General features: G+C 34.6%; 2 protein-coding genes and 2 long non-coding RNA genes across 7 annotated transcripts; 2 read left to right on the plus strand and 2 right to left on the minus strand.

Moving 5' to 3' along the window:
* Positions 1-9409: 9409 nt before the first annotated feature.
* On the minus strand, positions 9410-10604 carry LOC123528193 (uncharacterized). Its single transcript, XR_008369921.1, has 2 exons — positions 10246-10604; positions 9410-9727 (listed from the first exon to the last, which is right to left on the minus strand). It is a non-coding gene; the product is annotated as an uncharacterized LOC123528193 (long non-coding RNA).
* Positions 10605-17883: 7279 nt separating this feature from the next.
* Positions 17884-100901, plus strand: LOC123534519 (carnosine synthase 1-like). 4 transcript variants are annotated; one of them, XM_045316830.2, is made up of 9 exons: positions 17884-18137; positions 27153-27834; positions 29826-30136; positions 72778-73135; positions 73498-73714; positions 98110-98272; positions 98690-98967; positions 99515-99601; positions 100270-100901. In XM_045316830.2, exons 4-9 carry the CDS (start codon positions 72932-72934, stop codon positions 100746-100748), a joined length of 1428 nt encoding a protein of 475 aa, XP_045172765.2. In that variant the 5' UTR covers positions 17884-18137; positions 27153-27834; positions 29826-30136; positions 72778-72931; the 3' UTR covers positions 100749-100901. The 4 variants fall into 4 exon arrangements, with proteins under 4 accessions (XP_045172765.2, XP_045172743.2, XP_045172751.2 ...); XM_045316808.2 differs by having other exon boundaries at positions 17885-18137; positions 98684-98967; XM_045316816.2 differs by lacking the exons at positions 17884-18137; positions 27153-27834; positions 29826-30136 and adding an exon at positions 37767-37905 and having other exon boundaries at positions 98684-98967.
* Positions 37854-40364, plus strand: LOC128559893 (uncharacterized). Its single transcript, XM_053552909.1, has 3 exons — positions 37854-37919; positions 38621-38700; positions 38879-40364. Exons 1-3 carry the CDS (start codon positions 37854-37856, stop codon positions 40362-40364), a joined length of 1632 nt encoding a protein of 543 aa, XP_053408884.1.
* On the minus strand, positions 59515-64027 carry LOC128559119 (uncharacterized). The gene is made up of 4 exons (XR_008372196.1): positions 63918-64027; positions 60949-61047; positions 60454-60538; positions 59515-59821 (listed from the first exon to the last, which is right to left on the minus strand). It is a non-coding gene; the product is annotated as an uncharacterized LOC128559119 (long non-coding RNA).
* Positions 100902-144179: the final 43278 nt, after the last annotated feature.

The raw sequence follows: 144179 nt of genomic DNA on the forward strand, positions 1-144179 counted from the left end.
TGCTTTATCACACCACTGTGAATATTTTATTTGAATGTTAAATAGCCCAATATCACACTAAGCGGCACTCATCGAATTGCTTTAGTCTCTTTAATTTGAAAATTGTAGCAATTCCAGATTTAGGAATAGTGATTTTTGAAATGGATTCTAAGCTCTTTGCTTGCTCGGTTTCCATCTTTTTATTCTTATTTCCCACAAACACGAACCGCCCTTTTTTCTTTTCAGAGGATTTCTGTCTTTTATTTGTGTTTCTGTTATCTTTATGTGAGTAGACGTGCTTGTTTTTAAATCTTTATTCCTTTTAGAAACAAATTTGTTTTTTTTTCTGTTTGCTGGTTTGACGTTGTCAACACATTTGTTTTATTTTTGTTCATTGGCAGTGTTTTGCTGGTGCGAGTGGAAGTATTCTGAGTGTCATGGCTGTATCACTTGGATTCTTTTCCTTTCGCCTAAATTGTAAAAGTTTGATCAAATAATGGAAATATACGGACTTTAACGAAGAAGCATCGTACCGCACTCCACATGTGTGCGATAAACCTTGAGATACAGTTGATTTAAATAAATATTCCGGAGCAAATGATTATCAACTACCCGTAATGGTTAAGACGATTGAGTACGTAGCAATGTTATCATGTAATGATGTGGCAACACTTTGGTCAAGTCAAATGTTCATGTAAAGTAGCTACCACCTCCCCTTTAGTTATTTTTCATTTTAGAAATCTAGACTGCATACAAATTCGTCAAATATGGTATATTGCCTACGAAGAACTGAATTCCAAAATTTAATTTCAAAGTTTTTTTTTGTTTTTTAAAATAGGATATACATGTTTTACATTATTTGCAACTTCCGGTGAACCTAAAGAAATATGTTACAGAGACAATAATTAAATTCGTAGCAAAACGCAGTCTTAAGAAGAAAGTTATATTCTCTACTTTTAGACAATATACACTCACTTAATGTCCTGCCGGTCAAAAGTCAATAGTCAAAATTATTGCCCGGATTCAGAAGAGAGCAGGGGGTTTTGCCTACTGGCTGGAAATCCTTTCAATAAGATTTTATTAACTGATATGAAAAATCAATTTTCACATTTTTAATTAAACTTTTGATTAATTATTCAAGTAAAATTGTGGAGGATATAGACAGATCAAATAACACATACTATGAATCAGACATGTGTATAAGGAGTCATGTGATAATATATAAATACCATATGGCAGCGTGTGTGACATTGATATTGTCAACCCGAGGGCAGAATGTCACCCGAGGCGAAAGCCGAGTGGTGACATTCTGTTCCGAGGGTTGACAATATCAATGTCACACACGCTGCCATATGGTATTTATTTTATTATACCGAATAAACTAAACACATAAAAAAAGTTTTTAAAATGTTTTTGGTTCAATTAATTCAATACTTTCATCTTTAGCGCGGTAATCAGTTGTGTACACATTGAATAGCGACGTCATTACAATATGATATTGTGTACGAGGGAGGCAATCATGTGGCTAAAAACTGAAGCAGTTATTTGCCCTTATATGACATTCAAAATATCAGCGCGGTCACATGACCTGACAGTCACTTTCGCTTGGTCACGTGTCAAAAAGGTTGAAAAGGTTTCTGATAGTCAAAATATCTCCTTTTCGGGTAATGGGAGTTTACCATTATAGACAAAAGTGAGGTATAATAATTTGATATATATGATTCATAGTGGTATATAAAGCTTAAAATTAAAAAATAAGATAACTACTACTTTAATTTGAACATTCAGCATGTCTTGCCGGTCAATATTTAAAGCTATTGCCTGACGCCCAATGGAATACGGACAAATTCACCAAATTAAGGCAAAAACGACCTTGTGTAATTGAAAATACCTTATCAATACCGTTTTGTAAATAATCGAGGTCATAGATACATAATGAAAATTGAAGACGTTCCTATTCGGAGTTTATAGAATGGTGCCTCATAAGAATCACAGTAGTGTCTCCTTCTTAAGGTAGTGAAATCGTAATAACTCGGTAGACAATTTGGCTTTCTCTGGACGTTAATATAGCGTATATGGTTCACCGTAAGAAAAAGGGAGGATACGTAACTTGCCGACAGTCATAGTGAATCCACTACCTTAAAGAGACATCTTGGAAAAAAAATCTTGTTGCAAAGAATGTGGATCAAACAGTGCTTAATTATAAACATTATTCAGCAGTATTATTTTCGTGTTCGGTCGCCATATTGATGACGTCATTTCCGTATCAGTAGCGGTCCCTAGAAGAGATACATACATATTGCTAACACGATCCATTTGTATTTGACAGTTTCCAAACTGTCAAAATGCTTAATTTATCAAGAATTTATCGGAAAATTCAAAAGAACAAGCAGATGTGTCGTATATTTGATAAGCATTAATAAAATTCAAGAAATATCTTGATCGGGAAACATTCATTCATAAAACATAATTTACTTATGTCTTTCTATATATATTAGAACTGCTCTATCCGAAATCGGATAATGCGCATACTTTCGTTCTGTTTTACCATCCGTAACAAATGCACACTACGAATTTTGGTAGTTAAGATAAAATGATTTTTGAACATGTGTATCAAATGGCAAAAATAAATACGGTGTGTTTGAGTGGCTATCCGAATTCAGATAATCTGTTTGAGTGGTTATCCGAATTCAGATAAGCCAAAAACATTTAACTATCTAAAATCGTACTAAAGAAAAACTTGAGTTTTTTCGTTACTATATAAATTCAGATAAGCTTCAACAATGTCCTATCTGAAATCGAATGAATCAAAACTAACTGATGGCGTTGCTATCCGAATTTAGATAAGACCTAACAATTAGCTATAAAAAGAATGAGCGTTGACTAAAGTTAAATGTATTACAACAAGTAAAAAATTGCTGCAAGATGCAGCAAATAGATGGTCGCACGGCCCCCCAAAAAAACAAAGGGTTTGTAATAGTCTTCTTATCAGCGAAGGCATATTTCACCCAAGATGATAGTGAAAGTGGAATGATAGAGAATAAAACAGAACAAGCAGAAACTGCAGTTGCTAGATCTGTAAATGTGGCACACTGCTACTCATCCCCGATTTAAAAACTTGTCACCTGAGAAAATTAAAAACAAGAGGGCCAAGATGGTCCTAGGTCGCTCACCTGAGAAACACACCATAACAGTGTAAACATGTTTGACCTAGTGATTTCATGGAAACAAATATTCTGGCCAATTTTGATTAATATTGGACCGAAAATGTGGTCTCTTGAGTTTAAACAAGTATTTTCTTAGATATGCGCTAATGACCTAGTTTTTGTCCCAAGATGACCCATATTCAAACTTGACCTAGATTTTATCAAGGCAATTATTCTGACCAAATTTCATGAAGATCAATTGAAAAATACAGTCTCTATCGCATACACAAGGTTTTTCTTTGATTTGACCTATGACCCACTTTTTGACCCCAGATGACCCATCTTCAGCCTAGATTTTATCAAGGTAATCATTCTGACAAAATTTCATGAAGATCAGTTGAAAAATACAGCCTCTATCGCATACACAAGCTAACTATTGACAGACAGACGCCGGACGTCGAGTGATCACAAGAGCTAAAAATCAAAGAGTACAAATATGCCCCCAAGAGTAAACAAAATAGTGTGGAATAAATTTATTTCAAGGTAAATACAGTATTACAGCAATATAAGTAAATAAAATGCACTTTCATATTTTATCTGTAGATCTTCTATAAAAACTTGAAAAAGTTAACTTCACAGCGCGACAGTTTGCACAGCCAGACCAGGATTCGAACCTGGAACCTCCCTAAAACACAAATTACCATACGTAATTTCCTCAGTTTTGGGTTGCTCTGCCAATTGAGCTATCTGGCCAGTGGAACTGCAATATCCTATCAATATCACTCAAGATAAATTTTCGATTTCTGGTTTTTAAAGCTGAAAGGGAGCACTAAAATGTGGAAAAAAATGGTATTAAATGGGGATTTTAGTAATCATCCAAGCTTTCTACCAAGTCAACTCTGTATATAAGCTGATTTACCACCTTTTGCTATTGAACCTGCTGAAATTCTCTCCAAAAAAATTAATTAAAATCCTCTTTTAATATTTAAAACAATCATTGTCACATATAAATACAAATTAGGTTAGATAAAAGGTTTGTTTCCGGTGTCCCAACCTACCTTCTGGCCAGACCCTAATTCTTTTTCATTGCCTTTGGAGAAGGGTTTGTTCAAATGTTTTAACAAAAAGTTGAAAAACCGCACTTTTTATGTTTTAGACATGGTCAGTGATGTTAGAAATCAACTTACTCAGGGATAAATTAGCAGGGGCTAAGGGTGTAACAATATATCGAAATTCATTTTATCATGATACATTAGTTTGGCGATACGCATATCGTATCACAGGCCTGTTTCACAATACGTAAACGATAAGTGAAAACTAGAAATATTGTATGATATCTTTCACACAATCAGTGTTAAAGATAGTAACTAAAGAAACGTATCATTTATTACAGTTTCTTAAACTTTAAAGCAAAATTTCAAGTACTTGCCAAGAGTAGAGACATTGATTATTTTTCATTTTGTCACATGAATGTTTACTTACAGTACTCAATTCGTATCGCGATATGTACCGTATCGTTGCATCTGTATCACGATGCATATTGTATTGTGAGGCTAGCGTATCTTTACACCTCTAGCAGGGGCCAAGTAGCCCTTGGTTCCTAGATTTTGCGCTAGGTCCCTAAATTGTTGGAGAACATGCCCTTATACCTAATGTTACAGTTATTTTTTGACAGTCTGGGCCTCTAAATTAAAATAGCTAATTTATATCCCTGTTACTGATGCTCTAAAGGAATAACCCCCTTATTCGTATTTTTTGTACACAAAGAAATAGTTTCCGAAAGGTCCCACTTAATAATAAAATCAAAAAATATATTACTGACCTACCTACCTATTTTTCTTGAGCATGTTACTGGAAACAAAATTTTTTAGGCCTTACAGTACATGTATACTAGCTAAATTGTAGTCATATAGGGTATCTTAAACAGGAAAGTGTGCAGATTGGAAATCATACACTGTTTTTCAAAGTGAAAGTATCATGTATTTGAATGGGACTAAAATTACATTTTCATTTTTTCTATTGAATGGGTGTGTAATCTCTCTATAAATCTATATCTACGGGAATACTCCCAACAATCAATTTCTGATCATAACTGGGAGGTCGGGGCAGTTGTTAAAAACTAGAGAAATCTTCAAATAAACAAGAGCTCGTCGAACACGAAATGCCCCCCTTGATGCATTTAGTAATTGCACAAGGAACAGAAATTATATGCTCACTGTAAATTAAAGTTCTACCATTCTGTTTTAATCTGACTTTGACCTTTAACCTAACAAGAGATTACAAAGTGATATTGGTGCCATCCACTGAGCCATTTTTGAATGTTTCAAATTTCAAGACTAGCTCAAGGTCAAAATCAAGGTCAAATTTCATTTTGGTACAATATGTGTATGTGGTCCAAATTTGAAAGCTCTGGCTTGAGAAATGTTAAAGTAGGTCACTAGATCAATATCAAAGTCAAAGTTCATTTAGCCAGACAGAAATATGCAAGTGCTTCAAAATTTGCAGGCTGTAGCTTGAGAACTTTTTTTCGGTACACAAAACTATGCAATGTGGTCCAAATTTGAAGGCTGTAGCTTGAGAAATGTGAAAGTAGGTCACTAGGTCAAAATCAAGGTCAAAGTTCATTTCGGAACACATAACTATGCATGTGGTCCAAATTTGAAGCCTGTACCTTCAAAAATGTGAAAGTAGGTCACTAGGTCAATGTCAAGGTCAAAAATTTTTTCGGTGCACAAAACTATGCATGTGGTCCAAATTTGAAGGCTGTAGCTACAGAAATGTGAAAGTAGGTCACTAGGTCAAGGTCAAGGTCAACTCATGTCACGGTTCATCTTGCCACTCAAAACCATACATATGGTCAAAATTTGAATGTTGTAGGTTATTGACAAGAAGATTTTAAAAGCTTTTCCCTATATAAGTGTATATAAACCATGTGACCCCCGGGGTTAGATCCCAGTGCAATAATTTGAATCATATTGGTATAGGACCACTAGATGATAATTCATACTAAATTTCAAAGCCCTAGGCTCTGTGGTTTTATACAAGAAGATCAGAAACTGCTTTAACTGTTCCTGGCCAATGTGACCTTGACCTAATGACCTCAAAATCAATAGGGGTCATCTGCTGTCATCTGCTGATCATGACCAACCTAACTATCAATTTTCCTGAAACTAGGCCCAAGCGTTCTTGAGTTACTGCCCGGAAACTGTTTTACTGTTCCTGGTCACTGTGACCTTCACCTTTAACATACTGACCTCAAAATCAATAGGGGTCATCTGCTGGTCATGACCAACCTCCCTATCAACTTTTGTGACCCTAGGCATATGCGTTCTTGAGTTATCATCCGGAAACCGTTTAAATGTTCAGGGTCACTGTGACCTTGACCTTTAACATATTGACCTCAAGATCGACAGGGGTCATCTGCTGGTCATGACCAACCTCCCTATCAACTTTCATGATCCTAGGCCCAAGCGTTCTCGAGTTATCATCCGGAAACCGTTTTACTATTCAGGGTCACTGTGACCTTGCCCTTTAACATACTGACCTCAAAATCAATAGGGGTCATCTGCTGGTCATGACCAACCTCCCTATCAACTTTCATGATCCTAGGCCCAAGCGTTCTTGAGTTATCATCCGGAAACCGTTTTACTATTCAGGGTCACTGTGACCTTGACCTTTGACAAACAGATCTCAAAATCAATAGGGGTCATCTGCTGGTCATGACCAACCTCCCTATCAACTTTCATGATCCTAGGCCCAAGCGTTCTTGAGTTATCATCTGGAAACCGTTTTACTATTCAGGGTCACTGTGACCTTGACCTCTGAAATACAGACCTCAAAATCATTAGGGGTCATCTGCTGGTCATGACCAACCTCCCTATCAACTTTCATGATCCTAGGCCCAAGTGTTCTTGAGTTATCATCCGGAAACCGTCTTACTATTCAGGGTCACTGTGACCTTGACCTTTGACATACAGACCTCAAAATCAATAGGGGTCATCTGCTGGTGATGACCAACCTCCCTATCTACTTTCATGATCCTAGGCCCAAGCGTTCTTGAGTTATCATCCGGAAACGGATTGGTCTACATTCCGACCGACCGACCGACCGACATCTGCAAAAGAATATACCCCTCCTTCTTCGAAGGGGGGCATAATAAATGTAGCACAAAATATGCAATTAGCTGCGGTCTCTTTAGCAGAAAAACCTGAAAAATGTATTAATGTCATAATCCAGGACATTGACTTTAATACCCTATAAATCTTCATCATTTAAATTCTATGTCAAAAGCACAATTGATTTGTCATTCATACACATACAAGTGTCCAAAACACAATTTTTGTCTTGTAATCAAAACTAGCAGAAAAGTAGTGGTTGTTATTTATCATCAGGAAGTATGTACCAGAAGACTGAGAGTCAAAATTGATCACGAGGTCTCAAATCGCCCATTATCTGGACTATCATTGGACTTTATAATAAGATGAAATGCCCCCTTGTGCAGGACATTGGAATATGTTTAAAAATAGCTCGCTTTAATAATAAATTGGAAAAACCTTGAACAGCGCCACCTGCCGAGTGTAACGTATGTACATGTGTAGTAAATTCGTGCCATAAGTCACATAGTCTATTGTTTACACTTTTCCGTCTTCAAAAAACTTCAAATTTATACTCATAAAAAGTAAAAAACTTACATCAAAATGCTACTCTGACTGCAACTCACCTCTATAAACCTATGCAAAATCCATGTTATTTATTTAATATTAAAGTTTATTTAAACTAGGTCATCACTTTGGGTGACTTGCTAGGACTTCGGTTTATTCTACAATTTAGTTCCACACATGAATATTCAACTGGCACTAAAAATGCACTAAAAACTTAAAACCTGTATGTATTGTCATTGGACTAGCCTTAAATTACTTCTTTGGCTTTATATACCGGAATGACTTGTTTTATGAAATCAAAAATCACAGGTTAAAATGGATATCTTCCAGTTATAACATGCATAGATAAAACAAATAGGAAAATCACTAATTTTTTCATATTTTCCGAAAATTCTGAGTGATCCATATTGGCAGAATGTCTGCGAAACAGGTCTAGGTTTTAAAATATATACAGTACATATATGGACAATCCATGAATTCAAAGATTTTTCAGTCTATAATTTTACAGAACATATGAAATCCTAGACCTGTTAATTTATCTATCTCTTTAGACAAGCTTACTGTCGCTGAGTGGCTGCTTTTTTAATTTCTGATATTTGGCATGTACAAATTCTCTCTGACACAGAGGCGGTCTCAAATTAATAAATTAAAATGCCTAATGTTTCAGTAACTGCAGGACATTGGGATATATTTATAAATAGCTTCGTTTAATAATTGGAAAAACCTTACACAGCGCCACCTGCCAAAAGTAGCATATGTACATGTATGTGTAGTAAATTCGCGCCAAACGTCACGTGGTCTATTGTTTGCACTATTCCGTCTTCAAAAACTTCACATTTATACGCATTAAAAATGTTACTTTGACTGCAGCTCACCTCTATAAACCTATTAAAATGCGTAACTAAGCAAAAAGTCTTCTAAAGCATGCTATTCATTTATGTTTTCTATTGATAGTGTAAGTAGGTCATCACTTGGGGTGACTCGCTTGGAGTTTGGTTTATTCTACAATTTAGATCAACGCATGTGAATTGGCACTCAAAATGCAATGTTGCCAAAAACAAAATTGTTGGTAACTTACCTTGTTCTTGACAAAATCCACTTCAAAATATTTTAATAAAAAAAGACGTCACACTGACATGTACAGCAAGAATGACATAGTTTTCACTGCGCATGCACGAATAGCTGTGCGCGTATAACTTGAAAGGCTGAAAATGATCAAATCCGATTCAATATAATGCAAATTCTACAAATATTGCAAAATATTAACCTGAAGGAACAGTATCAAATAATATCAATTCCATTATTGTTGCGATTACACGTTAGAATATTCACTTTCCGAGTGCCAAACGAAATTTTAACAGAAAATATGACTTGAAGGGAAAAAATTGTCAAAACCGAACCCATGGCACATTCTTAAACCACCTCTATATGCCCGGCCCTGATGGGCCGTGCAATGAGACAATGTTTGCGATCTGAATTTGGATAGAGAAAAAACCTTTGTAATGTTGTTACTATCCGAATTCTTATAAGCTCATTCAGTATAAGAAAATCTGGAAGTTGTCATTGGCGAAATTTTTATAAGCTACGGTATTGGGAAGAGCAGGCAAAATAAATGACGTGACACAAGATGAAACAAAACATGTTATGAATGATCGCTTTATGAAAATGTTTGCATGTCTATGTGAAATAAAGTTTAATATATATTTATTTCATATGAGCTTTGATCTTACTCAACAATATATTGTTGTAATATTATTAAGTATCTACATGTTTCTGTCCTTTAATTGGCAAATGGTAAAACAATTAAGCATAACGTTATTCCTCTTTTAGAGAAAATAGTTCATGATTCGTCATAGTCAGATATTCACATTCTTCTTTTGCCAGTCTACCAGATCTTTTCCCATCCTGTCAGGTAGCCATATATGAAGGTTCAACATCAACCTGAAAGTTAAAAGTTATACAACTATGTGAAACGTATTTAATAAGTGTATTACATAAAATTTAATGAATATACTACAAACAAAGCTTACATTATATGTGATGGAAAAATACTAAGAAAATATGGTTCATGGATCTAATCAACATTATTTATATTCAATAATAGAAATAAAAAATACTGATAATTTGCTGACAATAACCAGACTTTGTCTTTTCCTACACTTTTTAATTTGGACATATTTAAAGCAGAAGATATGATTCATTATGTTATTGTGTTATGTGAGGAATAAGCCACGCTCATAACATGTAACTGCACTATATGCGCGGTAATGTATTTATTTCTTTTAATTGCTACTGTTCTTTATTTCTATAAATAAATATGCAAACTATTAATTGTAACACAATCTGTAAGAACTATTAATGAGTTTTATATGCTAACTTATATAAGAACTATTTACATTCAAACAAGCATATGCAATATTCTTTATGAATCCATATCTTAGAAGATAATAATTGAATACCTTTTTTATTGGCTTCTCCCAGTAAATTCAAAACGTAGTATCATATAAAACATCATTTATTGAGTTAAAATTACTCGTTAATTCCGTCACATGTATTTTGCAAACTGTTAGAAAACTCTACGTGTATTAGATTTAGACATTTTTCCTCGGCGAATCTTGTGCCATTTCCTAGATAATAACATCGGCAAGTGCATAGTAGGCGGTTACTACAGAATGATTGACTGAACTGTTACTATGTTACATGTAGATAACCTCAGCCACTCATTATGCATTTTGATGCTGATGTTATCTGTGAGAAGATTATTTTGAGTTTTAAGGGGCCAGTAGTTCTGTTTATAAATACAAACATGTGGTTCTGATATTGCTGATAAAGAGAATTGTAAGACCATTTGTAAATTTGATCTACCTATGGAGGACTTAATGCATCCCAATAATTATGTTCTTATCATTACATCCAAAACTCTAAACACTAGCTTGTTAATACATATAAACATATCTTTAGCAAAGTTTAATAATAATATATCTTATAATGTAAAAAAGTACCTACAGAAAAAGATGTTTGCAAATTATCAGAATTTTAGATCTTATTTCAGTAGAGTTTCAAGAGCTTGTATCTGATCGATTTCACAAGGTCACTTAATCATTATATATCAAATTATTAACATTCATATATTCTAAACTCTGAATAAAACGCTGAAATGATTTTCTTCTTAACTATTTGTTTGTATTACGCCTACGTTCATTAAATTGTTTCTGTCTTATAGTCTTTTCATAATCCGACATTGATTTAATAAGTTTTACTCTGTTACTATCTGACCTTTTTTCTCAAAACCTATTTCAATCACAATAAAATCTGTCTCTTTTTAATGAACATTCTTCATCAAACTATGTTTTATTTTAAATCCGTGGCGGAAGGTTTACGTAACTCCGATTTTATAATCTTTTTTAAAATGTGGTGCGCTTACAATGTGCATAATGTTTGAAAAATGGAAAAGATTTCTATCGATTGAAGATGGAATACTTTCATCACTTAAACAGCTTGTTAAATTATTTAATTCTGAGATGAAATTCTCGCTGTTTATTTTTCTTCATATTTTTCAGTTTTATTAGTATCCCATTTATAAGAGGTATCGGTTTTTCTGTTTTCATCTGTAGAGATAACACAATGTAAAGTAAAATTCTAAACACAATGATCGGACCAGATACATGGTCCCTGAACATTAAAACTCTGAAATAAGTCCACAATTGACGGACTACATATGACATAATCAACCAGACTACTTACGTTTCTGCTAATATATGTTACCTTTCCAGCATCATTTTTGAAAATGTTTTAGCGCAAAAATGCCGTGTTAGTTCTTGGAACTGCCACGAGATACCTGGTAGCTATCATGATAATATTCTAAACTTTCCAAAAATGTTGTGCAATTTCATGAAAACATTATCGTAATAAATTACTTTTTAAGATATTCTTTTCATTTTTTAGGAAATTAGACTATTGAGAGATGTTTTCAGGAAAGCTCGAAATATCAAGATAATTGCTGAAAGTATCGACATAGCTGTCTTGCTAAGTAATGGCAACTGTGGGCACTAACACACACACACACACACAAAATCGAGATACTAATTTAAATTATTGCATTGATATAGACTATTGAGATAATCTTTTAAGATAACTTCGTTTTATCAAGATAACTTCTTAAAAGTATTGCGCTGGCTACTTATTAGACTAGTTCCTAGACTATGATATATCTTTTTACATTTTTATGATTGAATGTAGTGAACTGAGCCAGTCTATATCCTATGTCCAGTATCATAATTTAATATGATAATTGAAACACCATTCCTCTGTGTAATTTTCTTAAATGTACTGGATTTTGTCCGTATGAAATCGATTTATACAAAAAGGGAATAATGTAGAAATATATTTATTACCAGTCTAGTGGCTAGTGTAGCTACCTATCATCTCATGTTAAAAATGTGCCACCATACTCAACAGTTATTAAGTTTTATTAGTTAACCCATGCCATTTAGTTTTAAAGGGGAATAACTTTTTCAGAATATTTCAAGGATCCATCGTACGGGACAGCACTGCAGTACATGTAATGTAGACTGTCGGTAAAGCTGTTGTTTGTTTATCAAATATTTCTTTGTTTGATAGACTATTTACTCCTTAACCTTTAAGACCAACCAAAAGCTAATAATCACATGAACGTAGTTTTAGGCCTTTACCGCGTTAACTTGTTTTTAAAACATTATGTGCTAGCTTTTTTACATTTGTTATTCAGTCAAATTGTTTTACTGTGTTCGGTTTGGACCATCATTTTTTATTACTTAGCCGCATATCTCGAAAGCCGAAATCACGACACTACGATGAGATGATAATAACAGTCGAATCACTACTTTGAAAACTCAAAACTACGATAGTGAAAGTCGATAACTTTTCTCGTTTTGACTATCGTGGTTTCATGTTTCCATCATCGTGCTTTCGACTTTCGTTATCGAAGTTTCGATTTTCAACATCTTAATTTCGATTTTCAAGTCGAAACAACGATGTTGAAATTCGAAACTACAAGGATGAAAGTTGAAAGTTCGATTGTGAAAGTTGAAACCACGCTGATGAAAACACTTAAGATGGTTGCTACCTATACATGCAACCCAACTTAGGCCAACTAAAGCGAAGTGTTCTGGCAGACTGCAAATAGTTGTATATCTTCTCAGATTCTTCAAAAACAGAATCATATAAATACAACACTTATATCAAATTCCTGTTCTTGATTCTGCTATCAGCAGGAAAGTAGAAACTGATTAACATAATTATGTTAAAAATCTTAATACTTAATACTTTTCTTTTCTCATCGGTTGTATTAATTATATGTGAATATTATTGAATTTATTGTAGTTGTCTGATTTCCCGTACAGATTAAAAAACATATATGCCTAAACACCAGAGAAAGATATCATTCTCTGTAAACATGAAGTCATCGGGCCAACGACGGAAAACCGTCAAAGGATAATCGTTGTTGGGCCACTGTTGGCCCAACAATGATTAATAAGTATTGTAAATATAGCGGTTGGGCCAACGTTGAACCAACTTTAGATTTCAGTCAAAGATACCTCTGCATTGGCCCAATACTGATTTTCAGGGAAAGACTTACACAGAAAACATCGTTGGCCCAACGTTGGCCCATTAGAAATAATAATATAATAATTATATATTTTACAGGTCACTGTTTTATCACAAGCACCTACAGGTAAACACATTGTGTAGGTGTAACATGCAGTATTTAATTAGTAATCAAATACTTTTCTGCACTTATTCGTAATCTGATAGTTTGGACTAATTAAACTTAATACTTATCTGCAGCCGTAATGATATTTTAAACTATTTCAAATCTTCTACCTGAAGAATCTAATTTGTGAAAAAAATATTGAAGAAAAAAAGACTGCTATTACAAATATCTAATTTTGTACAATCATAAAATGTTTACAATAAATCTGTTGAATATTCCAGAACATGAGCTCTCATTAACCCGTGTTATGTAAGAAATCCCAGAAAATGTGGTTAATTTTACTTTCTAGGCGAGATTTCTAGCTGCATAGACATGTGAAGTAAATGAAACTATTATACATGTTAACAAAAACCCGGTCTACTAGCTATAAACTGTAAGTAGAAGTTTTTGAATATTTTTGATAAAGTTGTTGAATCTTATGGAGAATTTCTTTTTATAGCCTGTATGCATGTAGTATCTTTGTGACTTGAAATATGTTGAATACTTTTATCTAAAACTGGCGGATGGCCTTAGTGTTGAGTATTTAATTCTATAAATAAAATAACTCATATTCTCGTTAATTTTAACATATTTTTCTCGGTTAAATACAGACAAAAATAAATTTCATACAGTTTATGTCCAGAGGTTTATGTGCATCTGTATAGTTATTGTTATCAATATGACGTAGATGGTTTAATCAACATTATGATTTTCGTTTTTAACAGGATGCTGTTCAAGAGAATAATAATTGAGCGCCTAGCACTGTGTGGCACAGGAAAAAAGAAAAGATAGAAAGCTGCAACTTCAGTGAGAAAAGAAAACAATCAGACAGAACTTGGATATATAATGAGTTAAAATACAGACAGTAATTCATTTTATCAGTGACTGAAAAAAGAAAAATAGATTTATAAATGGCTGGAATAAATATTTGACATGTTGTAGTGATGAAATATTCGGTTATATTTCTTCAGGAAACTTGCAAACAAACTTTAAATAAATGTTAGATTTCTTCTTGTTAAAATGTTAAATTAAATCACAATTATTTGAAAATAAAATGTATACTAAATGATTTTAGTTTTGTCTATTTTTTACAAATCGTTATCGTTGGGAATAGCGTTGGCATCCTTCATTTCGGCCAACAAAGAGATAGAGTTGGCCAACGTAGGACCAACCATAATAGACGAAAAAATGTTGTTGGCCCAATGAAGGGCCAACGATAAGTTTGTAAATACAGTAGTTGGCCCAATGGAGGGCCAACTTTAAGTGTAGGATGCCAGTCGTTGGGCCAACGTTGTACCAACCGTTGGCCAACGTTGCGCCAATTAGCAAAATGGCGTTGGGCAAACGTTGGAAATACACTGTCCTGGCCAACGAGAGTCTGCAGTTGGGCCAACGTTGGGCCAATGCATGTCTGCTTCTGGGTTTCTGGGATATCTAGATGTCTTCATATAGTTCACTCATTAATGATATCATGACTTAACGTGATATTTCATGTTCAATTTTTTGATATCACAAATTGATTTGTATATCTATACGTAACATGCAATTAAAGATGTCCTTGAAATGAAATTAAAGCTATTACATTCTGATATTTAAACCTGTTTTCTGTGTGATGATAGCTGTTGATTTTAGTTCATCATGTAAAGAATGAAGTTTAGATAGCATAAGAAAAACAACATTGAGAAAACTATATAATAGAATATTCACTAATATTTCGCAAATTGTTAATTGATATCTAAATTGACTTCACTTTCTTGCTCTTGATATGTAAGAAAACCATCTTTTTAGTGAAAGGGTATTAAAATAACTAACTGAAAAAAACATCCAAAACAAACATACATTTTTCAAGTACTGTCCCAGCTGGTTAATGATAATATGGCCGAAATCGTCTAAAATGTTGACCAGAAGCATACTGTAAACATGAATCATTGGGCCAACGACGGAAAACCCGTCAAAGGATAATCGTGGTTGGGACCACTGAATAGGCCCAACAATGATTAATAAGTATTTAAATACAGCGTTGGGCCAACGTTGAACCAACTTTAATTCAGTCACAGATATATTTACATTTGGCAATATTGATTTTCAGATAAATATTCATATTTTACAGGAGAGCCTTACAGGTATACACGTTTGTGTTTGTTATAAATCAATATTTAATAATAATTAAATACTTTTCTGCACCAATTCGTAATCAGTTAATTTGGTCTATTAAACCCTTAAAAAAAAACTCACTATAACCTATAACAAATATCAATTTTTAATAAGTCATAAAAGTTTACAATAAATATGCTGAGTATTCAGAACATGACACTCTGTATAACCGGGTTATGTAAGAAATTCCAAAAATGTGGTTAATTTAACTCTTAGGCCAGATTTCTAGCTGCATTATGTGAAGTAAGGAAACTATTTACATGTTGATAGATCTAGAGTTACAACAAGAGCACCGCTTGCGGTGCTGACGCTCATCTGATTTTTTTTGTATAATAGAAATATTGTCCTACCCATGATTTTCTAAGTCTAAAAAGGGCCATCACTCTTGCAAAAAAGGATAGAGTTATGTTTCTTGATGTTACAGTGTCCATTTGATGGTGAAAACTGTTGCAAGTTTTAAAAAGCAATAGCTTTGATAGTTTATGAGAAAAGTTGACTTAAACTAATATTCAACTAAGAAATGATTTTTCAAGTCCAAAAGGCATAAATCTTGCAAAAAGCAGGATGGAGTTAGTTTTTTGCTGAAACAGGGTAGTTATGATGTATGAACAAGTGTTGCAAGTTTTAAAGGAATAGCTTTGATGTTTAGGATAAAAGCTGACCTAAAATACAACTTAACCAAGAAAACTGAATTTTCTAAGTCCAAAGGGGCAATAATTCTTGCAAATAGCAAGATGGATTATGTTTTGATGTACAGGCTGCTTATGATGGTGAACAAGTTTTTCCAAGTTTTCACAGCAAAAGCTTTGATAGTTTAGGAGAAAGTTGACCTAAACATAAAACTTAACAAAATCTGAATATTTTCTAAGTACAAAAGGGGCCATAAATCTTACAAAAAGCAAGATGGAGTTATGTTTCTTGCTATACAGGGTCAGCTTATGATGGTGAACAAGTATTCCAACGTTTCAAAGCAATAGCTTTTGTAGTTTAGGAGAAAAGCTGAGACCTAAACATAAAACTTAACCAGGCAACGACCGAGTGAACGCCGAGCCGACAACGCTCAAGTGATGACAATAACTCATCATTTTTTTTAAAAATCAGAGACTAAAAAACCCGGTCTACCAGCTATAAACTGTAAGTAGAAATTTTTGAATATTATTGATAAAGTTGTGGAATCTTGTAAACAGAGAATTTCTTAATTTTATCCTATATGCAAGTAATATCCATGTTTCTTGAACATATGTTAAATACTTTTATCTAAAGCTAGCGGATGGCACTTGTGTTGAGTATTAAATTCTTTAAATAAAATAACTCATATTCTCTTTAATTCTAACATATTTTTCTCGGTTAGATACAGACAAAAATAAATTTCATACATTTTACGCAAGTTTATGTCCAGAGGTTTATGTGCATTTCTTTAGTTATATTGTTATCAATTTGACGTAGATGGTTTAATCAACATTATAATTTTTTTTTACAGGGTGCTGTTCAAGAGAGTAATAATGGAGTGCCTAGCACTGTGGTGCACAAGAAAAAACAAGAAGAACAAAAGAAAGCAGCAACGTCAGTGAGAAAAAAAAACAATCAAACAGAACTTGGATATATAATGAATTAATATACAGACAGTAATTCACCTTAGTAGGATTTAATCAGTGACTGAAAAAAAGAAAAAATATTTAGATTTATAAAAGGCTGGGATCAATATTTGACATGTTGTAGTGATGAAATATTCTGTTATATTTCTTCAGGAAAATTGCAAACAAACTTTAAATAAATATTAGATTACTTTTTGTTAAACTTTAACAAAATCACAACTATTTGAAAATAAAATACGTAATAAATAATGCTAGTTTTAGTCTTTTTTCAGTTTCGTAATCGTTGGGATAGCGTTGGCCCAACGCTGGACCAACCATGATAGACGAAAAAATGCTGTTGGCCCAATGGAGGGCCAACGATAAGTGCAGGATACAAGTTGTTGGCCCAATGGAGGGCCAACGATAAGTGTAGGATTCCAGTCGTTGGACCAACGATGTACCAACCGTTGGGCCAACGTTGCGCCAGTTAGCAAAATGGCATTGGGCCAACGTTTGAAATCTTCGTTGGGCCAACGAAGAGTCTGCCGTTGGCCCAACGTTGGGCCAACGCATGTCTGCTATCTGGGCAGTATATGACATGAGTTTTCAAGTGGTCCTGTTAGTGTAACACATATAGTATATACGTTTTAAACTATTAACAGAATGAACACATCTGTGCTTACTGTGCATGATAAGATATTGTGGATTCTATTTTGCAATTCAATTATATAAACGTCTTAGGATTTTAATAGCGTCAATTTGTCATTCTTCAGAATTAATAATTGCTCCTCGGAACTCAGTTTAAAAAAAAACAAACAAATTTATTGATACAGGGGAGAATCAATAAAGAATTATCAACATTCAAACACGCAAGGCAATTATTTCGAAAAAGGTAAGTTTCGATTATCAGAGTAGAGTAGCTTAGGACAACTGTCTTTTATATCTAAATCTAGTGAATGGATCCAGTCTATGCTCTCCGTGATAGACTAGCTCCTAGACCATGATATATCGTTTTATATATTTCTGCCTTACTGACCTGAACGATGAAAAGACGTTTAGTATTTTGGCAACGAACATTGTATAAAATTGACTGACTAGATTGTACAATATTATATTAAGTGAACTACAGACAAAAATGAATTCGGGAAACCCGAGGTAACTTTAATAGAAAAGCGTGTTTATAAGGGAAACATTAATTTTCAAATAAAAAACATTTCAGACAAAACACTAATGCAAATATTATGCAAAAGAAGACAATGCTGTTTTTGTTATTTGGCGTCACACTGGCGAAAGGAAAGGATTTGAGACTATTTATCTCAGACCTTTAATAAGTTCATTATATCATACATATTTAAACACAAATGATAACATGGAAAAGGAAATGTACAAACTTCCTGATCTATTTGAGTATCTTACACATGAAAACAACAGTATAATGTTTTTATAATTGCAAATAACAGATTATCAACATTAAGAAGCCACTCAATGAGTTTATTGTTTGCAGTAGTTATGCAATTAAATGAGCTCTCTCTAGGCAGTAGTTATTTAATTGAGAGAGCTCCTTCTATGCAGTAGTAATACAAAGCAGTGAGCTCTTTCTAAAGAGTACTTTTCCAATTCAGTAATATTTTCATGCAGTAGATATTCAATTCAGTGAGCTTTTTTATGCATTGGTTACTTAATTCGGTTAGATCGTTCTAGACTGTAATCATTCACTTCAGTGAGATGAGTAATTATTTTTTTCAATTTAGTGAGCTCTTATTGTGCAGTAGATATTCAGATCAGTGAGATCTTTCTAGGCAGTAATTATTCCAGTCGATGAGCTATTTCTATGCAGTAAGTTATTTCTATGCTGTAGTAATTCAATTCAGTGATATCTAGATCTTTCTATGCGGTAGTTAGTCAATTCGGTGATATCTTTCTAGACAATCGTTATCTAATTCAGTGAGATCCTTCTACGCAGTGGTACATTAAATTCAGTGTGATCTTAATCTTTCTATGCGGTTTTTATTCCATTCAGTGACAACTTTCTAGGCAGTATAGTTATTCAATTCTGTGAGCTCGTTCTATGCAGTAGTATATCAAATTCAGTGTAATGTAAATCTTTATATGATGTTTTATTCCTTTAAGTAATATCTTTCTAGGCAGTAGTTAATCAGTTCAGTGAGATCTTTTTATGTTGTAGTAATTCAATTCAGTGTGATCTAAATCTTTCTATGCGGAAGTTATTCCATTCTGTGATATCTTTCTAGACAGTAGTTACTCAATTCAAAGAGCTCATTCTATGCAGTAGTTATTTTAATACAATTTCTATATGTAAGCTATCTCATGTGTTTCTCACACAATACAAACATTAATGTATGGTATACAGAACAGAACAAAATGTACATAATACCGGTGTACCCCATTAATAATATCATATTGTATTGATATCTCGTTTCTTTTCTATATTTTGTTGCTGATTATTGTTTTATAGAGAATAACAGGCTAATGTCTTTTAATATCAATGTTATCAGATCGAGGTTGATTTGGGCTGGAAGCAGTGAGAGAACCAAACCCCTTCCGCCCATTATCATCCGAGACCTGATCCAGACTCAGGTCAGGGATACTTTAAAGTTTTTAAAAATCACTAAAGGACCATATATGATAAGGGGTGTTTTGGGCCCCCGATCCAATTCTGTTTTTTTAATGCATCATTAGATTATAAAATATGTCTATTTTCTTGAGTTAGTTGCCAAATATCTTAATAAAGTCAGTATTTTTAGAAAAAAAAAATACTTATTTATATATACATGCGTCCAAGAGTGTGAATATTTGGTTTATGAGGGGGTATGCTTAAAAAGTGCCATACTGAAGTTATTATTTACTTAAATTAGAACTTGACCTGATCATTTATTGCTAATATAGTGTACAATTCATTTTGACATTTAATACTTTAATAAGAAAAACAATAAAAAGGGAGATAACTCTTCTTTACTCCAAACAGCTGAAAAGTAAGGTAAAAGTTGTATTTTCTCAATTTTCCAAAATAAAGACACATCAAGAAATGTTTATTGTTTTATATCTATTTTATCTTATTTTGTAAGTTTAAAACTTGTCATGGTTACAAATCTAATTACTTGTTACCATGGTAACAGACTGACTTTTTATGCATTGTTTGTTAAAAGGATCCATTATTTCTCCTCAAATGCTTGTAAATGACCTTGTCAAATCAAGGTAAAACAAACAGCAGGTTGATCTGATACTATAAGATTTTCAGCAAAGCATTTGATAAAGTGAGCCATGAGAAAAGTGTCAGCTGGACTTGGACAAGGAATTCAATTCTTCCAAGTGTCAAGTTATCTGCGTCAAAAGAAGGAAATATCCTATTCCCTCATAATACCACCTGCATAATACATTTTTAGAATATGTCGCCTGAACAGAATACCTTGTCGTGGATATCTCAAACGATCTGTCGTGGGACGCCAATATAAATAGGTCAACCAAAAAGACAAATCAAACTCCATGGCATATCAGACCCTCGTCAGACCACAGCTGGAATATAGCTCCGAAGTCTTGTCTCTATACACACAAACCAAAATAGACCAAAACGGAAGCGGTCCGACGACGGGCAGCACGTTGGGCTATGTCTGACTTTGGCCCCAACTCCACTGTCACTGACATGCTATACAGTCTAAAATTGCACAGGCTACATCTCCGGCGCCTTTACACCCGACCCTCTCTAATGTATAAAATCTCAAATCAACTGGATGCATTCGCCATGGAAGATTATCTCATCCCCTTAACAAGGCAATAACGCCATTATCATTAGCTGGCTTACAGGGTAATCTCTGTCACCACTGGCAACCTCGAATATTCCTTTTTCCCATGACTATAGTCCTGTGGAATAATCTTCCACCTGACATTCCCTACCTTCCAACCCTTGAGTAGTTTAATGCCGCTGTTTGCAAAATTGAACACACAGATAGTGTCGGAAAATAGTTTGTATGAGCGGTTAGAACTGGACCTGACAAAAAATATGAAAGGAGTTCATGTGACTTTAGCCCAAATTCGCTCAAAACACAAATCAAAGGGTACAACAAGATCTTACATAACAATTTTAACTTTTCAAAAGAGACATAATTAAACAATCCAAACCCTTTGCGCTGTGTAGTTTTATAAAATGAAAAATAAGACAGGAAAGGTTTACAATATTAGTAACAAAGTACGAAATATATTTTGTTTTCTGTCTATTATACATTGTAACTCAATAATTTACTATGAAATATGCATAAACAATATAAGATTGAAACACAACACTTAAACACTTGACCCAGCTTGTGGTGTAAAAGAGCAAAATTATATACGTTACCATTTACTTCCTGTTGCAGTTCACGTTTAAAATAAGTGGTTGAAACTAGATGACTTGCTGTAAATACATACTGCATTGTCTTCATTTTATTCAAGTGCGCAAGAGAAGTCACTCTGTATTTTTATTGTACTCAGGAACTGACTCATGAAAATTAGGTAAAATTCATATAGTTATCTTTTTATATAGCAGTTTCACTCATTTGATGATCAACAATTAAGATCAGATTAAGTTTCATATATACATGCTTTTTGAAAACTTTGTTTTATGCTGAAAGGCTTATCTAACTGGATACCTGGCCTTGTTGTTAGTGACATACATTGAATCCCACCAGGATTGTATTAATTCTTTAATCTATTATTTAGGATTTCAGTAATTAATGGTGTGTAAAAGATAAAACGAAAATGTTTATTCCCATCCCAAAGAGCAAGTATTTCAATTTATTTTTAAGTATATATATTGTTCAAATTTCTTCTTTTTAGAATACCACATGCATTTATATTCCTTGTACTATTTGTCATTCTTTCAGACAATTAGTCTATACGGACATTTGACATAGGGATAGACACCAGCACTTGAGATGCCTTGTGTTTAAAAGCCGTCTTCTTAGAATACCACACTTGTTTTACTATTTGTCATAGTTAAAGACAATTAGTCCATACGGACTTTTGAAATAGGGACAGGACACCAGCACTTGAGATGCATTGTGTTTAAACGCCTTTACTTCCAGTTAATGATCACGAATTCTTCGAAAGAAGAAATCTAAATTTAGTGGATTGTTCTCGATCATTTAAAGTCATCTGAGATGATTGTTTTCACTTGAACGGAACAAGGGACTTCTAAATAACGTATTGGCTCTTGAGACATCGCATGTTGTAAAATATTTTAATATCTTATTTCCTGATATAAAGATGCAGAAGAATTTTCGGAAGTAAACTAGTTAAATACTTATTAAAAGTCTAATGTGTAATTGTTGCTGACACCACTTGATTATTTATAATATCATTTACTTTTGTTTAAACTGTTACGCCCTGAAATATATTTTTATAATACCGATCATTTCGTTTTTCAATCATTTGAAACTATCTTAGCGATGTCTGTATCTTGATGGCCAATGGAATGCCTAATGGCCAAACATTTGGAATGTGAAATGTTTTCTACAGGCAACAAGTTATCTACATGTACAATGTATATATGAAGAGATTTTACATACTTTGTTATTTTACTCTGACATCATTCTGTGATAGCATATTGCATCAATAATAAATCACACGTTATCCTTATTTTAGACCATTAGTATACTTCTTACTATCGTGGCTGAAACCGACTTCTTACCAATCAACCAAACTTTGAAGGACATCTGCCAAAGTACTGTGTTAAGAGGCGGTAGGGTATGGCATTTCAAAAGCGCTGCCTTTCTAATTTAGAACAGTTTTCCAGATTTATTGCATACAAAATATAAATAAGGACTTCCTTTTGTTTGTTAATCAATTATGAAGCAACAAAGAAAGAAAACATCATGATGACCCTGTATCGCTCATCTGAGTATATTGAACCACATGTTTCAAACTGATTCTAAAATATTAGAAAGTAGGTCACATTTATGGTCAATGAAAGACAGTTTAAAGATTGGTGTGCAAAACTGTACACAAGCAAAAGTTTACGCATGGACACACGGGCGATGTAGACCTACTGACCTAGTTTTTGACCGCAGTTGACCCAGTTTCGAATTTGACCCAGATATCATCAAGATAGATATTCAGACCAACTTTCATACAGATCACATGAAAAATATCGCCTCTAGAGAGGTCACAAGGTTTTTCTATTATTTGATCCACTGACCTAGTTTTTGAAGGCACGTGACCTCGTTTTGAACTTGAACTAGATATCATCAAAGTGAACGTTCTGACCAATTTTCATAAAGATCTATTGAGTATGGATTCTAGAGAAGTCACAAGGTTTTTCTATTTTTAGACCTATTGACCTAGTTTTTGATCGCACGCGACCCAGTTTCAAAAGAAATGACTTACGCATGACGTCACAAGATGTTATAGTACCATTACACCAAGCTATTCAAGTAAAGCAAGAGTTTTGTCCCTTTATATGGCTATTTTTAGAGTAAAAATGTTTGGAAAAAATACCGTATTTGTTCAAAATTTACTACGAGCGCACCTTAGAACAATTTTCTTTCATGTATTATTCACCGTGTTTTTGTAATCCTCAACACATCCAAAAACTAAAATTGTTCTCCCCTGCGCTCGTATCGTACTTTGCTGATAAAGGGCATGAAAACATCTAAAAATGTACAAAATCTGTGTTGATGACATGAAACTAGACCATGGATCATGACTTTTAACGCAAAACTAATACATTTTATTTTCAAAAAATGTAAGATTAAGCCTTTTTCTTTCAAATAATCCATATCGAGATGCATTTTTACTTTCTTTTTCTTCGAAATTTGGGGCTAAAATTGTGCCTTATGATACATGTTCCTTTACACTGATGCATGAATTTTAATTAACTGAACCGAGAATAATAATTTACACAAACACTTAGAAAAACATTTTTCTAACTAGAAAAATCTCACTGAAGTGAATCCTAGACTTAAACTTAATAAAATGTGCATGCCTTAAATTTGGCATAAATCAAGAATAAGTATATCAAACAGTGTATTGTGTGTATTGTAAACCTTCCAAGAATGGATCCATGTAAATTTTGTGATGTCATCATGAACGTTTCACAATCACGTCATTCAGTGCTATTGTATGTGTGGTAAAAGTAGAGACAACCATATTCAAGGAAATTTGTTAAGATTACATAATCTGTTTAGAAAAAAGCTTAATTCTGATATCAGGTCAATGACGTTTGTTTTATGACTGTGACCTTGACCTCTGAGTTAGGGATAAGGGTGTTGCATCACACCCTATGGGAAACATTTGTACCAAGTAATATTACAAAGTTATTGAAAGCAAAAAAACTTTTGAATTCCATCTTTGACATTGAACATGAAATAGGTTCTGTTTAATTAAAATGACAAGTCGTCTGATTATCGTAATATTGTTATCCCTTGATGGACGGCAGAGCTGTCGACCGGGCACGAAACCGATCCTGTTCATGCCATGTTAGCATTATACTGCCAAGTGTGATCTTGGCCATTTAAAGTTAGGAGTTTGAAAGATGTGCATGACACATTGTCTTATTATTGAGTAATTTGTGCCAAGTAATATTGAAATCCCATGATGAATGAAATATGGACAAGGCGGACGGACCTGAAAACGAAATGACGGTCGAAAAAAGCGCAATCATATAGTTCCCTAAGCTGGGTTTGATCAGTCTGCGAGTAATAACATCTTCAGTCTGCTAACTATATTACTGCTGAGAAAAAATTAAAATATTAGTTTCATGACATAAAATTTGAGGGCAAAAAATGACCCCACACTTAAGTGGCAGGGGCCAGTTTCGTATGTTGGTTAATGTTTTATGCGCTGATACCAGTGCGGAGAAAAAGTGATAATAAATTCTTTTTTGACAAATTCCAGGGAAGTGTTGAGCGAATATATTGTATATTCTTAGCACTTTATCGTGTGACATTTTAAGCGTGATAAATCCGTTGTTTCTATGATGATGATGATGAAAACGAGTAAAACACCGGTTCAGGGCACCTTGTCCTACCGGTACCATATTATTCACAAATGACTGACCTAAACAGACGTATATCGTATAAGTTCTTTCTTCTGTGGGCTTAATATACAGATTTTTTTTTCAAAAAATGTGGTGGTATTAAATTTCAGCGTACCTTACTTTTGTGGTGTCTGTCTTCTCACGTTGATGGGATCTATTTCTGCGGTTCTGTATTCACCGATTGTTTCATTAATTTTAAACCGGCTTGTATTTTCTGCGAATTTCAAATATGCAGTCTTATTGTCTTGTGCATAAATTGCAGAAGATTAATTTCTCAAGCGCCTAGAGAATTGTTGCAGGTTATTTTATACACTTAACAAAATTCCTAATTGGTCAGTTTATATTATATTACTATTTCGTTATTAATGTATGTATTTACACGAAATTTCACATACCGACATTTGAATAGATACTGCAGTTGATTATTGATTTATTTTTCGCCGACTCACGACCAGCGTAACCGCATTAGGCGTTTTAACCAATATTGCATATTTTGCACATGCAGAGCATGCACACCAATATGCACTTGTTAGTGAACATATTTTTGGCATTACTGACGAAAGTCCTACTAGAAAAAAAAACACATTTTATTGTGAAATTGACACAAGGGCAACGCGCCCGGGCTGTAGGAATTTTACAACAAAACTCAAAATCGGTCATTTCAATGAATTGTCCTTGGGTTAAATTTTGCCAAAAGAGCGCGGATGATAGATAATCAACGATTGAAGGTTCTTGTAAACGGAAATAAGGTTAAAAATGGAAATAACCATCAAAGTAACAGCTATAAACAAATTGTATCAAAATTCTTTTGAAATTGCAAAAATAATTACACACGTGTCGTAAATGTGTCCCGGCTAGCAATATTTTGACAGCTTGATCGTGTTGCTTTTGTGTCAATTTCACCATGATATGTGTTTTTCTAAGAGGACTTTCGTCAGTAATGCCAAAAGTGTAAACGAATACGTGCATGTTGGTGCACATGCCCTGCACGTGCAAAAAATGCAATGTTAGTCAAAACGCCTAATGCGGTTACTTTGGCTGTGAGTCGCCAAAAATAAATCAATAACTAGCTGCAGTACCTATTCAAATGTCGGTATGTGAAATTTCGTGTGAATACATGCATTATCAACAAAATAGTAATAAAATATAAACTGACCAAATAAATTAGAAATTTTGTTGAGTGTACATACGGTCATGCAAAACAGACACGAAAAAGTAGACTAGCCACTAGACTGATAATAACTATATTTCTATATTTTTCCCCTTTTTGACAAATTCAATTTCATAGAGACAAAAGCGAGTCTATTTTAAAGATTTTCACACAGGACTGATGTTGAAATTATGATATTGGACATAGGATATAGACTGGCTCAGTTCACTACATTCAATCATAAAAATGTAAAAAGATATATCATAGTCTATGAGCTAGTCTAACGAAAAAGGTACATATACGATATTTTTAACGCATGAATATTTGTGGCCAGACGTAAATAATCTTGGGAAAAAAGTGCCTCAAAACCGTTTTTTTTTCACAAATTTGAGCTAAATCTGGATGGATGGATGAATGACAGTTTCCATTCCGTTTAATTTCCTGTGGATTAGATTATCAGTTCCCTGTCCAAGCTCTTTAACCTATTTCTAAGACTTGTAGGTTCATAGTCTTCACCTTTTGTGTTTTGCATGACATGATAAAGTTAGCTACATATTTATCCAAAACATCAACAAGCAACGTGTACATAGGCTTATTTTCCATTTAATTTGTAAAATTCTTTTAAACCTCTTGACATCAAATATTGTCTTTTGTATGGTAGATTTGTTTTTCTAGCTGGTGTACATCACTTGAATCATAATGTTCAAATTCTTTACTATTAATTTCAGTTGATGTGGCTGATCCATGACTAGCAGCGCCTTCGGGAACTTATACGTCACCTGAAATCAGGGAAGGTTGAGCTTTAGAGTCAACTATATGTGCTGATAGGACCACAGAATCAATCATAGATCTTTCTTGACTCTTAGAAGAACAGGACATTTCATTATTTTGATTGAAAACTGGGATTGCTTCCCTACTGTCAGATAAAAGTCTTGCATCAAAAACCAAACTTTGTCTCAAATTTTACAAAGGAAATTTCTCCCATATACTGAGAAGTTTAGTGCTGATCTCCATCATTTCATCCCATATAACTCTGAATGAAACAGGTTCAATTTTGTCTAACATTTTGACTTTGTGTAACTTTGCAGACTTCTTAAAATTTACTGAGATCCTTTTATCATTTTCATATGTGTTAGGCCAAAAGTTGATAAACAAAATAATTACAGAACTTGGTCATGTCGGCTCAAAGTCAAGATCACAACTCAGGGTCTGTTTTAAAGCGATGGAAATTTCAAAATACATAATCTAGGTAATTGACGTATCAGATTAATTCCCTTGCTTGTGGTGTGATGCGAAACAATATCACCGATCCCGAAATTGACACAAAGTCGAAAAGTCGAACAGTAACTTATTTCACTGCACATGCTTCCAGAAAATTGGGAGCCCGTATTGACAATCGGCAACTGCAAGGTGATTTCTTATTTTTCTTATGTCATTTTTTGCATTCCCCGTCTGATACAGAAAAATATATATTCGTGTAAGCGTTAGTGACAACCTACGAAATCCAAAGTATCATTCAAGAATATGTAAATGCACAGAACTTTCTATCTATCTTAACGGGTTCACTATTTTTAAGGAAACATGATTTCGTTCTAGATAACAATGGTAAATTTACATCAATTTACTTTTGTTGTTGGATTGAACGTCACACCGTTATAATTATAAGTCATAGTGTGACTTTCCTTCTTTTGATGGTGGCGGAAGACCCAAGGTGCCACTCCGTACATTATTCCATCACGGGCGGGCATTTGAAAAAAACCAGAGGCAGCTGGATGCCTTCCTCACATAAAAAAATGAACGCCCCGAGCAAAGCTCTATTCTCATTAGTGAGGGTCAAGTCATTCGAAGTCAACGACATTAACCACTCAGCCATGGAGGCTCCACATAAATGTACAGAATCATAATTTCAACGTTACGTTTCATTTAAGGTTTTTAACTCCCTGGGGTCGAAATGCGACTATAGGCGTTATATTTTCTACCACTGTAGCGTCGATATGCGACTATATGCGCGTTATCAGGACTCCCCAGGACGGCGATTGACGAGTATAGTCACGGCACCGAGATCATGATGATTGCGATAAGTACTTGTTAATTTTTGATAATCTTGACAAAAGCAAAATTACTTTGCATACTGGGTATTATTTCTTTGATGTAATAATTACTAGTTGTGCTAATAATTAGTTCCCTTGTTTAAATAAATGTCTGTAACTATGCGGTAATATAAATGAAATAAAAAGACGACCTCCGCTGTGTTTCGTTCATATTGTATTTCAAAAGAGTAAAATAATGTCGTCGGCCAGAGATCTTTTTTAAAATGAAGAAAATATTTATTTATTATCATGCTGATTCTGAAATATCAGTTCCGTCGGATGATGATTCCGACGATGCGATTCCATTAAATGAATGGTCGGAAAATGTTTTAAAAGGCTGAAATATTGGTACACTTACATCACATACGATACAAATGGATAAAAATAACACAACAAAGCATGTTTCATCAAATACAAAAAAGTATATGTAAATAAACGCATGTTTGTAAATTTAATAATTATTCAAAGATGGATGTAAATATTACAACTTAACTGTCTCAGCGCGTGACATACAACATTTGTGTACATGTTTAGAATTAGATTATACATCAAAATAAATCACTGATATTCACACAAAAACGGGTGTAAATTTATGTAAATGCTGATGTAAATATTCAGTGTTAATGATGCATTTCTATTTATTGGGATTTAGTGTTCAAATAGCTATTAAACGCAGTAGGTGTGTTAAAATTGTGAATACTTTGAAGTGAAAATTTTGTTCTATTTGGATATGAGCTAAGGACGAAATTGGATATAAAACTATTTGTTCAAACTTCGAATATTTTGTAAGTATATTTAAATTTTACACCCAAGTTAATAATGTTTCCCTGCATGATTTCAACTGACTGTATGCTAGTGATAAGATTAGATAATGTTCTTCGACGTCAGGTGGTAATTCTTATCCCGCCGCAGCAGGTATGTTACGATATCGGCCCCAGGGAGTTAAACACGAACAATGCTCTTAAAATGAAATGGTGATACGCATTTCCCAGAGCTTACATTTTGTATGTAGGCTACAAAACGTTGAAGTTAATCTCTTGCGTGTAGATGTAATCAGAACTACTAAAAGTAAATATGCTAAGATTGTAAAATAAAAAAGAAATAAAGAAAGTCTAGTAGCCAAACTGATATTGTTTATTACTTCGATTCTCTTGATCAGTTTGTTTTGCATTTCACTAACATATTGGATATGCTGTTTTTCGTTAACTATGTTTTCACTTGCTTCTAACACTTTATGTATTCAGGTAGAATATTATGCATTTTAATTTTATTTTATGTCAGTTTCATTACTACCTGTTATCTATTTTTCAGCATCTATCTCATAACAAGCGTTGCTGATAAGTGCAGCATATCGTGGATCTTTGGTTAGAAAGTCTCTTGCTAATATATTTACATTTGAAACAAAAGCTGGATTTCGTTGTCAATTCTTTCATTATTCTGTCCGTTTGTTACGTTAATAGACACAATTAACCTCAGAGCGTTTCATGCCAAGTGTGACACATATTTTGTGAATTTGAAAATTGCTCCAATTTTTACCCATACGAGTCACCTCGGAGAACAGTAACGTGAATTGCAAAATTGCAAAGATCTCTCTTCAAGTGGAATCACAAAGGAGAACAAAGGTATGTATAACATATATTATTAGAATTGATACAATGGCGTTAAGCCTTCCAAATGATTTCAGAAATGTTAGTGATTGTTCGTGTCTTTTGGTCTTCCATTCAACGACAGCAGGAACAAATCGAGGGCAAAAGTGAAATGCATATCGCTTATCTCACACTAACAATATTTTAACATAGCACCGTGCAGTAAATATGGGAACTTTTGACAGCGACATTGGCTTCGTTGTTGTTGGTGGGTTATCTAATGAAAGGTGATTGTTATTTCTTTTTAACTAACACTACCATTTTATTTTTACTAAAGAACGTCTGCCTTATATTATCAGAAGTTTCTGTAACGGCAGATTCCGCAAGGTAAATGCAATACCGCACGCCTCTGTCAATATGCAAATTAGGTAATTTGTAAACATAAGGTGCGTGTCATAAAAAGTTAATTTATAGGTTAAAATGGTTGCATAAAAACCTTATATTTTATGCATCTAATTTGTTTGTTTGTTTATTTTGTGTTTAACGCCGTTTTTCGACAGTATTTCAGTCATGTAACGGCGAGCAGTTTATCTAACAAACGTTCAGGTTTCTGTCCCATAGCGAGTAAGATATGGCACAAGTTAAAGCATAGCAAAAGTTCCTTGTATGGCACATCTATATCAATATATAATGATCATCTTGTAACATTTTGGTTGCAATGTCTGTTTTAAATATGTGGAACCCTAGGATAGGACGCAATGACAAGATCATTCTACCTTATTGACATTCCGTATCACCCGTTTAAGCGCCCCGGGGGAGGGGGTGATACATTTTGCACCAAGGGGGCGTTTATTTCTGCACCAAAATACAAAAAAAAAACACTAAAATTTTGAAAAAGATCTATGTTGTTTTCTATGCCTGAAAAATGTCAAGTCCGCTATTTCCACAGTATGTACGCTAACATAAGTTGTTAAATCCAACAACAAAGTAAATCCGTTACCACTTTCAGTTGAGTAAATACGGCAATTAAGAAACACTGGCTGTACACACTGACCCGATTTAAACTCGGTCCAAAAATGTCTTTGTGTTACTGGTAAAGTGTTTTGAGAAGTTTATAGAGATGATAGCAGACTATGACAGTAGGGGACATTAAAAGTGAATAGTGGACATTTTCCGGAACTTGTTTTTTAATTAACATGTAAAATGGATATTTCACGGAAGTGTTTGATTTTAATCAGTTACTTTTTGCCTGACTTCTTCACCCCTTCAAAGCTGGTAAGTCATTTTTGTGCTAGATATATGGTGGGATCCTAATGTACTAGTGATTTGATGCGCTAACAGGTTACGACCTCGCACACAACAAACTTAGTGGTCATTGATCAAGTAATTCACGGCTGTAATTACTTTAGGGTATCCCAAATCCTACAAGAGGAGGAGACACGCTATATCTGCCCTGGAACCTTCTTTATAATCATTTTAAAAAAGGGAGGTAAAAATGTCTTGACAATTTTTTTTCTTTAAATTTAAATTTATCTACAAAGTAATGTTTCATATGATTTAAACATGGATAACATATCACTAGCATTGACAAACAACCATTTGGTATTGACAAATATACAAAGTTTACCACAAAATACTCTTATTTTCAAAATACATACTAAAATGGGAGATAATCAGATTTTATTGTATGTTTAATTTCAAAACTGCGTGTGAAAAGATGTTTCTTATGAAGAAAGCATGAAACTTTGTATTTAAGTATAATTAAGTATACTGGATCAGAAATGGGCTACATATACGATTTGTTGGCTTGAATAGACCAAAACATGAGGATCCAAAGGGAAACTATCTTTCATTTATTTCAATTAAATATATTTAGAACAATTTCAAAAATGTTAATTCATTACCTTAACCAATTATAACCCGTGAAACAAAATTTATACAATTAGATTTTATTCGCATTCAATATACATGACTCAAGAAAAATAATACGAGGTCCTTCAAAGGAAAATTGTTAAAATTGTTAAAATCACATTTTTAAGGTCAAATTATTATTTCATTCGTTACAATATCATATTATTGAACTTAACATAAGTAAAGAAACAGAATTCGTGGATCTTATATATAAAATATCAAAAAAGTAAAAATATTCACATGTTTAGGTCCATGAGGTATCTGGATTTATTAGGGCAATAGATTTATATAAAAAAGAGTGGCCTTTCAATGGACCTTTTTTTATGTTACATAACAGTATATGAAATAATCACGTTTTCAAATCAAATGACTCATCCCAATACCCATAAAACAAAAGAAACTTATATTTACACCCATTCAATAGATATCTCAGAGTTGTAATAGGTTTTCCAGTACTTCTCAAATGCGTTTGTTTGACAAATTTATATTTACATGAATGTGTTATTGCATAGGCATTTGATAGGTTCTATGAAGATTACATAGTAATGAAAGTCAAGTGTCATAACTGTTCATTCCAGATTCAACAGAATTAAGCAATGCAAGAATCACAATTAAAGTATACAGAAACTAGATAGAAAACTGGCGCGGAAAAAAAATTATGGTAGTCGCAAGTGGCGCATTCAAAAAGTTCTCCTACATTGCTTTGTAGAGCTTTTTTCCTTCCTTTTTACATTTTTTTCGGAAATCACATAATAGATCTATGCTTGACATAGAGGAAGCATTTTCGCAATACTAGGATAGCAAGACAGATTTGTTATGGAAATGTAGGTCATACAATTTTGGGTATCATCTTAGTTGATATTGTAGTTGGTTTGTTTGAATGAAGTACATGAGCCCCAATTTTCTTTTGATGTTTTTTTCATCACTGACAATATTCTTTAAAAATGTAAAAATGTAAGCTACAGACATTTAAAACGGGTCCTGATCTGTGCTGTAGCCATTTGAAATTTGTCAATTTTATCTAGAATAAAGAAGGCCAGCTATTTAGTATGTTCATACCTTAATGACTCTTCGCAAACATGGCTTCGTTCCATGTGCACCGCCGTATGAACACATCAGCGGATTTCTCTAAAAAAAAATTTGTACTTTTAGCATGTGTAAATGTTGAGTTCTGCTCAACCCGGGGCTAGAGGGCGTAGACGGTAGCATGCATTTTAACTACCGTCCATGAACAGACTCAATTAAACCGAACCTGCAACATTTTCGTTTTTGTTGTGTTGAGCGACCTGTGGAGTTTCCACTTTTTCTATTTTCGTATATAAATATTAGAAATGTGAACATCATGTAATTTAGATGTTTTCATGCTGTCCATTTCCTTTTGGAACTAGAATAGTATCTGGCACCATTTACTGACTTACAGCTTGATACCTTTGTTTATAACATGACTTGTATTGTTCTAAAAGTTTGAAGTCACAACATATGGTGCACTAACTGGTATGCGTGCGACATGGTACACATTTGTTTGCCGCAGATGGGTACACATTTGTTTGCCGCAGATGCATAAAAACAAAACCACAAGTGGATAATCTTACGAGGAACACACTGGTATTTTCTATAGTAAAACAGTTTGCTAGTTGTAAGCTGTAGCTTCGTTTGGCTGTTCCAAACAGTTCTGGTGCATGCTGACTAATTCCGCAGCAAGCCGTCATTTTGGCATAAAAACAAAGACAAAAATCTAACAGGAAAAGACACGTCCAAGAACGTAGACTTAAAGATAAGTAAACATTCTTTATAATGCATTATCTTGTGATACTGTCTCAATACGTTTGCAAGGCATAGGATATCTTTACTTATGGTTATGCCGTTTTAAAAGATTCAAGAAGCACACATGACAGCTGGAAGGATAGGTTGTTCTACCTTGCAAAGTAATATCAAAACGAAGCCAGAGAATATATTTTCTTAAGCAATTAGACATAATGAAAGCAACCCACTGAGAGATGTTCACGTATGTAGCAAAATTAAATAACATTATATCAAGCAGGTTGTAGACAGGCATTTATAGCATACATTGACATTGCTAATCCTGTCAAATGGAAATGGTCAAGAAAACTGGTACTTGGGTTTAATTATGCAATATGCTTCATAATTAAGTTGGAGGAAACTCATCAATGTAACTACAATAATACATACAAAGTCAGATATAAATGCATCAAGCCAATCCTGTGTACTAAGACATTTTGAAGACATGTGTGCTAGAGAGTAAAATACTGGCAAATTACAGTTTTAGTTAAATATTGAAAGGGTTGTTTCGCATAAAATTAAAGCTTGTTTGTTTAGGGTAACCTGGTCGTAACTTTTCTTTCAGCTTTTGTAAGTTTATCAGATACATGATATTATTATACGGGCCTAAGACAGAAAAAACACTATTTTGTTATTTATCAAAAGGCTTAATATGCAAGATAACTGTAAAAAATAGGAGTGATGTCCCTTGGGAGTGTGTATGCAAAATTATCAGCTCTCAAAAAAACAGTAATTTATGGTGATTTTTGAAAGTTTTGGAATTAAGACCTTGTGTCTAGTGATAAAGGAATAATTTCTGGAACTTTTGGTATAAGAAAACCTGTGTTTTAGTGAAAGGAATAATGAATAAAAGCATGTAAAAAACTTCTGTTTTGAAAAGGTCAGTGATGGGTGACCAGTGGTCAAGTGTATTGGATTTATAAGGCTATAAGTAGACTATAAATAGCTGTGGATTATATCAGGTACATACATATAGATTTACTGGATTATATACATGAAGTTTTAGTTATCTGATAAACAGAGCCTGCATTTGCCATATGTCATTAAAAACTGAGGTAAAAACTTGTTAAAATGGCAGATAGTGAAAACAGAAAACCAAAAAGAAACCACAGTGAACTGAGTAGTTTGAGTGAGTCTGACACCAGCATAAATACAACACCTACAAAACAACCACAAAAGAAACCAAACACACATCAAAATGAATTGAAACAAGAAGACAATGCAATGAAAGATATATACAAACAGTTGAAAGAAATAAATGAAAAACTGACGAACGTTATGACAAAAAATGATCCAACATTAAAAACATTAATCAAAGACAACATCAAACAAATGAAAGATGAGCTGTTGGAATCAGTGATAAAACGTATAGAGATTTTAGAGAAAGAAAACTTTGATAAGGATAAAGAGAACGAGCAATTAAAGATAGATATGAAAAAAAATGCAACAAAACATGGACACATTAAAAGCTGAACAAGTGAAACTGAGAAATGACATGATATACAGTGAGCGCAAAACCGACGAGTTTCTTAATAATCACGAACAGTACAGTCGAATAAACAACATACGTATCACCGGTATACCTGAGGAAAAATTCCCCAAAATCATATATAAAAATATAGAAAACGACACTGAAAATGATGAAAAAAGAAATGAAACTGAAAATAGAGGAACAGATGAAAAAGCAAAAACTTATGCAAAAGCCGCGCAAAAGTCTGCTGATGAAAATAAAAAAGCTGATGAACTTGTACATGAAAACGCGGAACAGACCACCGACATCGTTATCAAGAAGATCAACTCGCATATTCCAGGGATTAAATTAAAACGAGAGGACATATGTATTAGCCATCGGATGCCGGGCAAACCGCCCAAGTCAGGTGATAGGCCTAGGTCTATTATTGTCCAATTCATGTCCAGGCTGACCAAAGACAAAATAATGAGAAATCGCCCACTGTTCCCGAAAGCAATTTCCATTATGGATGACATGACATCCCAAAATTACCAAGCATTCCAATCAGTTAAATACAAAAAACCAGATCTTGTGAAGTCTGCTTGGTTCAGGAATGGGAAGATATTCTACAAGAACCACTTTGACATTGTACAACAAGTACAGTACAAAAATTTTGGATGGTGGTTAAGTGCACCCTGGCCAGAACGCCGAGCGAATGCCTCTGGCTCTGGAAGATACTAACTGTGTAAATCAGAACATGAACTGATCATGACATGAACTGTGTATTTTGTATAAACTTATTAAACTATTTAATATACCTACATGTGAAAATATTTCTAAGTGCTATACCGACTATATGAAAAGAGAAATTTATGTGGAAACAAACAAAAAGTGAAAAGTATTTTATTAAATTGTGCATATATGAACTATAACATAAACATATACTATTAAATGTTCCATGACACGAGTTATGTGTCAACAAGCATATAACAATGATATATTTTTATGAGACTAAAACATAATTTATACTGCTCATATTCATGAAACTATTGTATTAATATGTAGACATTATATTTTGAAAAAGGTACAAATATGATACTTTTTATAATGTTATAACATTATATTTTGAAAAGGGTACAGATATGATACTTTTTTACAATGTAATAACATTTATTGTCTAAGACTGAAATTCTGTCCTGCATATTTATAGGTTTGGATTTTATAAAAAGACAAGTCTGTAAAAAGTTTCAATGCATAGCACCATTTAAAAATGAAACAGTCCTGTAAACAAGTCTTTTCTTTCGCTTTTCGCATTTTTAACTAAAAAAGACTAGTTTTACATACAGGAATTATAAATTTATTCTTCGACCAATTCCTTCGTTTGTTTTTTCTTTGCTTGGTAACTGAATTAAAGGGCAAAACGTGGATCTTTCGTAATCTGACATCCCTTGATTTTGAGGTATGTCAACTGTCAAAATATTGAGGGCAGTAATGTTTACAGAATAACACAATCGCTCTAAAAGTATATGACCTACGTTTATGCACCACTGATAAATTATTCTTCCAACACACCACTACTTTTAACATTGAATTAAATAGAAAACAGGGATGTTCATTCATTTTATACCTAGCTTCTTTTTGTTTCTGTTTGTCTCTTCTTTTTTTTTTTTTGTACTGCGTAATATTGAATTACACGTAGTATTTTTGTTTTGAGAAATTAGTTTGATAAAAGGTAGCACAGTGTCCAGTATTGTATTTTTTTTCCAATGCTACTACTAGCCCTATGACGCATCTCAGCTAAAAAAATACATGTGGTATTTACGGTTAAATCTGTTTTTTATTGACAAACTAAACTCGCTTTAAATATTTAAAATCATGTTCATATGATAAATTGTAAATGATCATAAGTATTCTGTATGCGACAAAATACAAAAAAAACATGGGTATATACCTTTAACAGGTGAAATGAGAATCACCAGTGCATTACTGTTCATGTTCAAAATAGACTATTTTTAGCACAAGGTCAGTTATAAATGAATATTTGGTAGCTAATTATAGATCTGGAAAACCTAAAAAAGTAAGATAATTTAATTTTAAGTATGTAATAAGTATTGGTAGTTGAACTGTCTCTACATGCTTTTTGTGTTAGAAAACATATTTATTCATGAAGTGTTTTTACTCATTCAAATGATATTGAACTAGATCTATCTGTATATACATGTAGATAGAGACAGCAGTCTCGAATCGGCACTATGTAACATAGTATCCGGAAGATATTAACTAGGTATTTGAGGGTGTGGTTCCATAAACGGTCAGAACGGCATGGCAGTGTGGCCACCTGTTTATTAGTACGCTTCCGTGTTGGTCAGTAACTACTTTTGTCTTTCAACTGCCCAGATCTTGAAGTACTGAATAAGCAGTCAGGGGAGTTACTTAAACAAGTGATCACAAAAATCACTTAACCAAGTGATTATTTGCGGCTGATAACTAAATCTCAAGTCATCCCAAATTCGCTCATCAAACGTGACTATTTTTGAATTCCGCGCTATTTTGCGTCATCAAAGTATCGTGAGAATTAACGAGAGTAGAAACATGGCGGAGAGAAGTGGCACTTCGGAGAAATCGAAGGAAATCATAGCAAAAAGTGAGTATTTTTCGGTATTTTTAGCGATTTTCATTGACATTTTTCAAATGCTTCTGAAGTTTTGAGCCAACTGGTAGAGGTTTTCCCAGTGAGTTCAATGTTTTAACTTTGCAAAAATGGAAAGAAAATTCACTGCGCGCGGGGTAAAAACCCTTACGCGCAGTGGCTTGAAAATCTTAGGGTCAGTTTGAAAAAAATACTTGTTCGAGTGATTTTATCATCAGAATTGATCTCGATGACGCATGTGAGTGATTTAGTTTTAAATAAATTTTTTTAAAGGGAGATGACTACAGATAGCTTGCTGTTATCCCCGTTGAAGGGTTCGGATGATCGAACTTTGCCCATATACTGTTTGCTGCTATTTCGCTATTTTCGTGTTACATCCGGTGTCGCGCGCGGTATTTTGTTTTCGTGACCTCAACGAGTTGCAGCGCCACCTACAGTAAACATACGTGACCTAGTTTTCACGCCGGTTATTTTTCTGGACAAAACTGCAAGATGAATCGCCTTTGGGTAAATGTTTCATAAAAAACAATGAAATTATATCAAAATAACACTATATCTTCCAATAACCTCATTGATTGTGTTGTATTTACTCCATATTTTTGGTTGAAATTTGCGTGCGTCTGCTGTCAAAAACTGTTGACATGATTTTCAAAAACCTATACCATACCATATCCTTAAATTAAAAAGTATTTTTTTTTTTATTTTCTAGGGCAAACGCTCTTCAAGAGATAGAAAGCCTTACGACAGGGAAAATCTGAAAAGAGCTTTTGATGCAACTTTGTCAGGCATGTCAGTCTATAGAGCGTCAAAAGTATACTGTGTACCTGAATCCACTTTAAGAGACAGAACCAGAAATAATGTAACTCTTGACTGTAAGATGGGCCCTGAAACACTGTTCAGTAAGACTGAGCTAAGAGGTTAAGGCTAAAGATGGTTTAAGTACTGTTTGGTTCTATGCATTCTTAAGAAGGCATCCTGATCTGAAAAATGTGCAGCCCCAGAAGCTAGACTTATCAAGGCCAAGGGCCAAAGGTGCATCTCAAGAAAAGATTGATAATTATTTCAATGAACTTAGGGGTATTTTGAGTGACAATGGTCTTCTTAATCACCCAGAAAGAATCTTTAATATAGATGAAACTGGTATCAGCACACAGCATACACCACCAAATATTGTATGTGGTAGGGAGACGAAACCGCAAGCAGTGACATCCCCTAAATCATCTAATGTAACAATAATAGGTGGAGCAAATGCGCTGGGTAACTTTGTACCGCCCTTCTATGTATTTCCGGGCAAACGCTGGAATGAGAAGTTCATTGAAGGCGCACCACAAGGCGCAGATGGTGCAATGTCAGACAGCGGGTGGTCAAATTCAGAAATTTTTGAAACGTATGTCATAGAACATCTTGCAAAGCACGCTTCTCTGAATACTTCTATTGATACACCTGCAACCTTGATCCTTTATGATGGTCATAGGTCCCACATATCATTGACACTGACAGAATGGGCTAAGAAGCGAAATGTTGTACTGTTCGTATTGCCGCCACATACGAGTCACCTTACCCAACCCCTTGATGTTGGTGTATTCGGACCGTTGAAGTCCTATTACTATTCAGAATGCCAGCAATACCTACAGAAGAATCCTGGTATTTCTATTACCAAATATGAAGTGGCTCATTTAACTTCCAGACCCTACTTGAAAGCATTTTGTCCGGAAAATATCATATCTGCATTTAGAAAGTCTGGTATTTATCCGTTTGACGACAGATGTATTTCAGTGGAGGATGCTGCACCTGCATCTATATATCCAAAAGATCAGTCAGCAACTTGTGCTGTAAACGATGAAGTCGAAGCACCAGAAGTTATCAGAGAACCTGAAAATTCTGGTGATAACCGTGAGTCTAACTCTTCACAGTCGGCTGCAAAAGGTGTACCATTACATGTATCTTCGTCTTTTTTTGACAGTAAAACTATCACATCAGTTAAACAAAGGCCAAAGAAGCATTTTAAGCCACCATACATTTGTGGAAATTTGTCTAATGAAACAAATATGGGTATTCTTCAGAATCAGACCTCTTCAAGGAAGAACAAGCCAGTCAACGAAACTAAGAAAAGTACAAAATGCAAAAATGATGGCCAATCAAAGGTTAAGAAACAAAAATCTCCACAACCAAGTACATCTGGTACATCAAAATCTGGAGGTCCAATCAACCTTGAGACACCAATTTTTACTGATGAGAGTGATTCTGACTTTGAAGTCGATGATGGTGATAAGTGTTGTGTATGTAATATGTTGTCTCCAACTGAATTAAAAGGATGCACCAGTATTACATTTGTGAAATGGGGCAAATGTGATTTTTGCCCACACTGGGTCCATTTGAAGTACTGCACTGCAGTAAAGGTACTTAGAAGGGCATCTATTTTTAGATGTCCTCATTGTACCCTTGAGGAATAAAATATAAAAAAAACTGGTGTATGAATGTTTGTGTGAATGAACATGTTACTGTTTGTTATTTTTCACATTGGATGATTCAAAAGTGTGCTAGAGGAACTTGTTTAAAAAAATTCAGTGTTGATTTGTTCGTTGCTCATAAACATAGTAAACAGTATGGTAGAGGATTTGGTACCGCGACAATACAATTAACTCCCTTGGCACAAATGAAGGTCACCGACCTTGAAACACAATGGCGCAATATGTCAATCAGCTAAATAAATCAGTTTTTTGAAAATGAAAAACATATACTAGACTTAGAGGAATAAATTGAAAACAAAATAAAATAAAGGTAAGTTTTTCTTTTATTCGATTTTTCATTTGTTTTGTTAGTACCGCGAAAATAGATGCAAACAGGCTAACTTATCTTATAAGTTACCTGATTATGCCCTTTTCCTGTATCTTCGTGCGCCCTACGTATTCCCCCATTTAAATCCCAAAGTTAGGCAAAATACATTCAAAAATGTATATATGATATTAAAGATAAACCTTTTATCTTTATCATGCAAACTTTTTTGTTTGGATATCCTAAACAGTCATTGTGAAATCTCAAGATGTTTCCACCATGTGAGCAACCAGAGTCATGGCTGCCATTTTCCTATATCATCGTGCCACGTGCGTTATTTGGGTCGCTTATGTCATTCAAGCATGGAAATTTTCCCCTTCGATGAAATTAGGTTAGGAGAATTGGCAATGACCTTGGAATGAAACTTTCATAAGTTTTGGAAATGAAAATTTGGATATTTTAAAAATAATTGCATTGTACTTGGTTTCTTTGTAAGAAACTACACATTTTTAATGATAGATATTTAATTAATGTGGATTAAAGGCAAACTACATGTTTTTTATGCATTTTGCCTTCTTTGTTTACGAAAATACCATGTGCTTATTATGTTAACACAATTTAGTGACGTCAGAGCTTTTGCAAGAACTAGGAGCGCGTGTAAATGACAGAGGCACGAAGATATAGGAAGGCACGAAGATACAGGAATTGGGGATATTATTTTTTTTTAAATATGAAATTGTGATATAGTTCAATATTGTGTAGCGGTTCTCGTATCGGGTGGCCTCGTTAGCTCAATTGGTAGAGCGTTGGCACAATAAGCCGAAGGTCCGAGGTTCGAATCCCGGTCGTGGCTGCACATTTTTCCTGAGACTGTTGTAAACATTTGGGGGCTCGTCCAGGATGCTCACCCTTGCATGCAGGGCGAAGCAGTTTGGCTGGGGTGTGCATCTGAATTCGGTTAACAGTCTGCGGCAAACACTGGCAATAAGAGGGGAGGTGTGTAGCGGTTCTCGTATCGAGTGGCCTCGGTAGCTCAATTGGTAGAGCATTGGCATGGTGAGCCGAAGGTCTGAGGTTCGAATCCCGGTCAAGGCTGCACATTTTTCCTGAGACTGTTACAATAGAGATGTTGGCTTCAGCTTCTGTTGCTCATTGAAACTTAGTAGAAATTTTGTGTAATATTAAGTTTTCATTATCGAATTCAGTACAAAGAGATAATAAAAATAAAATAATTTTATAGCTCTTTGATCAGTATTAGAGCTAGTATGGTGGTGGAACATAATAGAAAATTTATTTTCAGGGCATTCAGTAAATAGACAGACAAATCATGAATTGAAAGATTTTCAGTATATGAATTAAATCTGTTGACATTTCAATTTAACTTAAAACTGCTGCATAACAAATTATGTGCTATACCAGTATTGCATGCTCAAATGAAGTTGATTTGTGATTTTCAGCCAATATGGAATACGGATGACTTTGAATTATTTGAAAATATGAAAAGATTAAAGTGATCGAATTTATAATCTATGTATACAATTTGTGAAAGATTTCACTTTAAGCTGAGGTTTCGAGTTCATCTGCAACTTGTTTGTGATAATCTGTAATCCTTGTTGAGTGGACATCGCCTCCTGATAATTAGTTTAAGCCCCAGTCGGGGTGAAACCAAAGAGGATTTTCTCAAACCTTAAGCAGAAAATGCAAGTAATAGCTGGTAGGTACTGGTTAGTAAAAAAAAAGAATCAGCCATCTAAAAATTAAATGTGAATGGAATTGAAATGTGTTTCAGTTAAATGTATAAAGTAAATTATATAAGTTTGATGCAATAGTTGACTAGTAATTTAAGCTTGATGAAATATATGTGACTAGTTATGCTGCAAGTTATGTTGCTCTACAAAGATTCATTATGTGCAAATGCAGAGGTTGTAAGAATTCTTTCTTGCATTTTGTATTCGGCAAGAAAAAATAAGGTTGGACAGATAACCAAAACCATGATAACTGCTGTTGTTTTTTTTTTTTTTTCAAAAAAATATAGATTTCATATAAAGCTTTTCTGCATATTGCCAGCTACTCATTATATCACTCATTTAACTGATTAAGTCAACTAAGTTGATCATCTATTTAGCTGATTTAATTTTGATGATAACGAATACCGTAGCTCAAAGGTCAAGGTCACACTTAAACATTAAAGGATAGTGCATTGATGGGCGTGTCCGGTCCATATCTTTGTCATCGATGGTTGGATTTTCAAATAACTTGGCATGAATGTGTACCACAGTAAGACAATGTGTCGTGCGCAAGACCCAGGCCCGTAGCTCAAAGGTCAAGGTCACACTTAGACATTAAAGGATAGTGCATTGATGGGCGTGTCCGGTCCATATCTTTGTCATCGATGGATGGATTTTCAAATAACTTGGCATGAATGTGTACCACAGTAAGACGACGTGTCGCGCGCAAGACCCAGGTCCGTAGCTCAAAGGTCAAGGTCACACTTAGACGTTAAAGATCATTTTTCATGATAGTGCATTGATGGGCGTGTCCGGTCCATATTTTTGTCATTCATGCATGGATTTTAAAATAACTACGCATGAATGTGTGACACAGTAAGATGAGGTGTCGCGCGCAAGACCCAGCTCCGTAGGTCAAAGGTCCTAAACTCTAACATCGGCCATAACTATTCATTTAAAGTGCCATCGGGGGCATGTGTCATCCTATGGAGACAGCTCTTGTTAAAAGTGAGTATACATGTATTGATAATGAACAACCCTTTGTGTACCAATTTTACCATAATATTATTTTTTAGTAGTTACTTTCTGATGTTGAAATATTCTGAACTCGTCGCATTTATCTGATTTGGACAAATCACTTGTCTTAAGCTGATCATTTATTTAGCTGATTTAATAATGACCATTTCTTTGAGATGTTGAGATATTCTGAACTTGGCTCATTTACCTGATTTGGACAAATCACTTGTTTAAGAGATTAAATCAACTGAGCTGATCATTTATTTAGCTGATTTAATAGTGATGAATTTAAATGTATCACCAATTTATGTGATTGCAGTTGATGCTTATTCCAGCGTATTAATTTAACTGAACACTTACTACACAAATTCATGTTTTATCATGAATGCCCTTGTATGACATATAAGTCGTTATTTCCGGATGTTGAAATATATATTCTCAACTCGGCTCATTTATCTGATACATGTGGACAAATCACTTGTGCAAGTGATGTAATCAACTAAGCTGATCATTTATTTAGCTGATTTATTAAATAATGATGATTTTGAATGTATCACCAAACACTTGAACACTTTTAACAGTGTGTATATAGAGGATATTTGTTTGTTTGCAGTGAGATATCGAAATATATCATCACCGATAAGGGAGACAATTCTGATATTTTCACTCAGGCTCCGCCAGCCTGAGTGAAAATATCAGAATTGTCTCCCTTATCGGTGATGATATATTTCGATATCTCACTGCAAACAAACAAATTTTCTTTTTATTTTATGCTAGTTTGTGAAGATCAACGAATTTTCTGTTTATTACGTGCATAAATGTTCATATAAATCAAATATTTCATGACGAAATTCGGATTTATTTAAGCTACCGTGTTACATATGATACATCTGCTAAATTACCATGGCCACTTAGGCACATTAATATCGAATATTGGTGATTAGGTTCATTAAATCAACACGACGCCATTTTGTTTTTAAAAACAAAAACTGCATTTAAATATTTTGTGTAAAAATACACAGTCCGCGGCTAACAGAGACATTGGCAAGTAGAAGCATATTTAAAACTTTTCGGGTCAATCTGTCAGTTCGTTGAATAACCGGAAGCTTGCTTTGTTTACCAAAACACACGCTGAAGGTCAGATTAAAAAACAACATGAAAAATCTAAACAACTGAGGAATATACGTAAGTCCTTGGAAAATCAAGCTGCAGAATTAAATATCATAATGGATTCAATAGAAATAGCAAGAAATATTGATCTAGACTAGGAGCTGCATAGCATAACAGAATGGATGGAAGTTGGAACACAACTGGCTGGGCTTGGAGTTGGAGTGGGAAAGTACTTCGACGAAAATGCTGGCATATTATGTAAGGTTGAGTTGATGTCTTGTGATAATTAACTAAGACAACAACCAACTAAATGTGCTGTCGCCAGTAAAATCTACCACATGATAGTGAACCAATGGAAAAAAGTAGAGGAAACACATATCTGTAGCTACATCATATAGCAACCAGACTGACAAAGGTAACATTATTTCTTTTGCAAATTTAATTATATAGCTAGCCAGTTCTATATAGGATTGTCTAGCAGTGCATGACTCGTGTATGGCTTGAGTATTGGTATAATCCAGTAATTTTAAAGGCAGCAAAGGGAGGTAATTAAAGAATATATTTCAAGGGAGATAATTTATCCGGAAAAAAAGAAGTTCGGCACAGTGAGTGATATGGATTTATATCTCACTGCTATTTTCCAGTATTTCATAAAATTAGCTATTTTGACCTTGTCTGCACAATAGCAGCTTCATTTATGATTTGAATTTAATCAATCTTGCACACAACTTGTATCACCATAAGATCTTGGTTCCTTTTGTTGAACCAGCCAGATCCCATTATGGGTTCCAGAGTTATGGCCCCTGAAAGGGCCACAATTAGCTATTTTGACCTTGTCTGCACAATAGCAGCTTCATTTATGATTTGATTTTAACCAAACTTGCAGACAACTTGTATCACTATAAGATCTTGGTTCCTTTCTTGAACTGGCTAGATTCCATCATAGGGTCTAGAGTTATGGCCCCTAAAAGGGTCAGAATTAGCTATTTCGACCTTGTCTGCACAATAGCAGCTTCATTTATGATTTGAATTTAATCAGACTTGCACAAAACTTGTGCTGCCATAAGATCTCAGTTACTTTGTTGAACCGGCCAGATCCCATAATGGGTTCCAGAGTTATGGCCCCTGAAAGGGCCAAAATTAGCTATTTTGACCTTGTCTGCACAATAGCAACTTCATTTACAATTTGATTTTAACCAAACTTCCACACAACTTGTATCACCACAAGATCTTGAAGCCTTTCTTGAACTGGCCAGATTCCATCATGGGTTCCAGAGTTATGGCCCCTTAAATGTCCAAAATTGGCTATTTTGGCTTTTGCAGCCATATAGAAACTTCATTTATGGTTTTATTTGATACAAACTTCCAAAATATTTTCAGCAACAATAAATCTTGGATTCCATGACAAACAGATCCAATCGTAGGTTCCAGAGTTATTTTATATCTGATTACCTCCCCTGATTGTAGTCAAAATGGATTTATATTAGTAAGTACTTATAGGACTTATTTGAAATTTCATTATTGTTATTAGTTGGACTGAGCCAATCAGGGTAGATAACTATGGGCTGATTTTATGTCAAATTACCTCCCTTTATTATGCCCCCCTTCGAAGAAGGAGGGGTATATTGTTTTGCAGATGTCGGTCGGTAGGTCGGTCGGTCGGTCGGAATGTAGACCAATCCGTTTCCGGATGATAACTCAAGAACGCTTGGGCCTAGGATCATGAAAGTTGATAGGGAGGTTGATCATCACCAGCAGATGACCCCTATTGATTTTGAGGTCTGTATGTCAAAGGTCAAGGTGACAGTGACCATGAATAGTAAAACGGTATCCGGATGATAACTCAAAAACACTTGGGCCTAGGATCAGGAAATTTGATAGGAGTGTTGGTAATGACCAGCAGATGACCCCTATTGATTTTGAGATCAGTATGTTAAAGGTCAAGGTCACAGTGACCCTGAACAGTAAAACGGTTTCCGGATGATAACTCAAGAACGCTTAGGCCTAGGGTCACAAAAGTTGATAGGGAGGTTGGTCATGACCAGCAGATGACCCCTATTGATTTTGAGGTCAGTATGTCGAAGGTCAAGGTCACAGTGACCAGGAGCTGTAAAATGGTTTCCAGGCAATAACTTTAGAACGCTTGGGCCTAGTGTCAGGAAAGTTGATAGTTAGGTTGGCCATGACCAGCAGATGACCCCTATTGATTTTGGGGTCATTAGGTCAAAGGTGAAGGTCACATTGGCCAGGAACAGTTAAAACGGTTTCTGATCTTCTTGTCCAAAACCATAGGGCCTAGGGCTTTGATATTTGGTATGTAGCAAAATCTAGTGGTCCTCTACCAAGATTGTTCAGATCATTTCCTTGGGGTCAAATATGGCCCCACCCCGGGGGGTCACATGGTTTATATAGACTTATATAGGAAAAAACTTTGAAAAACCTCTTGTCCAAAACCACAGGGCCTAGGGCTTTGATATTTTGTATATGACCTCATCTAGTGGTCCTCTACTAAGATTGTTCAAATTATCCCCCTAGGGTCAAATATGGCTCCGCTCACATGGTTTACATAGACGTATATAGGAAAAAACTTTGAAAATCTTCTTGTCCAAACCACAAAGACTATGGCTTTGATATTTTGTAATGTAGCATCATTTAGTTGTTCTCTACCAAGTTTGTTCAAATTATCCCTCTAGGGTCAAATATGGCCCTGCCCCAGGGGTCATATGGTTCATATAGACTTATATAAGGAAAAACTTAGAACCTTCATGTCCATAACTTACATCATTCAAATTTGGACCACATGTATGGTTTTGAGTGGCAAGATGAACCTTGACATGAGTTGACCTTGATCTTGACCTAGTGACCTACTTTCACATTTCTGTAGCTACAGCCTTCAAATTTGGACCACATGCACAGGTTTGCGTACCGAAAAATATTTTTGACCTTGTTATTGACCTAGTGACCTACTTTCACATTTCTCAAGCTACAGCCTTCAAATTTGAACCACAAGCATAGTTTTGTGTACTGAAATGAACTTTGACCTTGAGATTGACCTAGTGACCTACTTTCACATTTCTGAAGGTATAGGCTTCAAATTTGGACCACTTGCATAGTTTTGTGTTCCGAAATAAAATTTGATCTTGATTTTTACCTATTACCTACTTCCACATTTCTCAAGCTACAGCCTTCAAATTTGAAGCACATGCATAGTTCTGTCTACCGAAATGAACTTTGACCTTGAAATTGATCTAGTGACCTGCTTTCACATTTCTCAAGCCACAGCTTTCAAATTTGGACTGCATACACATTGTTTTGTACCGAAATGAAATTATACATTGATTTTGACCTTGAGCTAGTCTTGAAATTTGGAACATTCAAAAATGGCTCAGTGGATGGTGCCAAGATCACTCTGTAATCTCTTGTTAGGTTAATAGGTTAAAGGTCAAGGTCAGATTAAACCAGAATGGTAGAACTTTTGTTTACAGTGAGCATATAATTTCTTTTCCTAAGTGCAATTACTGAATGCATCAAGGGGGGCATTTCGTGTTCGACGAGCTCTTGTTTCAAATTAAAATGGGTATATCTCCGTAACTCATGAAGATACTGATCTGAAATTCCATTTATGTCAACAGATTTATTTTGCAGATCCTTCTTTTGATCACTTACAATAATTTTCTTTTTAATTACTTCCCTTTTACTTTAATATAAATAGCTTATTTCTAGTAACTTTTTTATTATTGGCCGTAGGGAAAAACCGAGACTACTTTTCTGTGGTACAACATGGATGGTACCTCCAATTTTTAGGTGTATTTTGACATATCTGTACCTTGTGAGATTTTTTTTTTCTTTTTGGTTAAATTTCTTTTCTTTGTTGTTCCTGTCCTTTAGACTTAGATATTTTTTCTGAGGACCTTCTTATCCTCAAGTGCAATGATAACAGATGAGCGATTTAGGGTCATCATGGCCCTCTTGTTCACTTTTAATGCAGTCGGAGATCAGTTCATGAATGATGTGGTCTCTGCAATATGCATTCTCCCAAAAGATGTCATCCAGTATTGGTGACACTACATCGTCACAAACAGATAATGGTCCTTGTTGAACAGCAAAATATCCAACTAATTTAGTTGTTTGTGCTGCAGCAATGTTTTTTCTGCGTTCTCTTTTACATTTATCGGCGTAAATTTGTTTACAAAGCGTCCAAATAACACCGATCAGCAGACTGAATGGTCCTGTGATTTTTCCCATAAATTGCAACCTGTTCTGCGGTAACGTATAACCAGTCAGCCAAATCTAGCGTTAAAGTCTCGTACCCGTTCTAATAAAGAAAATGCGATACGCAAGCGATTTTTTACGAATTGGGTATTGGGAATTATGTCTCCCCCAGGAGACATATTGTTTTTGCCCTGTCCGTCCGTCCGTCTGTCTGTCCGTCCGTACGTCACACTTCATTTCCGAGCAATAACTGGAGAACCATTTGACCTAGAACCTTCAAACTTCATAGGATTGTAGGGCTGCTGGAGTAGACGACCCCTATTGTTTTTGGGGTCACTCCGTCAAAGGTCAAGGTCACAGGGGCCTGAACATTGAAAACCATTTCCGATCAATAACTAGAGAACCACTTGACCCAGAATGTTGAAACTTCATAGGATGATTGATCATGAAGAGTAGATGACCCCTATTGATTTTGGGGTCACTCCGTCAAAGGTCAAGGTCACAGGGGCCTGAACATTGAAAACCATTTCCGATCAATAACTAGAGAACCACTTGACCCCGAATGATGAAACTTCATAGGATGATTGGTCATGAAGAGTAGATGATCCCTATTGATTTTGGGGTCACTCCGTCAAAGGTCAAGGTCACAGGAGCCTGAACATTGAAAACCATTTCCAATCAATAACTAGAGAACCACTTGACCCAGAATGTTGAAACGTCATAGGATGATTGATCATAAAGAGTAATTGACCCCTATTGATTTTGGGGTCACTCCATCGAAGGTCAAGGTCACAGGGGCCTGAACATGGAAAACCATTTCCGATCAATAACTAGAGAACCACTTGACCCAGAATGTTGAAACTTCATAGGATGATTGTACATGCAAAGTAAATGACCCCTATCGATTTTGGGGTCACTCCATTAAAGGTCAAGGTCACAGGGGCCTGAATATTGAAAACCATTTCCGGTCAATAACTTGAGAACCACTTGACCCAGAATGATGAAACTTCATAGGATGATTGGTCATGCAGAGTAGATGACCCCTAACGATTTTAGGGTCACTCTGTTAAAGGTCAAGGCCACAGGGGCCTGAACATGGAAAACCATTTCCAATCAATAACTTGAGAACCTCTCGACCCAGAATGTTAAAACTTCATAGGATGATTGAACATGCAGAGTAGATGACCCCTATTGATTTTGGGGTCAGTCTGTTAAAGGTCAAGGTCACAGTGGCCTGTTCATGTAAAATCATTTTTTGGAAATAACTTGAGAACCACTTGACCTACAATGTTGAAACTTAATAGGATGATTGGACATGCAGAGTAGATGACCCCTATTTATTTTGAGGTCACTTGATCAAAGGTCAAGGTCACAGGAGCCTGAACAGTGACTTGAGAACCACTAGGCCAAGAGTGTTGAAATTTAGCGGGATGACTGGACATGCCAAGTAGATGATCCCTATTGCAGCCAACCATCAGTGTCTCGTTGATTTTTGCTCCTGACCCCTATTGACTTCTTGCCTATAGGACTTTGCATTGGGGGAGACATGCGCTTTTTTACAAAAGCATTTTCTAGTTTGACTTGTGTTTCAGTACGCACACTGTATGAATTCAGCTGGGTTTTGTGCATTTAATTGCGTAAATACGCAGCTTATCTAGAGCTCTCCCTAGTGAAAAAATCAATGGAATTCCAGTGGAATGCTACATAAATTCCACTGGAATCTGCTATGTTACTGGAATACCAGTGGAATTGCCAAATATACCACTGGAACTGGAATTTGAAATACCAGTAGAGGTGGAACTCCACTGGAATTTGAATTTGAAATACCAGTACAGGTGGAATTCCACTGGAATTTGTATTTGGAATACCAGTACAAGTGGAATTCCACTTAACTGAATTTCATGATTTGTGAATAAAATAGCACCAGTTTTGGCGGAAAAATGATGGTTTTTATATAGTTTGAAATTCTGGACCAGATTTATGTGAATAGCATGGTATCAGCTACAGTAAGTGCCTTATATATGTTGAAAACAAAAGAAGTTTAAATCAATTATAAAATGTGATATTTTTTCTGTTTCTTTTATTCATATAATTCTAGTCAGATGTAGTCATATTTTTGTCATTGGTTTTCATGACTTTATTCTTAAACATGTAAATATTTTGATCAGTTCTTGATTTCCATGCTTGTTACTTTGTCAAAATATGTGTTTTTGTGCCCCCACAATTTTAGTCTAGTGTTGTCAATGCATCTGTACGTCCATCTGTTTGTGTGTATGTGTGTAGGAAAAAAAAATGTGATGCACCTACCTCAAAAAGTATTTAATAAAAATTGATGAAATATTGCATAAGTCTTTAACATGATATGAACGTGTGCACCTCCTATTTTTCGTCTGTCTCTGCTGCATAAGTCTTTAACATGATATGAACGTGTGCACCTCCTATTTTTCGTCTGTCTCTGCTCCCTATTTCTAGAGTTATGGCCCCTGAAATAGTCAAAAAAGCACATTTTCACCTTGTGGTGCACCAAGCTCAAAAAGTATTTGATATAAATTGATGAGTCTAAATTATTATGATATGACCTTGTGCACCTCCTATTTCTATTTTCCAGCTGGCAATGCACCCCTCTCCCAAATTCCAGAGTTATGGCCCCTGAAACAGTGAAAAATGCACATTTTCATCTTGTGATGATGCACCTACCTCAAAAAGAATTTCATATAGATTAATGAAACCTTGCATGAATCTATAACATGATATGAACTTCCAGGCACCTCCTACGTTTCATGGCCATCGCCTGTTTCTAGAGCTATGGCCCCTAAAATAGTGACAAAATGCACATTTTCACCTAATGACTCACCTGGCTCATAATGTATTTGATATAAATTGATAAAAACTAGCATGAGTCTTTATCATGATGTAAACTTGCACTTCTCCTATTTTACACATGATGATGACACCAACATCCAATTAAAAGCAACATTGCAAGATATATATTTACCTAATGCAAGGATTTAAGTCACATGATAAATGAATATCCACTGACAGACAGGGCCATCTGTCAGAATCATCATCTGTCCAGTGTCCCTTGAATGCCTGCCAGTTGCAGTGGGAAAAATGCTGTCCATGCAGTGCATTTTTTACCATTGAATTTCATTAGATATCATTAGTACCATTTATATTCATTGATTTACCATTGATTTTCATTAGATATCATTAAAGTACCATTTTTTTTCATTAACTTACCCATTGAAATACCATTTATTTTCCATTAGAATTCTTCCAGGTGAGAGTTGTGGATGTAATTTAACTAGAACAAAAAGGATTTCAAATGCCTTTAGGGGTGGGGGTCATCAGCATTTCACTGGTATTGAGATGATATTCTGCTTGTATTCAGATGGAATTCCACTGGAAACTTGATGGAATTCTACTGGAGTCTTGATGGTATACCACTGGTACTTAAAGTGGAATTCCACTGGAAACCTGATGGAATTCTACTGGAATCTTGATGGTATACCACTAGTATTTCAAATGGAATTCCACTGGAAACTTGATGGAATTCAACTGGAATCTTGATGGTATACCACTGGTATTCTAAGTGGAATTCCACTGGTATTCTGGTGGAATTCCACTGGTATTCTGGTGGAATTCCACTGGTATCTGGTGGAATTCCACTGGTATTCTGGTGGAATTCCACAGGTATTTTTCAATGGTATTTTGGTGGGATTCCACTGGTATTCCAAATGAATTCCCTGGAAAATAAGCGCTATTCCAGTGGAATACCAACACTATTCCATTGAAAAATACCAGTGGAACTGAGATGGAATTCCAGTTGATGTTCCAGTGGTATTCAAGATGTTCATTTTCACTAGGGATATGGTATACATTTATTTACAATGAATAGCCCTTGTATACCCTATATGTAGTTATTTTCAGATGTTGATATATTCTCAACTTGGCTAATTTACCAGATTTGGACAAATCACTTGTGCAAGTGATTTGATAAACTGATCATTTATTTAGCTGTTTTAACAGTGATGATTTTGAATGTATCCCCAAACACTTTTGAACACTTTTAAAGACCTGCTCCAGTCCTACCATTTAACCTTAAATTGTCACTGAAAAAGCATAAAAATTCCGACTATGAACAGTGATGCCTGTCAAAATAAAGTATATTTTATTTAAAATTCTATATGAAATACATGGTTTTGGGTGCTAAAGTGTGGCGTGTGGCCATTAACTGTTATCTATTGTAATCATGGGTTGCATACACTCAATAGAATTTTAATAGCCGCGGAGCAGAGCTTTAACAGTGAGTATACATGTATTTATAATGAATAGCAGTTGTATACCATAAAAAAGTAGTTACTTTCGGATATTGATACATGTATATTCTCAACTGGGCTCATTTATCAGATTTGGACAAATCACTTGTGCAAGTGATTTAATCAACTAAGCTGATCATTTATTCAACTAATTTAATAAAAATGACATTGAATGTATGTACCACCTATTTAAGTGATTGCAGTTGATGCTTATTCCAACATATTATTAACTGAACACTTTTAACAGTGAATATACATGGCTGTATTTATAATGAATAACAGTTGTATACCATATAAGTAGTTACTTTCGGATGTTGAAATAATCTCAGCTAGCCTCATTTACCAGATTTGGACAAATGACTTGTGCAAGTGATTTACTCAACTAAACAAATCATTTATTTAGCTGAATTAATAATGATGATTATAAGTGCATCAGCTATTTAACTGATTGTAGTTCTTTAATACATATTTTAACAATGATACAACCCTCATTATACTGTACTGTATAAGATGATATAACTGAGCAACCCAAGTCAGTTCCAGAAATTCATCAGCGATTTTTTTTTAGCATTTTAAACCTGGGCTCCAGGGACCATTCAAATGGGAAAAATGGCACGTAAAACCTAAAAATTGGGAAATTCTAAAAATAAGTTTAACCATCATAAAACCTTTATTTCAGACTTGTCTTTGTTCAGAATGTCACATCAAGTCTTTTATTTCTTTATCTCTATTTTTAGCTCGACTATTCGAAGAATAAGTAGAGCTATCCTACTCACCACGGCGTCGGCGTCACACCCTGGTTAAGTTTTTCGTACAAGTCCACATTTTGACAAAGTCTTTTGAGATAAAGCTTTGAAACGTTCAACACTTGTTAACCATCACCAAGTCCAGTTATAGGCAAGAGTACATAACTCTATCAAGCATTTTGACTGAATTATGGCCCCTTTTGACTTAGAAATCTTGGTTAAGTTTTTCGTACTAGTTCATATTTTGGCAAAGTCTTTTGAGATAAAGCTTTGAAACTTTCAACACTTGTTTACCATCACCATGTGCAGTTGTAGGCAAGAGTACATAACTCCATCAAGCATTTTGGTTGAATTATTGCCTCTTTTTTACTTAGAAATCTTGGTTAAGTTTTTCGTACCAGTCTACATTTTGACAAAGTCTTTTGAGATATAGCTTTGAAACTTTCAACACTTGTTTACCATCACCATATCCAGTTGTAGGCAAGAGTACATAACTCCATCAAGCATTTTGGCTGAATTATGGCCCCTTCTGACTTAGAAATCTTGGTTAAGTTTTTCGTACCAGTTTATATTTTGTGTAAAGTGTTTGACATATGGCTTTGAAACTTTTATATCTTGTTCAGTATTATAGTCTCTATCAATAGGCAAGAGTACATAACTCTGTCATCTTTTTTGGCTGAATAATGGCCCTTTTTGAACTTGGAAATTGGTTCTGTTTTCGTATATGTCCATGTTTTGTCAAGACTATTTGACATATGGCTTTTAAACTTTAAACACTTGTTTATCATTATTATTTCCATCTGCAGGCAAGAGTACATAACTCTTGACAACTATTTTGGCTGAATTATGGCCCTTTTTGGACTTTGAAATTTTTGTCAAAATATTTGAACTGTGGCTTTGAAACTGTTAAGGCAAGAGTACATAACTCTTGACAACTATTTTGGCTGAATTATGGCCCTTTTTGGACTTTGAAATTTTTGTCAAAATATTTGAACTGTGGCTTTGAAACTGTTAACACTAGTATATCAACATGATTTCCATCTGTAGGCAAGTGTACATAACTCTGTCAACTATTTTGACAGAATTATGACCCGTTTTGGACTTGGAAATTAGTTATACTTTTCATACAAGTCTATGTTTTGCCTAACATATAACTTAATAACATATTTGCCATCATGGCCACACATTGCCACTTAGTGCAAGACTAATCAAAATCCAAAAATACAGGAAATTTTTTTGTTTAATCCATTTTTTTCTTTTGTCTGAAAATCTATGGAAATATTTTGACCCCATTCTTCAATCAATTCTTCGAATAGTCGGGCGCGCTGTCATCCGACAGCTCTTGTTGCAATTGGGATGGGGGCCTAAATTCGTCCCCAAAATCAGCCTTAAAAAATCCCTGTTCATAAACGGCCAACAAATTTCTTTTATTTTTTTTTTAATTTGAAAATGTGTATGAGAGCTTTTCATCCGGAAATTGGGTCTTTCAAATGGGGAAATTTATGCGCGATAATTGTCCATTTTGGGAAAAAAGCTTTGCATTGAAAATGGGTACTAGTTTATAAATTAAATTCACAATTTAATGTATTTTAAAACATTCATTTTTCAAAAGGGAATGTTGTCAGCCACTATATATATCAAATTGAGCATAATTATATTCCTTGCTTTAGGTTTGTGAATTTTACACTGTAGCCACTAAATTGTACCATAATGATTTAGTTTTATAAGCCATTTCTCCAGTGTTATTATTACTCGAGAACCCACAATTTTACATTTTTTACTTAACAGTCGAAAAATGACAAGTGATTTATTTTTTTTATACTGTCACACGTTTAATAGATTTACTGTAGCTCTAGTATTTTCTGTTATGTGACATTTTTGAAAAGATAATCAACATGAAGTTAACTTGCAGTTTTAGAAGTGTCTCTGCCACAGTTGGGAAAAAATACTAACTTCTTTTATTTGGAAATAGCTGAATATAGGTTTCTGTTATATAAGGATGAAAAGCCCTGTATAATAATATGCAGCAGCCACTGAAAAACAGTTTTTAAACAGTACTGTAAGGAAGTGTAAAGGCCATCAAGTTAACAAAAAAAAAAGAAATCATAAAGGTTTGAAGGTATTAATTTGCCGGATAGGCCTCTGTGGTCCACTGGAATGTAGTCCATATTAATACATAGTGCAATTTTCCCACCTAGCAAAAGCCATTTTCATGCCAGATATAAGCTTTATTGATGCTTGTTTGTAAAGAGGAATGTCTGTGAATAACTTTCAGCTATGTTATATGCTTCAAATGTTTTGTCGAAGCTGTTTTGTAAACTGAAAGTGAAGTAGGTATTTCTTGATGTCTACCTATGCAATAATTAGCGTTTTCATCATATGTTTCGGTCACGTGACCATGGTTTCATTACATTATGGTCAACCCCATATTTTTGGGGTTTTTTTTTAATTCCAGACAGATCTTCAAGGCAAGGTAGCCTCACAGAAAGTGAAAGGCTAGAAATGCTGATAAAATATGTTATAATTATACCCCCACAAAATGAAGTTTTGTGGAGGGTGGGGGAGGTATAAAGGAGTGAGCTTGGCGGTCGGTTGGTCTATTGGTTTTCATGGTTTCTGGATGAAAACTCATGAAAGGCTTGACAGATTTAAATAATTTTTGGTTTACAGGTGTAACTTCAGAAAATACAGGTCAAAGATCAAGGTCACAGTGACCCTGAACAGTTAAACGGTTTCCGGATGATAACTTGAGAACGTTTGGGCCTAGGATCATAAATTTTGGTACACAGATGTTACATCATGAAAAACAGGTCAAGTTCGACTTTGAGATCAGTAGTCAAAGGTCAAGGTCACTGACTTGGATCAGTTAAACGGTTTCCGGATGATAACTTGAGAACGCTTGGGTCTAGGATCATAAATTTTTGTACACAGGTGTAAAATGGTAAAATACAGGTTATGTTCCACTTTGAGGTTAGTAGGTCAAAGGTCAAGGTCACAATAACACTAAAGAATTAAACGGTTTCCAGATGATAACTTGAGAACGCTTAGGCCTAGGATCGTGAAAATTGATAGGGAGGTTGATTATGACCAGCAGATGACTCCTAATGATTTTGAGGTCAGTAGGTCAAGGTCACAGTGACCCGGAACATTTAAACGGTTTTCGGACAATAACTTAACGCTTGGGACTAGGATCAAGAAACTTAATAGGGAGGTTGGTCATGTCCAGCAGATGATACGTATTGATTTTGAGTTCCAAAGGTCAGAGTGACCCAGAACATTTAAACCTTTTCTGGACTATAACTTGAGAATGCTTGGGCCGATGATCATGAAACATCATAAGGAGGTTGATCATGACCAGCAGATGTCCTCTATTGATTTTGAGGTCTGTAGGTCAAAAGTCAAGAAAGTTCGGCTTTGACATTGGCTTAGTTCTGTGACAAGGCCATATTTTGGGGGTATTATCTAGGCATTGTACCTAATTTAAAGAATATTTAAAAAATGGAATAAAAAAGTAAATATTGTCATATATGATGTCATTGCATGATACAACAACTTTTATTTTCAATGTTCTGTCATCAGTAATGGATAATGTTCAAAAGATGATCAACAACAGATAGTCCTACCTGTGTAAAGGAAAGGTAACTGTGTAACTAAATATTGGTTACTTAAGACAGTACTAGTTATCTCCCTTATCAATTTGCATATAAAGTGTCAGAATTGACCCTAAATTGACCTATGGTCTGTTTCATGTAGCAATCAAAGAAAACACTGATGTTCTTAAATATTTATTTAATTCTGTTTATATGAAATATAATGATTTATATAATGTTTTATGAAAATAGTACAGGTATGTTAATGAAAGTGATAAGTATGTGGTATTGCACTTTGTTGACAGTAAAAAATATGAATTATACAAAAATGGAACTTTTCATGAGATAAAGAACATAGCCACAATTGATTAAAAACATAAGATCATCAAAAATAAGCCAACCAATTTCTAGAAAAAGGCAATTTCATAGTAACAGAGAAAATCAAAAAGTACTGGAAAAGAGGTCACATGTTGCCTTATAGTACTACTTCTTACTGTTTGAATAATGCCAGTTCAAATCAAAATACAACATTTTTGGAAACTTTAATGAAAGTTTTATGGAGGCTGCTGAAGACCAGTAGCCTGTAATGTGATATAAAATCTGAAATACAAAACGTTTGACTAGTACAGTGGTTATCGTATCTTAATGTTCTAATATTTTTTTTTTTTTTAATGCTTACTAAATAGTTTATTCACAATGATATTTATGCTCATTTATGTTATATGTCATTAAATATCTTAATTATTTGTCGTATTTTTAAGTATTTGTAGAACGCCATTGAATATGTTTTCCGTAAAAATAGGCGTTTAATCAAATAAAACAGTTTCAGTTTCAGTTTCAGGTTACATCACTGTAGTGTTTCTAAAGTAACCGTGCCACTATCCAAGTTGACAGGGAACTTCAGGAAATTAACCTGCAAAGTTTCGTGAAGACTAATCAATAATATATTGTCCAGACAAACAAATCAGGACAGGCACAGGCACACCATTTGGACAACTAAGTCTTCATTTCCGCAAACTGGCACAACAAAAAGTAATGACAATTTAAAATACTGAAAACATACTCATGACAAGTACAAAAGGGCCAACATGTCTGAGTCATAGAACTTTCTGATCTTATGATGCTTAATGAGGTAACATGTTACACAAAATATTGCTATGGTAAGAAAAGGGCAATAATTATGAAAAAAGCCAAATGTAGTTATGGAGCTATAGATAGTGCATTTAATGTCAAATTATTACAGTTTGCAATTGTAAGATGTTTGTTACATTTTTCATTAACAAAGTGGAAGGTGCTTTAGGTATTTTTATAACAAAACATGTCTCCCACCTATGTATACCTTTAGCTGTGGCGGCTATTTTGTGCAGCAAAATGGAAAGTGTTGGTGATATGCAAAAAATACTTGGTACTGATCACTCCTGTGAAGTTTCATCAAAATCTGTTAAGTAGTTTTAACCTGTGAAAGCCGACAAGATTTTTCTATTTTTAGCTATGGCTGCAATTTAGTGCATCAAAACGAAACATGCAAGCGATATGCCAACACTATGCTTGGTACTGATCAGTCCTGTGAAATTTCATCAAAATCTGGCCAGCAGCTTGTCCTCTTTAAGCCAGACAGGCTTAATGCGGATAGACGAGAAGGCATAATTAATACCTCTCCCACCTTTAGATGAGACATAATTCCTAGAGAAAACCTTACATACAACACTTTACAAAATTAGGATGCTAAAAATGGATGTGCAATACCTCTACCTATTCTTCAGTGAAATGAAAAAGGACAAGTACAAAAACACAAGTAATATGGAGGAGTTATGGGCCATGACACGTACGATAAACAATGTTTTAAGACTGAAGAAAATGTATTGATTAGTTCAAAAATTTACATAAGTGTTTTAGTTCAATATAAACTTTGTCATACTAAAATAATATTGCAGTTATAATGACCAATCACTTTTTTAGATTTATGAAAGAAAAAAAAAACAATTTATGCCAACCTTAAACTTACAACTTTAAAAGCGAAAATTATCAATCATTTTATTGTGGTATTGCATGAAAATAAATTTTGTCACCATACAAATAATTAATGATTTTAATAATACAGATCACTATGGTCTTATGTTTGATTGTGAACATACTGTGCTATAAACTGAGACAAAACAGTACTGATACACTACAAGACACAGTATTTTGAAAATTATAACAGTGTAATGTTTACATATTCTCAAAGTTTCTGAATCACATTTACATGCACGGCTGAACAGGACTTGCTGCTCTCTACATGCGTGTCCTACAATAACAGCAAATATGTAACAAAGTTGATTCAGAAGGCTCCTCTATACTAAACTGTGCAAGCTGCAGACACTGATCTTGAACAATAGCTGAACGGTGACACTGAAGATTTCACAGGTATATATCTGAAGAAAGAAATGCATATTGTAGTTACTCTGTATTCGAGGTGTCTGCAGCTCTTTAATATTCAAAATATGTATATTTCTGAGTATAAGGTAGAATAAAGTGTTACTAGATTAATAAAACTTCAACATATCTTATGTATAAGACCCATTTTAGTACAATATATGAAGAGGCCAATAGTGACCCTAAGTCACTCACTTGACCTTACTATTTGACCTAAAATATATGTATGACACTTTTTATTTTGGAATATTATGATGGCAGGCTATATTTTATTCTATATCTTAAATACTTTGAAAAAAACACACCTTTTACTTGACATTTCATAAATTTATATCTTACATTCACCTTTTAAGCTTATAACAATAGAATTGTGTTTACCTTTTTGATTAATTTCAGGAGAAAAATGTAGATATTTGGAAAGTTACATTCATAAGTCTGTAATTATTTTGGTACTGTATAATTTCTTTTTGTTTTGGTACTGTATAATTTCTTTTTGTAAGTGTAAAGTTTATATATCATACTTGACCCTTGGTCTCATGTGAAATAAACTTTACACAAGCCTCTAGAAGTGATATATACCAAATCAATAACTGAATTACATTGTAACTCTTTGAATATTGTAAACAATTACCTGAAGGTATCAATATCTGTGTTTAATTAAGTCATACAGATCAACACTGGCATTCTCATCATATGAATCCACAGAACATTTTACACTGAAATAAAGAAACAGCTTCCTACATATTTTGTAATTCAGTTACTGAAATTTACAGATTTTACATTAAATTAGGACTCTAATCCATTGAAAACATCAAGTGACAGATATCAAAAAAACATTGCATTAAAAAAAATATTTAAACAAAATGGTTAATGCTATAGTGTATTTAAAAGCTTTGAAACACGGTTAGTGGCTGACAATAGAAGTTCTTTTATCTCTGTATCATATGAAAGGCTAAGAGATAAGAAGTCTGAATAGATATCTTTACCTAAGTCAAAATTTCTCGATTCAAAATGGTTGGCTGTACCATCCTTCATGAAACTTCATAAAATCATTTTAATGACATTTACAATGTGTATCTGTTAAATGTTTAGGGGAATATAATTTTAATAACTGGCATTTTATTACCCTTGACATGTTCAACTTGTTAAAGAGTATCATTTGTACATCATTGTACCATCAGACCATCTTTCACTTCTGTCAGCCTTACTAGACATGTTGGACCCTCTGAAATATATAAATGATAAAATCTGTGAACAGTTAACAATCATCATGTAAAAACCATAACACCATCTTTATAAAATCACCTTAACACCTTGATCTTAAAAAATATTATTATTTCAAATTATTATTGTCCGTTAACATATAATGTATCCCATCCATAATCATTACATGACTCCTTATATAATTTACCAGTTCATAGTTTGGAATGGCTTCCAGTCTAAATCCAGAAGTTGAAGAAAAACAAATTATGAAAGTTTATTTATGGTGTCATTTAAAAGAATGACCTGCCTGTTAATTGTCAACTGTTTGCTCTTTTTAGCTCACCTGTCACAAAGTGACAAGGTGAGCTTTTGTGATCGCGCGGTGTCCGTCGTCCGTCGTCCGTCCGTGCGTCAGTGCGTCCGTGCGTCCGTAAACTTTTGCTTGTGACCACTCTAGAGGTCACATTTTTCATGGGATCTTTATGAAAGTTGGTCGAATGTTCATCTTGATGATATCTAGGTCAAGTTCGAAACTGGGTCACGTGCCATCAAAAACTAGGTCAGTAGGTCTAAAAAATAGAAAAACCTTGTGACCTCTCTAGAGGCCATATATTTCACAAGATCTTCATGAAAATTGGTCAGAAACGTTCACCTTGATGATATCTAGGTCAAGTTCGAAACTGGGTCACGTGCCGTCAAAAACTAGGTCAGTAGGTCTAAAAATAGAAAAACCTTGTGACCTCTCTAGAGGCCATATATTTCAAAAGATCTTCATGAAAATTGGTCAGAACGTTCACCTTGATGATATCTAGGTCAAGTTCGAAACGGGTCACGTGCCTTTAAAAACTAGGTCAGTAGGTCTAAAATAGAAAACCTTGTGACCTCTCTAGAGGCCATATATTTCACAAGATCTTCATGAAAATGGTCAGAACGTTCACCTTGATGATATCTAGGTCAAGTTCAAAACTGGGTCACGTGCCTTTAAAAACTAGGTCAGTAGGTCTAAAAATAGAAAAACCTTTGTGACCTCTCTAGAGGCCATATATTTCAAAGATCTTCATGAAAATTGGTCAGAATGTTCACCTTGATGATATCTAGGTCATGTTCAAAACGGGTCACGTGCCTTCAAAAACTAGGTCAGTAGGTCTAAAATAGAAAAACCTTGTGACCTCTCTAGAGGCCATATATTTCACAAGATCTTCATGAAAATTGGTCAGAACGTTCACCTTGATGATATCTAGATCAAGTTCGAAACTGGGTCACGTGCCATCAAAAACTAGGTCAGTAGGTCAAATAATAGAAAAACCTTGTGACCTCTCTAAAGGCCATATTTTTCATGGGATCTGTATGAAAGTTGGTCTGAATGTTCATCTTGATGATATCTAGATTAAGTTCGAAACTGGGTCACATGCGGTCAAAAAATAGGTCAGTAAGTCTAAAAATAGAAAAACCTTGTGACCTCTCTAGAGGCCATATATTTCATGAGATCTTCATGAAAATGGTCAGAATGTTCACCTTGATGATATCTAGGTCAAGTTTGAAAGTGGGTCACATGCCTTCAAAAACTAGGTCAGTAGGTCAAATAACAGAAAAACCTTGTGACCTCTCTAGAGGCCATATTTTTTTATGGGATCTGTATTAAAGTTGGTCTGAGTGTTCATCTTGATGATATCTAGGTCAAGTTCGAAACTGGGTCACGTGCCGCCAAAAACTAGGTCAGTCGGTCAAATAATAGAAAAACCTTGTGACCTCTCTAAAGGCCATATTTTTCATGGGATCTGTATGAAAGTTGGTCTGAATGTTCATCTTGATGATATCTAGGTCAAGTTTGAAACAAGGTCATGTGCGATCAAAAACTAGGTCAGTAGGTCTAAAAATAGAAAAACCTTGTGACCTCTCTGAGGCCATACTTTTGAATGGATCTCCATAAAAATTGGTCAGAATGTTCACCTGATGATATCTAGGTCAAGTTTGAAACTGGGGCACATGCCATAAAAAACTAGGTCAGTAGGTCAAATAAAAAAAAACCTTGTGACCTCTCTAGAGGCCATACTTTCATGGGATCTGTATGAAAATTGGTCTGAATGTTCATCTTGATGATATCTAGGTCTAATTTGAAACTGGGTCAACTGCGGTCAAAAACTAGGTCAGTAGGTCTAAAATTATTAAAATCTTTTGACCTCTCTAGAGGCCATATTTTTCAATGGATCTTCATGAAAATTGATCTGAATGTTCACCTTGATCATATCTAGGTCAGTTTCGAAACTGGGTCACGTGCGGTCAAAAGCTAGGCCAGTAGGTATAAAAATAGAAAAACCTTGTGACCTCTCTAGAGGCCATATTTTTCATGAGATTTTCATGAAAATTAGTGAGAATGTTCACCTTGATGATATCTAGGTAAAGTTCAAAACAGGGTCACGTACCTTCGAAAACTAGATCAATAGGTCAAATAATAGAAAAACCTTGTGACCTCTCTAGAGACCATATTTTTCAATGGATCTTCATGAAAATTGGTCAGAATTTTTATCTTGATAATATCTAGGTAAAGTTCAAAACTGGGTCTCATGAGCTCAAAAACTAGGTCACTATGTCAAATAATAGAAAAAACGACGTCATACTCAAAACTGGGTCATGTGGGAAGAGGTGAGCGATTCAGGACCATCATGGTCCTCTTGTTAATATTGATAGGCAATTGCATTTTATCAAATGTTGTCTAATATATATATATATTAACTGTCAATAGTTTACATGACGAAGTGTTAATTAGATGTCACTGACTTGTTTACTCTCAACATCATAAAGAGAGATAAAACTAGATCTACATGTAAATTGTAAAACATTGTATGAGATACCCTTCCATCCTGTATAAATTGCCTTTTAAAAAGAAATTACATAGAAGTATTATCCCACTGTTTTGACTGCCCCTGCTCTATTTAACTTTTCAAGCTTCTGCTGCCACTTTAATGTGTCATCTGTTCGCTTGTACTTCTTTCTGAAATGAGGTAATTATAATATAATATTTCAAAAACTTATAATAAATATATTATATTATTCTTTTCCTACAATTTGCAACAGTTTATTTTGAAAATTCATTGTATCTCAATTACATTCTGTTCTGACTACAGCTAAAATACATAGAACAAACTATAAGCTAATATAAGGTCAAAGGTCACTCTAAAAGGAAAAATCGGTAAAACTTAGGCCCAGTTAATACAGATGCTTTAAATAAGCTGTCACTTCACACATTAATTTGCCTTTAGGATTATGTATCTACAAACAAAAAACAAGAAAAAACAATTAAATAGAAAGAACATTTTTGGGCAATTTAAAAAGCGACAATGAAAGTGAAAGTAGAAAGTCAATATATTCTTATCGACTTTTCTTTCATAATTTCCATTTAAAGCGTAACAGTTACTTTCATACTGTATTGAATAATCATAAACATTATACTTACGTTTAATGCATGAAAATCCTCATGGTACCGTAAACTTATAATTTGTTGATAACCTCTCGGTTTTCGGCCGTTTTCACGTGAAAATACGAAACCGGTGTTGACATAAATGTTCTACTTCCGGCGGTATTCGATTGCGTAAATCGGCTCTAGTACTATGCCTATATTATCCGTCACTCCTGTGACAACTCAAGTTGTTTTTTTTTTACAACGAAAATAGTAGCAGAGCATATAATACATGTACCTTCTGATCTGCACTTTGTGAAATTGCTTCAACCGATGTAAAACTGGTACTTTCTGGTCAGAATTGAGTAATAGTAATAAACACCATTTTAAGACAAACTTTATATATCATTTACGTATTTTGGGCAAAATAGAGTTTTCGGAAAGTAGACAAAATTCTGATTTTTATGGTGCTTCCCAAGATTTCGGTTTCACATCAGTGACAATCGTTTAAGGTAAGAATGACAGAAATCGATGATTTTTCCAGCACTTTTAGCAGTTTCTTGCAATTGAAAGATAGAAGACTTAGAAGTAAGAAAAGTATGACACTTAATTTAATGAAAAGTTGGCATATTTAATGCATCTGACACATTTTTTTAGCTTAACTGTCACAAAGTGACAAGGTGAGCTTTTGTGATCGCGCGGTGTCCGTCGTCCGTCCGTGCGTCTGTAAACTTTCGCTTGTGACCACTCTAGAGGTCACATTTTTCATGGGATCTTTATGAAAGTTGGTCAGAATGTTCATCTTGATGATATCTAGGTCAAGTTCGAAACTGGGTCACGTGCCATCAAAAACTAGGTCAGTAGGTCTAAAAATAGAAAAACCTTGTGATCTCTAGAGGCCATATATTTTACAAGATCTTCATGAAAATTGGTCAGAATGTTCACCTTGATGATATCTAGGTCAAGTTCGAAACTGGGTCACGTGGGGTCAAAAACTAGGTCAGTAGGTCTAAAAATAGAAAAAACTTGTGACCTCTCTAGAGGCCATATTTTTCATGAGATCTTCATGAATATTGGTCAGATTGTTTATCTTGATGATATCTAGGTCAAGTTCAAAACTGGGTCACATAGGGTCAAAAACTAGGTCATTAGGTCTAAAAATAGAAAAACCTTGTGACCTCTCTAGAGGCCATATTTCTCAATGCATCTTCATGAAAATTGGTCAGAATGTTCATCTTGATGATATCTAGGTCAAGTTCGAAACTGGGTCACGTGGGGTTAAAAACTAGGTCAGTAGATCTAAAAATAGAAAAACCTTGTGACCTCTCTAGAGGCCATATTTTTCATGAAATCTTCATGAATATTGGTCAGAATGTTCACCTTGATGATATCTAGGTCAAGTTCGAAACTGGGTCATGTGGGGTCAAAAACTAGGTCAGTAGATCTAAAAATAGAAAAACCTTGTGACCTCTCTTGTGGCCATATTTCTCAATGGATCTTCATGAAAATTGGTCAGAATGTTCATCTTGATGATATCTAGGTCAAGTTCGAAACTGGGTCACGTGGGGTTAAAACCTAGGTCAGTAGATCTAAAAATAGAAAAACCTTGTGACCTCTCTAGAGGCCATATTTTTCATGAAATCTTCATGAATATTGGTCAGAATGTTCACCTTGATGATATCTAGGTCAAGTTCGAAACTGGGTCATGTGGGGTCAAAAACTAGGTCAGTAGATCTAAAAATAGAAAAACCTTGTGACCTCTCTAGTGGCCATATTTCTCAATGGATCTTCATGAAAATTGGTCAGAATGTTCACCTTGATGATATCTAGGTCAAGTTCGAAACTGGGTCATGTGCGGACAAAAACTAGGTCAGTAGGTCTAAAAATAGGAAAACCTTGTGACCTCTCTAGAGGCGATATTTTTCAATGGATCTTCATTAAAATTGGTCAGAATGTTTACCTTGAAGATATCTAGGTCAAGTTCGAAACTGGGTCACGTGGGGTTAAAAACTAGGTCAGTAGATCTAAAAATAGAAAAACCTTGTGACCTCTCTAGAGGCCATATTTTTCATGAGATCTTCATGAATATTGGTCAGAATGTTCATCTTGATGATATCTAATTCAGATTCGAAACTGGGTCACGTGGGGTCAAAAACTAGGTCAGTAGGTCTAAAAATAGAAAAAACCTTGTGACCTCTCTAGAGGCAATATTTCTCAATGGATCTTCATGAAAATTGGTGAGAATGTTCAGCTTGATGATATCTAGGTCAGGTTCGTAACTGGGTCATGTGCGGTCAAAAACTAGGTCAGTAGGTCGAAAAATAGAAAAACCTTGTGACCTCTCTAGAGGCCATATTTTTCACGAGATCTTCATGAAAATTGTTGAGAATGTTCACCTTGATGATATCTAGGTCAAGTTTAAAAGTGGGTCACGTGCCTTCAAAAACTAGGTCATTAGGTCAAATAATAGAAAAACCTTGTGACCTCTCTAGAGGCCATATTTTTCAATGGATCTTCATGAAAATTGGTCAGAATTTTTTATCTTGATGATATCAAGGTCACATGTGCTCAAAAACCAGGTCACTATGTCAAATAATAGAAATAACGATGTCATACTCAGTTGAACACTGGGTCATGTGGAGATAGGTGAGCGATTCAGGACCATCATGGTCCTCTTGTTTTTTTGCAGGTATGGTATCTTAATGGGACATAATTCCTACAATAGCCATTCGTTCAAACTGAAACTTGGCAAAATTGTGACAATTGACTAGCAGACAATAATTCAGTGTGAAATACTTTTTATAGTCATGAAGGTAGTAATATGCCGGATATGCCTCCATGGTTTACTCGAATGTAGTTTGTATCTATATAAAGTGCAATTTTCCCACCCAGTAAAGGCCATTTTTATGCCAGATATAAGCTTTATTGATGCTTCTTATAATTTAAGATGCTTCAAAAGTTCAGTCGAAGCTGTTTGGTAAACTGAAAGTGAAAGTAGGTATTTCCTTTCTAGGCGGTGCCTAGCTTAATTCATATTTATCTAATTAAAAATGAAGTAATACACCTAATTAAGTACTTAACATAATTATTGACTGAACACAAACAGTGATACATTCATAAACAGCCCACCCGCTTAGCTCAGTAGGTAAGAGCGTTGGTCTACAGATCTCGGGGGTCACGAGTTTGATTCTCGGGCGGGGCGTATGTTCTCCGTGACTATTTGATAAACGACATTGTGTCTGAAATCATTAGTCTTCCACCTCTGATTCATGTGGGGAAGTTGGCAGTTACTTGCGGAGAACAGGTTTGTACTGGTACAGAATCCAGGAATACTGGTTAGGTTAACTGCCCGCCATTACATGACTGAAATACTGTTGAAAAACGGCGTTAAACCCCAAACAAACAAACATTCATAAACAAACTTGTATCCTGTATAAGAAGTTACTCAAGGTTGTTGAAATCTTGAATAGTAATTATGCATAAAGTTGAAATTACACAAAGTTAAATGCTAAATGCCAAAAATATTGTTGGAAATCGCAAAATTAACTTCAACACAAACCTTATATATCTAGAACACTGATGTTTCATGCAGTAGGGACAATTTTCAAGACAGTGCTTTACATTTATTTTGATTCAGAAAAAATACAGCCTTTACAGAGCACTGGGAGCAGATATACATTAAATGATAAGATGTGTGTGTATTAGATAAGTTGGCTCTGTCAAGGGCATACAGTGTAATAGTGATTTATAAATTGGCATTTTGTAAAAAAATCTCATATAGTTCTTAGTACATGAAATGTTTATGGCACAACACTTAAACACATTTTGCCTCTCCGGTTTGCATCTTTGCTAAGTTCATAAAACTGAATCAGTTTTCTGTGTTCTCTTTGGTTCATTATCTTCAGTCAGGGTTTGCACATTTTTAAGTGATTTTTAACATCACTTGTATAAGTTATACTTTTGAGTTCTGTTAAAAACATTCCTTCCCTCATTGAGAAAATCATTTGCTTACTGAGCAGAACAAGAAAATAGACTGTTTCTCAAAAATCACTTGATCAAGTGACTTGTTTCCCTCGCTTACTGGGTTGAACCAAAAACAGACAGTTTTTTGGAGTCAGTTTTTTTAGAAATCACTTGATCAGGTTACTATCTAAAAAAACTTAAGTTTTTCTTCAATATTTCTCCAATTATAAGCAGTTAAGTACTTCAGATTCATATACTGGCTTCTTTTTTTCTGGCTGACAATGATTACTTAGCCTTTTCAGTGAGATTTATTGTCATAATTCTATTTTGCTCCTTGTATTGGCAGATTTCTCAGGTCTAGGTACAAAAATTTTGTAGTACTAGTAAGCTTTGATAATGTGGCAGTTGAGTCCAGTAAGTCCAGGGGTGTTCAAAGATAATCCGACACAGATCTATTGTAAAGCAATTATTGGATTTACCTGTATTGGAAAATAAACAGTGTCGATTGTATTGAGGTCAACTGCCACATTATCAAAGTTTATTAGTAACTACTAACTATTTTATTACACAGTAATAAAAATCCAGTGGTCAATTGTACACATTTCAGATAAATACTAAAGTAATGTTCAATTTGTATGGTATTTGAATGAAAATCACTCATGAAAGTGATTTTGACTGAAAAATAACTTATAAAAGTGATTTTGCATGTGCTGGTAAAATTGACTAGTGTACACAGAACATCATCTTTTATTTTTATATCTTGTATGTGATATTTGAATGAAATCACTCATGAAAGTGATTTTGAATGAGAAATAACTATTAGAAGTGATTTTGCAAGTGCTGGTAGAATTAACTGGCATCTTTTATTTTTAATCACCTTTGTTTATATCTTGTATGTGCATATTTGATACAGTTTGACATTATTATACAACTAAAGTTATTGTCATAAAGTCTGATTAATGCTGCCTTTGATGATTTGGTCAATTAGTATACCTTTGAGCAAGATGGTCAAACATATATGATTATAGATATATGCTGATCAGTAGGGTAACATCAAACAAGATAACAAATGTGAATTGTCCTTGATCTCTGGCCAGATACAGTTAAAGGACACATTGGAAAGAAGTTATTAATTATAATTGTTGACAACCTTGGGACCTATTTATATTAGTTGTGTGAATGAAGATAGAATGATTAAGTTACAGTCCTCTGGACAACATACAATATTCCTGAATATATCCCTTTTCCTTAGCATTAAATCAGGATTTCATGGTACATACTTATCAGTCTTCTACCGGTTGAACATTAGAGGGGACTATAGGAATGGCATCTGTCCGTCTGCAAATCTGCGATATCTCAAAAAATATTCAAGCTAGGCTCATAAAACTTGGTTTCTATATAGAGGGCAATATGTAGATTATGCATGTACATGACTTTTGCTTGTAGGTGAAGGTAACTATTGAAGGTCAAGTGAAAATAAACTCTGCTCAATAAATTGGTTTCTGCTCCATTACATTTTATTGCATTGATGGATTTTTATGCCCCCCGAAAGGGAGGCATATTAGTTTTCAACTGGCCATTCATTTGTCACAACGTTAACTTTTTGCATGAAGGCACTTTACTTGCGAACCACTGCACCCAGGACCTTCAAACTTCACATGCTGATAGTACTTATTGAGTACACGACCCCTACTGACTTTGGGGTCAAAGGTCAAGGTCACCAGGTCAAACGTTAACTTTTTGCATGAAGGCACTTTACTCGCGAACCACTGCACCCAGGACCTTCAAACTAAACATGCTGATAGTACCGCTCGTGATGAAATAATGCATGGAGGGGTACCTGGGGTCTTCCTCCACCATTAAAGCTGGAAAGTCGCCCTATGGCCTATCATGTGTCGGTGCGACGTTAAATCCAAACAAAAAAAAGACTGATGTATATAATATCAATAGTGATTTTAATCTGTATTTTCGTTAAAAAATATCTCATACAAAGTCGGAGAGGATATTTTAATTAATGTTGATAATATTTTAAATGCTTCCAGTAATTATGTTATCAATACTTTATTTATCAGAACTGTTTTTGTATTAATTTTATAAATGACTTGAACGCACCATTAAAAACATCCATGAAAGCTGTCATAAAGACGTCTCATAGAGACGACGTAACAACTAAAAAGACGTCTTTTGTTTTCTGGGAATTATCATCAGGGAAATACAAAAGAATACAGTTATTTTGTGGCGCGTCTTTAATAAAAATAAATTGGTCAACCAATCGAATTCTTCTAATACTCTTTGGTAGATTACTAAGAATAACTTTATAACGGTATTCTCAACAAACACATTACTATGACAACGGAATAATCACCTTGCAAAATTAATTTCTACTATTTACGATCAGTTAGAAGCTCGCTATTCTAATACTTTATTTGATAATCATTATAATGAAATACTTGTGTTAAACACTTTTGTGTAAAATCAAACAACTGTTGTTGCACATTTATAATCAAGTCATTAGCCGTGACACTGTCTTCTAACTAGCTAAGGATATTATGCCAGCTCGAATATCGAAATTCAATTTTACAGCTTTGCAAAATTTCGAATTCCACGCTAACAATGAACTACAGATCGAAATTCCAATTTTCTAAATGTCTAATTTTGACAGACTCTTAAGTTCAATGCTGGCTTGAATTTTTCACTGAAAATTTTAATTCGGACCTTCAATTCAGATCGAGAGTCGAAGCGAACTCGAATTCTTTTTATGAAAATTTAAGTTTCGATCCTCAAGCTGTTTAAAATATGCTATTGATTGTAAACAAAATCATAGTATTAAGCATCTACTTATTGCTGAATCCATACTATACTCTTCTACAAAACGCTTAAAAAGACCATTTTCTTTTTCACATAGAAAAGTAAAGTTAATATGAAAAACTAGCTAAATAAATATAGCTCACCAAACCGTTTGCAGTGGTCTTAATGGGAAAATAATAAACTATTTACTTTTTGTCAAACGGAAGTAATTTCAGCATATTATCCGTATTTTACAACATACCAAATTGTAGATGTGCAGACATAAAGTATACCCTAAAAAGACCATTTTCTTTTTAAAAGTTAATTTATTTTATTTACTTTGTTGGGTTAAACGTCGCACTGACACAGTTATAGGTCATTTAGCGATTTTCTAGCTTTGATGGTGGAGGAAGACCCTAGGTGCCTCTCCATGCAGTATGTCATCACGAGCGGGCACCTGGGTAGAACCACATACCTTCCGTAAACCAGCTGGATAACTTCCTCACATGAATAGTTGAACGCCCTGAGTAAGGCTTGAACCTACATCGCTGAGGGGCAAATAATTTCAAGTCAGCAACCTAAACCACTCTGCCACGGAGGCCCCTTTGAAAAGTTAAATATTCATTACAAACACAATAAGATATTTGAATATCATCACAAAGCTATAATACTTATCCCTTAAAATATGATGAGTAATAAGCAAATCGATACTTGTTAACTGAAAAGAACATTTTACAAAAACAGTCTGACAGACGTGAGATCATGGTTAATCAAAAATAAACGTCAATAGGTGTTTTTGAAGCTTGTAGAAGAAGAAGTTACAAAAATATCAAACATGTAAAATATGCATGAAATGAGTAATATAGTGAATTTTATTTTCAACGAAATGTCGAAAGGCTGCCTTTAACTTCGACAGTAAGTAGAGGCTAATAGGGGATTTATCACCGGCGCAAAGCGCCGGGGATGAAAATCCCCGAGACGGTAACGTCCGTATATAGATATTCGTCTTTGCTGTTTGCATATACTGAGGCAATTTTTTCGATGTTTTCCGGTTCCGGTTTATGTAAAACCCGTTGACTGGTTGTCTTTATGAACATCCGAGCACCCCGAATCAGTCATAGAAACTCGTAAACCGCGCTTACATGATTATTTTACTTCTTTTTCGTAATGAAAACTGTACATGCAACTGAAAAACACTTTTAAAACAGTAAGGAAGTGTAAAGACCGTCAAGTTTCTGCGTGGAGTGCAAACAAACAAAACAAAATTCTAAAAGCTAGTGTGAGAACGCTGAATGACGTCACCGGCATGGCTTCCGTAAATTTTGCAAAGTATGATATTCGCTGTAAGAGGTATGATGACACTAAATGTAAACTACAGTTTAGAGCAAAGTTTCACTTTCTTGAGCGTTGAATATTTCTTTCTAAGCGGATATATAAAAGATAAATCCCCAATGCTAGTCGGTGCCTTAATTCATATTATAAATACACAAACATGTAACAATTTCTGCTATGCAGTACGTGATGCAGTAAGAAATAAAGTTATCCATATTCTTTTAATGAAAAATTTGATCAATGACATATATAGATACACATATGCTTTCTCAGTTAACGAATAGGTCGTGCCAGTGGGACTGAATTTTAAATGTGAACAAGGATTAACTTAACTGAAAAAGAAAATTTGTCTGAAGAGAATACCATACGAGTACGTATTACATACAAGACGTCGGACTCTGTATTAGGTCCAAGACCATAGTATTACATGGAAAATTCACACGAAAAGTTACAAGACGAAACTGTCACTAAGCCGGATATTCATAAAGTCTGCAGCCTTGTGTCTACGTCTGAAAACATGGACGAGGCGTCTCAGCGTAACCTGATAAATGGAAAGCGCATTATAGTAGTTGGAGGTGGCGGTTATAGCATGAGAAACATATGGCCGGATGCAGCAAAATATGGAATAGAGGTAAGGTACGTTAAGCATAATGAAATAAGTAAATGGGTAGATCTACTAGTAAATCCATTTGTATTCTTAATCACATGATTGTTGAATTATAGTCCTTAATTATTAGCATAGCACTAATAATCAAAACATCAAGAATTTATTGTTTATATTTATTTCTCGAATTTATCAGTAAAACACGGACACACACGATTCCAGAAAAATACCTTAATTAAATAACTAGAAGACTGAGATGCTTTGTTTCATACGTTCTGTGCGACTAAATGGTCTTCTTTTAATTTATATTCATATATTAACAAACTGATGGCAAAAAATGTCTCTTATCAATATTTTCAAATTACAAAATATTCTGGAAATATAACCAGGTAATTCTTGTGGAAGCAAATTGTCAGCATACTGCCAAAGATTGTGTACCTCGTTTTATCCATTACGACTTCTCTGATCATAAAGTCGACGGTGTGCATGCAGCTGAAATCGTCAATTTAATACATGGCCGCGGAATCAAGGCAGATGGATGTCTTTCCTTCTGGGACGAATGTGTACCTTTGGCAGCTTTGATGAATGAAAAGTTGGGAACAAAAGGTATGCTCAAAAAGTAAATCCAGTCACATCTCTCTTGTGTACAAAATCTATTTATGCTGAAGGTACCTTTTGAAATTATTTTTACCCTTTGTTTTTAAGCCAGGCCGACATTAATATCAACCAGAATGTCCTTTAAATGGAATCACAATATAATTATACATTACTTCTGGATAGACGGTGTACCTGCAAAGAAATGCAGACTAAATAACGACAAGCCAATTTGATAGCCACCCCATATTGGATAGGTAAACTGAATGGGAAATTGTCGAGGTCCTTTTTCTACGGGCAGAATATGAATTTTAATTTGATTCTCAGTCAGTAAAAAGTTAAAAGAAGAATTTTTTTTCTGAGAAAAATTGAAGGGGTCCGTACAAAAAACATACCTATCTCCATGTTTTGACATTTGCGGCATAAAAAACACCCATGATTAACCCCCCCCCCCCAGCAGTGTATTCTTCGGTTTAAGAGTAAAACAATGGTATTTCACGTGGAAATAGGTACCTTTTAGCATGAAACCCTTCAATTTTATCTAATGCCATTATTATAGAGACTGTTGCAAAAATGTCCTTCACTATGAACATGACAAAATGATACATTAAAACCTTAAGCTTTTTCATGGACCAAATTTCTTTAAACTTTGTATAATGACAGCAAATGAAGTCTTAAGACAGAAATAAAAATTAAAATGTACAGTTCTCTTGCCTTGATCTTGAATTATCTGCAGAAAATTGGATTTTTAGTATTTTCTGATTTTCAAGGGCAGATAATACAAGATCAAGCTTGGGTATCAATGGTTTTAATACATATATCCGTTTTAAACTTGATTCTCAGTCAGTATACTAAGTTTAAAGAAATTCTGCCCGTAGGAAAATTTTTGCCCTTTATACATATAGGCAACTGTGACATTTACCTTTAAGCAGCATTTTTATTGGATTAAAAAAAAAAATAAAGTGGAATTGAATTTGTTTAGAAAGTAAATTGTTGCTGTTAACGAAAATGTTATAGAGACAAGAAAGATAACCCATGCGCAACGCAATAAAGTACTTGTAAAAAGTTCATTTGTACGTGGATGGCATAAGCCTCTGTGACGCAATCGATACGCACGACGGCTCATACAAAATTTTATGACAGGTATCAGGGATATCAGGGGTGGGCGAGATCGATTCCCGACAAATGCGATACTCCTTTTTCTGTGGAGAACAACAGAACATACTTTTTTTGATAATAAACATTTTAATGGTTGAATTCCAAACCATATTTAGAATTTTTAGCCCTGACTTCAAATATTTTAAACCATTTAATCGCGTTATTTCTATAATTATTCAAATTATTCTTTTACTGTATGTCTGAGATAAGCTACAAACATGTGTTTTGTACTTCTCTTATTTTACCTTTATGTTCACGTATGAAAATTATTAAGTCAATAACTCTGAGCCAAAGTACAGAGATGTTTTAAGAACTGTCAACTTCTGATTCAGTCAATAACTAAGTCGTTCATTTTACTGTTTAGTTGTGTGGCAGCAATATGCCGCTGATGTAGATTTTGTGTAAGCATGTTGTACCCAATCTTGGTATATTGCTCAATTTAGGGATCCATAAAATGCGTCCGCAATCTCAAACTTGCGCACAGTGGGATAAGCCTGAAGCCGATTGTTCAGTAATTAGCAATATATGCATACATATGAACAAATAATTATCTTTATTTGTGCCAGATCAATCGTCTTGTGAATTATTACTGGATAAGTTAGTTTTTAACTGTTTCGTAAAATAAAATTAGATTCTACATTTCTTTGACTAATTTACGTTTCCCATTCATTAAAGTCTATGTATCGTAATAATATAAGTTCGTATGTATTATGATTGCGTTGTAAACGCATTTATTTTACATTTTGCCAAAAGACAAATTCAGAAGTGAAACTGAAGTGCCTCGCTGAAGTGAATAAAATCAAATAACTTCTGTCCAGTTGGCGAAGTTCCGAAGTAGGCTATTTACTTTAAATATAAAAAAAAACATTTATGCAAAGCGTTTTAATTATACTGATTTCTATGTTAAAACAACTCTAACAAGAACATAAACAAGTTTAAAGTCTTTGAAAGATATAAAGATATGGTCAAATGCAAAACAAACAAACAAAAATACGAACAAAAAAAAACATGAACAACTACTTTTAATAAGTTCTAAATTTGGAGAAAATATTTTTTTTTGACTTATTTATATATTTACAACTTTTAAACCGAATATAGTTTCTTTTGGTATCTTTGAATTCGTGATGTTATTCCAAAGTTTGATTTTAATATCTAAAGTACTGTACTCATAAAGTCTTGTAAATGTTTAGTTCCCAGCAACATTCTGCACATCTGTCTACAAAAAATGAACGCTATAACACTGACACAACGTTATAAAGCATACAAAGAAATACCCGACATTATAGCGGTTCGTTTGATATATAATATTTTTTAAGATTGAATTAGTTACAAGGCTGTTCGTTTAATCGAATCACTTATCATATAATTTATAATGCTTTAAAATGCTTTCAACGTAATATTTTCATTGCTGTATATAAATTTTGATATCGGCTTTCTTTTATATCATTATTTCTCCATTTAAAGTTAGTTCGGATCTACCAAAAAAAAAAATTCAAGGAGACTACGTAGAAAACAGTGGCATGTTCAAATGAAAATGTATTAAAACAGTAAACTAATCAGTAGAAAATGTGTAAACGCTCACAGTAATCAATTTTGGCCCTTACATAATATTGAACTATTGCATGTGTATGAAATATTTCACAGTGTAGCTCAAAACGTAAAGCATGATTAGAAAATTATGCCAACAATTGTTTGAATATGGAATTAGGAAACTATATTTACGTTACTTTTTGTGATATTGACCGGTTTAATGTTTAACAGAGGCTTGCTGCGCTAAAGTCAAAACTTTAGTAAAAATGAATTGACCGGTTTAATGTTTAACAGAGGCTTGCTGCGCTAAAGTCAAAACTTGAGTAAAAATGAATTGACCGGTTTAATGTTTAACACAGGCGCTTGCTGCGCTAAAGTCAAAACTTGAGTAAAAATGAATTGACCGGTTTAATGTTTAACAGAGGCTTGCTGCGCTAAAGTCAAAACTTGAGTAAAAATGAATTGACCGGTTTAATGTTTAACACAGGCGCTTGCTGCGCTAAAGTCAAAACCTGAGTAAAAATGAATTGATCGGTTTAATGTTTAACACAGGCGCTTGCTGCGCTAAAGTCAAAACATGAGTAAAAATGAATTGACCGGTTTAATGTTTAACTCAGGCTTGCTGCGCTAAAGTCAAAACTTCAGTAAAAATGAATTGACCGGTTTAATGTTTAACAGAGGCTTGCTGCGCTAAAGACCAAACTTGAGTAAAAATGAATTGACCGGTTTAATGTTTAACACAGGCTTGCTGCGCTAAAGTCAAAACTTGAGTAAAAATGAATTGACCGGTTTAATGTTTAACAGAGGCTTGCTGTGCTAAAGTCAAAACTTGAGTAAAAATGAATTGACTGGTTTAATGTTTAACCCAGGCTTGCAGCGCTAAAGTCAAAACTTGAGTAAAAATGAATTGACCGGTTTAATGTTTAACACAGGCTTGCTGCGCTAAAGTCAAACTTGAGTAAAAATGAATTGACCGATTTAATGTTTAACACAGGCTTGCTGCACTAAAGACCAAACTTAAGTAAAAATGAATTGACCGGTTTAATGTTTAACACAGGCTTGCTGCGCTAAAAGTCAAAACTTTAGTAAAAATGAATTGACCGGTTTAATGTTTAACACAGGCTTGCTGCGCTAAAGTCAAAACTTCAGTAAAAATGAATTGACCGGTTTAATGTTTAACACAGGCTTGCTGCGCTAAAGACGAAACTTGAGTAAAAAATGAAATTTGCAAAATAATGCTATTTAATGACTTGTTGGGGTTAAGTGTGAATGCAAGTTTCTCTACTATAAATTTTTAGAAAATGCCAATTAAAAATGTAAGATGACCTTCTTCAAAGATTGATAATCACATTTAAGCCGAATTCGTAACTGTACAATTGCCGGGCTTAAGTTCTCGGTCAAATATTACAGGTTAAAGATTTTGAATAACTGATCTATCAATTTCTGGAATTCACTTGGCTTATATAATTGTCTTAAAATTGTTTTAGGCTCAAGTAAGCAGATTTTCTTGCTTATAATTATTTCGTACACGTATTTAGAGCACTTTTGGTCAGAATGAGCATGTATTTGTAATAAAGAATTCTTTCTGTGTTCAAATGTGCATTTACTTTGACTGACGTAACAACATTCTGTATAAAATCATTGCGGTATGGGAGGTCACATTAAAGTATCTAGTAAAATCGGATTTCTGGCTGTTAAATAGAGCTGCTTAAAGAGGTTGCGTAAACCACCACATGTAATCGCTAGTACGGTACGACTTACCAACTGCAATCATTACTATACACCATTGAAATGAGTCGGTGATAGCCGACGAAGAGTAATCAAGTGTACTATTGTGATGCATTTATCCTGTCACTTGCAGTATTTTCGACCCGATATCAGGGTGCCGTATATCTTTCTTGATATACCGTCAGTTGATCATGTGACCAGTGATATACGGTCAGTTGATCATGTGACCTTATGATCGATATTGTTGTCATAAGAAATTTTGCAACGAAACCATCATCATTGTGTTGGAAATGTCCGAACTAAGAAAATGAGTGGTCAAATAATGAGTTTTTATTCAAAACGAAGAAGTTATTGCGATTTTGCCGGTAATCACGTCATTATATAAGTGACGTCATTACGAATATGACGTCATTAAAGCGGTTGTCGCACACTTATTTTTGTAAAATAAATTGCCAAATATCGGAAAATGAAGTAATGACAAGATAAATAGAATAATAGGTTAGTGCCTAAGATGGAGAAAGTTTATCTGGCTCGGCTCCGGACGTTATCAGGTTCGCCTTCGGCTCACCCGATAACCTCCTCCACCTCGCCAGATAAACTTTCTCATCTACGGCACTAACCTATTATTCTCTATTTATATACACGTTTTGACGATTTTTTAAATGAAATCACTATTTATAACTTAAAAGCAGTGACGAAAATGATGTCTATTTGTTTTCAATAAAAATGCAAAATTTTACTTAAATGTATTGCAATGTTATTAAAACTCAGCTACATTTTTAAGTATCGTAAACTTTAAACAAATCTCATCGATAGTTTGAAAGCGGTTTATAAAACCTCATATTTGTAAGAACAATAGAAAGACGATTACAAAGTTACAAAACAACATTGTATTAAATCATGTGTAATAACCGATAGATTACTGTCAGTGAAGGGGCTCTTGGTTTCATAAAAGAATGATTTTCATTAAAGAGTCTCGCCAATACTTTATGAGTGATCATATGTATTTGTTTATTTTTAACAGAGAACCCGTATTTTAATATGTTGGCTTTTGTAATAAAAATATGTAGTCACTAAATATAGAAAAGGCGTGAAGAAAGGAAACTTGCATAATGGTAGCTTCAAATAGTTCTCATCAGTTTTTGCTTTCGTGTTACTGAAATCACATTTAAAGTCTTCGCTGGACATTTAGGTAGCATTATCATCATACAGTGATGAAAAAAATCAGGATATACCTAGAAATCCGGATCTAAAGGCTCAAATGGTAAGCTTTAAGATCGATGTAAATCTGTTGCGTTTTCGTTTATGGGAGTGGGGTTGGGGAAGAGAGGTTGATAATACCAAGTGCAGTCCTGGAAGTTTGGAATCCAGGACTTAACAGACATCATTCATGAAGTGTTATCTTCAATTTTTGTTGCGACCGATTATACAAATGGTAACTGTATGCTTTTCGGAACCATTAGCAGATATTATTGCCCTGCGATCAACGATATCTAAGCCGAAAGTGCGATAAACATCTTGAAAACTCGGCGCCAAAATCAGTACAAAATGTATTACAGGGAAAAGAATTTTTACTTAAGATCGATGTAAATACAAGGAGAATTTTATCAGCGTGGGCGGCGTTTGCTCATCTTTGTGTGTTGATTCTGTGCATTTGTTTACATTTAAACTGTCTTTTGATAGATAAAACTATAAGCAATAAAGTCGTCCGCAGATGGAAACATTAAGTAAAATTACTTCTATTATGGAATTGTAATGTAAACTTGGTAAAAAGAAAATCGCGCGCTGTTGAAACCTAATTATGTATCAAAACGTAAAAATAACACATCCCTTTAACATTAATCAGAAAGAGTCTGTGAATACGCCGTACGTAATACAATTTACATGAATATATGTTGCTATAAATGGTAACATAAAGCCGTTGAAAACAGTCATTATGGCCGCCGTTGACGGATCTATAATGGCGCAGTGTGATCGTAATGGCCCCAGGTAGCCGGAATGTCCGCGCGCGTTATGACGTTAACGCCATATAGAAACGTTATTATGGCGGATGAAAATGTGTTGAACCATTTCCTGTACGATTCTCAAATACTAATGGTATTTGTTTATGAAAAAGCAATACAAATGAAATTTAAAGTCGAAAATATTAAAAATGAAACTACCAAGATACACAGGAAGAGAAGGTATATATTAAAATGGTCTACTAGCCATAAAGGCACTTTAGGAAACCCGAAAACCAACGTATCGCTGGTTTATGGAGATATATCTTAGCAAATGCATTTACAGTGTTGCGCTCAAAATGGACATGATTTGTCTTATAAGGCAAACAAAAATGCTGTAAATATTTTTTATTGCCTAACGTTAAAAAAATTAAGTCATTTGAACAAAAAACTAGAAAAAAAACAACACGCCGCAATTTGGCAACATACAAAACATGGGCGATATTTTTAGCTCACCTGTCACAAAGTGACAAGGTGAGCTTTTGTGATCGCGCAGTGTCCGTCGTCCGTCGTCCGTCCGTCCGTCCGTCCGTAAACTTTTTGCTTGTGACCACTCTAGAGGTCACATTTTTCATGGGATCTTTATGAAAATTGGTCAGAATGTTCATCTTGATGATATCTAGGTCAAGTTCGAAACTGGGTCATGTGCGGTCAAAAACTAGGTCAGTAGGTCTAAAAATAGAAAAACCTTGTGACCACTCTAGAGGTCACATTTTTCATGGGATCTTCATGAAAGTTGGTCAGAATGTTCATCTTGATGATATCTAGGTCAAGTTCGAAACTGGGTCACGTGCGGTCAAAAACTAGGTCAGTAGGTCTAAAAATAGAAAAACCTTGTGACCACTCTAGAGGTCACATTTTTCATGGGATCTTCATGAAAATTGGTCAGAATGTTCATCTTGATGATATCGAGGTCAAGTTCGAAACTGGGTCACGTGCGGTCAAAAACTAGGTCAGTAGGTCTAAAAATAGAAAAACCTTGTGACCACTCTAGAGGTCACATTTTTCATGGGATCTTCATGAAAGTTGGTCAGAATGTTCATCTTGATGATATCTAGGTCAAGTTCGAAACTGGGTCACGTGCGGTCAAAAACTAGGTCAGTAGGTCTAAAAATAGAAAAACCTTGTGACCACTCTAGAGGTCACATTTTTCATGGGATCTTCATGAAAGTTGGTCAGAATGTTCATCTTGATGATATCTAGGTCAAGTTCGAAACTGGGTCATGTGCGGTCAAAAACTAGGTCAGTAGGTCTAAAAATAGAAAAACCTTGTGACCACTCTAGAGGTCACATTTTTCATGGGATCTTTATGAAAGTTGGTCAGAATGTTCATCTTGATGATATCTAGGTCAAGTTCGAAACTGGGTCACGTGCAGTCAAAAACTAGGTCAGTAGGTCTAAAAATAGAAAAACCTTGTGACCACTTTAGAGGTCACATTTTTCATGGGATCTTCATGAAAGTTGGTCAGAATGTTCATCTTGATGATATCTAGGTCAGGTTCGAAACTGGGTCACGTGCGGTCAAAAACTAGGTCAGTAGGTCTAAAAATAGAAAAACCTTGTGACCGCTCTAGAGGTCACATTTTTCATGGGATCTTCATGAAAGTTGGTCAGAATGTTCATCTTGATGATATCTAGGTCAAGTTTGAAACTGGGTCACGTGCAGTCAAAAACTAGGTCAGTAGGTCTAAAAATAGAAAAACCTTGTGACCGCTCTAGAGGTCACATTTTTCATGGGATCTTTATGAAAGTTGGTCAGAATGTTCATCTTGATGATATCTAGGTCAAGTTCGAAACTGGGTCACGTGCCTTCAAAAACTAGGTCAGTAGGTCTAAAAATAGAAAAACCTTGTGACCACTCTAGAGGTCACATTTTTCATGGGATCTTTATGAAAGTTGGTCAGAATGTTCATCTTGATGATATCTAGGTCAAGTTCGAAACTGGGTCACGTGCCTTCAAAAACTAGGTCAGTAGGTCTAAAAATAGAAAAACCTTGTGACCTCTCTAGAGGCCATATATTTCAAAAGATCTTCATGAAAATTGGTCAGAACATTCACCTTGATGATATCTAGGTCAAGTTCGAAACTCGGTCACGTGCCATCAAAAACTAGGTCAGTAGGTCAAATAATAGAAAAACCTTGTGACCTCTCTAAAGGCCATATTTTTCATGGGATCTGTATGAAAGTTGGTCTGAATGTTCATCTTGATGATATCTAGGTCAAGTTCGAAACTGGGTCACGTGCTGTCAAAAACTAGGTCAGTAGGTCTAAAAATAGAAAAAAAAACGATGTCATACTTAAAACTGGGTCATGTGGGAAGAGGTGAGCGATTCAGGACCATCATGGTCCTCTTGTTTTAAACACTTTATTGACAGTACTTATAAGAGAAATACGACCGTAGTTATTTACAAGAGAAGGATCTCCAGACTTAAAGACAGGTGCAACGTTAGCGTTTTTCCAACTGTTTGGAACTGTAGAAATATGCAATTTGTAATTAAAGAGGTCACACAAGGGGCCGGATAGTTCTAAAGAAAGCTCACGAAGGATACGATAGTGCTTGCAGCTTTACCTAGTTGAAGAAATTGTAAAACAGATATTACTTCATCTTGAGAAATAGTAATACTAACAAGGAGGTCGTGATCAATAGCTTGGGTGTGGTAGTTGGGGTGCTGAGTTTTTATCTATACGTGTTTGACCAACAAAAATTCCTTCAACTAGTTGGCTTTACCAGACATATCTTCAATAAATTCATCATCATATGACAGGGGATGAATAGAGGAAGATGGACATGGTTTTATGAAAGATTTCAAACAAGACCACCAACTTTTGTTGGTTTGAGATTCTGATTTTAACTGTTTAGAAAGAAGATCCAACTGTTGACTCCTTGCAACACGGATTTTATTAACTATACGGTTGCGGAGGTTTCGAAATTTTTCCCAGTGATATGGAGTGTTTCTTTGTCTTGCCTTTCTATAGTAACGTTTACGTTTCCTAATTAATAATCTGATTTCATTCGTGAACCAAGACGGTCTTTTTCTGTTCGGGATACATATTGTGGCATTCTCGATAATTTCATTTGCAATGTTTTCCGTGTACTTATCAATACCCTCATGTTTGAGAGAGTCCCAGTCAAATGCTGATGTTATTTGCCTAAGTCTGTCTTAGTTACCCTTATCGAATATCCAAACGTGACGGTACAATGGTGGAAATTTTGCCTTTTTAACGTTTAAAAGTCCATAAACTGGGCAATGGTATCTAACGTTTTGAGGAAGAAATGGGTCACCAGCGCCACTTACTAGTATTTGTATTAAGTTTTTATTTGAGGTAAAAATGGGATGATGCCTGAGTGAAATGTGTACAGTGTAGGTGTATCAATTTACTGCGTCAAGGAGAACTGGTCACACATACTATTGACATTTTTATTAGAAACCTTGTTGGCTATGTTAAGATTAAAGTCACCAGCAATAATGATGTTTTCAATACCTGTATCAAAAGCAAGGTGAATACAGTCTAATATCAAAAAGTGTTGAAAGACAACAGTATTTGGTGGCCTATAGAATGCACCGAAAAGAAAGATTGTTAGAAACTACTATTTCAATCCAAAGACATTCCACACCGTTGATTTCAAGATCATACCCAACTTTTTTCTTCTTAGGCGTCTTATCAAGCTATCCGCAGCGGGGTGCGAGAACAGCCGCGGCAGAGACTTTCTGATATCAGACAGACCTCTGATTTACATTGAAATATAGAAGGATTAAATTTTGTTTTGACCATTCTTATTTCCTGCTTTGATATTTAAATTCATCACTGTTCCTACCATAAAATTCATTTTCTTATCTTTCCACTGGTGTATTTTTTATTAATGTAACGCTATTTCTTCTTGCTTCCAATTTCATTTGAAATCAACCATAGTATTTCTCTATGTAACCTATATAAAATGCAAGCAAACCACGTCTTTCGCCAACTTTAAAGGACATTTAATACTGTTTCTCCTCTGAAACAAATTTTATCACTGTTATGACGTGAAAGTATAACAAACAAAGAGCATGATGATATAAAAATATTTAAAGTAATTCAATAGCATCTTGCTTCCATTTGCATTTAAAAACGGCTAAAATTGCATTTTAGCCACTCGGCCCAAAATGTCCGAGTTATGTTCTGTTAGCTGATAAGAGTCTCTGCCTTGCTTGAAGTATTCCGTAGTAGAGGCAAAGATGTTAGAATTATCGTAGCTGGAATACAATTGTATAGCTTAAGTTTTTTGACTGATTGTTTAAAAATAAAAGCTAAAATATTGCCTTTATCACTTTTGCGTTACATATCGTTTATCTTATGTAAAAAAACTGGTGTCAGATATTACTGTGTATTGCGATCAATATCAAAGCCACATACCATTGTTGCGGTCAAAAATGTAAATTGCCGCAACCACGTGTCATTAAAATATTCGGGGTCTTAGAATGTAACAGATTGTTACATGTGAAATGTCAATAATCACAGTTTATAGTTTTGTAAATCTAACATCCGCGCTACACTGTGACTGACAGAATATATCGGTTGCATTTTTGTAAAAGTGAAACAAATGAGATATTAGTGTCTGCGAAATAAAAATAGTATAACTTTTGAGATTCAGTTTAGAAAATATAAAATAAATCAGAATTCTTATCGGCTTTTACAGAGTTTTCGCTTCCAAAGTTATTCATCAGAATCAGATTAATGCATAACAAAATAAATCACAGCTATATGAACATAAGACTGTATTATTTTTATTGTTATTACTATAGTATATGTATTACAAGATTGCTTTATGATATAATTGACTGACAGATAAATTTAGCACAACTGGAAGTATATAAAATATACTACTGACACACAGATTCGAGTACTTAATATTATTATCAGGTTTAGGAAGCTTACAGTCGAACAAATAATTGTCTAAACTATTCTAAGTCTAAACGATGGACTGATATGATATATCTTTTAACTTGATATCTCTTAATTTAAATTGGATTTTAGTATTACAGTAATATTGCTTTTAAAATAAAATAGCATATAGCAGGTTGGCTTTTTGCTTAGTATTTACATATATAAGGGTGTAATGTGTTTCTGATTAATAGCAAAGTGTTAAGTATATAGTATAGTAGCTGTCAGCATGATCATACCATAAAACTTTGTAAACACAGCAGGTATCCGCGCCTGTATAAGGGTCAGTTATAAAAAGTAAAACTTTATGATGAAAAGAAATAGAAGAAAATTAACTAGATTTTTAAATAAATCATCATTTTCTATACTAAAAATTCTATAACGTTGACTTTTTCGGAAATTTTTATGAATACTTTTGATCACAGAAATGCGAATTTACATACATTTTACTGCATGCAGTGTGCGCTATCCATACTGATATACAACCAGATGTTCTGTTGCGCAACCTATTATACTTAATTAGCTAAGCAAATGCAAATGAGATAGCGGTCAGATAAACCTAAAAATTTAGTACTGAATTATTTCACTGGTGTCTTAAATTGTCATTTCTTTCCGTGTACTGTTACTGTAAATACATTTGTTTTTAATTGCTGCAAGTAAAACTTTCCATAATGTCAGACTGCCTAGGTCCATTTCATAGCTTGTACTCAAAAATGAACTTTCATTTAATAACCAGGTATCTCCGCATCGAAAGAAAGACTAGAAGCAAAATGTTATTGTAACACTAAATGTTACAAATCGAGTTTTAAAAGCTGTTGATGAATCAAAATTATCTTATCTAGATATCTATAATTCACAACTTTAATGTTTTCAGTTAAAATTTCATTCGCATATCACTGCTGAAAATGATTTTTATGATTTTAATTGATATGACTATATTTACATCATAGCTATGTTTTAATGAGGTTGGTTAGTGATTCTGTTCATATTTGAGGTGATCATGAAAATATTTTATCCAATAAAATTCTTGCATTAAATATACGGACTCCCATTCCCGTCCTTCCTATTCTTTTATGGATGATAATGACAACACTGTTTATTGGTGAGCATTCTCGCATACCAGAGCTCTATCATGGTTCTCCGGTTCGTCACGGGTACCATGTCGAATATGTGATGAATCAGAATGATTGGTAATAAGATACGTTATGTTACCTTACGGGTAAATAAGGGGAGAAACTCGCATATCTAATTTGTCTTATCAACGGTAAATACAGGGTATTGTCCCTTGATGAAAGAAGACTTTAGTTTGACATGTCATGCCTTCTTATATAATATAGATACTGTTTGAGATAACGAATAACGCCTCCATATCCGCCTGCTCCGTCCTTTCTCTCAGGAAGTGAAAAAGACTCCATAATTTAATTCGTCGTTTGGAAAATCTCTATGTAACCATGTTTCAGAAAAAGCTAAGATGTCGAAGTCCTTTAGCTCTGCATAAAGGGAATCTTACTTTAAAGCTATACTTTGAAAATTGTAGTGGATAAAGGAGATGTGTTTGGAGAGATCAATATGCTCCGTGAAGGAAGGTCGATAGTGAGGATGATGACGATATGGAATCATTCGACCCAGGTCTTGGGTTTAGATGCACATCGCCTGATAAAAGTATAAGTGAATAAATATTCCAAATTTGGACGTATACAAACAGTATTGCAATATAGCCAAAAAGTAAGGATGAGAAATACATGTTCTTAATCTGCTTTTGGCTGAATGGGTATCTGCAACTGTTCAATTGAACCTTAAGGTTGTGTAATGTTGTATAGGAGAAGAAAAGATCCGAAATGATAGCAAATGGCAGATAACTATCACAGCAAGAAAAAAACAATATCCATACCAGAAAGAGAAATCTGAATTTTACAGGCAGATAAATTCCTCTCAAGGTGGCAGATGACTTACGTTTCATAATTACGTTACTGCAGAACACAGCAGAAGAAACAATAGGAAAGCCACCATGAAAGAGAAAGTCCTGGCAAAAACTTTAGGATAACATATCAAGTGGTAGTACAATACAACACAATTTTGAGTTGTTGTCAAAACAAAGGAGAAAAGGAACCAAAACGAAAAACAAAACAAAAGTAAAATCATATTTGTAGAGAAGGAAGATAGATTATACAGGAATCAATGTAGTAGACTGATACATTTAAGGAATAGGATTGATTTTATATAAATTAAGGATATGATGTGTTGTTCAGCCGCTCCAGGGCTGTAATTTATTTGTTTTGTATGGTGTTTAAGTTTTAGTTATGAAGTAAAAGTAGTAAATAGAAAGTATTGCTTCTGTTCTGTTAGACCATATGATTAACGTTGACAAAAGGAAATCGGCTTGAAACTGTAGAATTAGCCTCAAAAACTAAAAGAAAACATACCATACATGGCCTCGTAGTTTATGCGGTAGGCCATTTTTTTTTAGCTCACCTGTCACAAAGTGACAAGGTGAGCTTTTGTGATCACGCGGTGTCCGTCGTCCGTCGTCCGTCCGTGTGTCCGTAAACTTTTGCTTGTGACCACTAGAGGTCACATTTTTCATGGGATCTTTATGAAAGTTGGTCAGAATGTTCATCTTGATGATATCTAGGTCAAGTTCGAAACTGGGTCACGTGCCGTCAAAAACTAGGTCAGTAGATCTAAAAATAGAAAAACCTTGTGACCTCTCTAGAGGCCATATGTTTCATAAGATCTTCATGAAAATTGGTCAGAATGTTCACCTTGATGATATCTAGGTTAAGTTCGAAACTGGGTCACGTGGGTTCAAAAACTAGGTCAGTAGGTCTAAAAATAGAAAAACCTTGTGACCTCTCTAGAGGCAATATTTTTCATGAGATCTTCATGAATATTGGTCAGAATGTTTACCTTGATGATATCTAGGTCAAGTTCGAAACTCGGTCACGTAGGGTCAAAAACTAGGTCATTAGGTCTAAAAATAGAAAAACCTTGTGACCTCTCTAGAGGCCATATTTCTCAATGGATCTTCATGAAAATTAACCAGAATGTTCACCTTGATGATATCTAGGTCAAGTTCGAAACTGGGTCATGTGGGTTTAAAAACTAGGTCAGTAGATCTAAAAATAGAAAAACCTTGTGACCTCTCTAGAGGCCATATTTTTCATGAGATCTTCATGAATATTGGTCAGAATGTTCACTTTGATGATATCTAGGTCAAGTTCCAAACTGGGTCATGTGCGGTCAAAAGCTAGGTCAGTAGATCTAAAAATAGAAAAACCTTGTGACCTCTCTAGAGGCCATATATTTCATAAGATCTTCATGAAAATTGGTCAGAATGTTCACCTTGATGATATCTATATCAAGTTCGAAACTGGGTCACGTGGGTTCAAAAACTAGGTCAGTAGGTCTAAAAATAAAAAAACCTTGTGACCTCTCTAGAGGCAATATTTTTCATGAGATCTTCATGAATATTGGTCAGAATGTTTACCTTGATGATATCTAGGTCAAGTTCGAAACTCGGTCACGTAGGGTCAAAAACTAGGTCATTAGGTCTAAAAATAGAAAAACCTTGTGACCTCTCTAGAGGCCATATTTTTCAATGGATCTTCATGAAAATTAGCCAGAATGTTCACCTTGATGATATCTAGGTCAAGTTCGAAACTGGGTCACGTGGGTTTAAAAACTAGGTCAGTAGATCTAAAAATAGAAAAACCTTGTGACCTCTCTAGAGGCCATATTTTTCATGAGATCTTCATGAAAATTGGTCAGAATGTTCACCTTGATGATATCTAGGTCAAGTTCAAAACTGGGTCACGTGGGTTCAAAAACTAGGTCAGTAGGTCTAAAAATAGAAAAACCTTGTGACCTCTCTAGAGGCAATATTTTTCATGAGATCTTCATGAATATTGGTCAGAATGTTTACCTTGATGATATCTAGGTCAAGTTCGAAACTCGGTCACGTAGGGTCAAAAACTAGGTCATTAGGTCTAAAAATAGAAAAACCTTGTGACCTCTCTAGAGGCCATATTTCTCAATGGATCTTCATGAAAATTAGCCAGAATGTTCACCTTGATGATATCTAGGTCAAGTTCGAAACTGGGTCACGTGGGTTTAAAAACTAGGTCAGTAGATCTAAAAATAGAAAAACCTTGTGACCTCTCTAGAGGCCATATTTTTCATGAGATCTTCATGAATATTGGTCAGAATGTTCACTTTGATGATATCTAGGTTAGGTCAGTAGATCTAAAAATAGAAAAACCTTGTGACCTCTCTAGAGGCCATATTTTTCATGAGATCTTCATGAATATTGGTCAGAATGTTCACCTTGATGATATCTAAGTCAAGTTCGAAACTGGGTCACGTGGGGTCAAAAACTAGGTCAGTAGGTCTAAAAATAGAAAAAACCTTGTGACCTCTCTAGAGGCCATATTTCTCAACGGATCTTCATGAAAAATGGTGAGAATGTTCAGCTTGATGATGTCTAGGTCAGATTCGTAACTGGGTCATGTGCGGTCAAAAAGTAGGTCAGTAGGTCGAAAAATAGAAAAACCATGTGACCTCTCTAGAGGCCATATTTTTCACGAGATCTTCATGAAAATTGGTGAGAATGTTCACCTTGATGATATCTATGTCAAGTTTAAAAGTGGGTCACGTGCCTTCAAAAACTAGGTCATTAGGTCAAATAATAGAAAAACCTTGTGACCTCTCTAGAGGCCATATTTTTCAATGGATCTTCATGAAAATTGGTCAGAATTTTTTTTCTTGATGATATCTAGGTCACATGTGCTCAAAAACTAGGTCACTATGTCAAATAATAGAAATAACGACGTCATACTCAGTTCAACACTGGGTCATGTGGGGATAGGTGAGCGATTCTGGACCATCATGGTCCTCTTGTTTTTTGAGTTACAGGGAATATTACTTTATGTGATCAAGGAATTATTGAAGTCTTAATTTAGTGATGAAGTATACCTTTTGTGTATGTCATAGAGTGTGTTGTATTTAACACCTTTGTTTATACTTAGTCGAAAACACCTTATACAGTTCCGTTAGTTAATATAGTAGTTGTAGTCAGTAGTCCAAAATAGTTGTATTACGTAGAATTTACTACCTTTAGACCTTTAATCTCATATTTATGTTCGATTAATCTTCTACTTAACATTCATTTGCATGAATCGATAACCAATCACAACCACACCGCCATATTCAAAAGTGTAAACAAAAGTCATATCCATTTTTAGTCCTGGCTTCCAAAACTCTAAATGCCGCTTTTTTATATTTTTTTTTTTTTCATAGTTGCGGCTTCTCCCGTCCAAATCCAGTATATAAACCGAGAGCGCTGAAGATCTTAAGCTAAGCCATTTTATGCTAAAATATTTTCCCATCTATTGTCTAAATACATTTATATATATACAGGTAATTGTGTGTTTCAATTTATAAACATGTATTTATTGTAATTATCGATTTTGTGCATTCATCAATTGTTCCAATACTCGTAATTATTGTTTTCCATTGGTACGATCGAATGTTTATGTTATAGTTGCAGGATCGTATCTGTCGTCAAATAATGTCATAAGAACCCCAGACTTGAGTTGTCATTACTCAATCTACCGGCTGGCGAGGTCGGCGACATGAACAATACTAAACAAAAAATGACAAAAGTGGAGTTCTTAATAGGAAGTAAAGCTTATATAGTTTTCTAAAATAAGTAACAATTGAGAATAAAAAGAAAACATCTTGAAACAAGATTGTGCCATAACAGAAACATACACAACATATGGTCTCGTGAAATGTGCTGTTAGTCAACAATAAAGGGTACAAATAGTTTTTAGAGTTACAATGGATATTACTTTTTGTATTCTAGTATTTATATAAACCTTGTTTTGTAGAAAGATATAATTTTTGCGAAAAAAAAAATTATTTTGACACAAGTGTGGGGATTACTAAGAAGTACAGTTGCATAATGTTGTATCATGCAATTAGCATCTGATGATAAAAGGAAAAAAAGGAAAAACTTTGATACAGACTTAGCCACGGGGGAAACACAGTAGACCTGGCCTCGTGGGATACGCTGTAAGACAACAATTTAAAGGTATAAAAAGGTTTTTCCGAGTTTCAGAAAATATTACCCTATTGTAGTCTAGCAGTTGCTGAAACCGTGATTTTGTAGTGAAATGTCAAACTATCGCGAGCAAGAACATATTTTTACAAAAGTCAAGTACAGAAAAGAAAGTACGTAAAACATTTGATAATACAAAGAATTAAAACCCTCTTGAAACGGACTAAGCCACATGAGAAACACAATTTACATTGACACGCGGGGTTAGCGGTAAGATCACAATTTTAAAGTACCAATATAGTTTTCCAAGTTACAAAGAATGTAACTTTTTGTAACCTAGATATGGAAACTTAAATTTTGTAATAATATATATCTATTGCGAACAAAAGTGATTAAATTACTAGGAAGTACTTCAAACTGCTTGAAACTTGTGACCAAGTCTTAATTTTATAACGATATATACTTTTTAGCTCGACTATTCGAAGAATAAGTAGAGCTATCCTACTCACCACGGCGTCGGCGTCGGTGTCGGCGTCGGCGTCGGCGTCACACCTTGGTTAAGTTTTTCGTACCAGTCCACATTTTGACAAAGTCTTTTGAGATAAAGCTTTGAAACTTTCAACACTTGTTTACCATCATCATGGCCAGTTATAGGCAAGAGCACATAACTCCATCAAGGATTTTGGCTGAATTATGGCCCCTTTTGACTTAGAAATCATGGTTAAGTTTTTCGTACCAGTTCATATTTTGACAAAGTCTTTAAAGATAAAGCTTTGAAACTTTCAACACTTGTTTACCATCACCATGGCCAGTTATAGGCAAGAGTACATTACTCCATCAAGGATTTTGGCTGAATTATGGCCCCTTTCGACTTAGAAATCTGGGTTAATATTTCGTACCAGTTCATATTTTGACAAAGTCTTTTGAGATAAAGCTTTGAAACTTTCAACACCTGTTTACCATCACCATGTCCAGTTATAGGCAAGAGCACATAACTCCATCAAGGATTTTGGCTGAATTATGGCCCTTTTTGACTTAGAAATCTGGGTTAATATTTCGTACCAGTTCATATCTTGACAAAGTCTTTTAAGATAAAGCTTTGAAACTTTCAACACCTGTTTACCATCACCATGTCCAGTTATAGGCAAGAGTACATAACTCCATCAAGGATTTTGGCTGAATTATGGCCCCTTTTGACTTAGAAATCTTGGTTAAGTTTTCCGTACCAGTTCATATTTTTTGTAAAGTGTTTGACATATGGCTTTGAAACTTTTATCACTTGTTTAGTATAATAGTCTCTATCTGTAGGAAAGAGAACATAACTCTGTCATCTATTTTGGCTGAATTATATTCCTTTTTGGACTTTGAAATTGGTTCTGTTTTCATACAAGTCTATGTTTTGTCAAAACTGTTTGACATATGGCTTTTAAACTTCGAACACTTGTTTATCATTATGATTTCCATCTGTAGGCAAGAGTACGTAACTATTTTGACTGAATTATGGCCCTTTTTGGACTTTGAAATTGGCTCATATATTGCCATTTAGTGCAAGACTTATCGAAATCGAAGTAATACAGGAACATTGTTTGTCTAATCTATTATTTCTTTTGTCTGAATATCCGTGGAAATATTTTGACTCCATTCTTCAATCAATTCTTCGAATAGTCGAGCGCGCTGTCATCAGACAGCTCTTGTTCTTTTTCTTGCTGCTATATTTTAAAGGCAAACTTGTAATTTCCGCAATTTTTCCGGACGGGAAATTTATTTTCATATTCTTTAGAAAGGAATAGTGTTTTCATGATTTATGATTTAGACCATAAAGTCGGCTACATTTTACACACAATTACAGCCGGGTATCTTATTCTCATCGCATTCTACAATTACTTGAACGTAATTGACTGAGACTTTTAAGACCCGTTGTACAGCTCCGAGAAACATGTAGTACATAAATCGTGGTAATTTACGGAATACTGTTTTGTTCATATCCTACAGTCGCCCATTGCCTAATTATCCAAGCGCGATGGTAGGAAAGTAGGATGATTAGATGGTAGGATTGTAGGATAGTAGGATAGGAATTGTAGTATGTAGGATGACAGTGATAGGATGGCGATGGTAGGATGCTAGGACGGCGAATCTTAATTCTTACGGAATTTTGTGGTAGGATGGCAAGATAGTAGATATGGTTGGATGGAATGATGACGATGGTAGGATAGTAGAACATCGATATTAAGATGATAAGATAGAGATGGTATCCTACTATCCTACCAGCGCTATCCTATCATCTTACCGTATATATATATAAAAAAAAAAATATATATAAACTCAGATTTAAAACACTCAAAAGGGCAGATATGCAGCAAATAAGTAGAGTGATATGTATTTATATATTTTTATTAGCTCACCTGTCACAAAGTGACAAGGTGAGCTTTTGTGATCGCGCGGTGTCCGTCGTCCATCCGTGCGTGCGTCCGTGCGTCCGTCCGTAAACTTCTGCTTGTGACCACTCTAGAGGTCACATTTTTCATGGGATCTTTATGAAAGTTGGTCAGAATGTTCATCTTTATGATATCTAGGTCAAGTTCGAAACAGGGTCACGTGCCTTCAAAAACTAGGTCAGTAGGTCTAAAAATAGAAAAACCTTGTGACCTCTCTAGAGGCCATATATTTCACAAGATGTTCATGAAAATTGGTCAGAATGTTCACCTTGATGATATCTAGGTCAAGTTCGAAACTGGGTCACGTGCCATCAAAAACTAGGTCAGTAGGTCTAAAAATAGAAAAACCTTGTGACCTCTCTAGAGGCCATATATTTCACAAGATCTTCATGAAAATTGGTCAGAACGTTCATCTTGATGATATCTAGGTCAAGTTCGAAACCGGGTCACGTGCCTTGAAAAACTAGGTCAGTAGGTCAAATAATAGAAAAACCTTGTGACCTCTCTAAAGGCCACATTTTTCATTGGATCTGTATGAAAGTTGGTCTGAATGTTCATCTTGATGATATCTAGGTCAAGTTCGAAACTGGGTCACGTGCGGTCAAAAACTAGGTCAGTAGGTCTAAAAATAGAAAAACCTTGTGACCTCTCTAGGGGGCATATATTTCATGAGATCTTCATGAAAATTGGTCAGAATGTTCAGCTTGATGATATCTAGGTCAAGTTCGAAACTGTGTTACGTGCCTTGAAAAACTAGGTCAGTAGGTCAAATAATAGAAAAACCTTGTGACCTCTCTATAGGCCATATTTTTCATGGGATCTGTATGAAAGTTGGTTTGAATGTTCATCTTGATGATATCTAGGTCAATTTTGAAAGTGGGTCACGTGCCATCAAAAACTAGGTCAGAAGTTCAAATAATAGAAAAAACCTTGTGACCTCTCTAAAGGCCATATTTTTCATGGGATCTGTATGAAAGTTGGTCTGAATGTTCATCTTGATGATATCTAGGTCAAGTTCGAAACAGGGTCATGTGCGGTCAAAAACTAGGTCAGTAGGTCTTAAAATAGAAAAACCTTGTGACCTCTCTAGAGGCCATACTTGTGAATGGATCTTCATAAAAATTGGTCAGAATGTTCAACTTGATGATATCTAGGTCAAGTTTGAAACTGGGTCACGTGCCTTAAAAAAACTAGGCCAGTAGGTCAAATAATAAAAAAAACCTTGTGACCTCTCTAGAGGCCATACTTTTCATGGGATCTGTATGAAAGTTGGTCTGAATGTTTATCTTGATGATATCTAGGTCAAGTTTGAAACTGGGTCAGCTGCGGTCAAAAACTAGGTCAGTTGGTCTAAAATTATTAAAATCGTTTGACCTCTCTAGAGGCCATATTTTTCAATGGATCTTCATGAAAATTGATCTGAATGTTCACCTTGATGATGTCTAGGTCAGTTTCGAAACTGGGTCACATGCGATCAAAAACTAGGCCAGTAGGTATAAAAATAGAAAAACCTTGTGACCTCTCTAGAGGCCATATTTTTCATGAGATCTTCATGAAAATTAGTGAGAATGTTCACCTTGATGATATCTAGGTAAAATTCAAAACAGGGTCACGTACCTTCGAAAACTAGGTCAATTATAGGTCAAATAATAGAAAAACCTTGTGACCTCTCTAGAGACCATATTTTTCAATGGATCTTCTTGAAAATTGGTCAGAATTTTTATCTTGATAATATCTAGGTCAAGTTCAAAACTGGGTCACATGAGCTCAAAAACTAGGTCACTATGTCAAATAATAGAAAAAACGACGTCATACTCAAAACTGGGTCATGTGGGAAGAGGTGAGCGATTCAGGACCATCATGGTCCTCTTGTTATTTAAGGTGAAATACTAGTAGTGAGTTTCAGATTAGTAAATGTACATAACAAACGGTTTTATCAACATATCGATTTATAATTTGTACCGAATATATTGGAAATGACAAACTATTATTTGTACAGAACAATGCGTTAAAAACAAGAACAATAAGGGAAAAGTTTGTCCAAGAGCGGAGTGTTAATGCCATTTCTAAATTAGATAGTTATTGTAAATATAAAACTGCATTATAATAATTTTGAGAAAGAATTAGGAAGATATGTTAATGTAGAAAGGGATAACATGTTGACTGTGTAAATTATGTAATCAAAATGCCATCGAGTCAGAATATCATTTCATATTATGTTATACACGTCACAGTTGCATAAGATCCAAATACCTGGACCGATGCTCATGTCCAACTGTGCAAAAGTTTAATGCATTAATGTCATCCAGTAGTAAAATATGTATGTATAGTCTTGCAAAATTTATTAAAGAAGCATTATGTGTACGAAAAAATACTCTTGAAAATGTACTTGTCTTCTGATCGATTACAACTATTCTGTTTAGTTCTATGTCCTTGTCATAAGTTTTTTTTTATGTATTTGTAAATTGCTTAAGGCAAATGTATTGCTGATTACCAATAAACTGAAACTGAAACTGATACAAATGCTAGCAAAATTCATTTAAAAATCTCAAATTTTTAATAAGCTTTTTAATTCTTTTTATTGCATGCCTTAGCTCAGAGACTACACTCTTTAAAGGAATGTTATAGAACAAGTCTTAATAACATTCCCTTATAAAATACAGCAAGGAAGGTGCACTTTAATATGTCTTAATCATATTCAGTGGAGAAAAAATATCTGTAGCTTTCACATATACGTATTTCAATTTTAGCATGTAATGGTTTTTATTTCATTTGGGGTAACATGCCACTCTACTTACGCTCTGTTTAAAATCTTAGACTTTAAATTAAAACCAAAGTATCAAATCAATTGAATATTCAAATGGAACGTTCAAGATTCGTAGTTTGTTGTACATGTTTAAAAACAACTGATTGATGTGAAACTTTATTCATTGTTACATATAACTAAATCTAGGACCGATAACCTCAAAGTTATAATAAAGAATCCGGCATAATTATCTTATCTATTGAGCAACATAGTCATATCTATTGAGCCATCTCGAGATTGCGTACGCTAATTGAGGATCCCTAAATTTGAACTGTCAATCTTGAGATTGTGCATGTCCCTAGATTGAGTACAACAAGCACACAATCACTCTGTAGTTCACCGTAATATTCGATAAGTACTTATTTCATTAACTATTGAATCCATGTCATGTAATGTTTCATGTTTACTTGACCGTGTTAAATATAAATGCTACAACAAAATGAAACATACAGATCTATCCTGATAATAATATATACCGTTGCCACATTGTCTAAGGCAACGATATGGACGAGAAGAACATACAGGAATTAAAATACAGTTTTGGCTCAAACATATTTTTTCATCAATTTTAAAATAGTCTGTTTCAGCGTACAAAGTTTCACAAATAAGCGTATGTACAGAGTAATATAATGCCGCTGACATATCATTTCTGGTGTGAAATATTTTATTTATGAATAAAAGATAAAATCCCTATAGAAGCATTTTTAAAACTCGATTTGTTGTACCTTTATATTTAACATACAAAAAGACGTATCATCTTATTATTTAATAAATTGAATTACATTAGATTATACCAGTTTATTTCAGTTTGATTGTGATCCGTCTTGTTTTGCGTTTTAATGCTGTTTTTTTTTTTCAACAGTATTTCAGTTATGTAACGGCGGGCAGTTAACCTAACCAGTGTGTCTGGTTCTGTACCAGAACAAATTAGTTGTCCGGAAGTAATTGCGAACTTCCCCACATGAATCAGAGGCGGAGAACGAATGATTTTAGACACAAAGTCTTTTATCAAATCCTCACGGAAAACGTTCGCCTCGTCCGGGGATCGAACTAACGACCCAACGATCCGTGAATCTCCGCTCTCCTTATTGAAGTTGTGAAGCAAGTTCTACAACTTAAATAAATCAATATCGACATCTCATTCATGATGAATCCATCGTCACGAGGATAGGGGAAGAATTACCTGTTTCCCTTTTGATGCTGAGCGCCAAGCAGGGGAGCTACTGGTAACATTTTTCACGTCTTTGGTATGACGGGGCCGGAGATAGAACACAAGACATCCCGCACTCGAAGCGGACGCGGACTAGGCTGTCTGCTCTGTTAATGAATATATACGCTTTTGACATGAAGAGTCATCAATGTAAATATAAAACAAAGCAGGTACATCGATGATAAAAAAAAATCGTAGGTGTTTTACATTTTTCTCCCTCTCTCTTCCAGAATTACAGTAATGACTTTAAAACATTAGGGGAATGTATATAGTTACGATGTCATAGAGGAAATATGTGGGGGGCGGGTTTATACTAAAACGTACGCACGTATTACTGCGTGCGCTCGTAATATCTAATACGTACGCACTAAACAAGTATTACATGCGCAAGTATAAGAAATTTTGATTTTCAATTATAATAACCACTTGCCACTTCGATTAATGAAAAAAATTATTACAATGTTCCTTTGGCCTTCTACGTACAATTACCTGACGTACGTATTGATGTCAATAAATATTTACGGAATAAATGAGCTCAACATTTACTAATATGTATTATCAGGTCCAAGCTTCAACGCAATGATGACAGCTAATTCGAAAGCAAGAACTCAAAATGTTTTGAGCATGCGCGGAGCAGATATTTCTCAGTGGCCTCGGGCGGACATGTATTCAACAAAGGCCGTACATCTGACGACAGAAATGGATTGCGACAAATTGCCTGATAGGTGAAATGAGTTTACACGCTTTTCTTCACATGTCATATTTCTTTAACTTTTCACAGTTATGACTTTCACAGTCGAAGCATATCCAAAGCCCATACTGTAAGTTAATACACCATGATTGTTGTGAAAAATCTTTGACTACAGTTTAATGACGTGTGTAGAGCGTTTAATTAAAACCTTAAGTATAAGTTGAAGGCAGGTGACTGCTAAAGACAATTATAACCAAAATATCACTCGAGATATTGGTTGCCTAATGCAAGCGGATGCCTAATACAGGTGAACTCTCAAAAAGATTTAACAGTATCTGTAAAATATGCTTTCTCACTTTGTTCGGATTATGTAATTCCTTGGTATTTGCAATATTTAATTTTGTATATTCGAAATTATTTTACTTGAAATGTTTATTCCTCTAAGCTTTAGGTTTCCTGCAATATTGAAACTAGATAACGGCTCGGGTGCAACTGGTGCTTGTGTTGTCGAAAGCAGGGTTGAATTAAAGAGGGAATTCTGTCAGATAACCAGTTCACTTCGGAATGATTCGGACTTTCCCGGCATTGGGCTAACTCATGGCAATTCAATGATGACAATGGAGTTTTATGGCGGGACTGAGCATAATGTTGACGTTATCATATACGACAACAAGCTTATTGCTGCTTTTATCACAGACAGTGGTATAACAAGACGACCCTATTTCATTGGTGAATACTTCTTCGATTTCTTTGATTTAACGCACAGTCATTTGTCAAACTTGTTTGATCAGTAAAGACGCTATATGGAACAGAAATAGACTCATACGCGTTCCAAGACAAAAACTGATCTAGCGAAAACTTTATATGTATTCATTTAAGAACGGTTTGGTCTGTCATTTTTAACCTAACAAAATACTACCAAAACTCTAATATAATAATATCTCAAATAATATCTACATCAGTTCCCGGGCAAATCATTCATTTTAACAAATGCATTCGCCGTATAAAAGTGTCTCTGAATATATATCAAAGTGATTTTTTTCCTGAATGTGTGGATGGTCCTATATCACATAAAATATCGTTATCGACGAAGCAAATGTGTTTCGACTAAACGCTTATTTTTTGCGTATTTTTCACCAAAATGTACGCCAAGTGTATTTTTAAACTTTTGATGAAGACAATCCTCATTAAATGAGTTTAGCTGGACTAATTATATAATAGTTACATGTGTAGGAAATCTTATTAGTTTTGCATATTTAAAATTTTGTATTTGCAGCAACAGCTAGGCGTATGCCGTCATTCCTTTCTGAGGACAAACAAGCACGGCTTATTGAAGCGGCCTATAGATGTTGTTTACAGATAGGTAATATCACCTTTTTCAATTATCTTGAATTTGCATTCTTGTACTTTTGTGTATCTGCAAACGTTTATGTTTTGATGATTGTAAATATGCTCACTTAAAGAAGAATACTACCAAAGCTAAAACAATAAATTTAGCTGAAATACAATTGAACATATCATTTTGTTGAAAAAAAAACATTAATTTCAACTCCTGCATAAACACAATACTTATGTTTGCGTAATTCTGTCCTTTTTGCCTTAATCTTATTCATTCTTGTTGTATTAAATCCGTTGGAATTCATATATTAAGTAGAATATGGCCTCATTTTTATACATATAGGTACATTTTGTGTTATTATTTTTTCAAGATTTAATGTAAAAATGTGGGCGATGTCTGCTTTGTAAATGTAAGTAGAGGTTTCGATTTTATGTCTTAACGTTGTATCAGTACCTCGTTTAAGAATGAATCTGTATTTGGTGCTTGAAATCTGGACTTTGTCAATACCGAACGTTTTTAAATACAGGACAAAAGCTCTAGTCAGTCATGAGCGGACATTATCAGTATCACGAAACGTATTAACTCGCGTACCTAATGCTTGCATTTTATAGTCAATATGAGTTTAAGTTCCATGTGGAACATATTTAAGCATACCGAATTTTACCATATATTTGCTTTGTTTACGACTTCAGGACTGTCCAATGGTACATTTAATGTCGAGTTTAAGCTGACCGAGAATGGACCAAAGCTAATTGAAATCAATTCAAGGATGGGCGGATATTGCTTACGGGCTTGGTTGAGGAAATTATATGGTATAGACATGATGCTATACTCTATGATGATTGCAGGCGGTATTTCTCCCTATGTGCGTACACGTCCTGTAGATAAAATACTTATTGGTGTTATGGTCATACCAGCATTGCATGCGAAAATATTAAAAGAAGAGCCACTAAGAACCCTGCTGTATAGCATGATAGAGAAAGGGGAGATTGTTTTTCTACAGTTTTACAAACTGAGTGAGAATTTGCCTCCTTATGACGACCCTTTCGGCAATATTGCTGTTTCTGGTTCCACATCACAAGAAGCAAAACTAAAATTGATGGAAGTTTGCAAAGTGCTGGACATTGATCAACCAGACTATCAAGTGGAGCAGTTTATACAAAATTTTTAGATGAAAAGACATTATATGTTTTACACATTTGGTGCTTTTTATATTGAGCAAATGGATGTTTCTTTCAGTACATGTATCTGAAAATATCATATTTTAGAGTAAAGTTACGTTCACATAAACTTTTATCTGGTAATAAACGCTTTATATAATCAATCTCTTTGCACATTATATATATTTATATCAGACTTGTACGGTAACCTTCATTTATAAACTGTTGTTTAATAATGGTATTTTCCTGAAATATACTTGTGTTATCAAATTATGAAATAGAGCCATGTATCCAATGCACCTTGTTAAATTACACACTTCTCTTACACACACTACATACATGAAACATGTTCTTCTCGATAATTGTTTTTTGTTTGTTTGTTGATACTGGGTTTAACGCTGTTTTTTAAAAGAATTTCAGTCAGCCAACTTAACCAGTGTTCCTTGATTTTATACCGGTAATACCTGTTCTCCACAAGTAACTGCCAACTTCCCCACATGAATCTGAGGTGGATGTCAGATGAATTCAGACAATGGCTTCTGTAAAAATTGTAACGGCGAACATATGCCCCACCCAGGGATCGAATTCACAACTCCGCAATACATACTGTGTTCTCCCTGTAGAGCTAAGCAGGCGGGCTTCTTCTCAATATATTTCAAAGAAAAGTCTAATATGCATATAAGTAGCATTTTTGACGCCGCTTATATTTGTAGAAGGGTACTCTCCCACGCATCGGTCGAATATTACGGTAGTGGATACACAACGCTGGTAGAGGAGCGTAGTAGAAGGGTAAAATAAGCTTCGCTCTTTTTAGCTCACCTGTCACAAAGTGACAAGGTGAGCTTTTGTGATCGCGCAGCGTCCGTCGTCCGTCCGTCAGTCCGTTCGTGCGTGCGTGCGTAAACTTTTGCTTGTGACCACTCTAGAGGTCACATTTTTCATGGGATCTTTATGAAAATTGGTCAGAATGTTCCCCTTGATGATATGTAGGTCAAGTTCGAAACTGGGTCACGTGCGGTCAAAAACTAGGTCAGTAGGTCTAAAAATAGAAAAACCTTGTGACCTCTCTAGAGGCCATATATTTCACAAGATCTTCATGAAAATTGGTCAGAATGTTCACCTTGATGATATCTAGGTCAAGTTTGAAACTGGGTCACGTGGCATCAAAAACTAGGTCAGTAGGTCAAATAATAGAAAAACCTTGTGACCTCTCTAGAGGCCATATTTTTCATGGGATCTGTATGAAAGTTGGTCTGAATGTTCACCTTGATGATATCTAGGTCAAGTTCAAAACTGGGTCACGTGCGGTCAAAAACTAGGTCAGTATATCTAAAAATAGAAAAACCTTGTGACCTCTCTAGAGGCCATACTTGTGAATGGATCTTCATAAAAATTAGTCAGAATGTTCACCTTGATGATATCTAAGTCAAGTTCGAAACTGGGTCACGTGCGGTCAAAAACTAGGTCAGTAGGTCTAAAAATAGAAAAACCTTATTACCTCTCTAGAGGCCATATATTTCATGAAAATTGGTCAGAATGTTCATCTTGATGATATCTAGGTTAAGTTCGAAAGTGGGTCACGTGCCATCAAAAACTAGGTCAGTAGGTCAAATAATAGAAAAACCTTGTGACCTCTCTAGAGGCCATATTTTTCATGAGATCTGTATGAAAGTTGGTCTGGGTGTTCATCTTGATGATATCTAGGTCAAGTTCGAAAGTGGGTCACATGCCATCAAAAACTAGGTCAGTAGGTCAAATAATAGAAAAACCTTGTGACCTCTCTAGAGGCCATATTTTTCATGGGATCTGTATAAAAGTTGGTCTGAATGTTCATCATGATGATATCTAGATCAAGTCCGGAACAGGGTCATGAGGCCATACTTGTGAATGGATCTCCATAAAAATTGGTCAGAATGTCCATCTTGATGATATCTAGGTCAAGTTTGAAAGTGGGTCACGTGCCTTCAAAAAGTAGGTCAGTAGGTCAAATAATGAAAAAATGTTGTGACCTCTCTAGAGGCAATATTTTTCATGGGATCTGTATGAAAGTTGGTCTGAATGTTTATCTTGATGATATATAGGTCAAGTTTGAAACTGGGTCAACTGCGTTCAAAAACTAGGTCAGTAGGTCTATAAATAGAAAAACCTTGTGACCTCTCTAGAGGCCATACCCTTGAATGGATCTTCATGAAAATTGGTCAGAATGTTCAGCTTGATGATATCTAGGTCAAGTTCGAAACTGGGTCACGTGCCATCAAAAACTAGGTCAGTAGGTCAAATAATAAAAAAAACCTTGTGACCTCTCTAGAGGCCATACTTTTCATGGGATCTGTATGAAAGTTGGTCTGAATGTTCATCTTGATGATATCTAGGTCAGATTTGAAACTGGGTCAACTGCAGTCAAAAACTAGGTCAGTAGTTCTAAAATTAGAAAAATCTTTTGACCTCTATAGAGGCCATATTTGTCAATGGATCTTCATGAAAATTGATCTGAATGTTCACCTTGATGATATCTAGGTCAGTTTCGAAACTGGGTCACGTTGGGTCAAAAACTAGGCCAGTAGGTATAAAAATAGAAAAACCTTGTGACCTCTCTAGAGGCCATATTTTTCATGAGATCTTCATGAAAATTAGTGAGAATGTTCACCTTGATGATATCTAGGTAAAGTTCAAAACAGGGTCACGTACCTTCGAAAACTAGGTCAATAGGTCAAATAATAGAAAAACCTTGTGACCTCTCTAGAGACCATATTTTTCAATAGATCTTCATGAAAATTGGGCAGAATTTTTATGTTGATAATATCTAGGTCAAGTTCAGAACTGGGTCACATGAGCTCAAAAACTAGTTCACTATGTCAAATAATAGAAAAAACTACGTCATACTCAAAACTGGGTCATGTGGGAACAGGTGAGCGATTCAGGACCATCATGGTCCTCTTGTTGAAATAATGGAAACGCACAGTCGATGAAAATAAACTTTGAATATTTTCTAGAATATCTTACAAAGTTATTCCTTCCGAGAAAATGAATATAGTTACTAACATATAATGATGTATGGTTTTACTCGGTCAAATGTTCATGAGAGAGGAAAATGCTAGGGTCGTAATTCCGCTGGATCGGCAGTCTATTACTTCTAATAGATAGTATGTCACCCTACAGAAAGGCATTAGGCTTCAGCCCCGCTGAGACCGTAAGTGTGACAGGATGGTCAAACCGGGGACAGAAACTACAGGAGCAATTTAAAACTCATTACAATATTTACAAGTTTATTTACAGAAAAAAAATGATTATTTAATTTAACAATGAATGATAAAAAGACTAAATAGAAGAAAAGAAAACCACTGAGATCAAAGTCAGATTTCTGAAGTATATTCGGTTCTATTAATTACTGTTGATTGTCCCCGTGACGATTTAACAGATGTTTACTATTACTGAAAACTTAAAGTAGCACCACTAAACTCTGGTATGATAAAGTCCCACTAAATCGCGAAGTTGGCTACAGAAGTCAGCGGCTTGGCGGTTAAGGCAAGACCATGGGACGAAATATCTCTGCGCTGGGAAATTCACATCCAGACGAGTAAAGTAAAGCAAACCACGGGTATAGGACTTACGGATCGTGACATCACCAGGTAAAAGTCGTCTGGTTGAAGAAGCTAAAATATATAACATATGGTAAGCACCATAGTAAATACAAATAAAGGCATAAAACTGCTCCTTTGGGTACACCATACCTCCGTAGGCTCCCATAAATAATACGCGCTACTTATACAAAATATACGTGCTACTAACTTCATACGTCACGTGAATACAATACGTCACTTATTACTTCCATTATTTCTCAAATTAATTACTTACTAGTCTAAAGGTGAAGTATGATAAAGATATGAAAAGATTTTGATGTAAACTTATAGATAAGATGATGATTAACTGCAGCTATTATTTACAAACACAAATTAACAAAAATGCAATGCAAATCAAACGTAACACAACAGCTGGTATGAATGTATTACCCTATCAGCTACCATAAAACAAAACGAACATCTTATAGATATGAAATATACTGTCACACGATAAATTTAAATTGCAAGTGCATATTAGTGCACGGTACTAGACTTTTCAACACATACATTTATACATTACAATGAAACGCAGTACCGACGTTCCATAATTTACCACGAAAAGATTGACATATACGTTTCATGACAAAAAGTGTTTTCTAACTACAATGTTACACAAATTTTGTTTACAACTTATACAAACGAAACATTTGTTTGTTTGGGTTACGCCGTTTTTCAACAGTACATCATAACGGAGTTAACTAACCATTTTTCCTGACTGTACCAGTAACAAATGTTCCGAATAACTGCCACTTCCCCACAGATATCAGAGTAACTAATGTTTCAACACATTCGTTATCACGAAACATTTAGATTCCCTTCGAAATACATAATTTAAAAAGTCAAAAAATAATAAATTACTGCATACGAAACTACTAACCTTTGCCGAAAAGAAATATACAAAATTCTGTAGAATGAACAAAATTTTGCTAAATAAAATGGTAATTCAAAAATCATACACAAATCTAACAAATAAATTTCTTACCTCGATCGAGCAAAATTTTATTTCTACCAAGAATAGAAGAGTGACATAATGTCGTCTCAAGACCGTAATGACGTGTGCACAAAGGATATCTAGTCCTTGCAGTCGATTTGTATGCTTATGTCCCGCCAAATATTGGATTTTCACGGGAATCACGACATAGCCGTGAACTCTGACTATATGGATGTTCACAGGAATCACGACAGAGCCGTGTTCTCCGACTACTTTGGCGCGAATGTGAATTGGACAATTTAAGACCCGTTATAGTGGTTTTGGGGATAAAAACATAAATTACTGAAGTTTAGAAAATTAAGAAACTTAATATCAGGTCATTGTATCGGTAAAATGAGATGGACTGTGGTGAACACAGTAAAATAGCAACTGAAATGTTTAAGTTTATATTTCAACTCAAAACATTTTTACGGAATATACCTTATGTACGCTGGGGACGTATCAAATCTATTCCCTTTGATGTAGTTTTATGTGCGCAGTATCACGGCTGATGAAGAAACAGTCAGAAAAAATACCGAAAAATTAATTAGAAAGAAGTAATATGGCAATGAAGCCGTAATTGAGGTATATGAAATGTCAAATTTATTCTCTTGTGATTGTGTTTTGAAGAAGAGCAATATCACAGGTGTCACATTGACTACCGATAATCAGTTACACTGCTCGTTCTTCCATCAGAATGTGAACCCTTATTAACAATTAGAAATCTCTGTCAGTGTGTAATAATTTTTTTTTTGTAGGCCATTTTCGGCATCCCACGTCTGATACAGAAAACTCGTATGAGCTTTAGTGATGACCTAGGAAATCGGAAGTATCATACAATAACACGTAATTGCATGGGCATTTCTATCTGTCTTGAATAGTCCTCTACCTTAAAGTAAACATGGCATTCAGATAAAAGATAGCTAGATATTGTTAGTTAATTTGCATAAATTACTTTTTGCTGGATTTAACGTCACGCCGAAGATATGTCATATAACGACTTTTGAGCATTTGATGATGCAAATTATTTTATCACGGGCAGGCACCTGGGCAAAACAAGAGCATGCGGGATGGCCTCCTCGTGTAGGAATTTAACGCCCAGAGCGAGATTCGAAATCTCGTTGGTAAGGGCAAGTGAATTGAAGTCAATGACTTTAACCACACAGCCATGTAACCTCCAACCAACAACCCTTCTCCCTACCCCCCCCCCCCCCCCCCCCCCCCCCCCACCCCCCGCCACCAATTTCATTTAGAATTAGTATACACAAACATTGCTCTTCTGAAAATGTTCTAATGATATTGACCAATAGCTGCCCAAAACTACTCTGTATAGGTTTATCTTGTCAGTATTTAAAGCCTTCGTTTTTTTCGTTTTGTCAATGTCCTACGCACTGGTGTACCCATACAGAAAAGAGAGGTCTGCCATCACAAACGTTTTTATCAAGATTTTGAAAAAATGTTTAATCGATCATTTGTTATTGAAATTGTTCTGAGTATATTTCAAAAAGTAAAGAGTAAATTAATGTGGTTGGTAAAATGAAAACAAAAACAGAGTCAGAAATAAGAAAGTAATATTTGAATGTCTTTTCATTCATGGTCCCGTGGTATTTATGACGACAGGGATTAATGTGGCGCTAGTCGAGGTAGCAATTTATGATGCGTTGTGTGTAAGACAGAACTACTAAAGTCAATCTCCCCAAAGCATGTATAATTAGAACTAACGTAAAAATATGTTGAAGTAGTTTTATGCAAGCAAACATATAAAGAGCACTGAAGATAGTCTAATAGATAACGAGACACGGTTTAATAATTTAATTGTGAGATTCAGTAGCAACAACAGTTTGAATAACAACACCCACACTTTTCAAAGTCACACTTTATATATTTTATGTATTGAACTCATTTTTATTAGTTACCGTTTTCCGCACCTTGCGTTTGAATCTCTTTAAAGGCGATGGAAAAGTATATTGATCATTCTAATATGCCTGTGTCTGTTAAATCACACTTACGCTAGAATGACATCACGTTGACGTGCGGTGACGTCAAAGTTTTTGTTGTGACCAAGAGAGTGCGCTACTTTATCTTATCTACTGTTTTAGATTCAAGGTATATTAGAGTCGAAATCATTTATAGAAAACCCGTGTTTGAACACTATTTATACACTCGGGCGGTAATACGTCGTATAAATTATTGCGCCCGACGTATAACCGCCCGTCGTGAATAAATAGTGTTAATTGCTATAAATCATTATTTCTTAAATAAGAGGCGAAGAGTTAGCTTTTTCATCATTTATTTTATAACATGTAAAATATATGACACGTTAAAAATACAAAATAATGTCTAAAACTAGTTGAAATATTCGGTTCACTTTAATCATGGTCAAATATCTCAAAAACAAGCACACGGACCTATACATTTTGTTTCACCACATTATAGGTCATTTGTTTATTTACAACTGTGAGAAGTTTCATTAAAATCTACATAGCAGAAAAAAATTATTCACGGAACTATTATGAAAGTTATGGTTTTCCCTAGACTTCCATGATTATAAAACATTGTCTGAGATTCAAATTTTTCAAAGTCTAGCAAAAAATCTAGCACATGACCCTTACCTTTTTATTTGCTGAATTTTCTTGGTATATCCTGAAATATCGGAGTTTTATCAAATTTTACATTGTAGAAAAGAATTCGGTCCAAACATGTAGAACTACATGTACCTTAAAACGATATTTTACGCACTCTTTTTGTAGTAACAATTAAACGAAAATAAGAAAAATGAAATGCAGCGAAGTGACATGAATGTAAAATATATTGGCTCTACTCGTCCTTGAAATTCTCAGAGTTACTTATTCTATATTATATCTCACGCTTGTGTCAATGTGTTTTTCGAAAGTATCGGTTTTAGTGTTCTCAGATCTAAATAGAGGGTGATGCTGCAATAGTAAAAAAATAATAAAATAATTTAAAAAACACAATAAGGTTTAGTACAATTAATGTTTTATTAACCAGGTTTTCAACGAAAACCTGAGTTATTAGATTGGGGTAGATGTCGGTCGGGCGGGCGGGCGGCGGCGGCGGCGTCAAACTGGTGTTTCCGGTCAATAACTTTTGTTTCGGTAAAGATATTTGAATAAAACTTGGTATGTATGTAGCTTATATCAAGACAAAGGCTGGGATTGATTTTGGGGTTTCTGGGGTCAAGGTCAAGGTCACTGTTACTTAAAATAGAAAAAGGGTTTCCGGTCAATAACTTTTGTTTCAGTAAAGATATTTGAATAAAACTTGGTATGTAAGTAGCTTATATCAAGACAAAGGCTGGGATTGATTTTGGGGTTTCTGGGATCAAGGTCAAGGTCATTGTTACTAAAAATAGGGTTAGAGTTAGGGTTAGCATATTTTCTACATGCATGGAGGGATTTTGATGAAAGTTGGCACAATTGTTCACCATCATGAGACGGAGTGTCATGCGCAAGAACCAGGTCCCTAGGTCTAAGGTCAAGGTCACACTTAGAGGTCAAAGGATACAAGAATGAAAACTTTGTCGGAGCATATCTTCTTCATGCATAGAGGGATTTTGATGTAACTTGGCACAATTATACACCATCATGAGACGAAGTGTCTTACGCAGTTCCTTTCTTTAGAATTACTTCCCTTTGTTGTTACTATAAATAGCTTATATTGTAACTTTTTCATTAACTAGACATAGGGAAAAATCGAGACCACTTTTCTGTAGTACAACATGCATGTTACATCCAATTTTGAGGTGTATTTTGACCAATCTCTACCTGGTTAGGATTTCTGTGTGGACTTGCAATTTTTTTTTTTTTTTATTTTTTTATTTTTTTTTTTTAAATTTTTTTTTTAAGATTAACTTTCCTTAGTTGTTACTATAAATAACTTATATTGTAACTTTTTTTATAATTGACCGTAGGGAAAAACCAAGACCACTTTTCTGTGGTACAACATAGTTGTTACTTTCTAATTTTAGGAGTATTTTAAGGTATCTCTGCCTGGTAAGGAGTTTTTTTGTGGACTTAGAAAAACAAAAGAATTACAATGATTACTAAACAACCACAAAATTAAAATTACATCTGCAAATAAAGGTGCTAGAGTAAAGAAATTTGCTGTGACGGGCGTATATTGTGACATTCTGGCACTCTTGTTTATTCTTATGAAAAGTGTTGAAAACCTGGTTTCGTGGCATTGCCGCGTTTCTTGTTATAAAACTGTGTGAGTATATCCACTTCATTGAATATTACTTTGATGGAAAAATGATATGCAGCATGTCAGGTTTAAAATGTTCATTATGAGTGTAACTCCTGATTCAACAAAAATGAAATGTCATTTTTTTGTATTCGTACTGGATATTATAGAGGATAAACATGCATTTCTTAATCACATGTTAATACAAATGCAACGTAAATGAGGGGCTAAGTCAAATCATCATGTAATCTCGTCTGATGGTGAACCAAAAATTGTGGGCATCCAAGTCTTTAATTTCACTTGAAAAGTACATTTATACCTTACAAATAAATTATATAGTTGAATTTTTCCACTCTTTAAGTCAGTTTACCTTAAGGGGACGCATATTGCTACATTCACAGTTCATACAGAAATGAGGAAGGGGTGCATATTCAAGAAATTGATGGTGGGAAGATAAAAAAAAACATATTCCTAAACTGATATGATACTGATGGACACCTCTAATATACAGTACTTTGTGGATAAGGATGTAGTACTATGAATGTAATAGGAAAACAGAGGTCTTTGTAAAAGTACATTCAACACAAAATATTAAGCTTTTGTATAAGGAAAAAACAGGTTTTTTACAATACCAGTGTTACAGATAATGTTGAAGGGATGAGATTTTCTTTCTAACGCACCAGGTTTGCTTAAACATGTAAAAATTTAACGCCACGTCATTTCAACTCGGGATGGACGCCATCTTTCTAATTGATAAAAAATGTAAACAAAAAAAATCATAGTGGGATTAGCATTGCAAGGGCATAACATGACATTCTACACAATGAATCCCTTATAACAGATATGTAAGATGCTACACAGGTCTGGTGGGTTAAATGCATAACGTCGATCACTTGAAATTGATCTTGAAAAGGTGGTTAATTTTAGTTTATTTCCATGGTTTTTAATTTTCCCACGACTTCTCGGCGATTCACTGCAAAAAGTATTACTGCGCCGGACGAACGGTAACTCAAATAAACAACGGGAGACAACTTAGGTGTCAGCACGTGTATGATTTTTAAAAAAAACAACATATCGATGATTATAATTTCTTATCAAAAAACGAATCCTAGTCAGATATTCGTCTTTAACATTAGAAAATTATTAATTTCTATGGACATTTATCAAAAAATATTACTTTCAGTGGACTACTTTGCGCATCAAACTGTTTTCCGCTTCAGTTGTAAGGCACTTCCGTTATACTTTTTGACAACAGTAACAAAACACAAAATTAATCAATAAAGTCACTCATAAACCGACTGCTATTTAGATCAGTGAAGGTATAGTTGTTGTTGCAACATTATAGTTGTTCATTACGTTATGAGATAAAGTTTTTCTTGAACTGCATAATCCATTTATTACGTTTAGATGATATTGCATTTACAACTTATCTGACCCCGTTTTTTACATGAATGACAGCAGTCTCGTGCAACTCGTGCAAACAGAGTTATGAAAAATATGGTGGAGAAATCAAGTACAAATTATAAATGATATTAAAGTAAGGATAACTGTATATTCGTCCAGTTTTGATCAATGACATTCCTGCTGTGTATTAGTAAGTTTTGTGGATAAGATTAGAATGTTACTTTTGCACATATACACATTGATTGGACATCACAACCAAATCTCATACCTTATTTTAGGGATTTTTAAGACAATACATTTTCAGAAGTTTGTTGAATGTGTTTTGATATTTAAGTGCATTGTAGTTCATGAATACCAAGTTAAAAATTAAAAATGGAACCATTTCTAGGCCCTTATTGTAAGCCACTCCACTTCTGTAACGATAAATGTTTAATGTATTTAGGGGAATATACTCTTTTAGTTTTTGGAATGTGGTATTCCTTGACTACCATATCTTTTCTTATGCACTACTTTGTAAACAAACTAAATAATGTGTTTTAGCTTACATATGCAAAATAAAAAGAAAGACAATGAACTTATTTCACTTTTTTACTTTAAATTAGAATCTGTAGGATATTGATAAATGTTTGGACAAGATAAAGTACTATTATTTTCGCACACAAAAAAAAATAATTGTTGACTTTGAATGTACACAATAATTCGTATGTAATTTAACAATAACTTTCGTTTCAGTTTTTCTCATTTTTATTTTAGTGAGCAATCCTTTGTGTACTTATAACAGTTGAAACAGTATCCATTTCATGTACCAAAACTTTGTATTTTTTGCAGGTAAATTTTATCATACCCCACCCACTTTTTTTCTAATTTCAAAGTATGCGTCCCCTTAATCTGTAATTTCAAAAAAAAAAAAAAAAAAACCACCCTGACTGAATTCCATGTACCCAACCGAACATTTTGATGTATGATACTGTATTGTACTAAAAAAGCCTACGGATATTTTTACTCGGGGCTTTCGCCAACTGTCGGTTAGTAACTCACAATTTCGAGTTAATAAAAACACACCTGGCACTAATGCTCTTCCGTACATAGTTCATAAAGTTATGTGATATATAAACGTAGAAGTGTGTCCAAAAACTACGGAAGAGAATTAGTGCAAGGTGCTTTTTTATTTACTCTAAATTTCGAGTTAGTAATTCGAAATTTTGACTTAATAAGCCGAAACTTATACTACCATACATCAATGTATGACCTACCATATCCTCTAGAGCTACTCCAGTTTTCAAACTGTATTTAACACTAAAGTCAGCTTCCTGACAATTAGGTTCACCAGGCGCAACAACAGCGACGTCATCTAACGAACGTTCACCCTGACTATACGCGAATGTCTTCAAAGCAGCGGTCCGTTATCACTAAACAGCGTTGACGTAACTTTCGTAACCTTACCTTTTGTTGTTCATACGAAATAACTTTCAATGGAAAAGAAAAGGGCGAATGTGAACATTTTTTTTTTTGTTAAACGAATACAATGAATGTGCTCTACCATAAAGTTGTAGTAGCGAATGTTTACTGTATGCGTTACAATTTTTTCCGTTAAGAGTGCTTAAATTACCTACTTTTGCCAAATGGTGTAGACCCTGATCATCTGAATAAAATGAAGCCAGCTTATCAGTCTATGCTGTTCAATTCTCAAACAATAAAACATTGCCTGCTGAGTTAGGAGGAAACAGTGTAGACTCTGATCTGCCGGCAAGGTTGGGTGCTATTTCCCATTCTGAATAGAGATACAATCCATAGAATCCCAGTATGTATCGTAAACTACAATTAGGTGCATGAAGTATTGCCATGCAATACAAAGTCCCCTACGTGAAGGCACCTAAGTTTCTACAGTATAACATAATCAAGTGATATCTGTCAAGGATGATAAAAATATTGGACTATATAATAACTTATAACAAAACACTTGGATTAAGATTTGCATAATAAATATTTTTCCCTCAGATTAACATCAATAGAACTGCATTGTATGTTTTTTAATAAACTTAATTTACACTTGGAAGGTGCAGCACTGTGGAGTTTTCTGCTACAAAAAGAAGCAAGAGTATTTATATACTGGTTTTCTTTCAACCATGAATTGATTTTTAGTTCTTTATATGGCTGAGGCCGGATATCTAACATTTGTCTCAGTGTATGCACAAGGATTAGGTGACAGATGAAAATGGAAAGATGTTATTAATTACATAATGAGAAAAAAAATACAATCAATATCTATTTTTTTCCAAGATACACATTTTACAGAAAATGAAATTAAGTATATCCGCGCGCAATAGGGCTATGAATGTAATTTTAGCAGCTTTAATAGTCAGTACAGGGGGTAGCAATATTTATAAAAATAACTTTAGTTGTAATAAATTCTCTTGTATAGAATTGACCAAAATGATAACCTTCTTATTTTTTATGCATGCGTAGCAAATGACAATCTCTCTAAATTTTGTATTTATGGCCCAACAAAGGATGACCCTGAATTTTATAATTATACTGAAAGAAAAATAGTAGAAACTGAAACTCATAGCTTTATAGTTGAAGATTAAAATACAGTGTTAAACCCAGACATTGACTGTTTCAATTATATAAATGTAAATAAACGTAAAACAAGAGACACAGTTCTTCAAATGATGAATGGGCGTAACAAAATATAGAAGAATAAATGTATACATGGTTCAAATGAAAACCTATTAAATAGCAAGACTAGATAATGGTAATTTATAAACAGTTCTGAATGAAGCGTTAATTTTAACAGGTAAAAGACGACTCAATGATTTTGTTTAGTTTTGAATTCGGAAAGGTCAAAAAGAAACACTGGAAAATCAACAATTCTTCTAGTTAAGAACAAATTAAGAAATTCATAATCAAATCGAAAGACAATATGCTTCAGAAGAACACCCTTCACAAGAACAAGTAGGAAATATATACAATGAAGACATAAGACTGACCTTAATGATAAATTATTTTGAGGTACTGTCATATATATATATATATAGTGTTTAGATATTTTTGAGAAAACAATTTAAACACTAACACATAATGTATATTCTAATTCAAAGAATGTTACAAATAATTTGTCGTAGGTATTTTAATAATTTCCTCATGTTGTACAGTTCGCAAACTTTGTAGTTTAAGGCCAAGATCTGCATTTGTCAGTTTCCAATTTATTTCCAGGACACAACATTTTCCTTGGCAATTCAGCAATAGTTCATTGTCTTGGAAATCACGTCTACAAATGTCTCAACTGTAGCACTATTTTTGTCTGACTTTATTTCACAATGATACAAAGACTTATAACGATGAAAATACAATCTACTTAGTATAAAAGCATTGGCGATAAGCAGATGACGAAAATGTTTAAATACTTTTAAAGGAAACCAGGACATATCATTATGCAAATTTTTCTTCAATTTCCTGTGAATCCTTTTGAAACTATGTAAAATGCATTTTCTTTTTTTTTTTGGCTATTGTGATGTTATATATACTTTTCAAGCCCGCCCGCTTGACTCAGTAGAGAGAGCGCAGATCTACAGATGGTAGGGCCGCTAGTTCGATCCCTTGGTGGGGAGTATGTTCTCTGTAACGCCTTGACCTAAGACTGAGTTTGAAATCATTAGCCCTACTCATCAGATTCATGTGGGGAAGTTTGCAGTTGCTTGCGAATAACAGGTAAGTAATGACTTAAAATTGTTGAAAAACAGAGCTAATATCAAAAACAAACAAACAACATATATAGACTGCAAGGTGACATTGTAGTGCTTCGCCGGAAACCCTTCCGCGGTCGATATAATTATATCGCAAAACTAAACAGAAACGTGTCTTTCAAAATCGTTTCATGCTCAACTGAAATTATTATACCACATGTAAAACACCTAGTGCAAATTCCCTATCTCTCAAACTGTATTAATTTCAATGGATCTCACGCCGATCCACGTTTTCGAAAAATCCCCGGGTAATAACGCGCAGAAGTGTCCTTTGCGCATCTCACTCAATGGATGGTATTTCAACAAATTTCAGTGGATTGCATATAGACTTTTCATTATCCACGTTGTTAAACGCTTATAAAAAATCGTTGATATGCAAGCAGCCTATCGGCTCGGGTGGTAATATATTTTTCGGGTTGACAATATCAATAACACCCGCACTGCCAAGTGTTATTTGTATCATTTCAACTTTCTTAAATGATTTAAATTAATTATATATTTATATTTGTTGATTACGAAAGTCACACGACTATGTCTCCCTTGTATTTGTTTGATTCCTTGTCTTATATTTTCGATTTATATTAGGTAAACGTTTTTCCTTACATAAAGTTTGACACTAGACATTTTATGACTTATAAATTCCCTTTCTATCATTGGTCATCAGCTGATCTCATGGAAGTCCATAGAAAGTGATTCTCATCGTAAAAAGATATATTCTTGCAAACGGACACACGCAGTATAGGTAACATAAATTCATTTCACATTAAATAATATTTGCATAGTCTGGCATATATACGGACTAAAGACATCTCTTTGCGGAATGATATAGTCTTTTGACAACACTCTTTGCATTTTACTGGCATATTATTAGATTCTATCATAGGTGCTCGTCCAGTCTTGGAGTCCAAGACTCTAGGTTAAATACTCTTTGACATATTCATTTAAAAACAAATTTTGTCGAACGAAAAGTCGGACGGATAGACAGTGATAATTCTTAGAGCTCCAAGAATATTTGGGAAGGGGTTGGGGTGGTATTCGAAATCAAAATATATTACATATTACTTGCCAAAGTATAAATAAAGGTAAAGTCACCTTTCGCAGCTCTTTTGACGTACACAACGTTGCGACAGTATACGCTGTAGTGGCGTTTGAAGTTGTATTTATTTCTCTTGCCGCGATATCAAATATTTCCTTCACGTGTGATTTTGGGACTCCGTTAACAGTTGCTAAGAAGCTGATCGATTCTTACGCGCGATCATTTTGAAATGTGAAAATAACATTTAGAAATATAAATTCGAAACATACCATTAACAAAAAACACCGAGTTGAAACCAGCAAAAAGTGATCAGTTGAACAATTCAAACACATTGGCATATAAGCACCGTTTTCAGCTACCATTTATATGCAAAATGAAATATTAATAATTTGAAACACTTACGGAAGGAATTTGACTAGGACTTGTAAACTGTTACAAATGAGTTGTATTTAGATTTATATAATATCACTGAAAATAGTTTCAAAATAGCTTTTAACATGAGTCTATTACAAAGGAACGAAACATCAGATAGGCCAGGGCCTATTTTTGACGTGAACAGTTTGTATTTTACCATAGAATCATTAGAATGAATGCGCCAATGAGTGTCGTCAGCAGATATATTCTTTTCAACTCATACAACCACCACGAGACGAGCGCATAAAACATAGATGCGAGAGGCTCCGAAGGGAAACACACAACGAACGGTCACCACGAGGACGGTACAAATTCTACCATCTGCGTAAATATTATTGTAAAACTAAATACAACTCATACACCAATGAAGAAACGATCAGCAGAGTATATTTGTCACGACTGAGTAAAATAACCAACGAAATTAAAGAGAACCATTGCAGTAACCCCTGTGAGCATACCTGGTTTCCGAAGAGTCAAGTCAGCCATTTGACCAGCTACGATCCCTCCTACAAGAACACCTACCATCTCAATTGATGTAATAAACGCAACAATCCACCGCCTGTCACACACAAGGTTCCACTAAAAATGTATCAGAAAAAGAAACGGTTAAAAAGAAAAGGCTTTTTTGAGGAAAAAAGAACAAGGACAAAAATACAATAAAAACAGTCATGTTCCAACAAGAATGCAACCCCCCCCCCCCCCCCCCCGGCCTCACCAAAATAACTTGATGCCATATAGCGGTAGGATGTGTACATTATGATCAACAATACTCACAAAATAATACACAGACAGAAAAGAGAAAACAAACATTCAAAGGAACACAGTAGGGCACTTCCATGGAACGCACAATATGGGAAAACAAACCTGAGCAGTGTGTAAACCGGTTACTGGTACAACAAACAGCGATCTTAAACCCCTAAAAAATTAACAGTGTATATAAAGCTATCGATTTTCTGAAAGAAGACGAAGTATAGCAAGATCTCGAACCTTGACTTTTCATCTTAAGTTGTATGTAAGTGTGGTGAAAATCGAATGTAAAATGTCAATTCTATCGTGTTCACAAGTTAAAAATTAACATATTTTAGCTCTTTTAGGGGTTAATTAAGGGTTGTAACTCCGGAACCTATGACTGGAACTGACGCATTCATCCAGAAATCCAAGATCTATTGTTGTTAAAAATGTTTTGCAAGTTTGTATTAAATGAAACTATAAATAAAGTCTCTATATGGCTGCAAAAGCAAAAATAGCAAATTTAGACCCTCTAGAACCCATGATGGGATCTGGCTAGTTTTCGAAAGTAACCGAGATATTATACCAGTACAAGTTGTTTGCAAGTTTGATTAAAATTGGTTGCAAATTGTGGTCTATATCGTGTTCCAAGCCAAAACAGATAATTTTGGTCCTTTAAGAGGTCATAGCTCTGGAACCCATGATTGGAACAGTTGTTGAAAAGAACCGAGATATTATGCCAATACAAGTTGTGTGCAAGTTTGATGAAAAAGTGTGGTCTCTATCTTGTTCGCAAGAAAATGTGGGCGGACGACGCCTGGACGGACGATGGATGAAGGGCGATCACAAAAACTCACCATTGTCACTACGAGACAGGTGAGCTATGATTTCCTTATCATGTTGTACAGTTCACAAACTGTGTCCTTTAAGGACAATGTCTCCATTTGCCTGTTTCCAATTTACTTTCAGGACACATTTTTTCCTTGGTGATTCATCAATAGTAAGTACACCTTGATACCATATAATTCTTCATTGTCTTGGTAATCACGTGTACAAAGTATCAAATGTATCACTATTTTCGTCTGATTTAATTTCAAAATGATACAAAAATTTATAACGATAAACATACAGTCTACTTAGTATGTTTTTGATTATGTGATACAATTTAATGATCTGCATAGACATTAACATCATTTATCACATGTTTGACGTCGCGGGAGTGTAATAAAGCCATTACATAAAAATGATAATACATTAGTGTAATAAAGCTTTGACGCAGACGTCGTTTAAAGTATAGGAGACGTTGGTTAAATCAACTTGTTTATATAGTAAAAGAAAGTAGAATTTTTGATGTTTCGGCAGGAAAAGCTAACATGTGATAAAAAGAATATTATATTTGTGACTTTCTATATAATGAATTTATTAAACTCGTTGAATAAATTTGATAAAATGCTCCTCTGCCGAGCATTTTATCAATTTTATTCAACGAGTTTAATAAATTCAATATGAATTGACAGTCATGTAATATCCTCTATGTAAATAAATCTTCTAATGTGACATCTTTTTGCCAATATCTTCAACGTTACATTATGTACATTTCTGCCACTTGATAAAAGTTTATACAATCATAATGTGAATATCCTACGGTTGTATGTTTAGGACATATGTTATTTTTTTTAAGATTAAATTATCTCGTACGCACGACATCTTATCTCGAGCGATCAACATCTTATCTCGTGCGCACGACATCTTATCTCGAGCGATCAACATCTTATCTCGTGCGCACAACATCTTATCTTGAGCGATCAACATCTTATCTCGTGCGCACGACATCTTATCTCGAGCGATCAACATCTTATCTCGTGCGCACAACATCTTATCTTGAGCGATCAACATGATATCTAGAGCGATCAACATCTTATCTCGTGCGCACGACATCTTATCTCGAGCGATCAAAATATCATCTTGAGCGATCAACATATTATCTTGAGCGATCAACATCTTATCTCGAGTGATCAACATATTATCTTGAGCGATCAACATATTATCTTGAGTGATCAACATATTATCTCGAGCGATCAACATATTATCTTCAGCGATCAACATCTTATCTCGAGCGATCAAGATCTTATCTTGAGCGATCAACATCTTATCTCGAGCGATCAACATCTTATTTCGTGCGCACGACATCTTATCTTGAGCGATGAACATCTTATCTCGAGCGATCAACATATTATCTCGAGCGATCAACATATTGCTATGAACAGCCTATCGAGCTTGACATTTAACTGACAGTTTTGAGACGCTTCCTTACTATACCTTTTATGTGCGTCTGGCGACCCAGATTAACTCCACTTATATCGCTATTTTTACGCTTATTTCTCTTTGTCAACCTGGATTGTTGGTTTTGTTAGTAATTATGGACTGTACTTTATTCATTTCAATCGATGTTACCATTCCATTCATCATATTTATCGTAGAAATCAAGCTCCTAAATATACGCGCGATTCCTCCGCACATTTGTTTATCCGGACGTGACGTCATATTGGCATTCACGTGCGGCCAAACGCTATACTGCGGATCTTTGTTTACATTTTTTGACAGCTGGTTGTCACTTGTGTTTCTATCACTGAACCGGGCAGTTGCCTCTAGAAATGTACTCCAACGTGGAGGTGCTAACCCATTTTTGATTATTCTATCTATTTAGCGTATTGGTACTGGTCACTAACCCAGATTCAACGTTTAAACAGTATTTTTATAGAGATCCTTCAGACCCGGTGCAGTAGGCTAGACTTGACCCAATCTGGTCAAGTTCTTGTAAGGTTATAAAACGAACCTGAATATTGTTTTTAGGTATTCTTATTATACGGGAGCTCGGTTTTTACTTATCCTGACATTTATTTTACTATAATTATAGAAGATAGTGATTTTACCCAATCTGGTCAGAGTGACCCAATCTGATACTTGACCGAATCCGGTCTCAACTTATGTTTACATGAGATTCATGCATATCTGTATTTGTATCATTGAAATATAAATACAACCATACAAAATATAATAAATATATGAACTGGTTGTATTTGTCAGCTTATACATTCAGAAATCTTAAAGGTGTCCTATTCGAACCCATGTGCCCACATTAGGTTTTCATGTTGCGACTCTAGGTTCAGACTTACAGCTTGGACTGCGAGTAGCCTTTCCAGCGACACCAGTCATTTATTTGAGGGCAAGCGCAACAATATTTTCTCGAGCGATCAACATATTATCTTGAGCGATCGACATCTTATCTCGAGCGATCAACATATTATCTTGAGCGATCAACATCTTATCTTATGCGATCAACATCTTATCTCGAGCGCACGACATCTTATTTATATATATTAAGGCCCTTTGTGTGTGCATTTAGGTCATCAGTAAAACATACGGACAAGTTGTTAATTAGGGTCTCGCCTATTCCGCTGTTATTTTAACTTCCCACAAGTACATGTACAAGTTTATCACATCATTTGGGAGAGCAATGCATATAATTTGTCAGCCTATCTTCAAAATCAAATGAACATAACCAATGATGCATACTGCATGTTAGAATAGCAAGAAATTTCAGTTCGACTGATAAATTCGCGTAGAAAAATTGCATGCATGAATTAAGGGAAAACGAGGAAATTCTTTAATATATGGGCGAAGCCTACATACTAATTCCTTTTTAGTCAAGGACTTAAATTTATTTCTTTGCATCATCACTGATTTTTTGCTGCCTTTTTATCAGTTTGCGTATTTAAATTTCTACCCCTGTAAACATGTGAAACGGTTATAAGTATAATCGAAACAAAAACAAAAACGGTGGCAGCCGTATGTTTTTACTAATGATCTGAATTCACACAAAGGTCCTTAATATATATTGATAAGATGACCGAGAAAAGATGTTGATCGCTCGAGATATTATGTTGATCGCTCAAGATAATATGTTGATCGCTCAAGATAATATGTTGATCGCTTAAGATAAGATGTCATGCGGCGCATGAAATAAGATGTTGATCGCTCGAGATAATATGTTTATCGCTCGAGATAACATGTTGATCGCTCAAGATAACATGTTGATCGCTCAAGATAATATGTTGATCGCTCGAGATAAGATGTTGATCGCTCAAGATAAGATGTTGATCGCTCAAGGTAATATATTGATCGCTCAAGATAATATTTTGATCGCTCAAGATGATATGTTGATCGCTCGAGATAAGAATTCGTGCGCACGAGATAAGCTGTTGATCACTCAAGTTAATATGTTGATCGCTCGAGATAAGATGTTGATCGCTCAAGATAAGATGTCGCGCGCACGAGATAAGATGTTGATCGCTCGAGATAAGATGTTGATCGCTCAAGATAATATGTTGACCGCTCGAGATAAGATGTCGTGGGCACAAAATAATAATTTGATCGCTCGAGATAAGATGTTGATCGCTCAAGATAATATGTTGATCGCTCAAGATATGATGTTGATCGCTCAAGATAATATGTTGATCGCTCGAGATAAGATGTTGATCGCTCAAGATAAGATGTTGATCGCTCAAGATAATATGTTGATCGCTCAAGATGATATGTGATAGCTCGAGATAAGATGTTGATCGCTCAAGTTAATATGTTGATTGCTCAGATAAGATGTTGATCGCTCAAGATAAGATGTCGTGTGCACGAGATAAGATGTTGATCGCTCGAGATAATATGTTGATCGCTCAAGATAATATGTTGATCGCTGAAGATAATATGTTGATCGCTCGAGATAAGATGTTGATCGCTCAAGATAAGATGTCGTGCGCACGAAATATGATGTTGATCGCTCGAGATAGGATGTTGATCGCTCGAGATAAGATGTTGATCGCTCAAGATAATATGTTGATCGCTCGAGATAAGATGTTGATCGCTCAAGATAAGATGTCGTGCGCACGAGATAAGATGTTGATCGCTTAAGATAATTTAATCCTATAAAAAATAATTGCATGTCCTAAACATACCACCGTAATATCCTAAGAATTTTCAGTAAAATAAATCTAGACTGTCTTATAAATAATTTTGCAACTCCATCCAATTTTAAAGTCACAAAACACGAGCGTATCGATTTTTCACACTCAAATAGCAGAAATGTTTAGTAGCACCATTATGTAAAAGCTAGAAAGAAAATCTACTTGAGCATAGTTTGTGTCATTGTATTAAACTTTGACCCTTTGAAAGCTACTCGCCAACTTGTTTCATTACTATTGTAGAAATTTTCATATATTTGTAGTCTCATGTAGAAAGTATCCTTGAATTTGAAAATTTAGAAAATCACGGTATAAAAACTTGTCAAACATACCTACAAGCTAGTTTTATTCATCCTGTCAAAAATTGTTTTGGATGAGCGACTGCTATCAGAACTTAATGTTGGAGATATATTATTACTTTAGGAGATTTTTACAGGGTATATTCTCGAAACATTCCCAGATATTCCAGAAGGAACCAAGTATTTCTTTGCATCAGAAATGGAGTCCGATAGTGTCGCATTATTTGTTTCTTTCAGACGCGCAATACATCCGGTCCACAGGAATATTAAAACTCCACAAGTGAAATACATTTATCCGGGAATTAGTCCAGCCTGTAAAATAAAAAAGTTGAATTTAGCTTCTTAGTGATCAGTTTTGTTTAATGAACTGTGCGATATTAAACACATATATTTAGTAATACAAGCAGTTACAACGAACTTATATAGTGCCAGTAACAAACGCAAAACCTAAAATCATCAAAAACAAATATGTAATTTTATATATTTATTTTGTTGGGTTTAACGTCGCACCGACACAGTTATCGGTCATATGACGACTTTGGAGGGAGATCCCAGGTGCACCTCAGTGCATAATTTTATCGCGAGCGAGCACCTGGGTAGAACCACCGACCTTCCATAAGCCAGCTGGATGGCTTCCTTACATGAAGAATTCAACGCCCCGAGTGAGACTTGAACCCACATGACGAGGGACAAGTGATTTGAAGCCAGCGACCTTAACCACTTGGCCATGGAGGCCCTATGAAATTGTATGATGTAGCATATTTCAACATACAATGTACAACATGTAGAAACAATCTAATTATGTCTCAGATCAATGGCGATCAGCAGATGAAAGAAATGTTTGAAGACTTTTAAAGGAAACCAAGATATATTATAATTACGCAATTCCAGTGAATCCTTTTGAAACTATGTAGAATGTATTTTCTTGTATTTGGTCAATGTAGTGTCATATCTGCCTAGTGTACATTTCAACTCCGCCAGTTCGATCTCTTTATGGAGAGCATGTTATTCGACTTGACGGAAGCCTTATGCATGAAAACATTCGTCGTCCACCTTAGATTAATGTTGAGAAGCTGGCAATTATTTGCGGATAACGGGTAAGTAATGACATAGAATCACGGAAATTTTAAAAATTGTTGAAAAACACAGCTAATCTCAAAAAGAAACAACAACATCCCGAGAAAACCAATGTTCGACAACAACCTGTTTCCGGCGGCCCCGGAAAAGTTTTAGTTATTCTCTTGAAATACATCACATCCGGGTCAAGTGCGCGCGTTTTGTTTACAAACAACATGGAAATGTCACGCAACTTTCTTTGAGTCAAAATGGAGATTAGAACCGTAAGTATTTTTTAAAATTATGTGTGCACACATGTTTTTGCATAATTGTACTGTTCCCAAATTTTCCTCACTTTTAAATCAATATTTTTTTTGCGTATAGACTGAATGTCTACAATCCCAAGTGAGCTCGTCTGCAGAAGTAGGCTAATGTCTAAACCCTACCCCCTGTTAATCATTTCTAAAGCATACTTCACGGAAAAAAATAACGCGACAACATGTATCTAGTACCTTATCAACATATTGGAAACTTGTTTACTAACTGAAATTTGATTGATTATTTAGCATTTGGAATCATAATGGGTTTCCGTTCTATTTTCAGTACCATATACCTGAAAGGGGGTCTTACAGATCATATGACTCAGACAACTTGACAAAGGCTTACATTGCTGTCAAAAAATAAAATGTCAACAAATAAAGCATCAAAACTATTCTGTGTGCCAAGAACTACTTTACAAGATAAACTTTATGGTAACGTTACCTTAGTCTGGACCAAAACGTTTGTTTAACCAAGAACAGGAGGCACTTCTAGCTGGCCATTTAAAAACTATGGATGATGCAGGTTATGGATATAGCCGCCAAGAAACCACAAATTTAGCATCTGACTATGCAAAAGAATTATGATTAAGGGACAAGAACCATCCACTCACTGACAGATGGTTGTACAAGTTTTTAAGAAGGTGGCCTGTCATTGCTGTGAAGAAACCTCGTAGCGTAGAAATTATTTCCAACAGCTTCACCATATCCTAACCAAGCATAATCTACATGACAAGCCACACAGGATTTTTAACATTGATGAGAAAGGTTTGAACACTGAGCATAAGCCTCCAAAAGTTATAGGTGGGAAATTTTCAAAATCGCAAGTCGTGACATCCGGCAAAGGCAAAACGGTTACTTTGATTGGATGTGCCAACGGTGTTGGTCAAGTTATACCTCTTTACTTTGTATTCCCTAGAGCGAGAATGCTTGAATATTATTAGAAGAAGCCAGTGCTGGAGAAGATGGAGATGTTTCTGAGTCCGGATGGTAAAACATTTAGATTTTCTCATCTTATCTAAAGGAACACTTGATAAAGTACTTGCCTTTAAGGGATGAAGATGATATTCTAGTCCTGTATACTGGACATAAGAGCCATATGAGTCTCCCTGTTATTGAGTGGGCAAAATAAAATCACATTCATTTGTTTGTATTACCATCACACTGAAGTCACCTACCTCAATCGTTGGATGTTAGCTGCTTTGGCCCGTTTGAGGTGGCTTGGAACTCTGCTTGTCACAATTTCATCCGGGAATCTGATGGCAGCGTAATCACACGCTATGAAGTTTGCAGATTGGCTTGTAAAGTATACTCTAGCACCTTGACTCCTGGTAATATTCAGTCTGCCTTTAGAAAAAGTGGAATCTATCCCTTTGACCAGAATGTGATCACAGATTTTCAAGTTCCACCATCAACATCCTTTGAAAGAGACCCTGCACACTCGGATGAAACTCCAGCTCCTGTATCTGATACGCCAGCTCCAGTACAGTCAAATGCAGCTAAATCTTTTCTACTGAATAGAGGTGGGAAAATATTGCAGAATGTTCCGAAGGCCAAAACAAGGAATACTTTAAGTAAGATAGTTGGTGGAAAATATATCACAGAAGATGACATTCTTGATAAAATTATTGACCATGACAATAAATACAACTCAAAATGTAAACAAGCAAAGAAATCTGTTAAACAAGGTAGAAATAAAAGTAAAAGAACCATGACAGAAGAATCTTCAACATCAGCTGTTAAGACAAAGAAACCAGCTTTAAGTTTAAGTGAGAGCTCAGAATCAGATGATGACATGGATTAAAATGACAAGTGCATTGTATGTAAAAGGTTCTATCCAGATTCATCTAAGAGGCCTGAACTTATTATAGTGAACTGGGGACAGTTTGATACCTGCAATTGATGGTTACACTTGTCATTTTGTACCAGTACCAGGGTCATCAGAAAGGGAGATAAATTCATCTGCCCTAACTGTAGTGACCAACAACTAGACATTTCAGTCACTAAAAAAAACAACTGTATATTATGTTGCCGACATTTCAAAAAGTTCAAAACAGTCGACAATTTATTTAAAGTTAACATTTACAAATTTCAGTGTTAGAGACACGCAGACTTTTTTGTGCAGTATACTTTAACTACTATTGCCGGAAAGTGGCTGTATTGATTATTTGGAGGAAAATTAGGTTAGCCAATTTGGATAAACATAAATGAAATAAAAAAACAAGGTAAGAAATTTTTATTTGTGTCTTACGTAAGGTAGAAATGTTTTGAATAATACTTGGTACAAATAATATTTTCTCAAACATGTTTAAAAGATTACGGAGCGATTAATCGTAAGACTGCCGAAAACGGGTTGTACCGGTAGACTGTGAGGTAACACTGTAATGTTTCGCCGGAATTTCCGCCAGGTCCATATACTAGTAATTGTATAGCAAATCTAGATAGAAACATTTAACTGTGTTGTAAAATCTTTTGATGTTCAACTGAAAATTTCGACTTTCGTAAATGATTTAAATTAACTTTATATGCCCCGAAACTTTTTGTTTACTAAAGTCACATGACTATGTCACCCTTGTTTTTGTCAGATTCCTTGTCTTATATTTTTCTTTTATATCGGATATATGTTTTATCTAACAAAAAGTTTGACACTCGAAATTTTATTGCTCATAGATTAACTTTATCTCATTGATCAGCAACAGATCACATGGAAGTCCATAGAAAGTGATATTTACCGCGAAAAGAGATATTCTCGAAACCGAACCCACGCAGTATGCTAAATATAGATTAAGTTCACATTAAATATTTTTATATCATGACATATATACGTATTAAAGACATCTCTTAGTGAGGTGATACAACTTTTTTTAACAATACCCTTTGCATTTTACAGGCATTTTATTTAGATTCTACATCTGAACAGGATTGACTGTCTGTTAACAATTGTTCATATGAAAAATCTAGCACTGTATTTTTAAATACTAATCACAATGCTTTCTTCGGTTTAGCATACAATGAAATATACTGATTGATAATACCAATGAATATTTAAGTGTAGGAACCTGACCAGGACCTATCGGCCATGGTGAGTATCCCTTAGTCAGTTCCATAAACTCTGATATTCGTGTCATCATCATACAATAACTGATTACTAGACATTAATTTTTTTATGATGAAAATCTACACACATGTACACACATCTTTTAAGCCGTTTTTTTACATACAATTAAGAAACGGCATGGAAATATTTTGTACATGTAACCATGTGGAAGCATCTGGTTATGCCGAACCATCAGCTTACAAGATGAATGAGCAACGGTGCAGCAATTACACCAAGTCTTCCTACAGTTGACTGAAAACCATAACCTTTTGATTTGAAATATCTACGAGATACTGATACCCGTCCTTTTGAGCATCCTACTATCCTATCAGAAACCACTGAATGAGTGACTGAGTGACAGAAATTCGCCATATGACCTATAAAGTGTCACATATAGAGTTTATTTTACAGATTTTATTGTTTTATTTTACAAATCAGAGTTAATTACCTATCACAACATCAATCTTTAAGTGCCGTGCCGATTTGCGGCTGTAAAAAGTCTCCCCTTACTTGGTTTTAGTGTTGTTATATTTTCTGGTCCTTTTAGATCATGTACTCCATTCAACACATGTGTAATAGAGTTCCGCTTAAGCCGGTGCTAGGGGGCGTGAGAGGTGTTGCACATTTTATTACTTCTCATGAACAGACTCAATCAAACCGAATCTTTCTTGGTTGCATTCTTTGCTTCCAAAGGATATTTTTTACAGTTTTTATTAGTAGATGGATTAAGCAGGTACGACTGTCATCATAAATTAAGCGACAAATGGAAACTATTAGCGAAAACATGTAATTTCATCGAAGTCCGTTTGTTTGGCATTTCTTTTAGTCTAGTTTTGTGTAATTAAGACATAAATCTTTATTTTGTCAACATGTTCATGGTATATATGTTATATTTGTCAAATGTGTCATCCATATTTATTACCATCTTCCACTCCTGCTATTATGATAAACACATGTAGCATATATGATTCTTACTTTTACCTGTTACTAAAGATCCTGTTCGTGAATATGCGGGTAAATCTACGAGATTAATGAGGACTATGACCAGATAAATTTCGGCAGGAATACTCTCCACTCCGAGGGTCACACAATGCCTAGAAGTATACATAGCAAACTTTGAAAAGCATATGATATGATTAACATATATACCAATATTGATATAAGCCCAAGAAATTTATTTTTATCTTTTAATATTGCTTTGGTTAGTTTAATACCCTTATAACAGATTTTTCTCGTAATGACAGAACTGATTAAAATGTTTAATATTCCGACTTGCTGCTTAATAAAGAATATGAAAATAAATTAAGTACCAATGTAAATACTTCGATAAATCGAATATCTGAATTTCCTGGGAAAGCACTTGAATTTATAAATATTTACGGACCATGGTATTTTTAAGTACAAATGTGATAGAGATCCGGCCACATTGCCAATTTTCTGACAGTTTCTGATAAAATGAACCAAGTGAAAGTTTGATAACAGCTGTTATTTAACATAAAGAAGAGAGAATATTTGAAATGATAAAATATATCTTTGTTTAGACAGGCAAGGAAATATCCACTCAGATAGAAGATCTGTTACAATAACTGTATTTCAACAGTGATACATAGTTGCAACAATTCTTGTTAAAAATAATACATAATTATAAAAATATCTCAAAATATTTCGTAATAATTTCGACTAATATATTTCGCTCTAATTACATTTTCATATTACTGCTTAAACAGCAGTAGATGTTTTCGTGCTTAAACTCATCTATTTTGATATCAAATCAATGCAATATATACAGTGCAGGGTTTCTTTTATTATTTTAATGTTTATAAATTTTAAGCGGTATCATAAGCCGGTAAGGTAAGGTAAAGTAAGGTAAGGTAAGGTAAGGAAAGGTGTAAGGTAAGATAAGGTTATGTTTCAAAGCAAAGCAAAGTGTAAAGTATAGAAGGAAGGAAGTAAATAAGGAAGGAAGGAAGGAAGGAAAGGGGAAAGGAAAGGAAAGGGAAAAGGAAAGAAAAGAAAAGGAAAGGTAAAAAAAGGAAAGGAAAGGATAGGAAAAGGTACAAGTAAAGTAAGGTAAGGTCAGGTAAGGTAAGGTAAGGTAAAGTAAAGAAGAAGGAAGTAAGGAAGTAAATAAGTAAGTAAATCACGATTTGATTTAACGAGGCTTCACATTGGGTGTCCCTTTCTAACATGTGGGCCTCAACATATATACTTATTCACATAAAATCTAAACACTGATGTAACAATAGTAAATGTAATGTAACTAGTAATTAGTCATACAAGGTTTTCAAGTGGAAACAAATATTATAATTAAAACAAGTGGAGGATCAAAGTCTAAGCACAATAAAAATAATAAATTCCATAGTGAAGATTATGAATACATAATGTCAAGAATAGGTTTGTGATATTGATACATCTCATAAAATATTTATACAATTATCATGATAACTTTGTGTTGTTCGAACTACATGTAAAAAATAACAGCTTACCAGTGTGATATTGTTCTCCATTTCACACTATATGTTGTTACAGGATATGTCATTTTGGACTTTTGAGTAAGTAAAAATACGACAGTGAATAAGTTTTGTTCCTCTAGCCAATGTAAAATTTATAAAAGATAAAAAGGTGAATAAAATGATTAAATTATAGTTTGAAATTATTATTTTCAGAAGGTAGAAAGATAATGGAATAAGAAAAGCAGTAAAAAACTGCAGGAGTTTCCGATTTGGAGATTACAATAGTAAGGGATTATTTCTATTTATATTGTCGTGCAATTTTGGAAGATGATGATAAGATGAAAGGGTCTGTAAGTGAAAGAAAGTGTCTTTGCCACTGATTGTTCAAAACCGTTGCCCTATTGTGTCCTTTAATTTGTTTCTTTCTCCCTCTTTTTCTACATGAGTATGTGTAATCTTTTACTCTACAATACAATACAATACAATACACTCCTGTCTGGATCCGGTTTGATGGAGATGACCTCTTGCAGCTTTGCTATTTTATTGGATATAATACCTTGTTTTAGCTAGGGTTTTGGAACGTTGGACAGTCAGCACGTTGCAAATCGTTCAAGATGTAAAGTTTGCCCGTGCACAAAATTACTTAATAGGTCTTTTTACATAGGAATGTTAGCACAATTTCGTACCATTTGTTATTAAATGTTTTTTATATAAATTGCTCTCTATAATATAAATCAAAATAACACACAAAAAAAAACAAGAAAAAAAAACAATTATCGTCATTTTGTCGGATGATGCTTATGCAATTGTCAGATATACTGCTTCGTTATATTTCAATGATCGACTGACAATCATGTACTTGGCGAGGTTATCATTTATGCAACACAAGATATTTCCCAAAACATTGCGGATATGGACATCTCGAGTTGCCTGTAGGTGAACCGGTGAGTGTCAAGACGCAAATAAGTTTATGCAGATGATTTCATCTCGTCTTAAATATACAGACATGAAAACTGAGCACGCTATTCAATGTTCAAATTATCTCTAAAAATCATATTTTCCATGTTCTTTGTTGTTGGACATTCGTACTGGGGAGAGGTGACAAGTTTATACATAATGTACCTCTTAACCACATTTTGAAAAAGGCTGACGACAAATTGAAGACCCTTATAGCAATTCGCCTTATTATTGTCAGTGATTGTGTTAATTTCAGTTTAAAATTCGTAACGCAATTTTCGTCTGCTATATTCATGTTAAGGTATAGTTAACACGTCAGTAAACGATGTTCCGATTATATAACATTATTAAGTGTCTAGACAGTTCAGCATTTTATTCAGACATTGAAAGTGTTTATCAAAACAAAGTTTAGATCTATTAAACAAATGCGAGAAAGGAAATTTCATATTTGCAAAGTTATTTTGTTAATACCAGCCTTTCATATTGCAATGTGTTATTATTATCATTATTATTTTATCACATTTATGTCGTGCTCATTTTCATGCGTATAAACACGTTTCAAAAGCGTTTTACTTATATTCAGGGTTGTTATATTTTCTGGTGCTTTGGGATCATGGAGTCCATTCAACGTATGTGTAATAGAGTTCCTCTTAAGTCGGTGCTAGGGGGCGTGAGAGTTGTTGGACATTTCATTACTTCTCATGAACAGACTCAATCAAATCGAGTCTGCTATTATTTTTCTTGGTTGCTTTCTTTGGTTCCAAGGGATCTCATTACATATTTTATTACAGAATACATTCCAAAAGTAACTAGTAAATAACTTAAAAGAAAAAAGAATAAAAAGTAAATGTTGGATTTTGTAACATTTGTATGGTATATTGTAAGAATTTGGTTTAACTGCCCGGTCCAAACATTTGCCCAATAGGATATGGACCTGTGTGTAGTTAATGTAATTTGTGCGTGCTAAACTGTTATGATTGCAAATTCTAATTACATTGTATACAAGTCATTATAATAAAAACTAATATTTAGATGTGATAAATATTTGGTTTAGAGAGAATGCTATGTATCAGTTTGAAAATACAATCATATATAGTTAGCGCGGAGAATATATTGCTTGTATAGACGAAATCCAGGTATGGAATATTTGTTTTCTTACCTTTGCTACCTTTTGATAATAGTTTTATAAAATCTTTTAAATTCCAAGTACTAATTTGTCTTTTGTATTAGGTTTAGTGTCGCAACGACATAACTACAGGTCAGATCCAAGGTGTTACTATGGGCAATATTTCAAATATCTTAGATACCTCGGTACCGTAAGCCAGCACATGAACTGTTTTTCTAAAACCCAAACAAGGTTTCAAACCCACAACTGTGAAGGGCAAGTGATTCAGTGATAGTGACCACAACCACCCGACCACGGAGACACTACTTTTTATACACCCGAAGGGACGTATTATGTTATACCCCCGGTGTCCGTCCGTCCGTCCGTCTGTTAGCAATTTCGAGTCCGCCCTGTAACTCTTGCACCTCTTGAAGGATTTCAAAGAAACTTGACACAAGTGTTAACCACACCGTGACGACGTTCAGATCATAGGTTTTGGGTGTCTCGCTTTAAGGTCAAGGTCACTTAAGGGTCAAAGGTCATATCAGTTTGTCTTGTGTCCGCTCGGTAACACTTGAACTGCTTGAAGGATTTCAAAGAAACGTGGCATAAATTTTCACCACACCGAGACGACCTGCAGAGCGCATGTTACGGATTACTCGCTTCAAGGTCAAGGTCAAACTTAGGGGTCAAAGGTCATATATTACTTTGCTTTATGTATATTTCTTTGCATTGCATTGCTCTTGGTTTTGTTTTGGCATATCCTTTTTTGTTCACTTACAATTAAATTTTTTGAATTACTTCCCTTTTATGTTACTTTAAATAGCTTATTTTTAAAAACTTTTAATCATTGGTCGTACGGAATACCCTAGACCTCCTTTCCTTGATACAACATGGATGGTACCTCCAATTTTTAGGTGTATTTTGACATACTTATAGATCTACCTGGTAAGGATATTTTTGTGGACTTAGATATTTTGTGAATTTCTCCCCTTTGTTGTTCCTGTCCTTTGGGCTTCAATAGTCAAGTTCTTTAAAGTTTGCTCCCATCATCTGCTGTAACGCTTCGAGCGTATTTTGCACCGCTTGATGGAGCTTTTGTTAATTTGTTTGTGACTACTGATTGAGTAAGATTTTACCAAAGGTTGCTGTAAGTAGCTCATATTCCAGCAGAGTAATCGAAATTCTTATATATATTTTATATTTAGTTGTGTGTACCGAAAAGGGTTGAGTTTTCTTTCCTTAAAACACAATAACCGTTTAAAAACCGAAAGTAAGAGGAAATTGTAAGAAATAATAGTGGAAAAACATGCTCTAATAGAAACTCCCAATTTTTTAAATATTTTTCACGGTATTATATTAAATAGTACATCCAAGAAATATCTGAGATATTTAGATAGATGCGTTATTTGTTTGTTTTGTTTGTTTTGGGTTTAACGCCGTTTTTCAACAGTATTTCAGTCATGTAACGGCGGGCAGTTAACCTAACCAGTGTTCCTGGATTCTGAACCAGTACAAACCTGTTCTGCGCAAGTAACTGCCAACTTCCCCACATGAATCAGAGGTGGAGGACTAATGATTTCAGATAGATGCGTTAAATAGGGCATATGAACAATTTAAACAAAGCTTAAAATGCAAAACTTTCATTTTATTTATTCCACGGCCGCTACCCATCTATGAACTGTCAAAAAACTACAGTTGCATTTTTTTTTCTTAAAACGAGCCAATATAATTTACATGCATTCTATGTGTAGATAACGAATTTTCACTGATATATGGTTAAAGTAGTGAACCGTTAATGACATTCGTCAATTTCCGTTGGTTTACGTATTATCCATATTTTAATAAAAACTAATTTTTGTTTTGGCCGAAGGATGCCGAAATAGCATACGGAAGTTACGTAATCGCACAGAAATAGCCGATAGTCATTACGGGTATATTACATTAAATATCATAGCAGATTTGAATTTGTTTGTTATTTTGTTTTTGTTATTATTTTTTTTCCATAAAGAAATTTAATTTGCTCGTTTGTAAATTCTAAACATTTATGTATATTTTAATGAGCTGAGGTCGTAAAATACAAAAAAAATGATATCATAGCAGTACTCGATTTTGTAGTAATGTTAATATTTCATAAATAGCATATTTTTCTTAAAAAGTCAGAATTTCAATCAATGTACTCCTAACATTATGACAGATAATGCAAGATATGTCAAAGGGTGATTACTTCAACAACTACTGATCTGACATTTACGTATTTCAGCATGATATTGAAAATAAGAAAATATTAAGATCATTACTCAGTTTGTAAAGTATATTTTGGTAATACACCTTTGTTAGCATATTGTTATCACGCAAACATCGTGCTAATAGACATTTACGAATTAAGATGAACAGGAATGTGAACACTAAAGACGATAGATTTTTCACCGGAGCCATCTCAACATCATTTTATTATGAGCGGTGGGAAAATGCGCGTACGTTTGTATGGCTGGCAATTATGCCACTACTACGCGATAGGGGATGTAGATTTGGCTTCGTCAGTTCGTCTGCCCGTCTGTCCGCCAGAGAAAAGTTTTAATACACCTATCAAAAAGTATTAAACGACCGTCGCAGAAAGTATTGAACGACTGCCATGAAATTGTTTTGGATTGATATTCAACATCAGGAGCTGGGCACCTAAGATGTAAGTATATCTGGGCCAAAGTGCTCAAAGTGAGCTATTGCGGAATCCCTGTGTCGTCCGTCGTCGTCCGTCGTTCACAATTTCACGGTTAACACTCTCGATGTTGCAATTTTAGTCCAATCGTAATGAATCTTAGTCAGAATGTTGTGCTGAAATTGTTTTGACAGAGTTTAACACCTGGTCATTATGTGACTAGGTAAAATCATTAAAGAACTTGTTGACACTCTAGACTTCTTTTTAACTGGATCTATATAAGATCTGGTCAGAATATTTGTCTTTATTAAATCTAAATCAAGTTTGAAAAATTTGAAACTAGATTATCTAGGGTGAAAAATTAATATCATGGAAAGAAACATCGTTAACACACTAGAGGCAATGATTTACTCTCGAACTTTATAATACCTGGTTAGAAAATTTGACTCTGTAAGATTTAGATGTAGTTTTGAATTGGATTTTCTGGGATTAAAAGCTGTATCATAGAAAATAAAACATTCTTAACACTCCAGAGCAATATTTTCTGCTGGATCTTATGAAATTTGCCTTTATGAAATGTAGTTTAAATTTGAAACGGAGTGAATAAGCCAAATAACAAAAAAGTCTTGTTAACACCCTAGAGACTAAATTGTTTACCTGAATGATACGGAACACAGTCGTAATATTTATCAACTCTAGGTCAAGCTTGACAGTAACTTAAATCGTAGAAAATCATTCATTACTCTATAGAAGAAATATTTTCTACATAACACTTATCTATAAATGTAGAGACAGTGTTATCTATGAGATAATATATAATAGAAATGATACTTAACACTCACAAAACATATTATTATGTCGTCCATCATTTTGTTAAGACAAAGAAACTGACCAAGTCGCAATTCAATTTTGCCGTTATTGCTATCTCTGCAGTGTTCAAAGCAAAACAGTTAACGTCGGACAACGACTACGGACGATGAACTGGACGATCACACTAGCTTAACTTGACTATTTTGTCTCAATTGCATGACTTATAATGATGAAAAACATTATAATAAAGTGTAATGATGCTTGATCACAAACGTTTGGTTATATGTATAAAAAGTTGTTCTCTGACTGACAGACGGACGGTCAGACAAAACCAAATTTATAATCTCCAAATCTATAATTTCCCTCTGCATAACAAGCAAATTCAGTGAAATTCATATCCCCCGCTAAATAAGTTGTTCTGTGAATGCGGGGAGTATATTTCGAAAGATATTTTATTCAAGTTATTTTCAAGTTATGTATAAAAGGGCCTTGCAACGGTTCGTTGCTTCAAAGTGATATTGATCGGAATACATGCGTCCATAATACATGTAACTGATGACCCAAACTCGAAAAGTCAGGAATTATGGTGTTGTTAATCATTTGTTTTAAATCTGGAGTGTCTGTACTAGTGTCACACATGACCCTCGATGTGCCGGTAGACGATGAAGTAGGCACGTTCTACAATTGTTCAGTTCAGTGAAAAGAACGAATCCCAGCTTGTAAGACGTGCACGGGGATGCAACTAAAAATATTTGGATTTAAACATAGAAATGTTGTCCGGATTAAAAGTTTTCAAACCATTTGTTATCAGTTGTTTAGTTCAGTATGTTAGATCTAGAGCCAAAGCCGAGTGCTATCTTTAAAAAAAAGTTTGTTCACAGATCCTCACCGATCCACCACATTGTCTCGGCCAAAATCTTTTTGAACGTAACTTCTGTAGTACTTTATCGAAAAACGAATTTAGTCAATTTAAAATTGTTTAGCTTTTCAAAAAAGTAGTGTCGATATAAAAAATCATTTCTAACAAAATCTGTCCTATTGTAACTCCAATATTCCCTGTTTGTATATAAATTGGTTGTGAATTGATTAAAAGAAAGAAATTGAAAAAAAAACAACAGACCTCCCCAACTCTAAATTTCTAGGTCAATCAAAGCACAACAAATAACACTTTTAAGGGTGGCCATATTGGGATCTCCGTTATCAGTTTTGACTGAAATGAACCTCTACTATAAAAACTTAAGCTAGCTTGATCTGTTAAGAAATTATTCCAATGGGATTCGAGCAATGTCGAAGTATTTGTATGCCCAACTGTGGTTTATTACTTTCCCTTCACCTCTATGGGTTGGATTTTCACTAGGGGCCCAAAGTTGTTCATGTGTCGAAGCCATCTAACTGGGTTTAAGAAGATATGTTATTCCACTCGGGTGCCTATTTTGTCTTAAATATTCATCATCCTTTGCCGTTAAATGGGATCGCCTTCAGATTAATGTAGAAAAATCAAAATTAAAAATAAGACACTCATCCCTTAGTAATTATAAATACAAAATAAAAACAAAGTGATTGAGTGAGTTTTTGGCAAGAATGTATTTGCAAAATCATTCATGTAGTCTTTAAGACATATAGAAAAGCTATATACTGTGTTTGATTTCTGTGTTATTTCTAAAGAAATGGTAACTTCATGTATAATCATAACTGCCTCCTCAAGGGTCCAAGCTGGGGAAAAAAATAAAAAGAAAACCCGCTCGCTTCCATTTAAAATCTATCCGCCTCTGAAAAAAATCAAAATTGAAAAAAAAAATAAAACTTTCGCTCGTTCGCTCCTATTTTTTTTTTTTTTTTTTTTTTTTTGAAAATTTTCCGAAAAACTATTAATCAATTTGGTATGGCCTTACAAAATGAAGGGGAGCGATCTGTTAGTTTCATGAGGATCCAGCAATGGATAAAATGTATTTTGTTTTGTGCGAATTAATGAATTTTCAAAACAATTAATGGACAATATTTCAGCAGTAACTGAAGAGATTCTGATGAAGGTAGCATCGCCCTATAATTATCTAAATTTATGTTAAATTTATGAAGTCGCTTTGTTATGTTGGAATTTACGAAATGTAAAATAATTAAAGGCAAAAACTCTGCTTAATGAAGAAATCCTTACAAAATTACACATGTAACACTGCCTTATAGTGATCTATATTAAATTTTGTGTAAAGTTTCATGAAGAACCATGAATAGGCTTTTAGATACTGTCAAAAATCCATTTTTTATCAAATCAAGGGAATTACTCTGCTTTTACTGCATAAAGAAGGATTCGTTTGAGCAAAGATCATGTGTTAATTAATAATTATGTGAGGTTTGGTGATTCTAAACTTAAGTACTTTCTTGATTTTTAAGCATTTTTACCAAATCAACGGGAAAAACTCTGTTTTATTAAGTAAAAGTGGATAATTCTATGTGTAAGCAAAGGGCATTTGCTAATTAATAATTATGTGAGGTTTGGTGATTCTAGCTGAACATTTTGAATTATAAGGAATTTCATTTTTTATTGCAAACAAATTATGGGTAACACACCTGCTTTTACTAGGTCAAGGAGAATAATGTTGTGTGTGAGCAACAGATATGTACTTATTAATATTTACGTGAAGTTTGGTTATTGTAGCTGATAAACTTTTTGAATTATAAGCATGCTCTTTCAAACTACATTTAAAACTCTGTTTTTCTTGGTCAAGGGGAATAATTCTACGAATGATGAGCAAATGTGTGTGTTTCTTTTTAATTGCTTGAGGTCTGGTGAATCTAGCTGAAACACGTTTTGGATATTTTTTGGATTATAAATATTTTCAATTTCTGACTGACGGACGCACAGACGCACGAACGGACGAACACCCGGGTGGACAACACCAAAACAATATGCTTTCGGCAGAGGATAATAAGACACACATTATCGTTATTATTGGCATGTATTTTTTGTCTGCTAATAATATGATTTAAATGTTGAGATGTTCCCCTTAAGATATCGATCGTCCTAGGTGTCCACAGTCCACTTCGTCTTAATTCGCAAATGTCTATAACTAATGTTACCAGAATCTACCTTTTTTAGTTCGGACTATATTATCTATAGTGTGTTCTCCTTTATTCTCCGCGCCCACAGGCGCGGAGTATTTGTGATGGATTTTTTGTAAGTGCATTGAGCAGTGTATGTCGACAATGAAGAGGTTTTCCTTTCGATCCGCAAAATTTCAAGTTTTTATTTTAACTTTCTGATCTGGTCAATAAAATTGGCATCAGATTAAACAGCATAAACAGTTTCACTAGAAAAATGAAGCAGGAAAGAAATCAAAGTGCAGAAAAGAAAGTAATTTGTATCGGACATCACTTTGAAATTCCTTTCGTTTTCAGTTTGATGAATGCGCCATAAGGAAGGTTACCTTTTTCGTATGTAATAATTTTATTTATTTTATTTTAATTTAATTTTTGATTGATTATATTGTTGACATTGTTTTTTTTTGTTTTTTTTTTTTTTTTTTTTTTTTTTTCTTTTTTGTAAGCTTTTTATTGTGTTATTTTTATTAGAACTATATATAAGTAAATAATATACATTCAAATCATTATATATTTAATATATATCTATAGGAATTGTAAATATTAATTTTTATTATCACTCATTGCGACAACGATTCGGCCCAAAGCCTTTATCAAGTCACATGCACAATTCTTAGATTACATATATTGCAATTATTCTGGCTAACAAATACATAAGTAACGTTACATGGACACACGGAAGTGATGTTTACCTAAACAATGCAATCGACGTACACCCGCCGAAATTGGAGTAAATACCGGTCACCGTGACCAAGACGTCCGCCTTGGGATCGGGAGGTCGGAGGTTCGATCCCCATGGGGAGCGTTTGTCCGGGGGATGTTTGTCATGGGACTCATTCCGAAAAGGCCGGTTCGTGAGCCGCGAGCTAGTTAAATGAATGGTTACCGACTTCTGTCCGCCCAGCATAGTGGTAGGAGTTGGGAGGTAATTGGTACACCCTATAAAGGTGTCTCATTGTCTCATAAGCCAAACTGGTTGGCCCTTTCAATAGGGGTGACACTATAATAAACAAGACCTTTTACCTTTACCATACTTTCTATTTAAAAGATCTGCGCTACTGATAGAAAGTTACAGGTTTCCACACAAAAACTCCTATTTAGAAACTTAAAAAAATAATAATAAAGAGAGGTGATAAATCAATGATGTATCTGAATTATTTATTTGAAAAATTGTCTATATAAGTAAGTTTTTGGTCTTGTTTTAAATATGATTATTACCATACGAAAATGAAACTTTACAGAGAAGAAAAATAAGATAAAGGAGACCTGTGTTTTTGTATAGATAAATCGGTATAAATACCGGTATAAGTATCTACAACACTATCCGGATCGCAAATTTAGTTCTGTACATACGAGAGCTGAAATTGTATAACATTAAAATGCGAACTCTTTGATATTCTTTGATATTACAGAAATACATAGTTAGTACTATGTGTTATTAATAACTGTAATATTTAACCTTATAATTATAACTAATATCATCAGCATTTAATTTTCAAATTATATTTGAAATCTGAGTAGGAAAATGCACATTATTAACAAGAACACCTTATTACACAGTACGTACAATACTTTGATTATTCTTTGTAAAGTTATGTATTTATGTGCTTGATGTTTGATATGCATAATTATAGTCAAACCTTTTACAAATGTCACCTAACAATAAGGCAAAAAAACTGGCCTTTGAACCAAGATTACTTGCATCTTAAGTGTATCCTTGCTGTATTATCTCAATGCAGGTTCTCTAGCAATATTAGAACAAAAAAAATATAATGGGCTTTCTTGAGAGGTGGCTGATTACACAGCATTGTCCTTCCAAAATACCAGTTGATCAGTGTATGACTGTATAAAGTGGTAAATGTGTTTATAGTAGTGAGATGTTTAGTCAATATTCATTGCTGCGTATTCAGAAGCTGTTCTCCTAGGGAGGAGGTGAAAACAACAACAACAACAACAACAATGACCTGTTCATCACCGGGAACGTTGAAAAAATCTAGGTCCTAACAATGAATCGGAGTAAAACTGTTTATCCATATTTAGTCAAGACATTACACGAATATACGAAACAAAATTGAATATATAAAGGTCAAATAGATATATTTTGACAGAAACGCATCTTGAACACGGTGGGTCGAAAGAGCAGATAAAATTAGATAGCTTTTTCTCATTTTATCGGAAAGTCTGGAGGGCGTTTGTGTGTGTGTGTGCGTATGTGTGTGCGTGTGCGTGTGTGTGTGTGTGTGTGTGTGTGTTCGGGTTTAACGTCTTTCTCAACAATTTTTCAGTCATATGAACGACAGTGTCTACTTGTAGCAGTGAGCACAATGCCCAGCTTTATAGTGCTGCCTCACTGGAATATCACGCTGTAGACACACGACATGATTCCCCACCCAGTCACATTATACTGACACCGGGCTGACCAGTCCTAGTACTATCCTCTTAATGGTGAACGCCAAACGAGGAAGCTACCAGTACCAATGTTTACGTCTTTGGTATGACGCGGCCAGGGATCGAACCCACGACCTCCCGCACTCGAAGCAGACGCTCTACCACTAGGCTACCGGGGATCCTTATTTATGTATCCGATGAATTACGTTCAAAACTCTTATAGGACTTAGAAAATTATTACAAGAATCAGTTTGGGTCGAGCTGAAACCTTAAAATAATAAGGTTTTAATATGCAGAGTCACAGACAACCGAGCACCCACATGGATTTTTTTTACTAAGTTTAACGCATGTGAAGAAAAGACATTAGATTTTTGCGATATTATTGTGATCCCTGGCGATATTAACGAGAACCAACTAAACCTTAATAATCACACATTTAAAGACATTCTTTTAATAAACTACTTGAAAAATGTAATATATGAACCAACACATGTTACTGTAAATGCGTCAACGCTTCTGGATCTTGTCGCAGTTTCGAATAATATTCTCGTTTTTAACTCTGGGATTTTACGTACTCTTAGTAATATATGTGACCATTACGGTCCCTCTTTTTATAAGTTTTGAGAAACTGAATTTTACAACATATAAACGCCGTGTATAGAATAATAAACGTGCACATTTTACTTTGATACTTAATACTGACTGATCTTTCTTAAATCTGAATTCTTTTGATGGTGCATGCAAGACGTTTACAACTGTACTAATGAACCTAGTAAAACAATGTATACCAACAAGTCTTGTTACAATCCGTAAACATGAATTTGGTAGGAATCCGATATATGTAGGACTTCTGGAAAAAGAGAAAGAGCAAATATAAAATATAACTAAATCGATAAATGACAGGAACTTGTACAAACGCATACGAAATAAAGTGAATAATTTAAAGAAATATGCCAAGAAGTTATTTTTAGTAATCTTGAGAAGAATCGAAATCAAATGACTCAATACCTGTGGAGTTTCAACTTTTTCGATTCAAAATTTTATTGGAAAACTGTAAAATGCTTATTCATGACAATATTAATAATTGTAAAGGTATACTGACTCTCATTGTAGAAAATAATGGTGCCGAGTTATGTTACTCATCAGATGAGGAAAAGGCTAATTGCCCAAATGCAGTTTTTACTTTTACTTCTGTCTCCACTATAGACGATTCTAACAAGCAACTGCCGAACTTTATTCCTAAAATCGATATCAGTCTGCAGAGATACAAGATATCCTTTCAAGTTTTATTTTAAATAAAGCTCTATGTCCAGTCGAAATAAATCCTCGAATATTAAAAGAAACGCGAAATAGTATTTGTCATCCCCTTTTGTATTTTATTTAATCAATATCTCATGAAGGTTTGTAAAATGCTTATTCATGACAATATTAATAATTGTAAAGGTATACTGACTCTCATTGTAGAAAATAATGGTGCCGAGTTATGTTATGTCTACCCGAATAAATGGAAATTAGCTAAAGTCATGCCTCTTTTTAAAAAGAGTGAAACAAACGTTCCCTCAAACTACAGACCAATTTCTCTCACAAGTTGAAGTAATGGAAAGAGTTATGTTCAAACACATATATAATAACTTGTACTCTAACAATCGTTATAATCTCATATATCCGTTACAATCAGGATTTGTTCCGAGCCAATCAACAGTCTATCAGCTAATCGACATCTGTCACCAAATCGTTACTTTTTTGATAAAAAAACAACAATCCATGTGTATTGTAATTTGCGATATATCCAAAGCATTAGACAAGGTTTGGCATTCGGGATTAATATTTAAGTTAAAACAATATAGCATAAATAACGGACTTCTTCGATGGATTAAAGAATATATCTCTAACTGTATACAGTCAATATTTGTTGGAAATGATAGTTCTAATGTTCTAAGTTTTCCAGTGGGTGTTCCCCAAGGCTCCGCCTTTGATCCTCTGTTATTTCTCATATACATTAACGATATTGCTGAAAACGTTTTCAGTGTGACAAAGCTGTTTGCCGATGACAGTTCATTAGCAATTTCATCCAACGATATAAATTATACCGAAACCGTTCTCAATACTGTTTTAGGAAAATCAATAAGTGGTCGAAACAACGGCTAGTCAACTTTATACCTAACAAGACAGAAGTGATGTTTGTCTCCTCTAATCAAGAAAATAAACCCTCGATCATGTTTAATAAAATTGCACATGATTTCGACGAAGATCATAAACATTTAGGCCTAACACTGTCTTATGATCTAAAATGGCATGACCTTATTAATGATATAACAATACAAGCGTCAAAGGTTCAATGTGAGCTTTCAAATTCAAATTTAAACGGTCCACTTTATGTCAGATAACCAATTGATAGAACGTCTTTCTTTTTGTCCATGAACATTTATTGTAAATATGTGAAGTTTTGTACCCACACCTGGTCATCCCCACAGCCTTGGTCACACCCCCTCCCCCTTCCTTATTTTAGATTTTTTACAAACGTTCTATGAATATTTATCAATTTGCAAAATTGTACCCATCCCTACCTGCCTCCTCCACTCTAGCTTGCGCCAGCAAACCGGTATCAATGCCCGAGTCATATATTCCGGGGACCACCGGCCTACCCCTTCTGAGCCCCATAAATCAGTCTCACTGAACAAAAATCGTTTAATTGACTGAAAATGTTGAGAAAGATTAAACAACACACAACCACAAACCCCGCGACCCACGCAACCACCCACTCACACACACACTTAGTCCCACATTTAAAATGACATTCGCGCTAGGATACCATTCATCGAGTTTGCTTGTTAAATACATCTTTTTACCATCTCCTACTGAATTACGGAATAATTTCGAGCCGTAAATAAGGAATTCTCCGTCTTTAAATATTTTCAAATCAAAATTAAAACAAAAATATATATAGCAACAGAGGTACCAGAACATTTTCTATATGGTCAAAGAAATTTATCAGTATTACATGTTCCTTTGTGGAACAAATGCAGCAATTTAACCGCCTCGGTAGCCTAGTGGTAGAGCGTCCGCTTCGAGTGTGGGAGGTCCTGGGTTCGATCCCGGTCGGCTTCATACCAAAGACGTAAAAATGGTACTAGTAGTTTCTTCGCTTGGCGCTCAGCATTAAGTGGATAGTTCTAGGACTGGTAAGCCCGGTGTTATTATAATGTGACTGGGTGGGGTATCATGCCACGTGTCTACGGCGTGATATTCCAGTGAGTCAGCACTATAAAGTTGGGCATTGTGTTCATTGCTACAAGTAGACACAGTCGTTTATATGACTGAAAAATTGTTGAGTTAGACGTTAAACCCGAACACACACGCACACACACACACACACACACACACACACACACACACACACACACACAGCAATTTAAATAATGACTTGCTCAGAAATCACCTAAGAGAAGATTCTTACTGTCAGTGCGGTCCGAATACTGAAAACGCTAAACATTAATTTTCCATTGTAAACTATTTCAAGAACCGAGAATTACTCTATTCTGTGACACAAGACCATATCATCCACTGAATATAGACCTCCCACTATTTTGCTGCGTAAACCTACGATACGATGACAACTTATGAAGGTGTACAAAAATTTATCAAACTGAGAAAACGTTTTAATACAGATTCATTTATCTTATCTCAATACAACACAATTTAATTGTTCCGAATATTTATAACAACAAACTCTGTAGCTCACTATTACTAGGTGGAAATTGTGTGCCCGAAACAGTGGATAGTGACCAGTGGCGAATAGGATCTCAGTACTTCGCTTCAATAATGTTACTTAATAAATTTTACTTTTTTTACAGTTTATATTCTCAAATATATATCTTTCAAACTTATTCAAACAAGAGTGAATGACAAAAACATTTAAATTGTTTATTACATATACATGTGAATAATTTTGTGCCGCCATTCTTGTATTTTTCTGTTACTTTCTCTACTTAGTAGTAGTATGTAATGTTGATAGAACTTGCTGCCCAACCCATTTGCTTTTGTATTGTTGTAATTTTATGTATCTAC

Source organism: Mercenaria mercenaria, chromosome 1, assembly GCF_021730395.1.
Source record: "Mercenaria mercenaria strain notata chromosome 1, MADL_Memer_1, whole genome shotgun sequence".
In the NCBI taxonomy this organism is placed as follows: domain Eukaryota; kingdom Metazoa; phylum Mollusca; class Bivalvia; order Venerida; family Veneridae; genus Mercenaria; species Mercenaria mercenaria.

Coding starts and splice junctions, on each gene's coding strand:
- LOC128559893 (XM_053552909.1), top strand. CDS start 37,854: ATGGCGGAGAGAAGTGGCACTTCGGAGAAATCGAAGGAAATCATAGCA. Junction 37,920..38,620: donor CAAAAAGTGAGTATTTTTCG/GTATTTTTAGCG, acceptor TTTATTTTCTAG/GGCAAACGCTCTTCAAGAGA. Junction 38,701..38,878: donor GATGCAACTTTGTCAGGCAT/GTCAGTCTATAG, acceptor TGCATTCTTAAG/AAGGCATCCTGATCTGAAAA.
- LOC123534519 (XM_045316808.2), top strand. CDS start 72,932: ATGGAAAATTCACACGAAAAGTTACAAGACGAAACTGTCACTAAGCCG. Junction 73,715..98,109: donor TGAAAAGTTGGGAACAAAAG/GTATGCTCAAAA, acceptor ATGTATTATCAG/GTCCAAGCTTCAACGCAATG. Junction 99,602..100,269: donor TAGATGTTGTTTACAGATAG/GTAATATCACCT, acceptor TTACGACTTCAG/GACTGTCCAATGGTACATTT.